The sequence below is a fragment of the Argopecten irradians genome, chromosome 10 (genome assembly GCF_041381155.1).
Source record: "Argopecten irradians isolate NY chromosome 10, Ai_NY, whole genome shotgun sequence".
NCBI lineage: Eukaryota > Metazoa > Mollusca > Bivalvia > Pectinida > Pectinidae > Argopecten > Argopecten irradians.
In genome coordinates, this window is record NC_091143.1 from 36,847,918 (window position 1) to 36,992,096 (window position 144,179).

A 144,179-nucleotide genomic window follows, 5' to 3' on the forward strand; every position below is an offset into this window, starting at 1 on the left:
TTCCACCCTGATTAATAGACGCACTGACCTGATTATGAAATGTTTTGACCCAATAATTTATACTATCACCAAAACCAAAAAGTAATAATATTTTTTTCAATCAAAAAAGTTTTTATACCTCTTCTAACCATTTAGCACGTGACCTTACTATACTTCCTTTAATCTTTTGTTCTCTAATTGCCTGTAGTTCTCGTTTTTGGATTCTAACTCAACCATGTCTATATCATTTGTTTCTTCAATATCCTGTATAGATTTTCTAAGATTTTCTTCCCTAATATTTTGTTGTTTTTTCCTGAAAGATGAATATGATATAGTTTTACCTCTAATTTGCATAAGCAGTGTTTCTAAAAATAATTGATTATCTATAATGAACTCAATCTCGGAATCAGAAAAGTCATTTATATTATTTAAGATATAAACAGGAAGAAAATATTGTTATTTCGTCTCCCTAATACATGTTTTTACTATATTCAGATACTCTTGTTCCTGTAATAGACTATTATTAAATTTCCAAAATCCCGTTCCTGGAACAAATTCATCAAGTTTCAACGATAGGGTTTGGAATGAATGATCAGAACGGTAGCCTGCTTCAATCTTGGACTTATCAGTACTGGAGATTAAGTTTTTAGATATAAAAAAAATCAAGACGAGCCTGCTTGAACGAATAATTTTTCTCCAAGAATATCTTTTAATGTCTTCATGCTGTTCTCTAAAAAATGTCTACCTATGAAAAATTGTCCATGATTTCTTAAATCTACTCTTTCGCATTAGGGTTACTGATATGTTTGTAATTTCTATCATAGTCTATATCAGGGTTAAGAACTAAGTTAAAATCTCCACAAATAATATTATATCGATTATCAAAGACTTCAATAGTTTCGACAATTCTATCATAAAAATTAGGATAATCCTTATTCGGGCCATTCAGGATAATAAGTGTTATTCTAAAAGTCTCAATTTCAATATCCAAGGCTAAAAAATTACCAGTATTGTCTTTCTTCTCCTTGTGAAAATTAAATTCAAAATTGTTTCTTCACATAATGGCTACACCTCTAGCATTTGATCTGAGAGAACTGAAGTAGCACTGGAAACCCCATTCACTTCGTATAATGTTTTCTAGTTCCTCACTAAAATGAGTATCTTGCAAGCAAAAGACATTACTGTTAGTGGACAGCAGATAGAAAAATACATCTTTACGCTTAATTTTGTCACCTAGGCCTTGATTATTAGCAGATAGAAACCGTATCATGTAGAAATATGGAAATCAGTATGAGAGGCCCTCTGTTGAAGGGAAACTGTATTATATTCAACATGTAATAATGAATAATATATTTTTATTTTTTAGATGCTGTGTATCCAGTCTGGTCATGATTGGAAGCGAGGAAAGGGTGTAAGTAAACTTATAAATGCTTGTTAGATAGTATTACTTATACTGTAAACCCTTTCGTGGGCGATTTACTTTCGCGATGAATCAAAAATCGCGCAAGTTTATCTGCGCGATTTGATGTAAACATTTGTTAAATTGACATGAATTTCCATTAATTTTTTTAAACTACGAATACTTATCTTCGCGAAATTAAATAGCGCGAAAGAAAGTTTAAAGTATCGTTATCAGTGTGTAAACCTCGTGTCAGTGAAACACTGAATTTGTATCTTCACTACAGTTCCCTGCTAAACGGTAATATGACTTTACCTACCCATCACATTCAGCCTTAAGAATAACCTGCTGGTGTGGTCGCACTACCCAGCATAATAACGATCCTTTAGATATGTGTAGCCAGAATCCAAGTATCTGTTTCAATTTTGTCGGACATAGCGGATTTCCCCTGCCAACGATTAAAAGTAAACACAATTTGACTTACAACAGAGTAACAACATCAAATTTATTTCTTCAGTAATGTATTGATGGAAAACCGATCACATAATTAGGAAATTAAGTATAAAGTGGAAATTGTGGGTTTGATCATTTGTAATTCAACATTTACAATGGTTTTACTTCATAACGTGAAAATGTGGTTCTAACCATTAGTTACTTCCTATAGTGTAATGCCCTTCATAGAACAATCTACACTCATTTTTATGCTATATTTGGATAACATAAAGTAAAAAAACAAACAAATCCTTTTTTATTTTAATAAATCAAATAAATGAATTGTCTACTGATAGATTATCATACCTCAATTACCGACGTTTATAATAGGAATTATTTTCTTTTAATATTTCTATTAACAAGATAATATCAACTGATATTAACATCTACCAGTCAAAAAGATATAATACCACTACACAGGGATAAACGATAGACAGAGATCTACCACTAGATAGGGACAAACGATAGACAGAGATCTACCACTAGATAGGGACAAACGATAGACAGAGATCTACCACTACACATAGACAAACGATAGACACAGATCTACCACTACACAGGGATAAACGATAGACAGAGATCTACCACTACACAGGGACAAATGATAGACACAGATCTACCACTACACAGGGACAAACGATAGACACAGATCTACCCCTACACAGGGACAAACGATAGACACAGATTTACCACTACACAGGGAAAAATGTTCAACACAGATCAAGCACTACTAAGGGACAAACGACAGACGCAAATCTACCACTACACAGGGACAAACGATAGACACAGATCTACCACTACACAGGGACAAACGATAGACACAGATCTACCACTACACAGGGACAAACGATAGACACAGATCTACCACTATACAGAGACAAACGATAGACACAGATCTACCTCTAAACGGGAACAAACGAATGACACAGATCTACCACTATACAGGGACAAACGATAGACACAGATCTACCTCTAAACGGGAACAAACGATACACACAGATCTACCACTATACAGAGACAAACGATAGACACAGATCTACCACTACATCGGGACAAACTATAAACACAGATCTACCACTACACAGGGACAAACGATAGACACAGATCTACCTCTACTTAGGGACAAACAATGGCCAGAGATCAACTACACAAGACAAACGATAACACAGATCTACCACTAAAAGGGACAAACGATAGACACAGATCTACCACTACACAGAACAAACGATAGACACAGATCTACCACTACACAGGGACAAACGATAGACACAGATCTACCACTACACAGGGACAAACGATAGACACAGATCTACCACTACACAGGACAAACGATAGACACAGATTACATACACAGGACAAACGATAGACACAAGATCTACCACTACACAGGGACAAACGATAGACACAGATCTACCACTACACAGGGACAAACGATAGACACAGATCTACCACTACACAGGGACAAACGATAGACACAGATCTACCACTACACAGGGACAAAGATAGACACAGATCTACCACTACACAGAGACAAACGATAGACACAGATCTACCACTACACAGGGACAAACGATAGACAAGATATTACCACTACACAGGGACAAACGATAGACACAGATCTACCACTACACAGGGACAAATGATAGACACAGATCTACCACTACACAGGGACAAACGATAGACACAGATCTACCACTACACAGGGACAAACGATAGACACAGATCTACCACTACAACAGGGACAAACGATAGACACAGATCTACCACTACTACAGGGACAAACGATAGACACAGATCTACCACTACACAGGGACAAACGATAGACACAGATCTACCACTACACAGGGACAAACGATAGACACAGATCTACCACTACACAGGGACAAACGATAGACACAGATCTACCACTACACAGGGACAAACGATAGACACAGATCTACCACTACACAGGGACAAACGATAGACACAGATCTACCACTACACAGGGACAAACGATAGACACAGATCTACCACTACACAGGGACAAACGATAGACACAGATCTACCACTACACAGGGACAAACGATAGACACAGATCTACCACTACACAGGGACAAACGATAGACACAGATCTACCACTACACAGGGACAAACGATAGACACAGATCTACACAGGGACAAACGATAGACACAGATCTACCACTACACAGGGACAAACGATAGACACAGATCTACCACTACACAGGGACAAACGATAGACACAGATCTACCACTACACAGGGACAAACGATAGACACAGATCTACCACTACACAGGGACAAACGATAGACACAGATCTACCACTACACAGGGACAAACGATAGACACAGATCTACCACTACACAGGGACAAACGATAGACACAGATCTACCACTACACAGGGACAAACGATAGACACAGATCTACCACTACACAGGGACAAACGATAGACACAGATCTACCACTACACAGGGACAAACGATAGACACAATCTACCACTACACAGGGACAAACGATAGACACAGATCTACCACTACACAGGGACAAACGATAGACACAGATCTACCACTACACAGGGACAAACGATAGACACAGATCTACCACTACACAGGGACAAACGATAGACACAGATCTACCACTACACAGGGACAAACGATAGACACAGATCTACCACTACACCGGGACAAAATAGACATAGATCTACACTAGGGACAAAGATAGACAAGATCTACCACTACACCGGGACAAATGATAGACACAGATCTACCACTAGACAGGGACAAATGATAGACACAGATCTACCACTACACAGGGACAAATGATAGACACAGATCTACCGCTACACCGGACAAATGATAGACACAGATCTACCGCTACACCGGGACAAATGATAGACACATAGATCTACCACTACACAGGGACAAATGATAGACACAGATCTACCACTACACAGGGACAAATGATAGACACAGATCTACCACTACACAGGGACAAACGATAGACACAGATCTACCACTACACAGGGACAAACGATAGACACAGATCTACCACTAACAGACAAACGATAGACACAGATCTACCCTAACGGGAACAAACGATAGACACAGATCTACCACTACACAGGGACAAACGATAGACACAGATCTACCACTACACAGGGACAAATGATAGACACAGATCTACCACTACACAGGGACAAATGATAGACACAGATCTACCACTACACAGGGACAAACATAGACACAGATCTACCACTACACAGGGACAAACGATAGACACACAATCTACCACTACACAGGGACAAACGATAGACACAGATCTACCACTACAATACAAAACAGGGACAAACGATAGACACAGAACAGATCTACCACTACACAGGACAAACGATGAGACAAGATCTACCACTACACAGAGACAAACGATAGACACAGATCTACCACTACACAGGGACAAACGATAGACACAGATCTACCACTACACAGGGACAAACGATAGACACAGATCTACCACTACACAGGGACAAACGATAGACACAGATCTACCACTACACAGGACAAACGATAGACACAGATCTACCACTACACAGGGACAAACGATAGACAAGATCTACCACTACACAGGGACAAATGATAGACACATATCTACCACTACACAGGGACAAACGATAGACACAGATCTACCACTACACAGGGACAAACGATAGACAAGATCTACCACTACACAGGGACAAACGATAGACAAGATCTACCACTACACAGGGACAAACGATAGACACAGATCTACCACTACACAGGGACAAACGATAGACACATATCTACCACTACACAGGGACAAATGATAGACACAGATCTACCACTACACAGGGACAAACGATAGACACAGATCTACCACTACACAGGGACAAAACGATAACACACATAAATCTACCACTACACAGGGACAAACGATAGACACAGATCTACCACTACACAGGGACAAATGATAGACACAGATATATCACTACACAGGGACAAACGATAGACATAGATCTACCACTACACAGGGACAAACGATAGACACAGATCTACCACTACACAGGGACAAACGATAGACACAGATCTACCACTACACAGGGACAAACGATAGACACAGATCTACCACTACACAGGGACAAACGATAGACACAGATCTACCACTACACAGGGACAAACGATAGACACAGATCTACCACTACACAGGGACAAACGATAGACACAGATCTACCACTACACAAGGACAAACGATAGACACAGATCTACCACTACACAGGGACAAACGTAGACACAGATCTACCACTACAAGGGACAAACGATAGAAAGATCTACCACTCACAGGGACAAACGATAGACACAGATCTACCACTACACAGGGACAAACGATAGACACAGATCTACCACTACACAGGGACAAACGAGAGACACAGATCTACCACTACACAGGGACAAACGATAGACACAGATCTACCACTACACAGGGACAAACGATAGACACAGATCTACCACTACACAGGGACAAACGATAGACACAGATCTACCACTACACAGGGACAAACGATAGACACAGATCTACCACTACACAGGGACAAACGATAGACAAAGATCTACCACTACACAGGGACAAACGATAGACACAGATCTACCACTACACAGGGACAAACGATAGACACAGATCTACCACTACACAGGGACAAACGATAGACACAGATCTACCACTACACAGGAGACAAATGATAGACACAGATCTACCACTACACAGGGACAAACGATAGACACAGATCTACCACTACACAGGGACAAACGATAGACACAGATCTACCACTACACAGGGACAAACGATAGACACAGATCTACCACTACACAGGGACAAACGATAGACACAGATCTACCACTACACAGGGACAAACGATAGACAAAGATCTACCACTACACAGGGACAAACGATAGACATAGATCTACCACTAGACAGGGACAAATGATAGACATAGATCTACCACTAGACAGGGACAAATGATAGACACAGATCTACCACTAGACAGGGACAAATGATAGACACAGATCTACCGCTACACCGGGACAAATGATAGACATAGATCTACAGCTATTCCGGGACAAATGATAGACATAGATCTACCACTAGACAGGGACAAATGATAGACACAGATCTACCGCTAGACAGGGACAAATGATAGACACAGATCTACCGCTACACCGGGACAAATGATAGACATAGACAAGATCTACCACTAGACAGGGACAAACGATAGATACAGATCTACCACTACACAGGGACAAAAGAATGACACAGATCTACCATTACGCAGGGACCAACGATAGACGCAGATCTACCACTACACAGAGACAAACGATACACACAGATCTACCACTACACAGAGACAAACGATACACACAGATCTACCACTACACAGGGACAACGAATGACACAGATCTACCACTAGACAGGAACAAACGATACACAGAGATCTACCACTATACAGGAACAAACGATAGACACAGATCTACCGCTACACCGGGACAAATGATAGACATAGATCTACCACTAGACAGGGACAAATGATAGACACAGATCTACCACTACACAGGGACAAACGATAGACACAGATCTACCTCTACTTAGGGACAAACGAGAGACACAGATCTACCTCTACTTAGGGACAAACGATGGACAGAGATCTTCCAATACACAAGGACAAACGATAAAAACAATCTACCACTACACAAGAACAAACGATAGACACTGATCTACCGCTACACCGGGACAAATGATAGACACAGATCTACCACTAGACAGGGACAAATGATAGACATAGATCTACCACTAGACAGGGACAAAAGAATGACACAGATCTACCATTACGCAGGGACCAACGATAGACGCAGATCTACCACTACACAGGGACAAACGATAGACACAGATTTACCACTACACAGGTACAAATAATAGACACAAATATACCACTACACAGAGACAAACGATAGACACAGATCTACCACTACACAGAGACAAACGATACACACAGATCTATCACTACACTGGGACAAACGAATGACACAGATCTACCACTAGACAGGGACAAACGATGGACAAAGATTTACCACTACACAGGGACAAACGATAGACACAGATCTCCCACTACACAGGGACAAACGATAGACACAGATCTATCACTACACTGGGACAAACGATAGACACAGATCTCCCACTACACAGAGACAAACGATACACACAGATCTACCACTACACAGAGACAAACGATAGACACAGATCTACCACTACATTGGGACAAAGGAATGACACAGATCTCCCACTACACAGAGACAAACGATGGACAAAGATTTACCACTACACAGGGACAAACGATGGACAAAGATTTACCACTACACAGGGACAAATGATCATTGTAGACAGGGATCTAGCGTTTTGTTTGTTAGTAATACATACATGTAGTATATTCGGAGGTAGGATTACTACAACGGGATTCACATTTAGATTTCTTGACCTAATCTAAAATACCTAAAATAATTTAAAAACCCGTAACACAACAATACAAACAATGCAAACTTACGGCTCAGATGGTGGCGTGTATGTTTCTGGCAAGGTTGACACGAATGTTTCAGTATCAACAGCGTTACTTATTCTACTTTCCAGCCTGCCTCTATAAAAATCAATTATGTTAGAATATATCATCCGTTAACAATAGACAAAACACGAATGGAGTTTAATGATATCATCGTTTATCGTTTGAAAAATAACACTGACCAAGAAATACTCCTTCTTAAAACGTAAAATTGAATAGAATATACGAATCGCAAATTCCCAAACAAAAAACGTATCCCTGTATATTCTCGCTTAGACAGAAGATTGGATATAAAGTTTTGTTTGTATGGTTCCTATAGGTCTGGAGGGTATAAAGCCTTGACTACAGACTGACAGCCCCATTTAAATGTCATTTAGCTGTATGGTTTCTATAGGGTTGGAGAGTATAAAGTCTTGAATACAGACTGATAGCCCCATGTAAAGGTCATTTGACTGTATGGTTCCTATAGGGTTGGAGGGTATAAAGCCTTGACTAATTACTGACAACCCCATTTAAATGTCATTTAGCTGTATGGTTCCTATAGGGTTGGAGAGTATAAAGTCTTGAATACAGACTGATAGCCCCTAGATAAAGGTTATTTGTTTGTATGGTTCCTATAGGTCTGGAGGGTAGACTGACAACCCCATGTAAAGGTCATTTGACTGTATGGTTCCTATGAAGTTGAAGGTTTTAAAGCCTTGCCTACAGACTGACAACCCCATGTAAAGGTCATTTGGTGGTATGGTTCCTATAGGTTTGTAGGGTATAAAGCCTTGACTACAGACTGACAGACCGATTTAAAGGTCATTTAGCTGTATGGTTCCTATATGGTTGGAGGTGAAGGTCATGCGAAGGTCATTTGGTTTTATGGTTCCTAGAGGGTAGACTGATAGCCACATGTTACGATCTTTTGGTGGTTTGGTTCCTATAGGTTTGGAGAGTATAAAGTCTTGACTACAGACTGACAGCCCCAGGTAAAGGTCATTTGACTGTATGGTTCCTATAGGTTTGGAGGGTATAAAGCCTTGACTACAGACTGACAACCCCAGATAAAGGTCATTTGGTTGTATGGTTCCTTTAGGTTTGGAGTGTATAAAGTCTTGAATACAGACTGACAGCCTCATGTAAAGGTCATTTGACTGTATGGTTCCTATAGGTTTGGAGGGTATAAATCACTGACTACAGACTGACAGCCCCATGTAAAGGTCATTTAACTGTATGGTTCATATAGGGTTGGAGAGTATAAAGTCTTGAATACAGACTGATAGCCCCAGATAAAGAACATTTGACTGTATGGTTCCTATAGGTTTGGAGGGTATAAAGCCTTGGCAACAGACTGACAGCCCCATGTAAAGGTCATTTGACTGTATGGTTCCTATAGGTTTGGAGGGTACAAAGCCTTGACTACAGACTGACAACCCCAGATAAAGGTCATTTGGTTGTATGGTTCCTATAGGTTTGGAGGGTATAAAGCCCTGACTACAGACTGACAGCCCCATGTAAAGGTCATTTGACTGTATGGTTCCTATAGGTTTGGAGGGTATAAAGCCTTGACTACAGACTGACAGTCCCAGATAAAGGTCATTTGGTTGTATGGTTCCTATAGGTTTGGAGGGTATAAAGCCTTGACTACAGACTGACACTCCCAGATAAAGGTCATTTGGTTGTATGGTTTCCTTTAGGTTTTGGCGTGTATAAAGTCTTGAATACAGACTGACAGCCTCATGTAAAGGTCATTTGTCTGTATGGTTCCTATAGGTTTGGAGGGTATAAAGCCTTGACTACAGACTGACAGTCCCAGGTAAAGGTCATTTGGTTGTATGGTTCCTTTAGGTTTGGAGGGTATATAGCCATGACTACAGACTGACAGCCCTATGTAAAAGGTCATTTGACTGTATGGCTCCTATAGGTTTGGAGGGTATTAAGCCCTGACTACAGACTGACAACCCCAGATAAATGTCATTTGACTGTATGGTTCCTATAGGTTTGGAGGGTATAAAGCCTTGACAACAGACTGACAGCCTCATGTAAAGGTCATTTGACTGTATGGTTCCTATGAAGTTGGAGGGTTGAAAGCCTTGACTACAGACTGACAACCCCAGGTAAAGGTCATTTGGTTGTATGGTTCCTTTAGGTTTGGAGGGTATATAGCCATGACTACAGACTGACAGCCCCATGTAAAGGTCATTTGACTGTATGGTTCCTATAGGTTTGGAGGGTATAAAGCCTTGATAACAGACTGACAGCCCCATGTAAAGGTCATTTGACTGTATGGCTCCTATAGGTTTGGAGGGTATAAAGCCTTGACTACAGACTAACAACCCCAGATAAAGGTCATTTGGTTGTATGGTTCCTATAGGTTTTAGGGTATAAAGCCTTGACAACAGACTGACAGCCCCATGTAAAGGTCATTTGACTGTATAGCTCCTATAGGTTTGGGGGGTATAAAGCCTTGACTACAGACTGACAACCCCAGATAAAGATCTTTTGATTGTATTGTGCCTATAGGTTGTTTGGAGGGTATATAGCCATGACTACAGACTGACAGCCCTATGTAAAGGTCATTTGAATGTATGGTTCCTATAGAGTTGAAGGTCATTTGACTGTATGGTTCCTATAAGGTTGGAGGTTTTAAAGCCTTGACTTCTGACTGACAGCCCCATGTGAAGGTCATTTGACTGCATGGTTCCTATAGGGTTGGAGGGTAGACTGACAGCCCCATGTAAAGGTCATTTGGCTGTATGGTTCCTATAAAGTTGGAGGTTTTAAAGCCTTGACTACAGACTGAAAACCCCAGATAAAGGACATTTGACTGTATGGCTACTATAGGTTTGGATAGTATAAAGCCTTGCCTATAGACTGACAGCCCCATGTAAAGGTAATTTTACCGTATGGTTCCTGTAGGGTTGGAGGTAGACTGACAGCCCCATGCAAAGTTCATTTGGTTGTATGGTCTTATAGGGTTGGAGGATATCAAGCCTTCACTACAGACTGACAGCCACATGTAAAGGTCATTTGACTGTATGGTTCCTATAGGTTTGGAGGGTAGACTGACAGCCTCATGTAAAGGTCATTTGACTGTATGGTTCCTATAGGTTTGGAGGGTATAAAGCCTTGATAACAGACTGACAGCCCCATGTAAAGGTCATTTGGTTGTATGGCGCCTATAGGTTTGGAGGGTAGAGTGACAGCCCCATGTAAAGGTCATTTGACTGTATGGTTACTATAGGGTTACAGACTATTAAAACATGACCACAGACTCGATAGTGACATACTCACTGTATGGTTGGCTTTATTTTATTTTAATTGCGTCGTGATATATCATCAAAGCTTGATAATCTCAAGGATAGATAGAGAGTCCAACAGATTCACTTCATGATAATAAAAAGATAATAAAAACAAATTGTCATTACTTACATGAAACCTGAAAATTCTTCAGTACGTAATGGAGCGCAAATGAAGTCTTCTTCCGGAATGTTTATTCCTGAGAACGAAAAGATTTGTCCACACCTAGGTTCGCCATGGGTTTCAAATATCATCAACAAAAGGATCCAACAGTTTACCTGGTCGTAATAGAAAGTAAACGTACGGATAATCAGCTGCAACATTTGTACTTTGTCCATGTAGTTGAAATTTAGGAAAGAAGTCACTACAATTTATAAATTATGAACTGCAACATACATGTACCTTAATGCAAAGATATTCAAGAAATTTAGTGGAAAAAGAATGCATATAATTAATACATATAATCTAAATATCAACCGTTATTTTCTCATTTTAAACCGGCTAATTATTAAACTAATAATCATTATTAGCAACAACATGCTTAATTGCATATCCTAACCAGCAAAATGTAACATACTTGTATGGACCTCATCGTTGGCAGGAAAATGCTTAATGGCTTTGTATAATAATTGTCTATTTATATGAAAGGTAAATTTATGCGTCGACCAATCAAATAGAAACACATAACACTAATTGTGAATGCATTAAGATGCATAAAAATATCACATTACTTAGTTTTTAAGTTAAATTATCAGCTGTTGTTACGTAAGACGTCCATGATAAGTAGTTGTCAAAATGTGCTGGCAAAAAGCATACATTTTTTAAATGTTGTTCATGTGTAATGTTTCTGGTTCGGGTCGATCGCTGTCGACCAGGTAGATTGATCAGTAGAAGACTCCACCTAGTGTTTTGGGGTTCACAGTTCGAACACCGATCTGACACACTTAGCATACTGTCTCCAAATCTGCGGTGTGTGTATTGAGTCTTCGTGGCGGAGACTCAAAAGAGTTTAACGGTGACAGTGCACTGAGATAAATACTTCTTATTGATTGAAATTTAGTGTGGTAACAAAAAAGGACGATTCTGATTGGGTATCGGCCCATCTCGACCTAAAGGTGGCCGTTTTCAAAATCCAAAAATATATATCGAAATATGAAGTTTCTGAATACATATTTGTTTGTTTGTTTGTTTGATTAATTAACGTCCTATTAACAGCTATGGTCATGTAAGGACGGCCTCCCATGTATGCGGTGTGTTGCGTGTATGTTGTGCGAGGTGCGTGTTTCGGGAGACTGCGGTATATTCATGTTGTGTCTTCTTGTATAGTGGAACTTTTGCCCTTTTTATAGTGCTATATCACTGGAGCATGCCGCCGAAGACACCAAGCAACACACCCCACCCGGTCACATTATACTGACAACGGGCGAACCAGTCGTCCCACTCCTTTTTTGCTGAGCGCTAAGCAGGAGCAGAAACTACCACTTTTATAGACTTTGGTGTGTCTCGGCCAGGGGACAGAACCCATAGCCTTCCTCACAGGGGCGAACGCGCAACTCTGAATACATATACGTCACATCTAATATATAAATGACCTAACTTTGGGGGGGGGGGAAGCAGTTTTTTTAATTGCAGTAGATATTTCATTAAATGACCACAAAGTTGCATCATCGTGGGATTTGCGACTTTGGTGGGGATTTTCCCGTCTTAAAAATATATTGTTTTACATAGAGCGCATCAGAGAACCAAGTTTTAATATAATGGCTCATTTTATTCAGTGTATTAAAATTCAATTCTTATCCTGTTCCCAAAAAGTGGCCCTTCGATGCGCTCGTGCCGAAAAATAAGAAAAACGTGATTGATCAAATATTCTAATTCAATATAATCCAAATTGCGTATGAATCATTGTCAGAAGAAACCGAAGTTTCAAGTTGTGTGTTATAGCTCAGATGGCTGAGACGTGGAAACGTATGCTGAAAGTTCAGTTTTCGAATTATTACCATGCCTGTGTGTGTTATACTTATTTTAACAAGTAATATCAAACAGAAATTTTAAATATTTTTAATAATGTGAATTATGATTACTGTTCACATCTCGTATAAATAGTATATATTGTGCCACGTCAACTCAGGTATGGAATGGGTCAGTATGAACTAGTGATTATGATAAAAACACTTTTTGCACCGATCACATGTACTTTAAGGGATATTTGGCGTTTATTATGCGAACTGTGAAATAGACTACTGGTGACAATCTGTTTTGGACATTTGAGATCAATAATACGTCAGGTAGCATTTTACCTGTTTTGTATTTTAGCTCGAGCAAGAGTTGTGCGCGACTTAGGTCGTTTTAGGCGGAAACTGACCCTATTGTGTACCTGTAGATATTGGTATACAATGTATATCAGAAACTGAGATATATCGGCTTAGTGAAATTACGGCGTGTTTACATCAAAATATTATTGGTTAAATTATAGTATGTTTAAATTTGGACTTTCCATCCGCTTTTTAAAAGTTGGCACATAGCGCGGATCTGATCATACTCTGAGAATGTACTTCTATTGCATAACGCAGCGGGCCTGTTCAGTTCGTCTAAGCAGGCAAAAATGTGGTTAGATAATGCTTCTACATGTATTATATATATGGCCGGAAACAATTTGCGTTGTGTGAAATTTTTGAGCTCTCGAGTCAAACACCAATTTAGCCAAAACATAACAAAATCCCCGCATCCAAATCATCCCTGTTATATTTATTTGAGGGATGCCGAATCCAAACGGATTGTGGGCGTTTGGGCGACTTCTGTAATTATCCATTTTTGCAATTAGCACGTAATTAAGCTACATGTATGTAACTATTTACCTTGATGATAGTAATGTAAGTGTTCGTCAAATCCTTTCAATTTTGGATTTATAATTTACTACATAATCTCCAAAAGAAACATTGAAAAAGGAGCTCTTCCTGTTTTCTAATCATATATCTAAGTCATATTTACATCACCATCTTCTTCCTGTACGGAATGTGGAGTTTCTATCGCTATGCCCTATTATAGAAAGGATTTGTGTATGTATGTGTAGAGTGCATTAATAACTGAAGCTTATTTTTTATTATTATCATCCTCGATACTTCAGGTCTTACTATCATTGACGTTATATCTCATATTAAAGCTGGAGGCTGCTCAGGAGAAAAATAACTGACTAATCACTACCTGTATATATACTTCGTTTGAAGATTACAGAGAGAGAGAGCGACGCCTAAAGCAACATAGACAACCCAAGGGAACTGTTTCTCAATTCCTTTGATGTATATTAAAAATCAAATTACCTGTGTCTGCAGAACTGCCTGCAGTTTTACTTTGAGATAGTCCAAAGTCGATAAAATTAAATATATATTATTTAAATGCACATTGTGCCGATACTTTATCTGAAATAGGTTTAAATTTATAAGGTGATATAAAATGAGCTTTTAATCAAAAAGTCTCAAGTGTTTTTGAATGACATTGACAAATGCACTTATCAACACTTTCTAATCAATTTCAAAATGTATTAGATGTTAATTACCATCACGTGGATCACATGTCATTACGGCATGACTACGTGACAGAGCAGTGAAAAAGCATTATTAGCATATATTCCATTATTTTATTTTTTAACGTCTGAAACTCCGATTACATAAAATACAATGCATCATATTAAAACAGTTATATATCATAGACCATTCATATAGATCCTAAAATTTCATTTGCAAGAGCCATTCAATAAATATGGCCAAACAAATGGGAAAATCGTGCATTTTTATGATACAAACACGAAACTTGGCATGCAAGTAGTTTTAGTTTAAATCAATTTTTTCGTAACAAAAGACCACAGGGAAAGACCATTGGAAAAAAAAGTTATACAACTTACTGACTTTCTTTCCGAACAAATAAATATGTTATTACAATGATATTTTGTCACGTGATAGCTTAAATATGTCTATATATGTTTATTTTATATATCAAAACAAAATAAAAGTTACAAATTAGGATATAGCTATATAGCTAAAGAGATAAAGGAAGGATAAGAGTCACCAACGCATATTTTTTGTTTGTTATAGAGGGTTTTACTTAGAACGTGTGAGTGGTTATTCTTAACCAGTCGGCGTAAGTATAATCCTTGTCTACACACACATAGCCTTCTGCTTTTCTAATGTTCAGTCATATCCCGTGCCGCGTTTGCCTTTCACCATGATACTCCGGGTCCTTACGAATTCCTGTCTTTCGTACTTAGCCGACTAAATAAGATCAACCAGGCACACGCTCTTTATTGTTGGATAAATTTATGAAAATATATTAATTTGTTACATATACATTTAATTAGTAATTTACGAGCTTGAGGTAACAGTAGGAAACGTTGGTGCTAAAGAGAAGAGGGGAGAGAGAGTAGGGCCTATATTTGGGCATAGAAAGCTTAGAGTATCCTGGCCGTTCGGTATGGCTGGTGTAAGTTACATGTTAAACCGTTTAGATTTAGAAAAAAAAATGGGCAGATTTACAATTTTTGAATATTTAGATTGGCGTCTAGATTAGTATCTCCAAAAAGAATGTGTTCCACAGTGATTTCCTTGTACCAGTTAAGAGACAGGAGCATTAAGATACGGGACTGCTCGTGATTTTTACAGTATAGTAAGAAGTGGGAAGCATCTTCTGGGTAATGTCCGCAGTCGCAATAGGAGTCGTCTCGAAGATGAGCTTTTAAGAGGTCGTAATGTAGAGGGCTGCAGCGATTTCGTAGTTAACAATGTGAAATGTTAGTTTTTCTAGGGCCATATTCGAGAAAGCTTTTAATGTAAGGAAGTATGGTGTTTTGAGGTCGATGAAGAGTTTTGAATTGTTTGATAGAATCAGATGACTTTGTTTCTGTTGGTAGGTTGTTCCAGGAGTTTGAAGTGTTTGGTATGAAGGATGATTTTGTGATTTGCAGTCTGTAGTGTGGGTTTTGAAAGCTATTATTGTTTCTAAGATTGTAGTTGGAGAAGTTGTTTTGATTATTTAAAAGAGAATTAAAATGGGAACCATCCCTAAAAAGTGCCTAATTCCGGTATTTTTCAAGATGGCCGCCGTTTTCGTGGTGAAACTAAGAAAACTAATGAAAAACAAGCCGAACCTTTTGATAAAAGCATGAAAGTTGGCATGTGAGTAGTTAAGAAACCAAAAATAGGATTTAAACAGGAAGCAATTGAAAAGGTACCTACTTCCGGTATTTCTAAAGATGGTCGCTATTTTTGTAGGCCAAACTTAGAGCAGTAACGAAATAACACACTTCACGTTTGGTGAAAACATGGAAACTGGCATTTGAGAGGCCAAGACAATCAAAATAACATTGAAATCGTGAAGATAGCGTTCATTTCCGGAAGCAGAACTAGCTACAAATGTAGTATTTTGTTAGCAATACCCGGAGAAGTTATGAAATAACAGATTGCAATTTTTTATAAAAGCATACAAATTGACATGTTAGAATTCAAGACAATCAAAATAAAACAGAAACCGAGAGCAATTGAAAATAATACCTACTTCCGATATCATTAGAGATAGGCAAAAATAGTAGTTGGCGTTTCCGTAAACAATACACTGAAAGGTTATAAAATAGTAGACTGCAGACGTTGATAAAAGCATAATAAAATTGGCATGTGAGTATCCAAGACAAGCAAAATAAGATTTAAACCAGAAGTCAATGGAAAAAAGTACCTACTTTCGGTATCATTTTCAAAGGCAAAACTGGCTGGCATTTTCGATGGCAATACCAGGAGTTATGAAATAGCAGACTGCAATTTTTTATAAAAGCATAAAAAATTGATGATCAAAATAAGATTTAAATCGGCAGCCACTGGAAAAATACCTACTTCCGGTATTTTTTAATACGGCCGTCATCATGGTCAAAAAATGTGGAATGAAAGTAAAATAGCATGTAAATGTTTTGATTTTGAAGATATTGTTTCGAAAGATGATTGATACATTGATTGGCACTTGAAGCATACTGTACACATACATGTACAAACATATATCAAGTGTATTGTGCGTGTACTTCCGGTTAAATTGTTAATAGATATCATTTAAAAGACAAATTTAGGGAATTTCGTTGGAATATTTTTATTCTCAATTCGTCACGAAGCTATATGTAAAAATAATATTGAGATCAGTAAGAAAATCAAGAAAAAAAACAATATTTCTTTAATTTTACAAAATAACATGCACTTCCGGTTTTGCAATATGAATGATTTAGTAATAAACTGGATCTGCACTATGAACTACAATAAATCAGAACTTAGTGGCTAACTGACTTTGCTTAACAATGTACAAAAGTCTATACATAATTAAAGTATTATGAAACCAAACACATTGCTGCTAAAAGCACTTCCGGTTATATTTAATGTTGCCATTTTCATTGTTTGATTTGGTTAATTATTCTGTGTTTTCATATTACATATTTCATATTTCATATGTCCTTCCGGGAAGGTATTGATTGTGATTTCAAGTGTTTGCGAGCGTTACGTCATATTGTTTTCGGAGAAAACGACGTGAACTGCGCTCACAAAATAATGACGTAACAATTGATACTTATTCGAAAGGCAGCGTACTCCACGATAGGGAATGTACGTCACAAACGTTACTACGAGAACAACGTTATGGCTGCCGTGAGGCCCACCTCGCGGTATGTTTACCTCGGTTTCTATCGTTATCAATCAACTTATCTAGTATCAAAGCCGTTTAAAGTCCTTTTACTTAATTCAAGATTCATCGACTGTTAATGGATTTCTTACAGAATGTGCCGTTTTTTTCAAATATTCAAGGACAAACATCGTACGGTCGTAGATTAAACGTGGTTACCGTTAGGACTTCTACGTGGAATTGCAGCAAATTACCCCTAAATCCCCTTTTCTGTGATATCCAGTTCTGTTGCGAGGTCAGCTTATTCAAAATATACTTCTCACAGATTTTTCCAGAGTCATCGATTACATTGTAAATTGTTAATAGTTTATCTTTAACCCAATTTGGAAATAGTAAGGAATATTTCCCGTTTTTAATATGTCTGTTGCCCCAAATGATTTCGTTTCTCAAAGAAAAGAAAATAAATCCCCTTTTTTAGCATATTTCGATATTCTAAAATGATTGTAAATCAGACAAAAATAATTTCGAACAGAGATTGCTAAATTTCGAACAGAAACAAATGATATGGAGGACTCTAGAGAAGGGGGATATCGTTAGGACATAGAATTGTGCGACAATCGTTAGGACACGTACTCTTACATGCTTTATAGTAATTGTGTAAACCGGATGCGTGAAAGATGTAGGCATCGCTTAATGAAGGTGGAAGAAACCCCATAGCTGATGGACCATCATGGCATTAACTTACCGAAACAGCCTGAATAGGCATATGCAAATTCCTCAGAATAGAATGAGGAAATGTCACTTTCAAACGTGATAAAAACTCATATTCCAAACAAACTCTCGTACACGTTATCAGAAAAGGCACAAGAGGAAACATTATTCATGTCATTCATTTTATACTTAAATCTTAAGACATGTCATAGTATAACATCAAAATGAGTTTGGTTTAAAGCTAAATTTATTGTCAAAATTTGACAAAACATATTAGGTACAAGTTCTCTCAACTTAGAAAGCCTTTTCCTCACAAATAATTATTTACATACATATACATGTACAATATAATATAGCATTATATTATTTTTTTCATATATAAACGTTGAGACATGGATGGGGAGACAAAATGGATAATATATTGCCAATTTATAATAAAAACAGAGAAAGACAGAGAGGGGGGTCATGAGAGAGGGAGGTGATCGTATTTCGTCAAATTATAGCATTTCACTCGCGATTTATATAGAGAGAAACACTTGTGATAAATATAAAAGTTTCTACCTCACTCGATGAAATATAACTGGTAATCATCAAGAAATGATAATCTATTTATTACATGTTTTCTCGCTTTCATTTACAGAAGACCTTCACAATTAGTTCCGCCAAAGGTTATTTCGCCATTGTATTTAACAGATTTATTTGCCCTTGCGATTTTTACGTCGTATTTTTGTGAGCATAACGTCATATTTCTAACAAAAGGATATTTTCACTGTCAATGCTGCATTCTGATAGGTCAAATGTGATATTTTCACTCCAGGGAAAATATAACTTATATTTTCACCATAAAACCTTATATTTCACTGCGAAAAATGTAATAAATAATGTTAATGAAGTAAGACATATATCACTTCCGATGCCAACGACAGTGGTTCAGCTTTACACTTTCTTTATTCCGCTTCTTCACCGCATGTCCATCATTCCATTTCTTGGTTGCTTTCTCCTTGTCACTCTGTGCGTTCTTAACTTGGATACATTTCTACACCATCGTCAGCATCGGGAGGATCTTTTTTAATAGCTTATTTTATATATTGTGTATGTTTTAATGAAATAAGAAATATAAGATATAATACGTAAATTGAGAGAAAGTATAGTGAATGTAGGTTCTCTTGGTACCTTGATGTGTCGTATGTCATTTTGGAAGTGTTGTAATAACAAACAAACAAAAAATTTAAAAAAAATTAAAAAAACATGCCCGGCAGACAGCCATATTGAAATCAGGTAATCCAGAAAACACTAAAAGGAATCGTTCTAAATTTTCATTGGTAGAATCCTTTCAGGCCATACGCATATGCAGCTTTAATATTTATTGCTATTTCCCAGAAAGAATTTAAGGGAACATATTGCATATAGGTCCCCCTTGTACCTTCTTGTTGGTCGTATTTCTTTTTGAATTGTGATAAAATTACGATAAAATTACACATATAGATATTATATATGTATGTAAATGTGAATGAATTTTAGTTATTGTCGCAATGTCAATCATTTACTCTTGCGCTCTCCAATCGTAATGTTTATTTTTGCGTTTCTTGTTTTCAGAACGGTTACATATTGTGACTTTCTCATTAATTTCCTTCTCCATATTTTCTGTAACAGAGAGCTTCATATAAGTGTTTTCTATGAAGGAATGTGATGAAGTAGTATTGTATGATAACGATATTTATACATTGATTGGACACATGGAGTCCAAATAAAAATTAGTGAAAAATTCCTACAAAAAGAATACTCATTCATGAAACAATGTCCTGACGTCAACACTGTTTTGTGTGAGTCCTAACGTTAGCCTCCTTTTCTAAAGTTCTCTATACAAGTTGTCTTTGCTCGAAATTTTGCAAACTCTGTTCGAAACGATTTTGGTATGGCTTGCAATCATTTTAGAATATCGAAATATGCTAGAAAATGGGATTTAGGGGTAATTCGCTGCAATTCCACGTAGAAGTCCTAACGATAACCACGTTTAATCTACGAGTGTACGATGTTTGTCCTTGAATATTTGGGAAAAACGGCACACAATTCTGTACAGAAATCCAATAACAGCCGATGAAACTTACCGCGAGGCGGGACTCATGGCAGCCATTACGTTGTTCTCGTACATTCCCTACCGTGACTCTGGAATATGCAAAGACGGAATAGTTTCATGTTTTGATTTATACATATTTTATTATTTAATTTTATATACAATGGGATTGGGCACAAGTTTTTCATACTTATATGAATTCCTATCCCTAGTTTCCTGTAGGATAATAAGTGTAAATGAATATAAAAAAATGAAAGTTTGCTAAATAACCATCATACTAATTTGAAGGTTGTTAAAAGTTCTTTCCAACCTCTTCAATGAATAACATTTTGTACACATGTATCACTTTAAATGTACTATGACCTTTTGGTATTACTAGTTAAGTACTATGAGGAAGAAACCGGAAATGGATGTCTGTTATCTATTTAATTATTCTTTGTTATCAATTATATGTTATTTACTATTGTTACTTGAAATATGAATAAAAATTCAAATAATATCAACGTATCAATACTTCAACATTTTCTTACATCCATATTTCGACTTTCACTTACATGTAGTCGCCATTTTAAAAATACCGGAAATGGAATAAAATATCAAATATATTTTACCCAAATATGTAAGTTGTGTCTCTGATAAAAACTATACACATGATTCTTTACGAAAATACCGTGCTATACAAATCATTTGTGTTTGTGTAATGACTATATTGTAGTGGGTACTTTTTTCAGTGACTCCCGGTTAAAATCTTATTTTGAATGTCTTGGCTACTTACATGCCAATTTTTTATGTTTTTTTTTTTATCAAAACGTGAAGTCTGTTATTTCGTTATTTTTCTAAGTTTCGCCTACAAAAATGGCGGTTATCTTAAAAAAACAACCGGATGTTGACACATTTCGCAATGGCTCCCGATTCTAATCTTATTTTGGTAGTCTTGACTACCAACCTGCCAGGTTTCAGGTTTTCATTAAAACGTTTACTATCTCATTACTTCTCTTAGTTTGCCTATGAAAATGGCGGCCATTTTGAAAAAAACCCGGATTTAGGTATTTTTTGCAATGGCTCCCGATTTTGATATTATTTTGTAAGTCTTCACTACAAACATGCCAAGTTTCATGTTTTTTTATTTAGATGTGCAATATGTTTTTGTGTTAAGATCATCCAGTCAAAAAAGCAGAAAACAAGTTCTGTTGAATTTATTTGAAGGTAAGGCCTATATGTTTGGTATTTTTACTAGGCTAGAGTGGGACGACTGACTCGCCTGTTGTCAGTATAATTCTGCTTGGTGATATAGCACTATTAAAGGGCAACAGTTCCACTAAAGAAGAAGACACAACACGAATATACCGCAGTCTCCCAAAACACGCACCTCGCACAACATACACGCAGCATACCACTTACATGGCTGGCTATTAATTGGACATTAATTTAATCATATAAACAGTGGAAATGACTATGCCTGCTTTGATTACTGACAAAGATCTTGGATATTAGTTAGACGCGAGAATACGTCTATCCCGTGTGCGTTTGATAGTGGAATCATTCCCAGGCAGCGTAGAAAGGCTATTTCGCATATTTCCGCGAATATACATGTATCAATATATGAATTTTTGACATGGGACCAATCACACTAGATATATACTGTAAAAAAGACTTCTATACCAGATTAAAATTTTCGAATATGCACACGGGATAACATCAACTTTTTTATATATTGGAAATGTATAGAATAGCAAGACGGTCATTACGTTTTATGCATTTTATTGTTTCTCTAGCCTTTTCAATGATCCTTTCATCTCCCTGACAGTTTCGAGTTAATTTAACAATTCTGTTTTCTACAGGTACAAACACTGGGCAAGAAGTCATGCCTAAAAGCGTAATAATGTTCGTTTACAGGACATCCTTGTCTTGTTTCCCTTTCAGAGAAAGTAGAGTTGTAAAATGAAGACTCCTCACTGCGTTTTTTCCGACGGTCTTCACATCCCTGAGGCATGGTGTCTCTCAATGTGTCTGTCCCGATTAGGCATCCCTCGTAGTCTGTGAGGAGAGCGTCACAATAGACCAGGTACTTCGATAGCGTGTACCCGTGTGGTTCACATCTCGTGCTGGCTCCACAGCAGCTGTCACTGTATCAAACATTTAATAAACATAATCAGATATTTAATCGGACTGAAAAAGTAAATGTTTTTGTGGTTAACTTTCTAGTGCATCGCATTAAATCTGTTAAATCATTAATTTTTTTTTTTTGGCTCTGGTTTTTTTTTTTTTTTTTTGTATTTTTTTTTTTTTTTTTTTTATTTTTTTCTTTTTTTTCTTTTTTATTTCTGTTTTTCTTTGGGGCAGTTTCAAAAAAGTAAAAGAACCGGTGTAACGTTGCAAATGTACCCTGTTGAAAATTGACATCGGGTCATTTTTCAATGTGGGTCAATTTTCAATGTTATATCGGCCTTCTTCTTACAGGGCCGACTGAATATTACCCTGTCTTGAATATTTAGGGCTTTTCACTTATGGGTGAAAAAATGATTGTTATATACAAAGGATCTCCGAAATGGTAAGAAGTATGTACCACTGAACATGTCACCATATTGTAGAACATATATGAGTTGAAGGTGTGATAGCTGCATTTTTATGTTGGACAAATATCCAATATGGTCGCTATGACCTCATTTCTGGTTTTAAACTTATGTCAGTATCTCGTTAACGGCTCGACAAATTCTTTATATTTTGGATATATTATGTAGAATAAAAAAATGGAGCAAATAACTTATGCAACATTTTTTCTGTAGACATCATCTTCCGGTTGGAAATAATGGTCAAAATTCAGAAGTGCATTTTTTTGGGAAAAAAATCATTAAAAAATGTTCTTTTCAAGTTCCAAAGGGCCCAGAGACCTAATGTTAGGTCTGTAGCATGCTGATATAAACGGCTACCAAGTTTGTTAATATGAATGACCATGTTGGTGAAAGGCCCGACAAATTGTTAAATGACAATTTCTGATTTTTAGTTATATCAGATTTTTATTTGACAATAATACATACCCGTCACAATTAGCTCGTTTAACGATTTGTCTGTGTGGCATTACGACCCAGCATAATGTTACGCCCTTGTTTTTGAAATAGCCAAGGATTTGTTTCGATTCAGCTGGACATACCGGGTTTCCCCTGGAAAACAATTATTTTGTTGATTCTTTTCAATTGACTTTCTTGGTAAAATGAGTTTTATGAACACTTGCTAGAAAGCTAACAGGCTTCAATGTTTATGGTTGTGTCATGTGATTTCGTGGCAAACGATTTCCCACAATAGTTGTGTCAGCATATCAAAGAGTTATTGTTTCCATATATATGTCACTAGTCTATTATAAATGGCAATGGAGTTTCATGTCGCATTGACAAAGACAACCATGTTACATAGTGCACGAACGAAAAAATTATTTTAAACATGTTGGCTGACGACGGCATTTTTATCATGTAAATGTTGCTTAATTTGCAATGTAATATTGGACCCTAGATATAATGAAAGTTTCTTTTATGTATTTTAAGGGTCAAAGAAGTAATGTCAACAGGATTTTCCAGATGACACGGGATCCAATCAAACGTAAGTCAGTTTTATGTATTTTAGTAATACATTTGTTTGATTTATTTTTTGATCATATTGGTTTAGAAAGAGACATAGAGTTTAAAGTACACCGACTTTTATTTTTCATTTTTGATATTACGTCTTCACTAAAGAAATTCTTAGATATGATCTATATAAATATTGTGTTCATATCGAAAGCTTAACACTTACGCTTCCTCGGGTGGTTCGTATTTGTCTGGCAAGGTAGACACGTACTCTTTGGCCATTAGGTGGTATTTCAGCTCATTATCCATCCGATTGCTACAATATATGTCAATCAACATGACCAGAGATTATATCAAAATATCTGATATTATGGATTCCTTTGTAAAATACAAATGTAAACCAAAATATGGTTCTGTAGCAACGAATACTTAAAGGTGAATTAACAAAATCAGTTTGACACAACACAATTTTCAATTCATGAGGAATGTTTTCGTTGTGATTAAAGAGAATTATATATTGTATTAGTGTATTAGTGTAATTAACGTTGTGGAATCAATCGAGGAGAGGTATAGGTGGAATACACAGTAAAGGGATGCATATTTGTTCACTGAGGATCGAACATCACCACATTGAGTTGATGGTCGACAAATCTATTAAAGGGGCATGAACCTTAAATAATTTGTTCTGTATGCTTAGATATGGTTTTCAGATGTTTATTGAATATTTTATTACAATGATTGGTTATCTAAAACGACAGGAAAACGTGGGGAATACCTACCTCAAAAATGATAAAAATAGACCGTCATATTCTATTTTTGGAACACAAAACGAAAGCTGGCCGAAAGCGAGGTTATAATGAACAACAAACTTGCTGACATGACAAGGAATATTAGTTTTCCACATTTTAAGATTATTTTCTAATTTACGATGGTTGACAAATGAAGTTTAAGCCATATTTGTTATAAAACAATTTGTATTTAGCGTAAGAATGATAAGTCAAAAGTCAAACGAGACTTTTCATTCGACAGGGCACTGCGAAGGGAGGTTCCTGACTTATTGCACATAAGTACATCACGCAAGGATAAAGTGGGGAGTTGCTCCCGTCTCTTGCATTTCAGTGATCCATTTATATTTACCTACTTTCCCAATCGCGCACGTTACTGACTCTTGACATACACTGTTTTCTATCGGAATTCGTTTGTGTTCGCTTCACCCACGTTTTTGACCCACCATTTTGTTTACATATGCAGTGCATTGTGGGAGGTCACTAAAGTTCAACACTACTATACTATCGTTACAAAATTCGACCGGGCCGGTTCAAAATACAGAAAGATGAAATTTCCATTATAATTATTTTATTTGACACATTTGCACAATATCTGATATATATTACTTAGTAAGGTATCTGACACGTCTTAAATATGTATTTTACTCAAATTTACATGGTTTATTTAGGTTCATGTCCCTTTAAGTTTCGGCACGTAGATTTTGAAATTGGGGAAAACCGATACAAAAATTTAAAATAAAATACCCTCGGTCCTTACCTGTCAGCTACCAAAAATGATAAAATGTATATAATTATCGTTCATAGCAACAACGATATATAAAGCTTTCGCTATTGTCTCGTTTACCCTCCTCGGAATTGTTCTTTTACGTACAGTACGGTACATGTAGATAAGAACTTAAGAAGTACCTTTTGTATGTTCAGTGATACATAAACCATCCTCGATACTCCAGGGGTTCCGATCACTTACGATCTCTACACCCCTGGACTATCCCATGGTGAAATTGAAGGCAGCTCAGCGGAAAACATTTGACCAATCACAGGCCAGCAAAGATTTCCTTTGAAGACTACAGAGAGGGCGACGCCTAACGTCAAAGCCGCATAGTCAACTACAGTGCACCGTTATACGGTTTTTTGATGTACATCAAACGACTAAATTACCTGTTCTATTCTGTTGCCTCCAGTTTTACTATGAGATAGTCCAGGGGTGTAGGGATCGTAAGTGATCGGAACCTCTGGAGTATCGAGGATGACATAAAACGTACTTACAGAAATTTTTGGAAATCTTCTGATCGTAATGGTTCACAGATATAGTCTATTTCCATTTCTGGTGTCGGATCTGCTACAATACAGCCACAGAATGGGATCTTATCGCCGTCATCGTCCGGGTCACTTAGATGGATACACAGGTGCCCGTCCATCGTCAGCAGGATAAGGCTGACTTCCAGGCAGAACTAGGAAAATATATGGAAAAATAAAATGTCACCCAAAATTTCCCTTGTCCCGGACAGCGATATCTGCAATTTCACCTGTGTGATTTTTTTTTCTTTCTAAAGAAATCTCTGCACGTGCTCACAATAGATAATAGAAAACCCCTCATGATAAGATTCTTAAGCAGTCAAACACTCGTCAAACTTTCATGTTTGACAATTTACATGTTCGTATCTTACCTCTCGATTTGAGAACCTCCGGAAGGAAAATCACAGATTATTGATAATTTCCATAGCCAGATAAAATAATTCAAAACTACTATTATCACTGCAATCCGTAAATACTGTATTCCGTAAATACGGTATTCGTTTTAGAATATTTATCCTTCGCTTTCGATAAAAAGGGCAAAGAAGTTTCGAGGTCATGTCGACTTAATCAGGTTACATTTATTTCTATTTGTTTAATGCTAATAACATTAACAAAATAGATCAATCACGAGGTAATGTGAAAAATAAGCTCGCCAGAAGTCCACATTAAGACAAGCGAATGTACAGGGTGTTTCAGAAAACATGTCCCGACTTTAAACTGTTATTATAACTTTTTCATGAACAATCATGATTGCACGAATTAAGACATTGTGTATAGGAAGCGATACCACCATTTGTTGTAATAATACAATCATTTACAGCTAGGGTTTCATGATAAAACATTATGACGTCATTAATGACATCACTTAAAACAATAATACATGTATACTGGTTTTTATCAAGGTACATTTAATGTATTCAAATACAAAGATTTACATTATTGTTGTAAAAACGTTATTTCAACTATGAAACTGCATCAGAGGTGAATTTTGAGCAGGTGAATGTACATAAATCACAGAAAAAACTATTGTTTTTCTTCATCAATATTGCAGTTTGAATCTTTTGCAATAAATACTCACATGATAAAGGAGACATTCTGGCAAATAGGCCATGGGCTAGGAGGGTCCCACATGCACCCCCCCCCCCCCCCAAACCTCCGAACCAATATTTTTCTTAACCCTTATGACCCAACCGCAAACTATTATTTCTAATTATTTTTTTTTGTCCACTTATAAATCAGTTTAAACAAAAACAATAAAAAAAAACAATGTTAACATTGTATGAGTTCCGGTTATGACGTCATCAAGATGGCCGCCATCACGAATTTCACTAAAAAATGAAAAATATTCATAACATTGACATTTTTCAACTGAAGTAGACAAATGAGGTATCAAAATGACCACAATAGAACAACAAATACATATCAGGACCAAATCATCCAATATATGTAGCGATTTGTACGTAGGAAATGAAAAAATAAGATTTTAAGCTCAAAAATGGTAATTTTTCAGCAAATTTTTCATATTTGTCTTCATGCAGCAAAAATGTTTCCCAACAATTATTATTGATCGTAATCAGTTATTTGATCTCTTGTCAATCAGTAAAAACAACAACAAAATATACAGAAATGCAAAAGAGAATTATTGTTATACCATCATTTGGTTTACAAAGCATCACCGTTTGCGTATACAGGTCATATGATAGTGTATTTTTCCCAAACCGCCGAGACTATAGTTTCCTGGTGTCTTAGAATTTCCTGAATATAATAGTGGCTATTGAAAATTTAAATCTTAACAAAGAATTTTAGTTTGGCCGAATATCTAAGTGGGACTTCAAAATAATTCACTTTCATGTTCGAAATGTTATACACTAGTAGCGTCTCAAAAACTGAATTATTACAGCAAAATGCCAACTAATAGCTATATGGTATCAAATTAAAACTGAGGTAATTCTGTCATACCGTAAATACCATGACACTTTCCGAAACGTTTTGTGCCTTTTAGAATGAGCACATCCAGTGTTATTTCCTGTGTATAACATCAGGAAATTTCAGATGGTTACTTAACAGTGTCACATATTTCTTTCACTAGTTCTTTGTCTTCGATAGCGATGAGCTGATGAGCTGACATTACCGGGTTGCCATCGTGGTTGTAGCTTGTCAACCGTCCATGGCCAGAGTTAACAAAAGAAACATCAGTGTCAGGGATGTAGGAGCTCTTCCTGTTTCCAACCTAGTGATTCAAATATCGTATATGATGTTCCAGACTATCAGATCCACATTCTGCGAAGGTTTGAGCTGGTTCTCCTTATTTCGTATGAAGCACAATTCCTCATTCTTGTGAACCTTCAGTGACCATAGATGGCAAAGGTGGATTCTTTGAGGTCATAAATGAGGTCTGCAGTTAAGTTCTACTATTTGCCAAGTCTGAAAAGCACTGTAGAAAATTTTATTTCTGGAGAGTCTTCAATGGTCTCTTTACGCATACACCAGATGTGACACAACCAGCACCTTCAAGGGAGTGGGAAAAGTCAGACCAATGAAAAACATTTAACACTAATGGCCTCATTAATGACCTCGATGATATCACCTGTGCCATTTATGGGCGCACGAGGGTCCACTAGATTAATGAATGGTACTTCATACAAATTATGGAGCTATGTGCTAAGGAGAACCAATTCCACCATTCGAATAATGTGGATCTGGTGTAGTTTCTATTATGCCGAAGAAGTCTGGACAGTATATACGATATTTTTAGAATCTGAGGGAGATCACACATCTCTGAACCTATTGTTCCTGATATGAACTCTGGCCAAGGATGGGTTATGAAAGATGACAGGCTAGAACAATACTGGTAATGTACCGTCACATCAGCTCATCGACATTGAAGACAACGCTATGGCTTTCGACGAATTTGATACTGATATCTCGATTATTCTGATAATTTGGACTACCAGCTACCAGACATGCCGAGTCTCGTCAGTGGATGGAGCAGTGAGGCGAGAAAGCACATACAATGATAATGGTTATCATTAAGAACCGGTGAAAGAAATATGTGACACTGTAGTAACCATCTAACATTTTGCCTATGCTATGCATAAGAAATAAACAATGAATGTTCTCATTTTCAAAGACACAAACGTTCTGGAAAAGGATATAAACAGAAACACATGCTTAGGTTATATTTGTTACTCTATCAGTAGGTGTTGCGCTGTAATAATTATTTTTGAGATGCTAGTTAGCGTCAGCGGTTTCGAGTTCGAAAAATAGCATATGCCCATTATACGCACCTGGTGATGTTTTGTAAACCTAATGAGGGTATAACAATAATTATCTTTTGCATTTCTATATATTTTAATTTTTGTTGGTTTTTTCATTGATTTATTGATTGATAAGATATCAAATAACTGATTACGAATAATGATTTGTTGTTGGGAAACATTTTTGCTGCATGAAGACAAATATGAAAAATTTGCTGAAAAATTACCATTTTTGAGTTTAAAATCTTATTTTTTCATTTCCAACGTACAAATTGCTACATATATTGGATGTTTTGGTCCTGATATGTACTTGTTGTTCTATTGTGGTCATTTTGATACCTCATTTGTCTACTTCAGTTGAAAAATGTCAATTTTATGAATATTTTTCGTTTTTAGTGAAATTCGTGATGGCGGCCATCTTGATGACGTCATAACCGGAACTCATACAATGTTAACATTGTTTTTTTTTCTTGTTTTTGTTTAAACTGATTTATAAGTGGACAAAAACTAATTGGAAATAATAGTTTGCGGTTGGAAAATGTTTTTGTTGCGTCAAGCAAAATATGAAAAATTTATTAAAAAAATACCATTTTTGAGCTTAAAATCCTATTTTTTCACTTCCTGCGTAAAAATCACTACACATATTTGGTTATTTGGTCCTGAAATGTTTGTAGTGTTCTATTGTGGTCATTTTGATACCTCATTTGTCTACTTCGGTTGAAAAATGTCAATGTTATGACTACTTTTCATTTTTTAGTGAAATTTGAGATGGCGGCCATCTTGATGACGTCATAACCGGAAGTTCATCCCAACTTATGCAATGTTAACATTTTGATTTGTGATCAGTGGGTCATAAGGGTTAAGAAAAATATTGGTTCGGAGGTTTGGGGGGGGGGGGGGGTGGGTGCATGTGGGACCCTCCTAGCCCATGGCCTAAAATCTTTGACTAATGTCCATTTAAGTTGATTACTCCATCTAATGATGACCGCCAAAAGTGCCCATTGAATTTTATAGAGCACTAACTGCTTTAAATCTTGTAACCTGGTCAACACTAACTTGGGGCAAGCTTAGCTGGTAACGCCACGTCATTTTCTATGTTATAAAAGTCTACATAGGGGGATAGTAAGGTAGAGGTGGAGCGGACAGAGGGACCAATGACTATAGCTACTGCGCGTTCCATTTGCAGATACAACTGGTACGAACCCGCTGTATCTGTAATGGAACGCGCTGTACCAGCCGAACCGAACCGGTACAAGTGGTACGTTTTCAGAAGCGTACCACTTAAGCTTGTATCCAAGATGGCGGACGCGAGATTCTTCATTTGTCACCGGAATGTTTTCTTTGTTGAAAACAAGACAGAGCGTATTTATATCCGATAAATTGCATGGATTGTTTATTTCAATGTGTGCTGAAACTATTTAGGTATTATTTTTATATCCATATCATTGTTAACACTGAAAATACTTAGCTTTTATATTCGAAGCGTATCTTTCATATGGGTGCCGCCATCATGGAAAAATCCAAACGCGTTCCATTTGGCGGTGCCGTATCACTTTAGTGCATCTGGTACGAATCCGCAAATGGAACGCACGGATATAGTTCATACTACATGATTCGGCGAGGACGGGAAACAAAGAGAGTGAACGCCATCCAGTATACACTATATTAAGAGATACAAAAACACTTCCGAGGAAAAATAATCATTAAGGATATCAGTCCAAAGACATGATACATATCAATATCAAGAAAATGTACACTTACATGACATGGATTCATTTTGACCTAGGTTTAAGAAGCATCTACCGTTAATGATATTCACTATAACATATATGGTGAATTTATATGGAATCCATTCAAGTACGTGTATTTTTAATGCTGTCAATTTCTTTTTTCAGTAGTGAACACTACGTCATTGGTTTAATGTCTGTTGTTTCAAAAGTAACTGAAGCCATAAAAGACTAATTAACCTTGAGAAACATCGCCTGGAGATGACTGTCGTTATCAGACGCATATATATCTGCATACCATATAATTATGTAAATGAATGGTCAGCCAATCACCAGTCAGCATCTTGAAGAAAAAGTTTTGTCACTTTCAGTCATAATTTATCCTCTGAGATGTATAAAAAATGACTACTTAACCTTTATGTATCAAAACCAAAATGGAACTCAAAATGAAATCATTGTAAAACGTAATTAAATCTCTGTTTAACAAACGTGAGAGAATTTCTGTATAATAAACGTATGGAAATCTCTGTATAACTAACGTAAGAATCTTTGTTTAACAACCATAAGGGAATCTCTGGTTAACAAACGTATGGGAATTTTTGTTTAACAAATGTTAGGGCATTTCCGTTTAACAAACATAACGGAATCTCTGCTTAACAAACGTATGGGAATCTCTTTAACAAGCGTAAGGGTATCTCTGTTTTTAATAAACGACGGAGAATCTCTGTTCAACAAACGTAAGGGACTCTCTGTATAACAAACGTATGGGAATCTCTGTTTAACAAACGTATGGGAATCTCTGTTTAACAAACGTATGGGAATCTCTGTTTAACAAACGTATGGGACTCTCTGTTTAACAAACGTATGGGAATCTCTGTATAACAAACGTATGGGAATCTCTGTTTAACAAACGTATGGGAATCTCTGTTTAACAAACGTATGGGACTCTCTGTTTAACAAACGTATGGGAATCTCTGTTTAACAAACGTATGGGACTCTCTGTTTAACAAACGTATGGGAATCTCTGTATAACAAACGTATGGAAATCTCTGTTTAACAAACGTATGGGAATCTCTGTATAACAAACGTATGGAAATCTCTGTTTAACAAACGTATGGGACTCTCTGTTTAACTAACGTATCGGAATCTCTGTTTAACAAACGTATGGGAATCTCTGTTTAACAAACGTATGGAAATCTCTGTTTAACTAACGTATCGGAATCTCTGTTTAACAAACGTATGGGAATCTCTGTTTAACAAACGTATGGAAATCTCTGTATAACAAACGTATGGAAATCTCTGTTTAACAAACGTATGGGACTCTCTGTTTAACTAACGTATCGGAATCTCTGTTTAACAAACGTATGGGAATCTCTGTTTAACAAACGTATGGAAATCTCTGTTTAACTAACGTATCGGAATCTCTGTTTAACAAACGTATGGGAATCTCTGTTTAACAAACGTATGGGACTCTCTGTTGAACAAACGTATGGAAATCTCTGTTTAACAAACGTATGGGACTCTCTGTTTAACAAACGTATGGAAATCTCTGTTTAACAAACGTATGGGACTCTCTGTTTAACAAACGTATGGGAATCTGTGTTTAGCTTGGTTGCGCATGACAAGATGGACGGCAGGTGTTAGGTGAGCTCCTGTTGAATTTTATTGAATTCGTGGAATTTTACATTGTTTTGTTTCCGTAATGTGCAAAAAAGAACTTCTGAATGGCTCTTGATATTCTTACTGCTGAAATTCTGTAATGCAATGGGCGGACAACGACGGCGAAAGCGAAAACTAAGTAAAACTGGACAAACTGGACGTACAGGCCTGACACCACCCAACAAAACGTGCGTAACGTGTACATGTACTCCGGTGATGGCGACTACGAATTCCCCACCTGTTACTACACAAGCTACGGACCAAACCGAACAACAGTCACAGGTACCAATGTTATCGCTTTCATCTCCAATACCCACATTGATAACTGGTAGCCCTATAGCAACGTCCCCGCCCGTATCGACACCTATATGTAGCCCGTCTAATACCGAATCCACGCCCGTGCCCAGTACACATATGTTTACCACACCAGAGGGACAGTCCCTACCACAGGGCCAATTTATTGGACAATTTCCACTGCCACCGCCCCCTCAGTATGCATACCCACCGTCTCCTCCTCCTCCTGCAGTGCCTAACATCGCAATGCAAATGATATTCACAAACTTTCAAATCATGAGCAATAAAATGGAGAAAATGGACGCTTTCATCATAGACAAATTGTCAAAACTTGACCTCCTCGAGCAAATAAATCAGAAAGTAGAGAACTTTGAAAAAACAATAAACGAATTAAAACAGGATATCGAAATGATTAAAGACAAAGTGAACAGACACGACACGGTTATAAACAAACAGGAAAATCACCACTACGAAATCGAGAAACGTGTACATACATTAGAAAATGTAAACAAACATTTGGAAGATGAAAACATGCAGATCAAAGAAGATTTTCTGAAATTACAAACACACACAATGAAATACAATCTGATTTTTAATGGGATCCCAATGGAAAACAGTGACAATGACGAAAACACAGAAACGGTTTTGAAACAATTCATACAAAATGAGCTGGACATAAACACAGAGTCAATCGCATTCCAAAATGTTCACCGACTACGGCCACGGAGAGACAACAAGCCCCGCGGGATTATTGCACGCTTCACGCGCTACAGTGATCGCGAAAAGGTTCTTGAAGCGGTACCAAGAAAACTGAGAGACAAGCCCCACATCTCAATCTTTCAACAATACCCGAGTGAAATAGCTGCCCGCCGGTCTGCCCTCATTCCCAAAATGAAAGAGGCTAAACGGAGGAATGAGAGAGCGAAACTCGTGTACGACACTCTGTACATCAACGATGTCGCGTATGTGCCTCCATACAACGACGAGCGTCGACCAGACAACCTTCACCCGGACCCGCGAGACACTCGTGCACGCGACCGTAACACACGTGAGCAGCACTAGGACAGGCACTCAGACACATGCAGTGTTGACGTTGGGTTCCTGAATGTGTGTGGACTTAAAAATAAACTTCTGAATCCGGATTTTGTGTCTCTAATCAGAAAATACGATATTTTTATATGTGTAGAAACCAAAACAGACGAGTTTGATGAATTTGAGATTCCAGGCGAATATGATTATTATATAAAACATAGAAAAAAATTCAAACGTAGATCAGGGGGGATAATAATAATATACAAGAAAAAAATATCGAAAGTTCTTACATTTCACAAGTCCAAATCAGAATTCGTACAATGGTGTGAAATAACATATGATGTATCGAAGGAAAATCCCAATATTTTAATTGGTTGTGTTTATGTTCCTCCCGAATATAGTAAGTACTCATCCGAAGATGCCTTCCAAGAAATCGAGGATGAACTTATATTTTTTTGTAATACAAAACAAAATATTTTCGTAGTGGGTGATTTTAATGCTAGAACTGCTACTTTACCAGACTACATTGTTCCAGATGAAAACTTACATAATATCCTTGATATTAATGACCAAGGTGATGTTGAAAATGTATATGCATGTGAAAAACTTACAAGTCAAAATATAAGTCTTACCAGGTATAGTGAAGACACGGCGCGTCCTAATAGATATGGTACAAAACTGTTAGAATTATGTAAAAGATGTTCTTTATTTATTGCTAACGGCCGTATTTACAGAGATAAATGTGTTGGTGTGACAACCTGTAAAGACACTAGTGTCGTTGATTACCTGCTGATGTCTCCAGAATCATTTCGATTAGTGTCTGACTTCGTAATTTGTGATTTTGACCCTTTATTCTCTGATGTACATAAAACAATAGAATTTTCCTGTAATTTACAATCATGCCAAAATATTCCAGTACCGGTATCAGCAGAAGATGACCAATTTCGTATACATACTGATAATGTTAAATGGGAACAGGCTAAAGTAAATTTGTTTTCTGAAGCTATTCAGACAAAACAGGACAGTCTCCGTAATATAGAGAACACGTTAAATGGACTACAATCAATGGATTCTGGTTTGATTACTAATGATCAAATTAACAATGTAGTAAAAAGTATATGTTCTGTGCTAACTACTTCAGCCAAAGATATTTTTGGAGTTAAAAAACCTCGACATACAAAAATAAGTAAAGACAAGCCATGGTTCAATAAAGAATGTAAAACAGCTCGCACTGAATTTAACAGAGCTAAAAGTACATATAAACGTATTAAATCGACTTTTACTAAAAATCAAATGAATAAAAAAGGAACAGAGTATAGGAAAAGAATCCGTGTAAATCATAGAAAATTCAAAGAAAAATGTGCAAAAGAACTCCGCCAGATTTCTAAAAATAACCCTAAACTGTTCTGGAATACTCTAAATAAAAATTCACAGTGTAAGAAAAAAACTGGCGAAATTCCAATAGATACTTTATTTCAGTATTTTAGAAAATTAAACGAAAACCAGACTGTCGATGATAATGAAAATGACGTAACTAATCAAAATAATGACGTCATCCCAGAAGAGAATGACGCTATACTTAATAGTATGATATCGGAAGATGAACTTAAAAATGCTATTAACCAGCTGAAAAATAGTAAAGCGCCTGGTGTAGACAACATTTTAAATGAATATATCAAATTTTCGTCTCCGGAATTAATGTCAATGTATTGTAAATTATTTAATATTATATTTGAAACTGGTTTAATACCAGAAAGTTGGACAATCGGCGTGATCAAACCCATTTATAAAAATAAAGGAAATCCGGATGACCCCGATAATTACAGAGCCATTACTTTGATAAGCTGTTTAGGAAAACTATTTACACGTATAATTAATAACAGACTTAACAAATACTCCGATACTGTTAGTTTACTATCTAAAAATCAAGCAGGGTTTCGGAAAAACCACTCAACCATGGACAACATTTTTATTTTGCATACTTTAATATCTCTTTATACATCAAGTGGTAAAAAACTTTATTGCACATTCGTTGATTTTCGTAAGGCGTTCGATACTATCTGGCGAACAGGACTTTGGAAGAAAATGATTAAAAGTGGTATAAAGGGTAAATGTTTCAAAATAATATATAATATGTACGATAATATCAAATCCTGTGTGAAATTCCATTCGGAAACCACCGACTTTTTCCCTTGTCAAGTTGGGGTACGCCAAGGTAAAAATCTCTCTCCATTTTTGTTTTCTGTGTTTCTTAATGATCTGGAGGAATTTTTGATATCTAAAGGTAGTACTTCTCTCCAAAATCTTAATGAGATTATAACCAGAGAATTACGTATTTTATTAGAAGTATTTGTACTATTATATGCTGATGATACTGTTATTTTTGCGGAAAGTGTTGAAGGTATGCATGCTGCACTGAATAATTTCAGCGAATATTGTAAAGTGTGGAAAGCTAGAAGTAAATGTTAATAAAACTAAAGTAATGATATTTAGCAAGAGAAAGTGTAGACGGCAAAACAACTTTATACTCGATAATGATATATTGGAAACTGTAGACTGCTTTACATACCTCGGAATTACTTTTAAATTTAACGGAAATTTTGTGGCGGCTAGACAGAAGCTTATAGAACAGGCACAAAAATCTATATTTTCAATTTTTTAAAAAAATCCGAAATCAGGCAATACCAGTAGATCTACAACTTAAGCTATTTGACTCGTTAGTTGAACCGATTCTGTTATATGGGTCAGAAATCTGGGGTTACGAAGATTTAAAGATTTTAGAACAAACCCATCTTAAATTTTGCAAAAGAATTTTAAATGTTAGGGCTAGCACGCCTGGGTATATGATTTATGGTGAATTGGGAAGATATCCGTTAGAAATAAAGGTAAAGCTGAGAATGTTAAATTTTTGGAACAACCTTTTGTTAAATGAAAATAAATTAAGTAATATTTTATATAGACTAATGGCGAGTTTAAGTCGCAATGGACAAATACGGTTTAAATGGTTAGATCGTGTTAAACAAATTTTTAATGATACTGGATTTACATATATATTTGATAATGAAATACCTATGAATGCAAATTTTTATAAGCATGAAGTTGCACAACGTCTACGTGACGCTTTTATACAAAAATGGTTCGCAGACATAGAATCCTCGTCCAAAGGTCTGTTTTATTCAAAATTTAAAAAAGAATTTATTTTCGAAAGTTATTTAACAAAGTTATCGGAACAAAACAGAATTACTATTACAAAATTTCGTACCTCAAATATAAAGTTCCCTATTGAAACTGGACGATGGCTCGGTATCCCAAAAGAAAATAGAATATGTAATTTATGTCAAGTTGATATCGGAGATGAATTTCACTATCTTTTCAAATGTCAAAAAAGGGAAATAAAAGCTATTAGAGAAACATATTTTGCTCAGTACTACACCAAATATCCTACATTTTTAAAATTAGAACGTCTATTGAATATCTGCAGTATCCAAGTTTTAAACAAATTCGCAATTTTTCTAAGAAAGATAATGAAATTACTTTAAACATTATACGATTATAACTCTATGTATTTGTATATCTTGTACATGTATATTTTGTGTCCATCTTGTCATGTATATGTCTATGTATATCATTATGTCCTCATGTAACACATTTTCATGTGTCTGAGAGTAACAAATAAAATCTTGAAAATCTTGAAATCTTGAACAAACATATGGGAATCTCTGTATAACAAACGTATCGGAATCTCTGTTTAAAAATGTTAGGGCATCTCCGTTTAACAAACTTAACGGAATCTCTGCTTAACAAACGTATGGGAATCTCTTTAACATGCGTAAGGATATCTCTGTTTTTAATACATTTGGAGCATTTTATAACGAACTACCTATTCAGTGTCAAGATTTAATGTGAGCATAGAGAGGATGGTTTTTTGCCCAAAATACAGCGGATTAACATTTTTTCTCTGAAACTAGTCTTAGTGTCATATTCAGTATTTCGGAAATTGCATAATAGTAACTATTTTGATGATAGAAATTCCTTGAAAAAGAGGATTAAAAAGGATTCGGTGTTTTTGTTTTCGTAGAGTAAAATCCGGTCAAACAAGCGTTCTTTGTACCTGCTTTAGACACTGGTAAAAATAACCGTTTATTTATTTGGTGACAAAAATATGTGCCGAACCCTGTGGACTTGTTTTCCTTAAACGTGTGTATTTTTGAATATTTGTAAAAAAAAAAAAAAAAAAAAAAAAAAAAAATACGAGTCAAGAGTAATACCTGATGTTAGCCCCGATGCATATGCATTTTTATCAATTTAGTTATGTTCAAGTACGCATTTACTATAGTTCAAACAAGGGCTTCTAACTCAATATGCAATCCAATATGTATGAAAAAACGCTATTCAACCTTGCTTTGATTAAACATAGGCTATAAAACAATGTTTGACCTATATATCTCAGTAAAATATATTCAAATCCGTCCTTAGACCTTAATGTTACTTCGCTCCAAACGTTCACTGATATGTACATTTAAGATTTAAAATGCAGCTTTCCTTAAAGGTATCTATTTGTGGTTTAAGCTCCAGGGTCTAAATCTAAAATAGATGTCGTGGTGACCATTACGAGAGGTGATCAAAGGTTTCACATAGCCAAAAAGCTCGTTCGCTTAAGCCCTTGGGCTGCCATTAGGAAAACAGCCAGCGCTAATCGATATACATTTTTCTTCTCAAAAGCTTACCTAGGTTGGTTTTTTTAAGTTAAAATGATTATCATAGTTTTTATATTGGAGACCCACAGGGAAACCGTATTTCTATTAGCATATACCGTGTACGTGTACACAAGAATCTTTTCTTGTCTTTTTTTCATTTGTCAATTAAGGATTAACTTGAATAGATTTTTATGTTATGGAGATATAACAAAAAAATCTGAGTGTACTCTAAATAAACCGCAAAGCGGTTTATGATGAGAGTACACTCAGATTTTTGTGTTATATCTCCATAACATAAAAAATATATTCAAATTAATCCTTATAATTCAATTTACTAAAGATAATCTCTTCAATATTCAAAATTCATTGTGGGACTCTTTTGTCTACGAAATCATTACGCCGTCATCTCAGCCAATCAGAAGCAACGTTATAAACGGCGACGCCATTTTTTCCTTTATGGGCTGATAAAGTAAATTTTTAAGCCAATGAAAATGCTCGTAACAAGCAAAATTGAATTATAGTAAAATATGAAAACATTAGGTATTGTTTATTTTTTAATGGTAGACACTGGTGTGATAGTGTGAAGGTTTAGATAGTTTATAATCTACATTGTGAATAAATAAGTGCGATATTTAAAGATGCTCCACCGCTGACAAATGGTATTTTTTCACTAACAAAAACAAGAGCAGACGATTTAGTATTTTTTTTTCAATTACAAAAGTTACTTACTTTACACCATTACCACCATTGAAAAGTTTGAGCTTCTAATTTTACTTCAAGTAAGAAATTTGAAAAATAATTAATTGCATCAAGAAAAAATACGGGGCACTTTATCCTATATAGAATGAAGTACTGATTGCGCATGCACCAAAGGCAAAGTAAAATATTTTATTTATATTATTTTCTATATTAATAAGACATATGATTAAACACCAATTATTGTCCAAATGATGAATATCATTTATGCTCGGTCGGCGGTGAAGCATCTTTAATATCCAATTGTGATGCATTGAAGATATAATGGCCTCACGCGATGGACCGTTTTAGTCTGTTATATGACTTTTGTGACAGGAAATTCTCACGTATTTAACTTAAGTTGGTGTATACATCCTCCAATGTTATATTAAATGTAAGTTGTAACACTTTCAGATATAATACCATCTGGTCCTATACAATTTTTAACAATATAGATTATGAAACTTGATATAATATTACATTTAATATTACAACAAATACCAAACTACAGTGGTTCCAATATAGATTAATCCAATATATTTTGGCAACAAATTTTTTTTTGTTTAAAATCAGAGTAGTTATCTCCCCTCTTTGTGTACTCTGCAATGTTGAGCCTTAAACTATTACACACATATTATGGGAGTGTGAGGTCGAAGTGCAAGCATTTCTTGAAAGTTTGATACATTATTACAAGCTCTCTTAATTCCCTTTTCTGTTAATAAAAACTCGTTTCTTTTTGGACTCTTGCATGAAAATTGTCTCAATAGTAATAGAGTGGACAATGAAATCATCATAATTATAAAGCAATACATTTACAGAATGAAATGTGAAATGTTTACACGGTTCATTAAACATCAACGCCCATATTAACACAAAGACCAATATACAATTCAAAAATATATTTCAAATAGTAAAGATGAAAAGTAAAACTTAAATTTTTAAAACGAATGGAAAAAATGAAACTTAATCAAGTTATAATTGCACTTTGTTACACATTTACTTTATTAAGCCTTTTAAATCCATTTTTATTATTTATAATATTATATATATATTTACAGTTTGTTTCGTGTTGATCAGGGTCAGAGAAGTAATATCAACAGGATTTTCCAGATGACACGGGATCCAATCAAACGTAAGTCTGTTGGATACGAATTACTTCAAATGGTAAATATGGGACAAGGAAGTAATTCCAACCGTGTGGACTAAACAAAATTGTCAAATTTTCGAGGCGATCTGCCCCTTTATCAAGACAAACAAAACGAACACGATTACACAATAGGATTTCGTGTTGATAAGTATATGAGACCGTAAGGCGACATAAGGGAGATAACCATTACTGACAGTTAAATGTTTGAAGTCATCTTCAAATATAATTCTTGTCCACGAGGAGCGGCAAACTACTCTCATTGATCCTAATATTAAAATATTTTAAAAACCTAACGACAACAGAAAATATGTTATTTGTCATATAATGCATCTATGTACAAAATATCATTAAGATTGGAGTAAAAATAAATACATCTATAGCTGTTTGAGTGTTTGAGTGGTCAGGTTTTACTGCCGACAACAGATCGATGACTGTACCTGAACACGCTTGTGCACGTCTAAGTCATTGTTGTGTAAACATTATAACTAGTGTATAATTCTGGGTAATACTAGACACCCGACCGATGGGTTAGATATTTACCCGTTCAGCACTACAAGGGTTAACTATGTTTTACAAATCTTTGATGCTGAAATTTTACAGAAAATTTTATTTTCGAGCTATTTTTACGCTACAATTCTTTAAATTTATCAATACATAAGCTTGGCAGGTATACTGGGTATTGTCACAGTTACAGTATACTTACCTAATTGCTGATTTACCACTCATAGAGGTGAACCATCCGTCGTCATCCAAGGATGCTTAACATGTTGCCCTTCCTGTCACCACAAGGGTTTAGCAAAATTGAAACATAATCTCCAACAACGACCACGTCTCGTGGTTACCCTTTGCTAAAGAAGAAAATACATAATTATTGTTTTCAAAAAGTCAGTCAATATGGCCGACTTTTCCTTGTATTTGATTAGTCGAAAGTTCAATCTTTCTGATTTATATGGTGATTATATAGAATTTGTCGCACTGTCGCATTGGCGGCAATACAATAGTGCATCAATGCACATTGCGACAAATACACTGTCGCATGGTACATTATCGCGCTGTCGCATGGCACATTTGCACACATATTGATGAAAATACATAAGCTTGACAGGTATACTGGGTATTGTCACAGTTACAGTACACATACCTAATTGCAGTTGGTAGTTTTTCACGACTCAAATTTACCACTCATGGAGATGAACCATCCGTCGTCATCCAAGGATGCTTACCATGTTGCCCTTCCTATCATTACATGGGTCTTGGCAAATTGAAACATAATCTCCAACAACGGCCATGTCTCGTGGTTACATCATTATTGTAATAACATTGTGTATGATGCGCTTTTTTCAAAAAGTCAATCAATATAGTCGACTTTCCCTTGCATTTGATAAGTAAAAAGTTAGATATTTATTATTTGTATGATGATTATTTAGGCTTTGTCGTTCTGTCGCATTGGCGACAATGTGACAGTGCAACAATGCGTCATGAGACAAACACACTGTGGCATGGTACATTATCGTTCCGTCGCATGGTAAATTTGCGCACAAATTGATGAAAATACAAAAATATACATTAACAGGAAGGTATACTGGGTATTTTCACAGTTTACCATTCATGGAGGTTAACCATACAGTACTGTAAGTTGACGACCAAGGATGCTTATCATTTTGTCCTATACTTGCCGTCACATGGGACTCGGAAAACTAAAACATATACAAATGTAGTTAATTAATTTATACTAGTAATTAAATTTATAATTCATATTAAATGGATTGAGACACGCCTGGTTAGCTGTTTTCTGTTTGTTGTTCGAGTGTAAAATGATTAATCAATTTACAGCCAAGCATACTGTATCATACTGATAGATAGAAAATTGCAGAAAGGCAAAAGAAACCAATTACCTCCCTTTAGTTGTAATAAATAAAAGATATATGTATTTAAACAGTTTCATTGCAGAAAGGCAAAATAAACCAAATACCTCCCTTTAGTTGTAATAAATAAATAAAATATATGTATCAGTTTCATTGTGCTTTCCAAGATAAATGTATAGATATTTAACAAAATCAATTGTAAAGGTCATTTTTCAAAAGATGATAATTTGAACCAATTATATAGTAGCAGCACAGAAGTTGTTATATCAATGAGATTTACACTTACACATAAAAGAAGGAAAGTTGTCATAGAAGCATAAATGATTTTTTTCTACCAAAATATCGATGTAAAATGATATTTTGAACCATGGTATATTGTCCCCGGGGTCCTAAATACAATACCATTATGGTGGAATGAGCCCCCCCCCCCTCCCCCCATGGTAAAGTGAACCCCCCTTCTAAAAGTAACTACATGTACAACATTTAATTTCATGTTTTGTTCATTTATGATCAAGTCCAAATTTAATTAAATTAAGGCATATGGCTAGAAGGCTAGCAGTGGAAGACATTTTTTGGTGGGTGGTTGGGGGGGGGTCAAAATATCATGGCCATGGTGAAATGGCCTCCCCACTCCCAATTATTTCTTTCTAATTGACATTTAAGATACTGTCTAAAGATAAATTCAAATCATATACATTATAATTTCAAGTGATATTAAGTCATCAACATCTATAAATTACACTAAATATTAATTTTAATCATAAAATATATAATTGTAACTTTAGGCAGTTGGATGTCAACTGAAAAGTAAAAAGAAATAATTGAATTGGGGAGGGGGTCATATCACCATGGCCATGGTAGTTTGACACCGGGGTGTTATTCTACCATCGGTGTCAACATACCATACTATACTGGAAGGAATGTTGAGGGAAAACTAGATAACATTATTCAAACTCTGAGGAACATAGCTGGAAAACTAAACAATATAAACTGGTATCTTTTGGTGGTGCTTTGTGCAGGAAGGTGAAGCACAAGCACTCACAAAGGAAATTTATCAATAACAACATCAGTACAAACGAACAGTATCCTAGTTACCTATACATCAACAGGAAATTGCCAGAAAGTCCAAGCCTGCTCAAAAGGAGAGGTCAGCTAGACAGGTAGATCCCACCATTGCCAATGAAGGGGAGATAATTCATCTCAGGACCACCTGTATAGATAACAAGACATTTGTTATGAGATAATAGATTAGATGTCATCATAAAAAGATCCTTGATTCAAAATTCACAAAAAAATATATTCCAAACGATACAGTGACAATACTAAAGAATTATAACTTAAAATCATAAAGAAATGATTCTTATGTTTTTATCGTAAAACCATGATGAATGAGTAAGAGAATGAAAGCAAATGAGTGTGGAATATATTCTGAAAACTTACAATAAAGATTATGATTATTTTTTTAATGAAAGCTACTGTAACAAAAGTATGGAAAGATGGATATAATATATATATATATATATATATATATAAGAAGAAACACTAGACCTCGTCTTAAGGCCTTACTGCCTTCACAAGCGTCTCTAGGCGAATATGAATGGAAGTGTGAAAGTGAGTAAAAGTGTAGGTATATAAGTATATGTAATTATATATTTATATATACTGTAATGATGAAATGATACTAGAATGAAATAAGAAAAAAAATAAAGCATTATCTTTTAAACAGGAGGTAATGTTATAAATGGTTGGATTGGCTCCCCTAGATTAATGTTATAGAGAGGGACGGGTTGTCTCCCTTGATACGTATATTGTAAAACTACATGTATTAAATATAGTCAATGGAGGGAAGACAGTCTCTGGTAACCTCTGAAAAAATCCTCCCTTAAACGAACCAAATAAAATAAGTACAAGAGTTAGCTAGTTAAAGGAACATGAACCTAAATAAACCATGTAAATTTGAGTAAAATACATATCTAAGACGTGTCAGATACCTTACTAAGTAAAAGGTCGAATTTTGTAACGATAGTATAGTAGTGTTGAACTCCCACAATGCACTGCACAAATGTAAACAACACGTGGGTGAAGCGAACACAAACGAATTCTGATAGAAAACAGTGTACATGTACGTCAAGAGTCAGTTACGTGCGCGATTTGAAAATTAGGTAAATATAAATGGATCGCTGAAATGCAAGAGACGGGAGCAACCTCCCACTTTATACTTGCGTAATGTACATATGTGCAATAAGTCAGGAACCTCACTTCGTGGTGCCCTGTCGAATGAAAAGTCTCGTTTGACTTTTGACTTATCATTCTTACGCTATATATAAATTGTTTAATAACAAATATGGCTTAAACTTGATTTGTCAACCATCGTAAATTAGAAAATAATCTTAAAATGTGGAAAACAAATATTCCGTGTCATGTTAGCAAGTTTGTTAATTGTTCATTATAACCTCGCTTTCGGCCAGCTTTCGTTTTGTGTTCCAAAAATAGAATATGTCGGTCTATTTTTATCATTTTTGACGTAGGTATTCCCCATGTTTTCCTGTCGTTTTAGATAACCAATCATTGTGATAAAATATTCAATAAACATCTGAAAACCATATCTAAGCATACAGAACAACTTATTTAAGGTTCATGTCCCTTTAAGACTAGTCCCAGTGCATGTAGCTGATGTAAGTCTATACAATGTCAATAAGGTACATATCGCTACACACGAGTTCACAGAGGTCGAGTCTAATCTGTTACAGTTTATATCAATTTGGACCCACAGAGTGGCGTTGACCATTGAATACGTTTAATGGGTCTATATTAAAAGTTGTTGAAATTTATATTTATAATACAGCATGTAGAGAATAAAATTTACCTTTTTTATTTAAACCCCAAAATGGTGTATGGGCACTCGGTCGGGTATATTTACTGTAACTAACTCTCATATCCCTGTGCATGAGTCACTGTCCACACGCTGGTAACGCGATCAAAACATGGATGCCGAAGATTAATCGCTTCACTTCAGCTTTGGCTGATTTTGCTATTTTATGATAAGTACGAAGGGATTCCATTGGTACCCAGAGAATTATCTGTATCTGCTGTATCTATATATCATTTCGGATATTTGTGAAAGCAACTAATTTTGACTCACGAAGCGCTAGAAAAATATTGCTGAGATGACCGTAATATCTAATGTGATTTCAAAACCGGTTGACCGTAATACGTTTTATGGATAACCGTAATTCTCATAAGACAAAAATTTTGCTGAAATACGATAACTTATCGAAGTTCACCTAAACAGTAACGTACATGTATAATTCAATAACGTACGTTTGATTTGGTCCTATAAAAGCGATATATTAATATTCAAACTTATTTTTGATGCATGTAAATCTATAGAAATATAGATATGTGTAAGTGCACTTTGTTGAACAAAAATCACCATCTGTTCCCTTAGTTATTCCAGCAAACATTAGCATCAAGAAATGACCATGTAATGACAGTGTTAGAATTAACAGTGGATTTAGTAAAGCATTAAATTTAGACATATTTTATTGTATCAAAATAAAGGGTCCAATCAAATAGTATTACTCGTGTATATTTTATTGTATCAAAATGAAGGGTCCAATCAAATATTATTACTCGGGTATATTTTATTGTATCAAAATAAAGGTTCCAATCAAATATTATTACTCGGGTATTATTGTATCAAAATAAAGGGTCCAATCAAATATTATTACTCAGGAAGCGGCTGAGGTATTATTTTACCCATAATATAATTAATGAATCGGTAAATATTGATGTACATGTATATACATATACATAGAATTTTACATTAATCAAACATAATATACTCACAAAACCATATGGTATGGTCAAAGATTATTGTTCAAAATATATTATTATACTTGATTCCAGATTGCACATGTATCTAGATGTAATTAACTTTGTGCATGTGTTATACTATTATATAGCTTTTATTTCACAAACAAATTTTACACTAATATATTCTGTTACTACTCAATCGGATCCCCTCGGAGAAATTTCCGGTAATCTTCGGAAATATATATTTCCGAAGAAAAGACTGAATCTATCCTCATTTCAAATTCTAACTTCGAGTTTGATATTAAATCTAGTTATACTGCGGTTGAATTTGACAAGCCAAGTTTCAGCCCAGTTGTGAGTTGTTTTTTTTTTTTTTTTTTGTTTTGTTTTTTGTTGTTTTTTTTTGGTTAGTAATTGTTTCAAGTTCAATAGTTGACAGCGAGAGATAGTGAATGAAGTATCATCAGCGTAATGGTGGTTAGAGAGACTATCAAGATTGTCTGTTATATCATTTATATACAGCAGAAAAAGAAGTGGACCCAGCACAGAACCCTGAGCACACCAGCATTGGTACTTTTTGTAGAGGAGGTGGCATTATGAATATAGACTTGTTGCTGTCATTTGAGACGTAATCTGCCAGCCAGTTTAAAATATTACTCATTATTCCGAAGGATTTTAATTTATGAACAAGACCTGCATGTAAAATAAGATAAAATGTTTTCGATATATCGCAAAATATAAGGCGGTGTTACTGAGGAATTCTTTATCACCTTTTTTAAACATTGGTAAAACAAGTACTCTTTTCCATATATTGGGAGCAAGCCTTCATCAAGAGATTTTCTAAAAATAATTAAAAAAAAGAGTCACCGAAGTTTCAACAGCAGTATTTTTAACATTTAATGACTTATTTTATTAAAACCGATAGCTTTGCGTACATGCACATTGTATATCTAGGGAATTAAGAATATCGATATTATCAGAATGCGTAAAAATATCGCCGATACGACTTTGTGTTCTGGTATTAACATGTGGCAAGGGAACACCAGTATCACATAAGGTTGATATAGAAACAAAGTAATCGTTTAAAACATTAGCTTTTCGTTTATTATCTATCACAATGACATCTTTAACAGAATCTGTTTAAAGATGCTCCACCGCTGACAAATGGTATTTTTTCACTATCAAAAACAGGAGCATCTTTAATGAGGGGATTATAGAAACTGTATCAGAAACCTTTATCAAATTACGGACAAGTTTGCAGACACTGTATTGGTTGTCTTTGGCAAAATTTCTAGTAGTCCATTTACATAAGCGAAAAATATTTCCCTGGTTCTGCGTTTTAAATCATTGACATGATTTCTTTGCTTTTCAAATTTATCTAAATTTAGCAAGGAGAAACAACGTTTAAAGTTTTTTATGTAACCTATTTCTCACTGTTATTTCATGTCGAAATTCATATGTAAACAACGGCTTATCACTAGGTCTTTAACATTTTTACTGGGAATACAAATATGAGCATAATCTAAGTATTTTTCAGATAAAGGTAATTAATTTACACCTATCATTATATGACTGAGTGTCTTAAAATAACAACTGCCAGTCAGTATTTAGTATAAGATCATTTAAGTTTTGGTAATCAGCATTTTTATAACACCAGATCGAACATTTAGCTTAATTTCTATCGGGAGCTACCTGTATCTCAATAACATCGGAAAGCTCTATTTCGCACGCATGGCTGACCAGCACGGGGATCTAGTGACGATGAGCTTGTTTGACCTACATGTACATGTACATGTAAAGGTTGGTGAATGACATTGGAAAAGGAATATGAACGTATGTCATGTATGTGGCGAGTTTCTGGGAGTAAATCAACGTTCACGTCTTCAACCATTATAACGATGACACCCTTATATCCCTACGGCCTAATAGTCCGACGTCCCGTTAGTCCGAAGGCCCAATAGTCCGAAGGCCCGTTAGTCCGAAAATTAGTAAATATTGCAAGTTATAGAGTTGTTATAATTATCGTACAGTTGTATTGCTGATCTGACAATTTCTATGGACGGCAAGTTGTCATTTCTTCATGGAGCATTGCAAGGTCAAAATTACATCAAAACTATATTTTGTAAGATATCTCACTAGCATACGTTCTATGAATTATCTTACCAACATACAAGCTTTAAGATGTCCGATTGTAAGCCTTATGTACACTATAATTTGATTGCATTAGGATTAACGTTGCTTCATGAATAAATGATGTATATAATCAAACCTTACCGAAAAATGACCTTTATTATATCTGTAAATGTCGTTATATTGTACAATATGTACATGTATTTAACGACTTATTTTTGCGTTTCCTTCCCCTTTCTTTGAATTGTTTATTGTACCTTAATGACGGATATGGTCCGTATAATGATTTTTTTTTGGGTGGGGGATGTTAGATTGGATTGCATTGTACATATAAAATGTGTATACTCTTTATTATCAGGTACGTTTACGTACTTCAAGATCATGTGGGTTTTTTTTATTTGCAACATTTCGTTGTATATTTTCATTTTTCGTAAGTGTACCTTAGTAAATTTACAACAAATCTTTTGCAATCAAAAACTGTAATAAACGTTTGTTTCATTTCGAGTACTGTTCGCATATAATTTCCAGTCATATTATATGTTTTCGGACTATCGGGCCTTCGGACTATTGGGCCTCCGGACTAACGGGCCTTAGGACTAAAATTGGATGTTTCAAATACTCTATCTGTGGACATATACCAGCATGATTTGCTCATATAAGCCAGAAGGAAAACGTAAACAAACACATGTGCGCTTAAGCTAGTTATATGGCTCACCACGTGCAGGTCGTGTCGAATCCGAAGTCACTGAACATGGCGGTGATTGAAGGCGCTTTATTCAAAACCAGGAATATATGATTCCTAGATTTCGGCTCTCTTATAGGCCGACATATGCTTTTGGGGAGCTAAATCATCAAGTTACATTTCAATGTTTAAATATCAAATGTTTAAGTTACATATCGTTACAGTGAATTTAGCAGCAATACAACTTTAATACCATGTACAAGCCACACCGAACCGCTCCTTTTACAAAATAGCTACTTTTGATAGGACGAAATTTTAATCAACCAACAAACAATACTCCTTACAGAATTATAATTGCCAACATTAGAGGGAACCCAAAATGACATGCATTGTACATGTATATAAGTACATGTGGTTGTACATGTTTTGAGAGAAGGAGAGAGGGGATAGTAATATATTTATACCGTTGATTATACAGTGGTAACATCACACGACAATGTAATCTACGTACAGTGTATACCATTGTTATGTTCATTAATAGGATAAAGAGTTCAGTTGGCTTGCTGATTTTAACTTCCCGTAAAACCCTTTAATACTTTTTTAATGTATTGGATATTAGATATCAAATAGATATTGTTTAGAAAAGATATGCAAATGAGGGAAATGGAGAAACTGTACGATGACATTCTAAAGGTCATTTTTAATCGACGGTCATCAAGGTGTAAATCTCTCGTAAAACTAATATTATTCAGAATTTCAGCACTTTTCTCATGTCCAAAGAATGTCACTACCGTATTTTTTTTAAGTTACGGGCGGCGAGCTGACTTCCCTGCTCCAATGCCAATTTTATGTGTCCATGCATGCATATGTGTATGTCACGCCTGGTTGCACATTTACAAGTTGGCGGTGTCGGTGTCATCCTCATTATAACATATATTCTATACTCAAACTTAAATTATCGGAGACCAGCAGTTCCCTGCTTCTAATAAACTTGAAACCTTTTTCATGTTTGACCTTCAAAAGTTTCAAGGGTAAATCGATATGGCGATACCACTACAAGGATAAAGATATTTCCTGCTAGTGTCAGATTAAAACTTTAAACATGAATTTCTGAATATTTTCCTCGTGTTTGGTGAAATAATTGAGTTCGTTACCTGCCATAGCAGCCAGGTGTGCGCTACGTATACTGATGTCTACATTTATAAGGAGGATGTGTAAGATATTGGAGTAATTATAAACAGATTTATTTCGAAAAGGCGAAAAAAGTTACACAGAAAGGTGAGTTTTTAAACAGTCTTTTGTGGCGCGTTTTCGTGTTAGTTTTCTCGCCTTTTCGTGTTCTCGCGTAGGGTTAGCGGGTTTTTACATACAATGTAAGAAACAACTCCTCAATGATCATAAAGACAGTGAATTAGGGGACCTCCTTGACAAGTATTTATCCAGCATCCAAAGTCGAACATTCGTTAGAACTTTTTTGCTTTAACAATCGTAAAAATGGTCAATGGAGGTACATGTACTATAAGTCACTTATCAAAGGTTTATACTTTTGTTGAATTGGAAAATGATCTTACGGAGTGTCGGGGGTATCAAGGCATATATCGATGTCCATACATCTTTTAGATATGGGGCCACGGTCGGTGGCCGATTGTCCCGACATATTACCACAAGACCCCACCCCCCCCCCTTTCTGGGTCGCGAGTTCGAATCCCATGTGTGTCGCGAGTTCGAATCCCATTTGTGGCAGTTGCCAGGAATTGACCGCTGATCGGTGGTTTTTCACCGGGTACTCCGGCTTTCCTCCACAAATAGACCTTGCACGTCCTTACATGACCCTTTGTAGACGTCCAAACAAAGAACTATTCCTAAAAACAAAGTTCATAAAACTGTTATAGAACTGAAAAAGAATTTTTAATATTTAGAAGCGCTATTCGGATATGTTCGAAATTCCTGTAGGGTTTACAAAATGCGTTACATAAATGTACATGTACGCGAGCATGATAAGGCGTCAAACATACTGGCTCTCGCTTTTGGCCAAAGTGTAGGCGCTTGCTTTTTTATGTATACTTTTCGTGAATTAGATTATAAGATCCTTTCTCAAAATTATGTTAATATGAAAGTTAGGGATATTCTACCCGAGGTCAGAAAGGTTTTAAATGTGGTCTCAGTGACATTATGAGGTTATATTCCATGGATAGTGATGTAATAATAAATTTCCACTACAGCTCTACTTTTTAAAATAAAAATCACCAAGCGCAGTTGGCAAGTATCAGTCTATGGACTGTCATCCGTTTATTATTACGTCATTGTGACGTCACAATTGTCGTGTCAGCGATTACCGAAGATAGTAGCTGACATGTCTGTTCCGTCTTTGACGATAATGAATTCTTTATTCACTATAGACGAAAATTTCTTCATATGCTTGTTATCAAATTTAAAACCAAACTGTACAGCGCTTCATTGAATTTACCTCTGTCCAGTTGGCATTCGTATTGGTTATGAAAGCCAACTGAAAGACGTCCAATGCTTACTGTAACATCCTCAGCCGACATGAGTGTATTGTATGGGGGTATTACATGTAGGTGCATGATCCAGTCTGAAAATAAAAAAGAAATCCCCGGCGTTATGTATATAACGAGCGCCGGAGCTACAAATGTAAAAACATTTTGTAATCTATGAATCTTATATGTGACAGTCTGATTATAAAGTTAAGGTGGTCTACAACCCAATGGCTTAGCTATAGACCGAAGATCAGATAAATGAATTAATTAAGAAAAAAACATGCTTCATACACTAAGTTAGACACAATTGTTTTAAGTTGTTATTTAAGTATGATAAATCCGTTCTCGGTGTTTATACATATAGCTTGAAATAATGACAATGTTTTCCCGTCAGTTAGCGGCACGATAACTAATAATATATATTGCTTCATCCACATAAGCAGACACAAATGCATATATAAGTTTTATTTTGAATATTTTAATTTAAGTAGCATTTAGACGTTCTCCGTTTTTATAGCTTGAAATTTTCAGCGGCACGGTAACTTTAAACAATCATGAAATGTAATACCTGTATTTATCTATGTCCATACGTACATGTATATAATTATCAATTTGCTGTTAATTAACATTAATTACAATAACAATACATATATGCTAAGTAATGTACAGATGTATGCCGATGGCTTATCATGAAAGACATTGTGCGTATTTTTTTGTTATTCTGGTGCTTAACTTACTTAAATGCTAAAACACACTTTAATTAATTTTGATAGGCGGCCACAATTGACAGGAGTTCGAGTCCACTGAACTGAAAACCTTCCTGTCGGTAGTTTTATCGCATTCCTCAAAGACTTGTGTGAAGAGGTCTCTTTAATAATTGTTCGATTTAAAGAATTAATTAAAGGCCCAATATCCGTATCTTCCTTATTCTTTTTTCATGATTTAGAAGAATATTGAAAAAAAAATCCTGTTGTAAATCATGCAGAGACAGGACTAAATCGAAGTCAAGATGAGCGATTATGATTCGGAATATTTTGATGAAAATCAAATAAATATTAAACATCGCTATGTGGGTCCCACTTAGTCAAACAAGCCGAAGTTAGCCGACATTGTAACGTCGTTGCCGAAAACGTCATGTGACCACCGTAACTACGAAGGCATGTTTACATGTATCGACTTTAAACAACTGCTGTACCAAAGTTATTAAAAAAGCATTATAAATATTCTTTAACATATCTTAATTTCAACTACATCTACAAATACTAAAAAGATCGGAGTCGAATATAACTTGAATTTTTGTTGATAGTTACGTGTAGTGTGGCTTTAAGTTCAACAATACAGACATATACACGAGTCCTGTATACACAAATGAATGTAGATATCAAATTCCCTTAATTAACATTAATTATGATAATAATGTCTAGGTGCTCAGACATGCACAGTTGTATATAGGGATGGGCTATATAACACAAGACAGTTACATTGTATGCTAATTTCTGTCGTTCGGGATGATACATGGTGTAATTCGCTTTAACATGTTCTATCTATATTGCATGAACTACAATGTAGTATAGCTTGGTTTTCAAATCCAAAATATTTTCTTAAAAGAATTGTAAACTCATAAATGCGACATCAATGACTTTATTCTCTTGGTCTCCGAATCACATGTATATTGTAAAAAGTCGAATAAAATGATATCAAATCATTAAAAAATGACATTTAAAAGTTGCTTTTTTTAATTCAACTTTATAGGTCTAGTAAGATTATAAAATTTCATTGTTTTTGATAAGTGTATTTAAAAAAAGAAACATGTAATATTTCAATACAGCAATTTCCTGTTTTACATTGATATTGCTAATATTTTTGTTTCTAGCTGACTTAAAAATCAGTAATAATACCAAAATGTATTTCATATTCTAATACGTTTAGCCTTCAGTATATTATAATTAGATCCACACTAAACCGAATGGCTACAATATAAATGTTATGCATTGGGATTAGCACAAACGCAAAAAAAGGAAACATGGAATTATATGCAGAGATTGCCTAGCCAAAAATGAACTTATTAAGGCATATCTCATTTGTTTTTGTCTTTTTTTTCTATTTTTCGTTTTCATTCCGCATTTTAGTGTATAGCCTATATACTGTGAATCCGCATTCCGCATTTTATTATGTTCCGGTTTCCGTCATTCCGTCGTTCCGTGTTTTAGTAAATACCGACTTTGTGCACTACGTCATCGATTCTTGCTGAACCACACATCTGTAGTTGTAATGCGGGTTCGACTCGTAAGTATATTTCTCTAATCGATCTAGGCCTAATATAATGTAATCATTAATTTGAATGAAACTCTTTCGCGTATTGTGTTACGATTAATTTTTTCATAAAAGAAACCCAATGTAGCAGTTAGGCGTAGATTCCAAGTGCCTCCTGACTGAGTTACTGATGTACGATGGAAGTCCAGACTACATGTAGGCCTACTATCCATATGCGAAATAAAAAATACCGCATATTGATATCACTACGCCCCTCAAAATATATCACACACCCTCGAATGACATCACACTCCCTCGAAATACTCTTCATAGAGAGAAATGTCTTAAGGTCCTTTACAATAATTGAGAATTATACGACCATGGGGTCTATTGTTTCCCCCTGGGGAGGGGGGGGGGGGTCAAGTTTACGATAGTTTATATAGGGGAAACACATTTATGAGCAATTTTTACTCAATTTGTATAGGAAATGAGTTAATCTTGGTTAGAATTATTAGCTGAGATAGCATTTTAACATCGATATCATATCTATATTGGTCCTGGCCGACTCCCTAGGGGCAGAGGGGCGAGGCTGAAAAGGGTCAAATAGGCTAAAACTTCAAAAATCTGAAAAAATTCTGGAAATGGTACAATAACATGTAGAATCAAATTAACAGGGGTTTAGGAAGGGGGGGGAAGGCAGGGGGGCAATTGGCCGCCGCCCCCCCCCCCCCCCCCCCGTTTCCCAGGACGGGGGGGGGGGCAAACATGTCTTTTTTGTCCCCCCCCCCCCCCCCCCCCCCCCTCACACATTTTCGCCGAGTGAAATGTACTAAAAATGCACATTTGAAAGAAAAAAAGGGTCCTCCTACACATTTTTGAACTTCTTTTTAGAAAATTTTCGCTGCGCGGCGCGTTTCCTTAAACATTCAAGCACGTAATGTTCAAACCTTTAATAATGAAAATTCATTACACACGAACTAGACTAAAAATGTCTATCAAGGGATTATACTATTTCAAAAAATGCTTCTCAAAAGATTGATTTGTTCATATGTCTTAATAAGACAATCAGTTGATTATTATTTTGGGTTACACAACAATGTGCCGATGGTGTGAATCCGGTATGTTCGGATCGAGCTGGGTTGCATAATGGTAAGACGACACTCACAATTATCATTTCTAAATGCAGGTAACTTTAAATTAAAAAAATTACCATGTTAAGAACGCTTAAAAATCATCAAAATACAAAATCGTAATATTTTTTCTCAGTGGGAGACCCCCGGACCCCACAAAAACCGAAATCTCGCGCCTACGGCAAATTCTACAAAATGCATCGTAAAACTCATCTCAGCCATTCTAAATAGTAAAAAATTTTCCCCCAAACACCAAAATCTCGCGCCTACGACGCTCGCAAATTCAACAAAATACATCGTAAAACTCATCTCATCCATTCTAAATTATATTTTTTTCCCGGGGGAAACCTTCGGACCCCCCAAACACGAAAATCTCGCGCTTAAGGCACTCGCTAATTCTACAAAATGCATCGTAAAACTCATCTCAGCCATTCTAAATAGTAAAAAATTTTCCCCCAAACACCAAAATCTCGCGCCTACGACGCTCGCAAATTCAACAAAATACATCGTAAAACTCATCTCATCCATTCTAAATTTATATTTTTTTCCCGGGGGAAACCTTCGGACCCCCCAAACACGAAAATCTCGCGCTTAAGGCACTCGCTAATTCAACAAAATGCATCGTAAAACTCATCTCTGCCATTCTAAATAATATTTTTTTTTGCTGGGGGACCCCCCCCCCCCCCCCCCCCCCCCCCCCCGACCCCAAAATTAATTTCCTGTTAGCGACGCCACTGTCTATAGATGTGTACAGTGATTATATGTAATGATATATGAAAAAAGTATATCGAGTATCTCCTGTGGGTGCGGGGCGCGGGGGGGGGGGGGGGGGGTTACGAAATATTGAGGACCTTTGCCCCCCCCCCCCCCCCCCCATTACGTTTCATCTTCCTACGCCACTGAAATACTCTTTATAGATGGAAAGGTCTTAAGGTATTTTGTATAAAAATTGTGAATTATATGACCCTGGGGTCTCACGTTACCCCCTGGGGAGGAGTCAAGTTTCCTTTAGTTTATACAGGAAAAACGCATTTATGAACATTATTTGCTCAATTTTTTTAGGAAATGAGTCAAACTTGATTAGAATTATTAGTCTAAGATAGCATTTTAACATCCATATCGGTCCTCGCTGACCCCCTGGGGGACCAGAGAGGCGGGACCAAACAGGGTCAAAATGACTAAAATTTCAAAAAAATGTTCTTCTACGTTCACAGGTTTGATGGAAGCAAGTATTCTTCATAGACTAAAAAGTCAAATTTATAAAATCACTTTAAGGCCCAGTATATAGTGTTTATATGTCTTTAATTTGTTTCATTATATATTCAAACTCGGGTGACCATTAAGGCCCATGGGCCTCTTGTTTTATTTATATGTAAAACAAAACATTGGCTGCAGTTGTGTATGGCATAGAGCCACAATACAATATACAGCAATCACATCGAAAAAACGATAATCATCGTTATTTCTCGCCGCCACCGAATAAACGATACTACATTGTACGATAGATATAGCTTTTACGAGGGAAATAACGAAATGGCAGATTGCAGTTGTCCTCAATGTACCCAATGAAAAAGAAACAGAAGTCGCCGAAAAGGGGTCATTGTATATTGATTTTGGAACGAATATATGTACACGGCCAACTATGCTTTCCGAGCGGGTACAAAATTGTCTTTTTCATCATTCACTTTTTCTCCATTATGGCAATCATGGGCGCCAATTGAAGCTCTGAAGACGACACCATTATCTGTCTTGAAGTCTTTTGTGCAACAATGTTAAAGGTTATTAATTTTCCGAAAAGTTATGTCAAAGAATTAAAATCGTTCAATAAGTTTTCTTATTTAAGCACCGGCCGACGTCGCATTTTCGTTTCATCTAAGTATGAAAGAAATTCTGTTTATGCGGATTCTCACAAAATTTTCAAACAAAATTAGAAATCAATAGTGACAAGAATGGTTAAATTAAAATTGAATAAAGCCCAGTATCAGTCTGGTCAATTTATGAATACTAGTTACCTTGGCTGTTGGGAGATTTTTATTCTGTTGCCAATAGCTTACGATATATTTCTACAGCAAATGCACCTATTTTAAAATGATGATATTCCGCTGGTAAAAATATAGTAGTTAACCACCACTCCTCGGTGAATTGGATAAAGATAGTTGGTACTGTGAAATTCTTCCTGTGTATAGATACTGCATGTCTACAATATCACATATCATTAGTGAAGTTATGTGCCGATATGTTAATAGGAAACCAGTAAAGAACGCTCAGTAAAAAGTGGAAATCAGCCGAGTGAATCCGTGCGGAAAAGTCGACTAGGTGAGTGCTACTCCCAAAGTTTAGCAATATCTGGATACGTCGTTAAGGAAAAAAATGTGCGAAATTCCAGACCAGAAAGCCATGGTGTGTCTGCCCTCCCTCCACGATTATAGGGAAGCACACCAGTGACCGGACATATCCGTATTTTTTATTCAAAGTCTTGGATAAAAATAACATTTCACCGTCAGATATGAAACACGTTAAGCAGCACCATTAATGGTTAGTGATACGCATAGGACCATAGTTTTTTGTGGAGAGAGGGATGGTCCTACAGGGATGGTCCAACAGGTCAGTAGTGATGATGGGTGTGTAGTATAGGCCACACCAAGGGTCAAGTGTGAGACGAGGCCACATCCAGGATAAAGTGTGAGACGAGGCCACACCACCGAGGGTCAATTGTGAGACGAGGCCACACCCAGGGTCAAGTGTGAGACGAGCCAATACCCAGGGTCGAGTGTGAGACGAGGCCACATCCAGGTTCAAGTGTGAGACGAGCCCATACCGAGGGTCGAGTGTGAAACGATGCTACACCAAGGGTCAATTGTGAGACGAGACCACACCGAGGGTCAAGTGTGAGACGAGGCCACACCCAGTGTCAAGTGTGAGACGAGGCCACACCCAGTGTCAAGTGTGCGACGAGGCCACACCCAGTGTCAGTTGTGAGACGATGCCACACCCAGGGTCAAGTGTGAGACGAGCCGATACCCCGGGTCAAGTGTGAGACGATGCCACACCCAGGGTCAAGTGTGAGACGAGCCCATACCAAGGGTCGAGTGTGAGACGATGCCACACCCAGGGTCAAGTGTGAGACGAGGTCACACCCAAGGTCAGGTGTGAGACGAGGCCATACCCAGAGTCAAGTGTAAGACGAGCCGACACCCAGGGTCAGGTGTGAGACGAGGCCATACCCAGAGTCAAGTGTAAGACGAGCCGATACCCAGGGTCGAGTGTGAGACGAGGCCACACCCAAGGTCAAGTGTGAGACGAGGTCACACCCAGCGTCAAGTGTGAGACGAAGTCACACCCAAGGTCAGATGTGAGACGAGGCCACACACATGGTCAAGTGTGAGACGATCGCGAGGCCACACCCAGAGTCAAGTGAGACGATCGCGAGGCCACACCCAGGGTCAAGTGTGAGAACAAGGTGACAATTAAAGACGGATTGTCACAGGTCTATATGATTATTTACACATACGTGTAAAACAATAGCTATTATGTAAACGCAATGGCCATTTATACGTACGTATAAAACAATAAAATTATATGTACTAGTTGACCATTTATACGTACGTATAAAACAATAGCTGTTATATATACGAGATGACCATTTATACGTACGTATAAAACAATAATATTCTATGTACTAGTTGACAATTTTTACGTTCGTGTAAAACAATAGCTGTTATGTATACGAGATGACCATTTATACGTACGTATAAAACAGTAATATTCTATGTACTAGTTGACCATTTATACGTACGTATAAAACAATAGCTGTTATGTATATGATATGACCATTTATACGTACGTATAAAACAGTAATATTCTATGTACTAGTTGACCATTTATACGTACGTATAAAACAATAATATTCTATGTACTAGTTGACCATTTATACGTATGTATAAAACAATAATATTCTATGTACTAGTTGACCATTTATAGTTGACCATTTATACGTACGTATAAAACAATAATATTCTATGTACTAGTTGACCATTTATACGTATGTATAAAACAATAATATTCTATGTACTAGTTGACCATTTAAACGTACGTATAAAACAATAGCTGTTATGTATACGAGATGACCATTTATACATGTACGTACGTATAAAACAATATTATTATATGTACTAGTTGACCATTTATACGTACGTGTAAAACAATAGCTATTATGTGTACGAAGACGTCCTGGGAACAAATGAGAACAGGTGGCCTTTTGAAGGACACCGACGTATTTTAGGACCCATATTTCGGGGACCCATATTTCGGTGTCATATTTTAAACAGCTGCCTGTCTTTAAGTTTTTTTGTTTTTTTTTTTTTTTTGTTAAACTGGGTTTGTATACGTAAATAAGGCCAAACATTAACAATTGACACTTTCATTATTGAGACTCTGGTGCTGTATTTACTCAGCTTTATATATAATTGGAGAAAGTTTGACGAATCTAGTTCGTCGTCGGAACCTAATCAATAATTAGTTTTATATCCACTTTTCACTATGCACACAGACATATTACTCATTTTAATGAATATATTTCGTTCGAGTGCGATAAATCATCAGCTGTGTTCTATGATCGCTGTAAGCGTCTATCGTATCACAATACATATTGTCCTTGTGTGCCCTCAGGCACAGATCTCTCTTGACGTCACGATTTGAATATATTTAATTTATAAAACGTCCATCTCTAGTAGTGATGTAATACGTATTAAGAACCTGGTCATAATTATTACATTAACAGGAAACCGTTCGCTCTTAAAACTTTTTCGGAATTTTCGTGATTCCTTTTTAAATGCGGATTAAGCTCTATTGTAATTTATTCTTCCGTTGTAGAGAAGTCGACCACTACAAACATATATATATACCATATTATGTTTTAGTGGGCGGATCCGAGCCAGTGTATATGTGTACATGGAAACAGAGGAACATGCGTCATGTGTAAGTAGACTCATATACCTAACATTGATGTAGAAATACTTGTTTTGTGTTGATGCTTGCAGGTAACATCAAGGTTATAATAAGTTCTATGTCTTGTATATTTATTAATGTTTAAGGATCTCTCCATTCGTAAGTTACATTTATAAGTTATCTACATGTGTATGCAAAATTGCGGACTTCGCTTAACTTTACATCCTTCCAAAAATTCTACATTGATTATTTTTATGTATATAAATTACAATTATTAATACATATAAATAGAAAGTAAGATGCAATGTTTAAATAGAGCCGTGTAAAAACACATATAAAAATGTACCCAAGGACTCCGCCCCTCCCCCCGATATCGGTTCACTTGCAGCTAGCTACATCTAAATAGGTGACCGCATTAATGTACAAGTATACTATAGCTATGAACTAGCCCTCTTGAGGATTACATATTTGGCTGGCATGTACGGTCTCCTTGGTATTTTATTGATTAAGTGTCATATTTAAATATCATCGGTATATATTGAAAATTTTAGCTGCAATAGAATAGTGTAGCCCAAAAAAACTTCTAGACATGTCACAGGCGTTGGGCGCTATATGTGTAACAGGCGTTGGGCGCTATATGTGTAATACTGCGTCAAGGTCTATCACTCGGCCGGCCATATAACACTATCCAATTTCAGACAAAAGAATAATTATTAACAAAACGATAATTTATCCTTAATTTGGTATATGCTACAATATATAGGCCTATCATGCCGTATAAACGTCACTAGGTACATGTATCTGAAACATCGGGAAACCACAGTTATATGATCATTAGTTAAACATTCTTATTCTAAATGTACTATACTGGTGGAAGACGAACTTGATTTATACCCCTAAATCATCTTAAATGGTCAATAGCCACTATAATGGTTCCTATTGATATAAACTGTAACTAATTCTCATGTCCCTGTGCGGAAAACACCTCAGAAACCCGGTAAACACGCGAGGGCTTTAATGGGTAGCTTACCAACCACGGCATGTCAACACTTCATAAGAATGATAGAGAGAAAACAAACTTACCGATAATTTAATTTATATCTAAATAACATCCATTTGCTCAATGCATTCGATTGAAAAAAAAATGTCTTACAATTGTAGGGTTGGAGACCGGTACTTGATACCGATACAGTATCGTTACCCGTTAAAAAAAAATTCAGGTACTTATTGGTACATTTATTTGAAAAAAATATATAAAAATCACCAGTCTTAGACAACAGTTTGGTCCTCTTGTTCCACATCTTTTATAAAACATGTTTATTGATTTCGGAGTCTGCTATTAACGACCTTATCAAGAACACATATACACCACGTGACTAATTAATAACAAGACGAGCTCTCTGATGTCAGTCGTTAGCGTCACACAGCGTCCATTAATGTATTATATTTGGTATATAACTAATACATATCAACTTATAATGCAGCTTTCCTATTCATTTCTACAAAAGGGGATCCTTTCAACTTTTTTTATTACTTGTTTGTGTCCATTTTCTATCCTCATTAATTACGTGTACGTGTTTCTAATGCTTTCTTACCTTGTACGGCAATCACGATGGCTAAATGCTTACCACATATTGGGGCTATGGTCAGGGGCCACGCTGTCACGTACATTGTACTGTAGTCACGATGGTTAAATGGTGACCACATATTGGGGCTGTTATGGTCAAGTGGCTGTCAAGTACATTGTACAGTAGTCACGATGGTTAAACGTTGACCACATATTGGGGCTGGTATGGTCAAGTGGCTGTCACGTACATTGTACTGTAGTCACGATGGTTAAATGGTGACCACATATTGGGGCTGTTATGGTCAAGTGGCTGTCAAGTACATTGTACAGTAGTCACGATGGTTAAACGTTGACCACATATTGGGGCTGCTATGGTCAAGTGGCTGTCACGTACATTGTACAGTAGCCACGATGGTTAAACGTTGACCACATATTGGGGCTGCTATGGTCAAGTGGCTGTCACGTACATTGTACAGTAGTCACGATGTTTAAATGGTGACCACATGGGGTCAAGTAGACTGAAAAGTGAAAAGTGTCCTAGGCTTATAAGTGACTATAATCACAGCCCTGTGTGCCTATAATTTACAGTACACAAGTCATTTATATATATATAGTTACATAGATGCAGGTACAGTGTATACCTGTATCTCCCCCGTACAACGTAAAGTACATGTATATCTATACATATCAGTGTATGCAACAGACTTTTGTACCAATTACACTTTTGTATAATACACATGTTCATATATCTACGTACATGTAATATGATAAAATATTGTATTTTATGTGTATGTGTAAACACTAATTAAACAGATCTACACGTATGATTAAAATGTCTCTTGACAACATGAATTATATATAAAACTCCACATTATTTTAATGTACATGTTATCACTTTTAGTTAATAATCTTCTAATAAATGTACACAATTTGTGCTTTATTTCAATATAGAAATCATGTTTATATATAATAAATAGAGATATCGCTCAAACTGACAATACAATGAATAAATCAAAATTAAATGTATATCATTCAAACTATATTTCAAATATTATGATAAAATATTACATGTGTAGAAACATATGTTTAAACAAATTTTTTAAAAAGTATTAGATTTAGATATCTCTGGAAAGACAGTATACAAGTAAATTACAGTAGATCAAATTAAACACGGTCCGTTTATGGAATGATTTCGCAAATTTGATTTGACCGATCGTCCCGATCGCACAGCTGTGCGGTACGGACCGCACATGTACAGCTGTGCGGTGTGCGATCCGAGCCGCACAGCACCGCACTGCTGTGCGCACGATGTATGCATGATGTGCGCACGCAGTTTTTGGTACGTTGTCCGGTCACACAACTGTATATGTGAATTGTCATAGTCTACTTCCATTGAAAATAATTAGGTAACGGTAAGTAATTAATAAAGCAATCATGCGTTACTGTACAGGTTGATGCTATCAGGACATGACACTGATCAATGTGAAATCGATGTCAAAGGACCGCCGCCACAGCATGTCGGGAGTCCCATTTTACAAGGTACATGTATGTCACCAAAACATTCAATATGACGTATATATCTATAATCAAGTAGATCATGTTGAATTCTGGGATTAATCAATGGTTGCGTCGGTCATAATTGTTTTGAATTTAAATGTAGATATGTTGTTGAAAATCAATGAAACATGATTATTCTTTCAATTGCATTTTTAGCTCACCTGGTCTGAAGGACCGAGGTGAGCTTATGGGATACCGCAGCGTCCGGCGTCCGGCGTCCGTCAACAATCGACTTCTTCTCCATAACCGCTGGTCGGATTTCAACAAAATTTGACTGGTAGCATCCTTATGGGCTACTTACTCAAAATTGTACAAATGATGGGGCTGATCCCCCGGGGGCCTGAGGGGCGGGGCCAAAAGGGACCAATTTGGCTATTTCCATATAAACGACTTCTTCTCTGAAACCAAGCATGGGATAGCACCCATAATGCAATGGTATCATCCTTATAGAGTGGGGATTCAAAATTGTACAAATGATGGGGCTGACCCCCCGGGGGCCTGAGGGGCGGGGTCAAATGGGGTCAATTTGGCTATTTCCATAAAACGACTTTTTCTCTGAAACTAAGCAAGAGATAGCACTCATAATGCAATGGTAGTATCGTTATAGGGTGGGGATTCATAATTGTACAAATGATGGGGCTGACCCCCTGGGGCCTGAGGGGCGGGGTCAAAAGGGGCCAATTTGGCTATTTCCATATAAATGACTTCTTCTCTGAAACTAAGCATGGTATAGCACCCATAATACAATGGTAGCATCCTTATAGTGTGGGGGTTCAAAATAGTGCAAATGATAGGGCTGACCCCCCGGGGGCCTGAGGGGCGGGGTCAAAAGGGGTCAATTTGGCTATTTTCATATAAATGACTTCTTCTCTGCAACTAAGCATGGTATAGCACCCATAATGCAATGGTAGCATCCTTATAGGGTGGGGATTCCAAATTGTGCAAATGATAGGGCTGACCCCCGGGGGCCTGAGGGGCGTGGTCAAAAGTGGTCAATTTCGATATAAATGACTTTTTCTCTGCAACTTAACATGGGATTACGCTCATAATGCAATGGTTACATCCTTATAGGGTTTGGATTCAAAATTTTGCAAATGATAGAGCTGACCCCTCGGGGGCCTGAAGGGTGGGGTCAAAAGGGGTCAATTTGGCTATTTCCATATAAATGACTTCTTCTCTGCAACTAAGCATGGTATAGCACCCATAATGCAATGGTAGCATCCTTATAGGGTGGGGATTCCAAATTGTGCAAATGATAGGGCTTACCCCCGGGGGCCTGAGGGGCGGGCCGCGGGGTCAAAAGTGGTCAATTTCGATATAAATGACTTTTTCTCTGCAACTTAATATGGGATTACGCTCATAATGCAATGGTTACATCCTTATAGGGTTTGGATTCAAAATTTTGCAAATGATGGGGCTGACCCCTCGGGGGCCTGAAGGGTGGGGTCAAAAGGGGTTAATTTAGCTATTTCCATATAAATGACTTCTTCTCTGCAACTAAGCATGGTATAGCACCCATAATGCAATGGTAGCATCCTTATAGGATGGGGATTCCAAATTGTGCAAATGATAGGGCTTACCCCCGGGGGCCTGAGGGGCGGGCCGCGGGGTCAAAAGTGGTCAATTTCGATATAAATGACTTTTTCTCTGCAACTTAATATGGGATTACGCTCATAATGCAATGGTTACATCCTTATAGGGTTTGGATTCAAAATTTTGCAAATGATGGGGCTGACCCCTCGGGGGCCTGAAGGGTGGGGTCAAAAGGGGTTAATTTAGCTATTTCCATATAAACGACTTCTTCTCTGCAACTAAGAATGGAAGAGCACTAGGTCTTATAATGCAATGGTAGCATCCTTATGGGGTTGGGATTTGAAATTGTACAAATGATAGAGCTGACCCCCGGGGCCTTAGACGGCAATAGATGCGAGGTCAAAAAGGTCAACTAGGCTACTACTCTCATATAAATTACTTTGTCTCTGAACCTATGTATTGGATAGCATATTTGTATGGTATCAATAGCATCATTGTATGGTTGTGATTCAAAATTAAACTTTGGGAGTCAATTTTGCTTATTTTTCTAATTGTCAGAGTCTTGTGATAATTACTAACAAAAAACCAGGTGAGCGATACAGGCTCTCTGGGCCTCTTGTTCAAAATTGTAATCATTTCTAAAGATATTGTGACATCATAAAATAAGAATTCCATAGACTTTTTGCTGGGGAACTGTTTGAAAAATTAAGTAATTCCCATGGCAATTCTGCATTTAAAGTAAATTGTTTCTTATATCTCATATGCTTACTATATAGTTTTACTTTAATATTGTCCGAAATTTAAGTCTATATATGTTTTCTTGTTGATACATAAAATGACGTCCATATCGAACATCTTTGCTAGCCACACGGGGATTTTACTATTTACTCACACGGACGTAGCCTTTCGTGTCTGCATTAGTTCGTGATTTATGTATTTACTGAAACGGACGTAACCATTCGATCATATAAAAGGAATCGCTTTGGTCTCATTCGTTCATGTTTTGAAAATAATGTACTGAACCTAGTTCTTTGTTTTCATATATATTCGTCCACGCAATATTTCATGATATGCAGTAGCTGTTGATGTTCGCGATGTCTTTCTGATACCGAAACGACATTTTTCGACTGAGGTCAATATCACAAAATGTTCAGCTCTCGACATTGATATGATATATGGTATAGTATGTGTGAATCCTTGAAAACACTATAGAACATACTGGAAAAATCAACACTAGAACCAGTTCATTGGAGAACTATTTTTGTCAGTAAAAGGGACCTATGCCGTTGACAGTAATTTTCAAATACGTAATCACGAATTTAGCACGCGCGTCTATTACAGTAATAATTATCCTCCACAGATGTTTTACACGTCCTCAGTGATGTGTTTCCATTGCGTATGTGTACAATGTCATTTTTGTTGGTTTCTGGTCGATGTATCTAGTTAACAAACTAAATAATTGACAAGGATACGGATGAATGAAGACGCTTCAGAATGGTTTGTTATATTGTACAAACAATTGTCACCGTGTAATGCTAGATTTCATTCGTTTTTAGATAACTTTCTTTTATCAGATAGATGTATATTCTTCTAACGTTACAAAGCAAGACGTTCTTTCCATGACAAGTACGACTGGTATTCATTAAGCATGGCCTACTTTGGATCATTTGATATCATTAGAATACAAATGTATTGATGTTGTAATCCTGCAGTCGCCTGTCAAGCGTGTCTGCGGGATACCATTCAATGGTGCCGAGCTACCTTGTGGGTGTATTATTTTAGGAAAGAAGGTAAGAGTTCCTTTTGAACCCCCCTCTACATGTTTATGACAAAACTAAATTTTGGTGAGAAAACAAATGAATCATCTTCTTCATTCATTCTCAAATGTACTCAATAAACAAAAACACTCCATATTTATCATTGTATTAATTAAGCAGGATTAATTTTAAAGTCATAGTTTTGTGTAGATTTATTGCCATTGAGTCGCTAACTGATCCAGTAGTGTAGTGGTTAAGACGATAGACTTCAGAGCCGATGGTAAGTGTCAAGTATGGGGATTCAAATCTCGACGAGAGTAAGATTACATAATTCAAAAAGCTTGTTACAGCTTCATGTCACTTAACTAAGCAAAATGTATGAGTGTATGGATGCGACAAAGGAAAGTAGGTACATGTATACAAATAGTTTTTATTTTTTTTTCTGGATTTTTAAAATTTGTTTGTTCTCATTTTAACCCCAAAAAGACCATGCCCGAATTTTTATTGGTTTCCCTTCAAAAAAAACCTTTTCAGACACTTGACTAAAGCAAGAATAAATTATTTTTGGAGGGGGGTTCAAAAGGAACTCTATTTTATACCATTTTATAATATATAACTGTAAACAATAAGTTGTTCTTGTAAATTATACAGCAGAGGTATTGCCTAGTTACTTAAGGAACGTCCCTGCTATCTGTTTCAGATATTCTTGGTGACACTTTTGAATGATTAATTATCAAAAAATGTCCTCTACAGAATGGCTTTCAAAAGCATGTCAGTAGTACAATGACGTCATTTCTGGTTAATGAATCTATTACATTTGCAAAAGAAAATAACAGCAAACTTTTTACATGTATAGTGCTGTATTGCACCAAGGTTTGGTATCAAATTGGTTCAAGATACACCAAGGTACACGCCAGGGAAGTATTATTTCTCCGTGGCTGTACACAGTTTTCATCAATGACCTACTTAATGATTTATGTTCATCTCAGTACTCTCTTATCATACAAGATATAAATGTCCAACGCAAGCTGATGATATTACCCTTCTGTCTTTTTTGTAAACGTGGTTGTCCAAGGTGGCTGTCACGTATATTGTAGGCAGTAGTCACGAGCCGGTGTTAAATGGTGACCACATATTGGGAACTGTATGGTCAAGTGGCTTGTACGTATACGTACAGTAGTCACGATGGGTTAAACCGGTGACCCACATATAGGGGTTGATATGGCCAAGTGGCTGTTCACGTACATTTACAGTAGTCACGATGGTTAACTGGAGATCCACAAATTGGGGCTGGTATGGTCAGTGGCAGTCACGTACATTGCACAGTAGTCACGATGGTTAAATGGTGACCACATTATAGGGACTGTTATGGTCAAGTGGCTGTCACGTACATTGCACAGTAGTCACGACGGTTAAATGGTGACCACATATTGGGAACTATGGTCAAGTGGCTGTCACGTACATTGTACAGTAGTCACGATGGTTAAATGGTGACCACATAGTAGGGACTATGGTCAAGTAGACTGTCACGTATATTGGTACCAGTAGTCACGATGGTTATAAACGGTGACCACATATTGGGGTTGATATGGCCAAGTGGCTGTCACGTACATTGTACAGTATACGTTAGTCACGATGGTTAAATTGCAACATCTTCCGGGCGCTGTTGGTAGCATCGATGGTACATCACACAGGATTTATCGCCCTAGTACTGAACCTCAGGAGCTATACTATAGTGGACATCGACATAATTCATTGTGTCCATACACAAATAGTGATCAATAACAATTTAAATATAAGGCACGTAGAGGCAGGGTTTCGAGGTCACTTTAACGATGCACAGTGTTTCAATACCATGGCAATCGGAGACCGTCGAGAATTGGACATTCCACGGAACTGCTATTTATTGGAGGGCTGAAGTTGGTTGCGAGTTCCTAGTTCCTAGTTCCGTTTATTTAAAACGGAACTAGGAACTAGGAACTCGCAACCAACTTCTACGGAACTAGGAACTAGGAACTCGCAACCAACTTCAGCCCACCTATTTATTAGGAGATTGTATTTATCCGTCACATCATCCGGTAGTTACTCCGTACACTGTTTCACAAATACGTCGGCAAAATACCCCAACAGCGTAGACGAAGTCGGCGATTGAACAGAACGATTAGAAGATATAGGGTATTGTGTTGAACCTGTAATTCATTTGCTTAAGATAGATTGTATCATTAGCACTTTATATAGACATAACCGCACCGATATTGGTAGAATTATTTGTTTATGTGCGTGTCTTGCCAACAGACGTGGACGTTTATTCTATTCATTAATTAAAGTTAGTAATGTTAAACATTTTCCACAAACTTTATATTGTTTCTCTGGTATTAGAGTTAGCATTCAGTTATCTGTCCGTCTCTGTCTCTCTGCTTTCACAATTACATCCTCGATACTCCAGGGGTTCCGTTCACTTACGATCTCTACACCCCTGGACTATCTCATAGTAAAACCGGAGGCAACAGAACAGTACAGGAAATTCAGTCATTTGATGTACATCAAAAGAGCCGTATAACGGTACACTGTGGTCGACTGTGTGGCTTTGATGTTAGGCGTCGCTCTCTCTGTAGTCTTCAGAGGAAATCTTTACTGGCCTGCGATTGGTCAAATGTTTTCCACTGAGCTGCCTTCAATTTTACTATGAGATAGTCCAGGGGTGTAGAGATCGTTTGCGTTAGTGATCGGAACCCCTGGAGTATCGAGGATGTCACAATTATGCCGCCAAATATAACATAACAGCGCAGCTAAATTGAATAGGATATACAGAGATATCGAATTGTGAACATTTTATGTAAATATGTTATTCATTTGCTGAAAGTTTATCGTGCTATTGGCACTTTATAAATACAAATGGCTACAAAAATGCTTCGCCTGTCCCTCTAATATAATATCCTCTTACTGTAATGTACCCGCTCGTCCGCAAGGTCGAGTCGGTTCCAACTGTTTGTCAGATATTGTCTCCCATACCTTTACTCTGTGACCAATCGCGAGTGCATGCGCTTCGACGCGTTCGTAGTAATTAATATTTTAATAATAATGTATAAACAGTGTGTATAATATAAGATGAGGAACACAAACGTTTATTGCAATTTAGTTTTCAAGAATTTTAAAATTCGAAAAAAAGAACAGAAAAAGATAATTAATATTGGAAAATCAAGTAAAAGGTTTCTCCCTGCCCGATACGGATACGGATACGTTTACCGATTCGGATTCGTGCTTAGTGCGAAAACTCTATAAGGACGTTAATTAATCAAACAAACAAACAAAAAAAGCCTTGTATACATGCTCTTTTTATGTGTGGTGAGTTGATTTTTAGCTCACCTGGCCCGAAGGGCCAGTGAGCTTATGTCATGGCGCGGCGTCCGTCGTCCGTCGTCCGTCGTCCGTCCGTCCGTCCGTCCGTCCGTCGTCCGTCTGTCCGTCAACATTTCCTTTAAATCGCTACTAGTCATAGAGTTCTGCATGGATTGTAACCAAATTTGGCCACAAACATCCTTGGGGGAGGGGAACAGAACTTGTATAAATTTTGGCTCTGACACCCCGGGGGCAGGAGGGGCGGGGCCCAATAGGGGAAATATAGGTAAATCCTTTAAATCGCTACTTGTCATAGAGTTCTGAATGGAATGTAACAAAATTTGGCCACAAACATCCTTGGGGGGAAGGGGAACAGAACTTGTATAAATTTTGGCTCTGACCCCCCGGGGGAAGGAGGGGCGGAGCCCAATAGGGGAAATAGAGGTAAATCCTTTAAATCGCTACTAGTCATAGAGTTCTACATGGATTGTAACTAAATTTTGCCACAAACATCCTTGGGGGAAGGGGGAACAGAACTTGTATAAATTTTGGCTCTGACCCCCCGGGGGCAGGAGGGGCGGGGCCCAATAGGGGAAATAGAGGTAAATCCTTTAAATCGCTACTTGTCATAGAGTTCTACATGGATTGTAACCAAATTTGGCCACAAACATCCGTTGGGGAAGGGGAATAGAACTTGTATAAATTTTGGCTCTGACCCCCCGGGGGCTGGAGGGGCGCGGGGCCCAATAGGGGAAATATAGGTAAATCCTTTAAATCGCTACTTGTCATAGAGTTCTGAATGGAATGTAACAAAATTTGGCCACAAACATCCTTGGGGGAAGGGGAACAGAACTTGTATAAATTTTGGCTCTGACCCGCCGGGGGCAGGAGGGGCGGGGCCCAATAGGGGAAATAGAGGTAAATCCTATAAATTGCTACTAGTCGTAGAGTTCTGCATGGATTGTAACCAAATTTGGCCAGAAACATCCTTGGGGGAAGGGGAACAGAACTTGTATAAATTTTGGCTCTGGCCCCCCGGGGGCTGGAGGGGTGGGGCCCAATAGGGGAAATAGAGGTAAATCCTTTAATTCGCTACTAGTCATAGAGTTCTGCATGGAATGTAACCAAATTTGGCCAGAAATATCCTTGGGAGAATAAGAACTGAGTTTTGAAAAAATTTTGGCTCTGGTCCCCGGGGCAGGAGGGGCGGGGCCCAATAGGGGAATTATAGGTAAATTCTATAAATTGCTACTTAATTGTCCAAGAGTTTTGTATGGATTGTAACTAAATTTTGCCACAAACATCCTTGGGGGTAGGAGAACAGAAATTGTATGAATTTTGGCTCTGACCCCCAGGGGGCAGGAGGGGCAGGGCCCAATAGGGGAAATAGAGGTAAATTCTATCAATCGCTACTTGTCCTAGAGTTCTACATGGATTGTAACCAAATTTGGCCACAAACATCCGTGGGGGTAGGGGAACAGAACTTGTATAAATTTTGGCTCTGACCCCCCGGGGGCAGGAGGGGCGGGGCCCAATAGGGGAAATAGAGGTAAATCCTTTAAATCGCTACTTGTCATAGAGTTCTGCATGGATTGTAACCAAATTTGGCCACAAACATCCTTGGGGGAAGGGGAACAGAACTTGTATAAATTTTGGCTCTGGCCCCCCGGGGGCTGGAGGGGTGGGGCCCAATAGGGGAAATAGAGGTAAATCCTTTAATTCGCTACTAGTCATAGAGTTCTGCATGGAATGTAACCAAATTTGGCCAGAAATATCCTTGGGAGAATAAGAACTGAGTTTGTATAAATTTTGGCTCTGGTCCCGGGGCAGGAGGGGCGGGGCCCAATAGGGGAATTATAGGTAAATTCTATAAATTGCTACTTAATTGTCCAAGAGTTTTGTATGGATTGTAACTAAATTTTGCCACAAACATCCTTGGGGGTAGGAGAACAGAACTTGTATAAATTTTGGCTCTGACCCCCAGGGGGCAGGAGGGGCAGGGCCCAATAGGGGAAATAGAGGTAAATTCTATCAATCGCTACTTGTCCTAGAGTTCTACATGGATTGTAACCAAATTTGGCCACAAACATCCGTGGGGGTAGGGGAACAGAACTTGTATAAATTTTGGCTCTGACCCCCGGGGGCAGGAGGGGCGGGGCCCAATAGGGGAAATAGAGGTAAATCCTTTAAATCACTTCTTCTCATAGAGTTCTGCATGGATTGTAACCAAATTTTGCCAGAAACAACATCCTTGGGGGAAGGGGAACAGAAACTTGTATAAATTTTGGCTCTGGTCCCCTGGGGGCAGGAGGGGTGGGGCCCAATAGGGGAAATAGAGGTAAATCCTATAATTCGCTACTAGTCATAGAGTTCTGCATGGAATGTAACCAAATTTGGCCAGAAATATCCTTGGGAGAATAAGAACTGAGTTTGTATAAATTTTGGCTCTGGTCCCCGGGGCAGGAGGGGCAGGGCCCAATAGGGGAATTATAGGTAAATTCTTTAAATTGCTACTTAATTGTCCAAGAGTTTTGTATGGATTGTAATCAAATTTGGCCACAAACACCCTTGGGGGTAGGAGAACAGAACTTGTATAAATTTTGGCTCTGATCCCCGGGGGCTGGAGGGGTGGGGCCCAATAGGGGAAATAGAGGTAAATCCTTTAAATCACTTCTTCTCATAGAGTTCTGCATGGATTGTAACCAAATTTGGCCAGAAACATCCTTGGGGGAAGGGGAACAGAACTTGTATAAATTTTGGCTCTGATCCCCCGGGGGTAGGAGAGGTGGGGCCCAATAGGGGAAATAGAGGTAAATATTAAAATTCCTTCAGAAAAGAAACAATGAACCTGTATTCAGAAAATTATTTGGCATTACAAACCAGGTGAGCGATACAGGCCCTCTGGGCCTCTTGTTAGGTTGCGTTTCAGGAAGCCGAGTGCTACGACTATAAAACATGCACGTCAATAGACTGTCTTTCCTTGGAAGCACACACAGCATAGTGATTACTAGTCCGCTAAACCTGCCTATATTATTAGGCTTTTTTTTTGCCTAATATATATAAGGCAAAAAAAAAAAAAATTAAAAGCCTAATAATATAGGCAGGTTTAGCGGACTAAGTGATTACCAGAGTAGCCTTTGCAGGAAATCTCTTATTCAGGATCTTCCCGCATCAGTATTTTGTACAATGATCGATGTCAATCAGGAAGCAAGTTAGTGTTCGCCTACGTGTACTCTGAGCAGAGTATCTAACTTCCTGTACCTTAGCTAACTTATTTTTATTTCATGGATGGAGTATTAAACATTGGCAATGTTGATTTGTATAAAGATACGTATACAAAATAACCACTGCCTGCTGGTCTATCTTCGGTTCATCCTCGATACTCCAGGGGTTCCGATCACTTACGATCTCTACACCCCTGGACTATCTCATAGTGAAATTGAAGGCAGCTCAGCTGAAAACATTTGACCAATCACAGGCCAGCAAAGATTTCCTTTGAAGACTACAGAGAGAGCGACGCCTAACATCAAAGCCACACAGTCAACCACAGTGTACCGTTATACGGTTCTTTTGATGTACATCAAATGACTAAATTACCTGTTCTATTCTGTTTCCTCCAGTTTTTCTATGAGATAGTCCAGGGGTGTAGAGATCGTAAGTAATCGGAACCCCTGGAATATCGAGGATGTCTTCGGTTAAAAAAACTAGATCAAATAATTCTGTATAATCATCAAATTATCATTAGGTGATTCTGACTAATCAAATGTCTCATTACAACCTGACTAATTAAATGTCTCATTACAACCTGATTAATCAAATGTCTCATTACAACCAATATTTTCAGTAGAGTAACATATACAATACGTTTACATACGTAGTACACAGTACTAAGAGGACTGGTCCGTCTCAAGGGACGTAACTCTAACTGTAAATCATTAAAAGTCGACGTTAACAGCTTGAGGTAATACGAGAGTTCAATAGACGAGGGTGGGGCGAGCATCAAAGTGCCGATCGCTTGGTCGGTGACATTGTAAAAAATAATCTTCCATGCACTCAAAAGTAATTTTATATATAGTTTGTAAACGATGTCTTCAACTCTCCGAAAGATTCAATTTAAAAAAGTATAGAATTTGTATGCATGATTTGATTTTGGAAAATTATTTGATTGTTTTTCATTCATTTCTATTGAATGCCTATTGTCATTTACGAACATACAATGTTAACTTACAGATTGAATGTATAAGTTGGAATAATATACCGGGAGAACAACGACTTTGTAGCATGTGTAATTTAAACAAAATTGAAGATGATTTTCATTATTTCTTTAACTATACTGACGATCAATTATGAACCAATAGATAGAAATTTATTATCTAGATATTACATTTTGTATAATGAAACACCAAATACTTTTGTTTTGATACTCTTTTCCATTATGCAATCAACAACGAAATAATTTCCCTAACAAAGTATATAATTATTATATAAGATAGACTGAATTCAGTTCATTAATATAACCAGTATATCCTATGTATATTATAGTAGATGTGTAATAGTTACTGTGTGTAATAGTTACTGTGTGCAAGAGTTACTGTGTAATAGTTATTGTGTGTAATAGTTACTGTGTGTAATAGTTTATGTGTGTAATAGTTACTGTGTCTGTGTGTAATAGTTACTGTGTGTTATAGATACTGTGTGTAATATTTACTGTGAGTAATAGTTACTGTGAGTAATAGTTACTGTATGTAATAGTTACTGTGTCTGTGTGTAATAGTTACTGTGTGAAATAGTTACTGTGTGTAATAGTTACTGTGAGTAATAGTTACTGTGTGTAATAGTTACTGTGAGTAATAGTTACTGTGTGTAATAGTTACTGTGTAATAGTTACTGTGTGTAATAGTTACTGTGTGTAATAGTTACTGTGAGTAATAGTTACTGTGTGTAATAGTTACTGTGTGTAATAGTTACTGTGTGTAATAGTTACTGTGTGTAATAGTTACTGTGTGTAATAGTTACTGTGTGTAATAGTTACTGTGTGTAATAGTTACTGTGTGTAATAGTTACTGTGTTGTAGTAATAGTTACTGTGTGTATATACTTGTAGTTACTGTGTGTAATAGTTACTGTGTGTAATAGTTACTGTGTGTAATAGTTACTGTGTCTGTGTGTAATGATTACTGTGTGTAATAGTCACTGTGTAATATGTTACTGTGTGTAATAGTTACTGTGTGTAATAGTTACTGTGTGTAATAGTTACTGTGTGTAATAGTTACTGTGTGTAATAGTTACTGTATGTAATAGTTACTGTGTGTAATAGTTACTGTGTGTAATAGTTATTGTGTGTAATAGTTACTGTATGTAATAGTTACTGTGTGTAATAGTTATGTGTGTAATAGTCACTGTGTGTAATAGTTATTGTGTGTAATAGTTACTGTGTGTAATAGTCACTGTGTGTAATAGTTATTGTGTGTAATAGTTACTGTGTGTAATAGTTACTGTGTGTAATAGTTACTGTATGTAATAGTTACTGTGTGTAATAGTTACTGTGTGTAATAGTTACTGTGAGTAATAGTTACTGTATGTAATAGTTACTGTGTGTAATAGTTACTGTGTGAATAGTTACTGTATGTAATAGTTACCGTGTCTGTGTGTAATAGTTACTGTGTGTAATAATTACTGTGTGTAATAGTTATTGTGTGTAATAGTTACTGTATGTAATAGTAACTGTGTATAATACATGTAGTTACTATACTATTCTATTGTTAATGTTCTTTACATGCATGTTTACGAGAATAAAATCATTGCCATTGTGACGAGTGGCCTGTTCAGTTATACATATGTAGATCAATCTAGTCCAGTCAAAATTCACCTGTCGCCAAAACTCATTTCAATACTTGAATTACCTTGAGCCTTTCGGCTCATTGATTTACAACAGACATATATTTACTACACAAAGCATTAAATCTTCTATAGATAGAAGTATATGTAGTATATATCCTTGACACACGTCCACACTCTTATCCAACACACACCTTCGCCATGCTGACATACTGACATGTACACCGACACACACACTTCTCGTAAGTATACAAGATTATGTAGAGGTATTATGCGAATTTTGAATTATAACATATCATTTCTTAACTTATCATTTAATTCAATATATTTCCTAAATCTGATAACTCTTTTTTTTCTCTGTTTCTAAAAGTTGAATTAATTTACTCATACTCGATCTAACAAAAATAATATTCCTTAATAAAACGCTTTCATAAAAATTTGAATAGCATCCAAATTCCAAAATAAACAAGCTTTTACAGTAATGGCATTTTCTTCCTTATCTTTCTAAATTATTAAACATGTCCGTTTCAATATTTAATTTGTGAGATGATAATCGTATTTTTGTTATTACTTTTATATTCACGACACTAATTGGTTTTGTTATATAAGTGTAAAAAAAAAAAAATGACCAATAAACATGTACAATGGACATTTTGAAAATGAATCATTTTTTTCTTCACATTCTTGCTTGAATATGTCACATAATTTTAAAAATAGGTTTGATAACATTAATTATACAGTAAGATACCTGGTTGTTGATTAGGTTCTGTCTTAGCCCTGCAGGTCGGGCGTTAGAATTGTACCTGCTGCCCCTATTGCATGATCGTAAAAGGCGACTAAATTTAGGATCTCATCTTTTCTCTTCTTCCTAACTGACTTAATCTTTCCTTATGCCTCCCTTGGCACCGCCTCGCCTTTGTTCTGGAGTTGAGCGTTCGCCCATGTGAAGAAGGCTCTGGGTTCTGTCCCCTGGCCGAGACGCACCAAAGTCTATAAAAGTGGTAGTTTCTGCCCCTGCTTAGCGCTCAGCACACAGAGAATGGGACGACTGGTTCGCCCGTTGTCAGTATAATGTGACCGGGTGGGGTGTGTTGCTTGATGTCTTCGGCGGCATGCTTCAGTGATATAGCACTATCAAAAGGGCAACAGTTCCACTATACAAGAAGACACAACATGAATATACCACAGTCTCCCAAAACACGCACCTCGCACAACATACACGCAACAAACCACATACATGGGAGGCAAACGTCCTTACTTGACCATAGTTGTTAATAGGACGTTTTTAATTTTTATTTAAAAAAAAATTAATCAAACAAACAAGGTTCTGTCTTAATTTGTATTGATTGTAATTAAACATTTTTATAAGCTCATATAGTCTGACCATGTCCGATTTCTGACCTAATTTTACAAACCGCTTTAGTTAATTTACTTTCAACCATTACTTTACAAAAAAAGATACAGTTTCGTAGATGTTTCCAGACTTTTCCGACTTTTTTTTCTTCTAATTATTAAAAGGGAATTAATTGTCCTTTTTTACTTTAATTTAGAAAGGTCGATTGTAAAAACACAAAATCCCTGATTATAGTGTATTATTCACGCTGTTCTCACTGTTTTCAAGCCGTTGTAAGTCGTGGACTTGTAATAAGGCCGATCTATTCCGAATTGGCATATGACAGAGTTATCTGCACTTGCGGGTAGGTATTGATTGTGACGTCAGGTGTTTGCGAGCGTAACGTCATATGTTTCGGAGAAAACGACGTGAATTGCGCTCACAAAATAATGACGAAACAATCGATACCTATCCGCAAGGGAGCTAACTCTGTAATATGCAAAGACGAAATATTTGGTTTCATCATTGATCATCTCTGATATTACGTCAATATACATGTGAAGTGCATGCGTGCACACATTTACAATCATTTCGATCGTCTACTCTACAAATATTACTCACTTTATATAATATAACATTACATTGTCTGCTCAACAATTAGACCGCTGGCCAAGGTCTGTTGCAATGCTCGCTTGGATTTTATACTGTTCCTTCAACTTTAAGTCTTTACTCCTACTCTGGTATATTCGTAATTACATGAAATTTGTCAGCCCAGTACAGGTATTCCAACCCCAGGGGGTCCATTTATACATTTGTGACAGTCCCTCTCACAGACTCGAATAAGTACAGTAATTATAAGTATGTGAGTCGATCCCGGGGATACAGCTGTTACATTGAACAAAATACAGTTAATATTTATTTCAATGGACATGTAATATCAAATTTCATCACATTGTTTTTATTAATTGTCGCGTGAAAATCATTGTAACACATTAGGTTATACATTTTATGTACATAGATAGTCTGTTACAATGTTAAATAATCGCCAGCTGCTGTGCCAATCAAACCCAACGTGACTATGCATTTTGTATTGTGTATGTTATTTGCTTCGACATTGAATAGATACACGTGCGTTTGCGGGCAAGAGGTGTGGCTATGTTACACATGGCGATATTTAAGTTAACGTTACTTCGATCATTTACATGTATATATATTGTCACATGTTTCACAAATGAAACGAAAATTTGTAACAATTTGTTACAATTTATTTACATTTATTACCATTTACAGCGAAAGCTATACTGTATATAACTTTCTTTTGCGGCTACGAAATCTCGCGATTTTCGCAAAACATTTCCGCGGGGATGAATTTTTGCGAATTAAAAATTGAATGGAAATACATTTGAATTTAATTATGAAAGAATTTCAATTCGCGCAGACTCACTATCGTGAATTTATTAAGATCGGAAAAATCGCGAGAATAAATCGAAAACGCGAAAGAAAGTACACTATACAAAATAACAATATCCCATAGCCACTTCCTACACACTTCCTCACTCCCTCTTCCACACATACCACACACACACACTTCCTACACACTTCCTCACTCCCTCTTCCACACATACCACACACACACTTCCTACACACTTCCTCACTCCCTCTTCCACACATACCACACACACACTTCCTACACACTTCCTCACTCCCTCTTCCACACATACCACACACACACTTCCTACACACATCCTTCACTCCACCCTCTTCCACACATACACACACACACTTCCTACACACTTCCTCACTCCCTCTTCCACACATACCACACACACACTTCCTACACACTTCCTCACTCCCTCTTCCACACATACCACACCACACACACACTTCCTCACTCCCTACACACATACCACACCACACTTCCCACTCTTCCACACATACCACACACACACTTCCACACACACTTCCTCACTCACCTCACCCTCTTCCACACATACCACACACACACTTCCTACACACTTCCTCACTCCCCTTCCAACAACCCCACACACACTACTTCACACACACACTTACCACACACACACTTCCTACACACTTCCTCACTCCCTCTTCCACACATACCACACACACACCTTCCTACACACTTCCTCACTCCCTCTTCCACACATACCACACACACACTTCCTACACACTTCCTCACTCCCTCTTCACACATACCACACACACACTTCCTACACACTTCCTCACTCCCTCTTCCACACATACCACACACACACTTCCTACACACTTCCTCACTCCCTCTTCCACCACATACCACACACACACTTCCTACACACTTCCTCACTCCCTCTTCCACACATACCACACACACACTTCCTACACACTTCCTCACTCCCTCTTCCACACATACCACACACACACTTCCTACACACTTCCTCACTCCCTCTTCCACACATACCACACACACTCTTCCACACGCACTTCCTCAATTCTCTTCCAGTGAATCGCACTTCAATTAGTATCTAAGATTATTATCAAAGTTCGATTTGCTTATTTTGAAATGTTGTTAATGGTATGTTTTGAACCTGAAAATATTTGTATCATAAATCTAGAATAGGCATTTACCCGAAAACGCAAACTGTAGACCTTATGTATACGTATAATACCTTGTGAAGCCGCTGACTAAAATGACGTCACAAGACCACGCGACCGCCTAGCTCGTTACCTCTTAACCGTATTCGGCATGATCCGTAAATCACGACCAAAACCAGCCGACAGCACTGAAAGCTATACGATTTGTTGGGTGGGATTTGATTTTGTATTGTTCTAAAACGATTTCCTGATTTATTATCAAAAACAATGTTGAATACACAAATCCTTTTAGAAGTGAAATTTTCTTTAATATACGGAAAAAAAACCCATCTAACATGGGTCTGCGAAGTGGACAGACATACATGTACCTCAACCCGATTGTAAGATTTTGCTTGCCTCGGGAAGCCATCGGTAGACCAGCCAAAATCTTTGACCTGGGTTGAGATATCCCTATCCACTTGTCAGACCCATGCGAAACTTTTTTAGTTATTTGAAAGGACCAGATCGGTTGAATAAATTGTCTAACACTTCTATCTTTTTCATTGTAGATATTCCGTGGAGAGCTACCAAGAACTAGCGGATTGATATATTACAACTTACACATGGCCGATGTACCATACTGATGACGTCACAAGTAAATAAATGCTACAGCGACTTGAAACTATAACCATTCCGTCACCAGCATATCCACGGAGCTCGTACTTTACTACTGACGTCACAGGTAAATGTGATTCTACACACGTCATGAAGACTTGAGTAACGTAATACGCCTGACGTCATAGAAGACTTGAGACTGTAACCATTCCATCCTTACTACTGATGCCTTCAGCGTTGTACTTAAAGACACGTCACGAATACTTGAGACAGCATCATACTTTTAACATCACAAATACATGTGATTTAGCAAGTTTCCATGACAATTTGGTTGTTGTCATACCGCCGATAATAGTAGTAATGTGATGCACTGCAATCATGTTTGTGTTGAAGAATAAAACGCCCTTCAAATACCTGAGGATCAACAGAAACTCGGTCTTTGCGCTATGTTTTGTATTTCTGCTACTTTTCGCCAACTTCCGGTACAACCAACCCACGCAGTTCCGGTTCAGCCATAGCAACGTGAGCGGAGTGTGTACATTGCCTGATATTGATCCATTTGATGAGGAAATCATGAAATTTAACTGGCACCCTGACCCAGTGGTGTGTGACGATAGTCCACCATTCATGTATATTGACAGAAAAGGCTTCATACATATAAACACTACTACAGTGAAAAAGCTAGCGGTGGGAGATATTCACTGTTCATACCAACACGTGGAACGCCACGAAGATGATGATGTCATATTTAAACCGGAAATGTATGTAACTAAGCCGGAGTACGTGGATAGTGACTTCATTGTTGCCAGGTGTCGAGACAGGTATAAGAAAGTCTTATATGAAAATCTACTTATCAATGTGAACTCCCGTCCTGTGTTGGAATCACGGAACATTCGTAAGGAATCGCCAGATCGAATGAGTGTACTAATCCTGGGTATAGATTCGCTTTCTAGAAATAGCGCTATACGAAAACTTCCTAAGACTATGAAATATGTTGAAGACGTTTTGGGAGGAATAACCTTTAAGGGCTTTACAAAAGTGGGCGAAAATACATTTCCTAATTTGGTGCCCCTGTTGACGGGAAGAAAGGCAGACCCTAAAGAATTGCCCCATGTTTTTGATGAAGCCTACTACGACTCCATGCCACTGATACATCACAATTTTTCAAGAGCTGGCTACGCGACGTTATACGCCGAGGACTGGCCTGCATTCTCAACGTTTAACTACGCGGCAAATGGATTTAAAATACAGCCGAGTGATCACTATATACGGCCATTGTATCTGGCTATGAAAAAATTGCAGCCTCTCACCACCTCTCTAGACCAAGTGTTGCTCTATCTGGAGGATAAAAACATCAAACTGAAATCTTCATCGCTTTGTTTCCAGGGAAGGCTAAAACATCTCATGTTTCTCGAGTATTATAAAAGATTTGTTGATAGTTACAAGAATGAAGCAAAATTTGCTTTCACATGGTTAAACGAAATCAGTCATGACTACTCTAATTTTCTAGAAATAGCCGATCATGATTTCGTCCAGTTTTTAACGTGGCTTAAAATGAGTGGACATCTAGATAATAGTGTGCTGGTGTTGATCAGCGACCACGGAAGCCGCTCCGAGGCCATACGGAACACTGTGGCGGGGCGAATAGAGGTTCGAATGCCGCTCCTTTCTGTAGTTCTTCCAGGCAGATTTAAACAACGTCATCCAGACCTTATAGATACACTATTACAAAATACGAAAGTCATAACAACACCGTTTGACGTCCACGCATTTATTGCTGACGTATTACACAACAATTTCGATCAAAAGCCTCTGTCCAAGAAAGACGGCAAACTTGCCAGAGAAATAAGTCTTTTTCGGAAAATACCAAAAGAACGGACGTGCACTGATGCGGGGATTCATGAGCTTTACTGTGCCTGTTTTACAAGTACACGAGTTAATGTATCCACCGCTATAGTAACTGAAATAGCGCGAGCAAGCATCACCAAAATTAATCTCTTGTTAGCGAGAGTGAAGGATAAATGTGCGGAGCTAACTTTGTCTACGATAAAAGATGCTCAATTAATTGAATCGAATTTCAAACGTGTTGTCGAGTATGAGAAATTCACATTAAGGAATTTTATCTTCCAACCTGAACAAGACAGAAGAAAATATCTGATATTGTTTAAAGCGGCCCCAAGTAATGCCTTGTTTGAAGTGACAGCGAGCGTGGCCAGTGATAACGCCATAGACTTGGGTGATATTTTAAGGACAAATAAGTACAGAGACCAATCTAAATGTATGGTAGATAGGTTACTCAGGAACTACTGTCTGTGTGTTTAAAAAGTTGTTCGAACATGTCAATGAAGCTCCATGATTCAAGAATCGAAGGTCAAAATCAACAAGGAAAAGAAGGTTCTTCAGAAAAATGTTCTTATTTCTGTTTCACACAGTTTCTTTGACAATGTTTTATGTCATTTCAGTCATCGACACTGCACGCGGCGTAATTACGCCGAATGCATTGATGACGTCACGTAATTGTCTAGCGCGTGTGGTTTGTCTTACTCATTATCTTTTCATAACTGCATTTAATGTTTTGTTATGGGGAGAAAGAGATTTTACAGGTGTCTGTCAGGTGGACTCAACCCTCGTGAAAAATTTTGGCCGTCAAGCCTCAGGTAGATCAGCCAAAATGTTTCACTCCGCTGGAGAAAATCCCTGTCCTTATATTAATTCACCTCCCACCTCTATTAATTCACCACCTCCTCCCTTAACATTTAAAATGGCGTATTGCAATGAAAGATTGTGAATTGGAATACATTTTTTATTAGTCTGATGAATATGTGTTTCTTGTGATAGAAATCCAGTTTCGTATATAGTATCCTCGATACTCCAGGGGTTACTATCACTGACATCATATCCCCCCTGGACCATCCTCGATACTCCAGGGGTTACTATCACTGACGTCATATCCCCCTGGACCATCCTCGATACTCCAGGGGTTACTATCACTGACGGCATATCCCCCCTGGACCATCCTTGATACTCCAGGGGTTACTATCACTGACGTCATATCCACCCCTGGACCATCCTTGATACTCCAGGAGTTACAATCACTGACGTCATAAAATGTATCCACCCCTGTACCATCCTCGATACTCCAGGGGTTACTATCACAGACGTCATATCCATCCCAGGCCCCGATTTCTCGAAACAAAAATGCAGACTTAAGTCAAAACTTAAGTTTTTCTCCTTATGTAATTTACAATACTCCATGGGTTACAATCACTGATGTCATATCCACACCTAGACCATCCTCGATACTCCAGGGGTTACTCTCGCTGACGTCATATCAGTCCACTCCTGGACCATCCTCGATACTCCATTGGTTACTATCACTGACGTCATATCCACCCCTGGACCATCCTCGATACTCCAGGGGTTACTTTCACTGACGTCATATCCACACCTGGACTGTCTCATAGAACATGTAATATAGTCCTTTGATGTACATCAAAAGAGCCGTAAACCGGTAAACTAAGATTGATTGTGTTGGGCATTTTCTTTGGGCTTTGAAGTTGGGCGCCGCTCTCTCTGTTATCTTCAAAAGAAGTCTCTGCAGGCCTGTGATTTTCTCCTGAACTGCCTCCAGTTTTACTATGAGAGGTCCAGGGGTGGATATAACGTCAGTGATAGTAACACCTGCAGTATGGAGGATACATACATGCATGTGATAACAGGTGTATAGTTTTATATAGTCGAATAATTCTGCAGTTCTGTCGCATGTTGCCATTTTATTCTACCTATCTCTGTAGATGCAAATGTAAACGAATAAACTATACATTCCTAGCTTACTATATATGTGTTTGTAGTATGTAAGAGTTACTTCCCTTTACTTGCAAAAAATGTTTGTATTTATATCTGATATATTTCAATTCTATTAAAGATAAATATTTTTATCAAGATATTTTTTGTCCACAAACTGTGGTTAGTTTAATGAGAGGCTTTGTAAAGGCTTATTCGGTCCATTGACTGTGTCGTCATAAATGCCAGATTACACGGATCACGTGCATGTATATATGAACGGAAATATTTGTTTTGAAATTGAATCACTTGACGTATTCTGATCTATATATCGGTCACTTTGTCGTTTAAACTGTGAGGGGTGAGGGAGTACTATAATGTCAACTTAGTCTAAGGAAATTAACGGTAACGTTTTAGAAATTTTCCACGGTTTTATCGCATTATTTTTTTTTTTTTTTTTTTTAATATGTGATTTGGTTTTGGTTTACCCTGCATCATACATGTATATAATTTTTGTACCACCCATAATGCTTTTGATCAAATGACCATATGACGTCAATCACCGAACACCCAGTGTGACGAACTTGTATTTCTGAAATGTGGATAAGTGATACGAGTACTGAAATTCATTGACATACAGGCTAACGTGACGATACCCAATTTAGTACACTTTTTGAAGATAATTTTTAAAATTTTCTAGCGTGCTTTAATCCAGAGTTTTCTCTTAGTTTTACATGTAATTTCATGATTTGTTTACTTGTCAACAGTGCATGTAATTATAAATAGAGGGCTTTGAAGCATGCGCGGTCCAGTCCTGTGTTTCAGCAGGTTTGAGTACCTAAAATTTTACACCTCCTAAATTTCATTTGATTAATAAATGTCTAGACATGATAAAAACTGTTGAACTCATTTATGGAAAGTTCAAACATTTTCTAGTTTATTTAAGTCACATATTTGCCAAAAAAATTTCCATTCAGCAATAGTTTTCCTTGTTTTAAAATATATCGTGTTTTTACACAATTTCCTTATTGTCATGTTTGAATAGAGATAATAAACAGCAAGAAAAAAATGACCTAAAACAATTACAATTATGCACCTTCATTTTTTTTCAGGATAATTGTTGTCAATTTAGATTGTTAACTGAAAATTCTGTTTCATATACAGTGTACCGATTAAGGTAGCGCCATGTTATAAGTATAATGCAATTCAAAGCATATTATTACTTGGACATAATTTATACAATGTATGCTCGGGGTTTGTTGAAAATGTATAGTGCATCGCGACCCATGGACAGTGATTGATGCCTATGTTGTATTACAATGGACAAATTACTCTGAATTCTACGTATGTGGTCATTTTCTGTATGTGATTTTTTTCTATATAGACCACGAAAAATAGTTTTATTTTTACCAATTTATTCATTCACCATTTTCTGCAAGCATCTGTTTCTCATAATCATTATCAACATTTTGCAAAATCTGACGTTAAACAACTAAACATATTTTTTTTGTTTATCCAAATATTAATGTCCTGTATGCAATCTATACAAGACTGGCGCGATTGTGGTTAACCATTTCATTTCCTGTTTACTACCACAGTAAATTGAGATTATTAACCCCAAAATTCTACTTATCGTGTCACACGACTATAGGAACACGTTCAGGGGACAAATTGGCAGCTGTCTATGTATATACGGGACAAAATTAGGTGTCAAATCAAGGTTAATTGAGATTTAAAATGTTTGGAATTATTTTATAGACAGTGATTGGATTATATTTTTGATTGGGGATATCGGAGGTAGGGGGTTATTTCAAAGCTCAACCAAAAAGCACGGCATTGCCTTAGGATGACGACGAGTCTTTGAAGTGCTGTAGAAACAGAAGTGTAGTAAAAACATTTTTAAAATACTGATGAGAACCAAAAATCATTATTTCAGTTGTTTAGTTGTAAAAACATTAACGAGTTTTGGTACTGCGACAAGAAATACTTTGCTTAAGTGTCTGATTTTTTATAGACAACCATTGTATATGTGTACATTGGAGTACCATTATTGATGGTACACGTCCTCAACCATTGTGTCTGATGTGTAAGAGTTATGTGTTATCATGTATTTTGAATTTTTTGTTAATTCTTATTTTTAACTTGGTGAATAAAATTGAATTAAACTACTGCTATCGTATACTTTATATCGTTTGATTGTAAAGTTAGCTTTGACCTTTTAGGACTCTAAAATCGCTGAACGTCTTTACTTAAATTTGCTTTTTCGAAATAAGACGCTGTTTCAGTTCGGTATGCACTTTTAAAACACCATATAACAAAATAAATAGACAGGAGGTAGATAAAGATAAACAAGAAATTAAACTACAATGTACTTTGCACATTCATACCAATATATCTACGAAAGATTTGTCCAGCTGGTATGGCCTATCGACATTTGCATAAAATATACAACTAAATGCATCAATATACTTCTACATGTTTGACCTTTTCCTTAAAGAATGTGGGCGATGATATGCATACCGAAATATCTACTCTGTCACAGTCCAGTAAGCACTGCATTAATTAATAGGTTAATTATCTATGTAATTACTAATAACTACACTCATTTCCAGTCCGATTCTCATCTTTATGAACCAAACAATTTGACGGAGATGACTAATTCATTCATTCATTCATTCATTTTATTCCTTAGGTATTTCGGCCTATAGGTGAAAATAACAGCATGTATATATCATTGCAATGTACAAATCCATATAAGGAGAGTGATCAACAAATATCGGAATAATACATAGATTCATAATTGTAATAATACGATTCATAATATATTATGAATTCAATGAGTGACAGTTGACAGATTTCAAACTCAAATCTAATAAATGAAAGCTATTTAACAAGGACACTTATATATGTCCTGAAAGCTGGGGATGGATATTCCACCTATTAGCTTGTTTATGCATGCCTCAAAACAGGGGCTTCCAACTTCATAAAAATATGACCCGGTACCAGGCTGTCCTACAGTGATTTTCTACCAGAGGTGGGTGGCAATGATCCATGAGACATGCCATTTCTGTCTGCAACTTCCAGCGAGGTCAAGAAGGGTTATATTTACTCTTTATAAAATGTTTTAGAACAGCTAAATCAAGTTAGTTGGATACGTTGCTCACCAAACATAGAAGAAAGATAAGTGTGTGCATGATTGATGTATCATAAAGTTAAACAAATTATTCAAAGATAGACTTCGAACAAAATTGGACACACTGAAGCATGAAAACACAAAATATAACAAACAAATAAAAGGTAAAAGTTTAACTTTTTTCCGAAACAAGACTGGTTTTACTGTAAAAGATTTAAAGAATTGGATTTTTTTTAAATATCACGTATGTGTAGAGAATTGATTTGCAGTTATTTCAAAATGGCGGGATATCACAGTTGTAAAATTGCAATAAAACGTCGAGGTATGAGAGGGTAGGGTCGTATTTTGTGACCCTAGGGTAGAATATTCCCATCCTTCATATCCACATATGAAAGAATCTTGTAATAGGGTGAAATGGTACAGTGTACTATCGTACTATCGCGGAGAGTTTCTATGAAGATTATGAAGTTGATGGAAAACAACAAAAAATGAAGTGTTTGTAAAGTTTCATTTCTTCTTCTCTATATGTGATATTTATCAGAATTTCGAAATTTTCTGCAGTATTGTGGAATATCCTTTTTGTAGCTGGACTTATTTCGTTTAAAGCATTAAATTCTTGTTTTGATTAAGAACATCTGGTTGCAAATATATTGGTAGTTGATTACTCTAGTGGGCCTTGGTATAGTTGGCCATTTGTGCGAAAAGGCAAATAAAGTACAAAATTGTTAACGTTTGATAAATTCACATATTCATTATTTATCTCTTCTTTTCTTAGAATTTGGTTCTGGTTTTCTCTGGCCCTTCTTTCCCAGTTTTCCTTTTATCAAACAAACTCGGACAAAATGGCCGACATTTGAAACACATGTTTCACATATTTATAGCAAGTTGGCATATGAAAAATGTGTCAAAAAGAGATTTCTACTGTTTGTAGATTTTTTATTATGACCTTTTTGGTGACCAATTTAAATCCACGTCTTTCTTTTAACTAATAGTCGTATCCTCCAACATCCTCCAACTCAGACGATGATGTAAAACAAACACTAAAATGTGACTGTATTTTCTTAATATAGCGCGTGTACTTTAGTACCTAAGTACAGACCAGTTGATACAGCACGTGTACTTTAGTACCTAAGTACAGACCAGTTGTAGTTAATAATTTGCCGATTTATCTGAATGGCTTGGTTCCGTCCATAGTTACAATAATTTTCTGATTTGGTAAGGGATATTAACGATTATGAATAATTCCAATGGCTCCAACCGTATATCTCACTTCAGCTGAATAGATCATATCATGTAAATTACCGAAAGATAATGGTTAATTGTTACTAAATACTGGGTATTAGGTCATAGGCATGTAATTTTTTCAAAGGTTTATTCAATGGAGCAAGACTTATTTCTCACCCCGCTGGTTATAATGTCAATCCCTCCGTATAAATACATTCAAACTCTCAGACCTCCGACACCTTCAGAACACCACCAAGGAGACTACATCCAAAAATCATACGGTAAGTGTAGTAACATTTTCAGCAATAATCTCTTCACTGTTATTACTGGCAATTCAGACACTTTATTTGCGAGCTTACAGTATTTGATTCATAAATGTCGATCAAAAATTATCTAATCGAAGATTCATCTAGCATTGTAACTGTGTTCATACAGCTTATCCGTAAATATAATCTCAATATATTTCTATTTTGAATTTTCTTTTCTTTAGCTGCTTGACATCATGTATTTTATAATGACCGTGATGTTCGTGATGCTGGCCATTGCGGCTGCGCAGAATCCAGACAGATTCATGGAAAGGCTGGTCGCTAAGATGAGGAGAGACATGGCTGAAGCAGAGGTAGGGGAGTCTTTGTCCATGGCAGAACGTGAGATCAAGAGGGGGGTCAGCTCCGCAGATGCGGCCGAATTTGTAAAAGCTCACAATGACGCAAGACATCGTGTGAGGCCTGCACCCAGTGACGAACCCGACATGGTAGGTTTTTATTTATATATCAATTCATATGATACGTATTTAAACACAATTAAAGCAAGTCTTCGTTCCGTTATGACCGTTCTTAGTAATTCGATTCAGTCATCGTAAAGACAGCGAACGCTTACTCTTAAGCATCCTCGATACTCCAGGGGTTCCGATCACTTACGATCTCTACACCCTTGGACTATCTCAAAGTGAAATAGAAGGCAGCTCAGCGAAAAACATTTGACCAATCACAGGCCATCAAAGATTTCCTTTAAAGACTACAGAGAGGGCGACGCCTAACATCAAAGCCACATAGTCGACCACAGTGTACCGTTATGCGGCTCTTTTCATGTACATCAAATGACTAAATTACCTGTTCTGTTATGTTGCCTCCAGTTTTACTATGAAACAGTCCAGGGGTGTAGAGATCGTAAGTGATCGGAACCCCAGGAGTATAGAGGATGACTCTAAAGAGTCTCCTGGTTCTAATCCCCTGTAGGATTCTAGTAGAAAGGCCAATACCTGGACAACCACTTCCATAGGGTCACCTCCCTGAGGTGAGGATACGTTGTTTTGAGGGTAACATTGTTTTAAGGGTTACATTGATTTGGGGGTAACATTGCTTTGGGGTAACATTACTTTGACGTTACATTGTTACCCTCCCCAATGTTACCACCATTTTCATTTTTCCATACTATTATTATGGGAGGGTTTTCTCAGAAGTATCATTTTCCCTACAACACCTGTGGGATACTCAACCCTGCTCTGTAGGATACTGTTAGCTAACACCCGTGGGATGCTCAACCCTGTTCTGTAGGATTCTGTTAGCCAACACCCGTGGGATGCTCAACCCTGTTCTGTAGGATTCTGTTAGCCAACACCCGTGGGATACTCAACCCTGTTCTGTAGGATACTGTTAGCCAACATCCGTTGGATACTCAACCCTGTTCTGTAGGATACTGTTAGCCAACACCCGTGGGATGCTCAACCCTGTTCTGTAGGATTCTGTTAGCCAACACCCGTGGGATACTCAACCCTGTTCTGTAGGATACTGTTAGCCAACACCCGTGGGATACTCAACCCTGTTCTGTAGGATACTGTTAGCCAACACCCGTGGGATACTCAACCCTGTTCTGTAGGATACTGTTAGCCAACACCCGTGGGATACTCAACCCTGTTCTGTAGGATACTGTTAGCCAACATCCGTTGGATACTCAACCCTGTTCTGTAGGATACTGTTAGCCAACACCCGTGGGATGCTCAACCCTGTTCTGTAGGATTCTGTTAGCCAACACCCGTGGGATACTCAACCCTGTTCTGTAGGATACTGTTAGCCAACACCCGTGGGATACTCAACCCTGTTCTGTAGGATACTGTTAGCCAACACCCGTGGGATACTCAACCCTGTTCTGTAGGATACTGTTAGCCAACACCCGTGGGATACTCAACCCTGTTCTGTAGGATACTGTTAGCCAACATCCGTTGGATACTCAACCCTGTTCTGTAGGATACTGTTAGCCAACACCCGTGGGATGCTCAACCCTGTTCTGTAGGATTCTGTTAGCCAACACCCGTGGGATACTCAACCCTGTTCTGTAGGATACTGTTAGCCAACACCCGTGGGATACTCAACCCTGTTCTGTAGGATACTGTTAGCCAACACCCGTGGGATACTCAACCCTGTTCTGTAGGATACTGTTAGCCAACACCCGTGGGATACTCAACCCTGTTCTGTAGGATACTGTTAGCCAACATCCGTTGGATACTCAACCCTGTTCTGTAGGATACTGTTAGCCAACACCCGTGGGATGCTCAACCCTGTTCTGTAGGATTCTGTTAGCCAACACCCGTGGGATACTCAACCCTGTTCTGTAGGATACTGTTAGCCAACACCCGTGGGATACTCAACCCTGTTCTGTAGGATACTGTTAGCCAACACCCGTGGGATACTCAACCCTGTTCTGTAGGATACTGTTAGCCAACACCCGTGGGATACTCAACCCTGTTCTGTAGGATACTGTTAGCCAACACCCGTGGGATATTCAACCCTGTACAACAGGATACTGTTAAATGAACATGAAGATGGAATGTCGTTAGGTTAAAAACACATGATTTAGTCTCCAAAAAAAGTCAGTTTATAGTATACCAATGTCAGTTGTTTATGCCGGATTATTATACCTACTCGGTTATATTAATTCTATAGATCATGTAAAGATACGACACAACTTGTGGTAAGTCGTTAGATAAGAAAACATGAAAATACAAAATTAAATCTCCCCGAAAACAGGTCAGTTTACAGTATAAAAATGTCAATTTTTACCTTAATGCTATAGATCATGAAATAAAACGTGTAATAAATACATCTAGGAATTTTGTACCCATGTACATGGTCACTTTTATCCTATCGATTCAGCTGAATTTCATTTTCATTTTGAAGACAAATTGTACACATTTTACTTATTTGCCTGGTCATTTGTCTGATGATGGTGAAATTGTATACACTGTACTCGTCATCAAAACATGTAGCATATATTTTTGTATAATTCAATTTTGCTTGTTACGAGCATTTTCATTGGCTTAAGAAATTACTTTATCAGCTCATAAAGGAAAAAATGGCGTCGTCGTTTGTAACGTTGCTTCCGATTGGCTGAGATGGCAGTGTAATGGTTTCATAGACAAAAGTGTCCCAAACTGAATTTTGAATATTAAAGAGATTATCTTTAGTAAATTGAATTATAAAGATTAATTTGAATACATTTTTTTATGTTATGGAGATATAACGCAAAAATCTGAGTGTACTCTCATCATAAACCGCTTCGCAGTTTTTTTTAGAGTACACTCAGATTTCTGTGTTATATCTCCAAAACATAAAAAAAATCTATTAAAGTTAATCCTTAAATAAACCATGCATTCGAACCAACCAGAAGAAAATGTAAAGCAATATAATTTGAAGTGACTAAAATAGAGTTTACCTGGTTGTAGAATTAAGTGTCGTTTTATTTGATAGTAATTTCAACAGATTGTATTGACAGATGGATTGACCTGTATAGGAAGACTCGACTCCTTAACACAAAACCTCACGCGCTCTCTCTTTTTATATACATATTTTCCATCGGTCTAACCATGATCAGCCAACGCTCCTTTCGTGGATTTTCACGCTTATTGTATCCCGGCAATGTATATATATATTTGTAGTTTTATATGTTCACTAGACACTGCTGGTAGGAAACACGAAAATTTATGCACATAAGGAATGTCAATATACTTTGACTCTATAAAAAGGGTCTCTTCTATAAGTTGCTAATTTCCTAAGTTTGATAAATTTTGCGAGTTAGTGTTTAAACCTTTCTCGCGAGGCTTATATTCGCGAATGTCATATAGATAGCCTTTGAATTCGCCAAATTCACACGATATGCTTGATATGTGAAACCATGCTTTTGAGATTAAAAAATCATAAAACCGCAAAAAATTAAAACCTACCCCAATATTAGCAACTGCACGATATGTTGCGATATGTGGTTTTTGTTAGTTTCTTTTCCCCTTTTTGTTCGATATTTTTTTTTTCGTTTCTGGCAGTCCTATTTTTGTTTATTTTTAGACGTGGGATCCAACTTTGGCCCGTATTGCACAAAGTTATGCCGACAGATGTATTTGGGGCCATAGTACGGCGAATGCACGTTCCAGTGGCAGCGGTTTTGATTACGTTGGCGAGAACCTATTCGTGTCCACATACAGTAGGTATTCCATCAAATAAGAAGGTATTCATACCTACGAGTGTAATACTGGCTGGTCCAGGGCAATACACTCATGTCTCCTGAGGCTGTATTGCATGGCTACCCATACATACCCTATACATATTTCTATTATGTTTCTGATTTGTTTGGCATACATAAACCGATTATTTCGTCCGGAAGAACAACTCCACGTTATAGCTCAAGCGAACCGGGCAATCACGTGCCATTATGCAAACTAAGTGACCATTGCAAACATTGTCGATAGCGTCATCAATTTTGAAACATATCGATGATCCTCTGGAGGTGTCGTTTTCAAGTTTGTGAGTTTGGGGAAAATAATTAACCATGGATACTTCAAATTAATCAAGACAATGATATCTGAATACTCGTGAAAGATTTTGGCTGATCAGCATCTGGCAAGCCTTCTGCCGATCAGTCATATATTTTCTTTAGGTTAGGGATACCTATATCTTACTGAATTATCCTAGACCGGTATTGGTTTTATTAATGATATGACCCTCAGTCTTTTTGGAGACATTTGAATCAAGATTTGGTATAAAAAAATATAATTAAGTATTGTTGTGTTTGAAGGTGACGTCAGTCCGTCAGCCGCAGTAGAAGCGTGGGAAGGCGAGAAAAAAGACTACCACTATGACACCATGAAATGTAATCCGGGAAAGATGTGTGGTCATTATACACAGGTTAGTCTCACTACAGCATGACGCTTCTAGAACATTATCCGTTACTTTAGTTATTATTGATAACTTTTATGTACATAACAGTATGTATCGATCTACCGGAATTTAAACTAATTTATGATGACACCGATGTGGTTCTTTCTTGAATGTCATTTAAGTGCATTTATCACAAAATATACTTCACAGATTTTTTTATTTTTTTTCTATAATTCTTACTTTTTCTAGTGTGCTACCTGATATGTATTATTTTGTCTTTTGGAATTTAAACGATGCTTCACGAAATACACAATGATACCCGGTACTCCACACTCTATGCAATATGGGTAGCATTTAGGATTTCCGTGAGGCAAAATGAAGCGCTCTACTTTATAAAATCTCAAAAATTTTATTTTCATTCATTTTTTAGTTAAATATGTAATTCAAGTATCAAATAATTCTGATCTCAGTGAAAGTTCCTTTTAACTCTTACAACCATTCAAATAGGATTCTAACTTCATCTTAATCTCCGAAGAATAATTTGATCTGTGCAGGGGATTTTACAAGAATCTTAGAAATTTCACCTTTCTCTGCATACGCTGAACCGTTCAAACTGCTTCAAGATGCCTTCTGAATACTTATTTGCATACGCTTAGACAAAGAAAACTATGGATGAGGTGGGATTGCATGGGGAGAGGAAACAGGTAGATGAGCGGAGTTGAATTTGCTTCTACTTTGAAGCACCAATAATTGCTTTTGCTTATGTTCAGAGGGTCATAAACTAATCAAATGCTTTGCTAAAAAAATTGAAATGCAATGATTTTGTAAATATTTAAAATTTATATTGTATAATATATAGTTACATTCTCTCAAATGTAATTCAATGCAGAAAAAATAAGGAATATTTTATCCCAGTTTATCTTACTTCTGAACATAGCATAACATTTATTGTCATTTTAAAGTTTAAAAAATAAAACTCTCCCTGCTCCCCTACTCTCCCTCCCCAATCATATCCCATCCATAATATTCAGCTTAAAATATGCAAATACAAAAATGCATATTGTACAATGCAATAGAATATGATAAATGGCATTTTTATGGTATAAATATTATGGCACGACATGAACTTTATTCTTGCATAATTCACATTTTACAAAATTGGGTCACAGTAGGTCACTATGACCTATTTTTGACAGTAAGTTGTCCAATTTTTATTATTTTTAACATATCAATGCATAATAATTCATGGAAAATCGTTCAAAAATATTATTTGGATCTAGCAAAACTGGACCAAACAGAAAGTTGACCCTCCAGTTTAACCCCACCCATTCCTACACCAGCCACCCTATTACTCACAAGGACTATGACCTGGCCTTTATCATATGCCATATCATGATGTCCTAACCCCCGGCTATCTGTAAACATAAAATAATGCTTATCGGTCATGGCCACCAGAGGGCCAAAATTGGCACTTTTCCATAGAAACTCATAAATCAAATTATTTCTTTATTGTGTAAATATATTTCGAATTTTAAAAAGTTTAGTTTTCCACTTCTATTTTCCGTTGATATTATATCCATGATATACACCGAGTTCCTTGATGTTATCTTTCACCCATGAATTATTTCTAAAGTTTGGAGGCCTCTGTTTCCAAATACCTATACGTGATCCTTTCGTTTTTCTAAGTTTACCTTCGTACCAAAGGCTTTTTCATATTTAGATAGAATGTGGAAAATAAATTAAGATAATGTTAAAATAGATAAAGTAGATAATATTAAATTATTGATTATTTTACAGGTGGTGTGGCATGACTCGGTTAAGGTCGGATGTGGTGTTAAAGTGTGTGGTACTCTCACCAACAGCTCTATGAAGAAAGCAACTTATGTAGTGTGCAACTATGGTCCAGGGTAAGATTTTACTTTCTGTATCGACATTAAAACTAACACCGTCTTCCAATTAAAAACTAAAACCGACTTCGTTAGAGTAAATCGTATATAACCGTTATATTAATTCGGAATTTCGATAGCCAGCAGTGGTAGAGGAAATTATTTGAAAAGCATCGATATATTACAAAATGTAAATAATTCGATGTGGTGATTACATTTCAGTGGAAACTATCGCGGAGAACATCCCTACCCTTCTCAATAACCAGTAAGTACAAGGACAAGGACAACAGTAGTTTTAACTACAAGCGTGATATCGCTTTTCATAACTCAATAAGTATCAATGTGTTTGATTTTGTGGATAATCTTTTCGAAATTAATGCCCCCCAAAAAAATGAAAAAAATAACGTATTTATAAACAGTTTTAAAATTTTGCGATCTTCCAACAAGTGTGTATAAAGAGATTATATTTCTCAATACTTTTGCGGATCAAATTTTCGCAATCATAATATTGTATAACGACATCGCGAAATATCTTCCCGCAAAAATAATCTCTATATTATTTCTATTTACAGGTTCCACAAAGAGCTATATATAGAACTTCCGGATGATCTTCCTTGTGGCATTAAAATGTAAATTAACCGAAATAAATAGATATAATGTATATTATGAACTTTCTATTGGTGTGTAATGTTGTTCTTTTAGTAATATACGTTTTAATTGTCAACACTAGTTTCTTCAAAGCTTCAAAGGTTGTGATATACTATAAATTTTTATCTTTGTTGTAAAGGATAACTGAATAACACACCAAAGGATTGAAATCATGAATTGGTATTACTTACTAGAACTATAGCAATACTCCGTCCAAAGGTTTTCTACATCTTTCGAACTTCTGTCACCTATTTTCAACCTCAATTTATCATATTCATCACCACGCACGATTCAGTTTTGATTGGTTTCTGCGACGTAAATTAAAAAAAAAATTGTTTTGAAATATTATGACGGTATACATCCTCTCCAAACACTGATACATGTCGGTGAACTGGCAATCCCAAGTACATCAGAGATTAAATTGAAAGTAACTATTTACTCGCCTACACACAATTTCAAATATTTAAAGGTCCATGCCTCATTAACTGAAACTGTTTTTTAATCGAACTTTATTATAACGAGTATAATGTTGAGCCCCAAAAATATTTAGCCGTTAGTACTACTTTACCATCACTGTTTTTATATTTTAAACGGATAAATCAAATGTTAATTTTCTTACCGCGGGTCGTCTTCTGTTTCCAGTCCTAATTACTGCGCAGAAGCTGACTATCACTAAATCACGAAGCAAAACACCAAAATGAAACTTCATTCTTCACATATGTACACTAGGAACCCTGCGCTGTTTTGGTGTTGTAACTTTATCTTTGGCTATAATCATAGATATTGTGACGTCATAATTGTAACTGATAAACTTTCATTTACATGTATTTTTCTGAAACATAGTGGATTTTAACAAGGAAACTGTCACGATTTGGGTTCATTTCATGTGTGTTGAAACCAACTCGAGTTCAACACGAACAAGAGTGGGACGTATACGGAGGCCGAATACAGCCTGAGAAAACACATCTAATATCCATATGACTTGTACTTTCGTAGATGTGACCAACAATGTTTCCGAAATAAAACACTGAAGTTTATCAATAATGTTTATACTATCAGAACACCATATTCTTGGCCCCAGATAAAGTTGCAACCTCAAACAGATACAATTTTGTCTGTGTAGATCTATAATGTTATCATTTAGGGTTCATTTCGCTATTTTGTTGCGTGGAATAGTCAACTACTGTGCGATAATTAGGACGACGGCAACAATGAGACGACTCGCGGTATACAAATTAATATTGACCCAATTAAATCAAAACTTAAACGTCTTAGTACGTATTAAATCCAATTAAATTACATATTTATCATATACTTTAAGATACAAGAATTCAGTCAAATAAAAGCGGAAACTAATAGTTAATTAAATTTTTGTTATTTTGTTGTGTGATAAGAGGCTGGGGGTTCTCCTCAATGATGTTCTGAAACGAACATAAGGCGTCAGAATTGTTCTGATTTATAAAGAATAATAAACCAAGTCATAACAAACTTATAACTTTGTGTTTGCAGACCCCAAACTATCAGAATACATTTATGCTACATTAAGCTTTTAAAACATATATTTAAATATCTATACAGTTGAAGTATTATGACTGATTTTAGCATTGTTAGTGCTAACAACAGATATCTGATTGATGTACCTTGGAAAGGAGATAACACTCTATTATAATGTATATTTCAACATTAAACTATTTTCTTATGGAATTTAGGCTCTAAATAGATGACTGAGCTTTGCAGACAATCTACATAATGCGCATTGGCTCATTATGAATTGATTGCCTGCAAAATTCTGGCATCTATATAGACCATATATTCAACGAGAAGATAATCTAAAGTATATATTTACATTATTTGCTCATTTTAAATAAAACAGTGCTTGAAAATCGTTTATTAACGATGATATACTCTACAACATGGAACAGCCATTTTGACGGCGATCAGATGACGTTACTATGACAAAATAAGTGACGTCATATAATGGTCACGTTTTGAGTGTTAGCTATCTATACCCATATAGACTTCATCTTGGTTGGTTAGCCCATCTCATAATTGTGACAAGCGAATGTAATTATACATATATATATATTATATATAAGTATTTTTCAAAATATAAATGTTTTTGATTATTACAAAACATTTATGCAATATATAAGGTTTAAATGTTTTAGGGCTTGCGCGAATTTCTTGAATGGGACATAATTATATCGGAGAAAGTGGACGAAACTTAACTTACGTTGTTATTTGTTTTTTGTTTTATTTTTATTTCAATCGAGTCATTACTTCGTAAGGTATCGTATCGCGAGCAATGTGCAGAATAGAATCATACATTGGTCTAACAAGTGGACAGGAATATCTCAACACGAGTGAAAGATTTTGGCTGATCAACCCGAGGCTTGCGGCCTAAATCTTTCAAGAGGGTCGAGATATCCCTGTCCACTTGACAAACTAATGTTTTTTTTTATTTTTTTCAGAAAAAAATAATGACGTCCTCGACAGTCGCTCCGCGTTAATCGAAAACGTCATTGTTAAGAGCGTGTGTGCTGTCTTTTCCCAACCCACATTCTCGATACTCCAGGGCTTCCGATTACTTACGATCTCTAGAGATCGGAAGCCCTGGAGTATCGAGGATGCCCAACCCGAGGCTTTTTGAAGGTTAGACTGTTTTGAAACTCCTCCAGGGATACAGATTTCCCTATACAACTCAGTAGGTAGAGAATGCTGTTTTTTCTGCCCATGGAATTTAAAAAAAAATGTTCCAAACTATAAATACCAGCTATCAAAAAAGAAAGGCATTTGTTTACTAAACTGTATAAAATTGGAGTTTTTTTATTTTGTCAATTATTTAACATTATTTCTATCTAGTTTGTAAAACTGTTTGCAGTGTGACAGACAAGTATCTAAATCATTTTGAAATACAAAGACAAAATAAACTAAATCAAAAAAATAATAACATATATTGTACCAAAACCTTTTAATACAGACATTTTATCGGTTTATCATCAACGAAATATGTGTTGAGGCAGGCTGACTACGATAATCATGAGGCCAAAGTACAGCACGCGCGTGAAGCACGAGCTCTAGGTCAAAGGTGATATGGATTGTCCAATTGGACTGCACAGGTTATTTTTTTTATTTACATATGACGTTTTACAACTTCCTGTTTATCACACGAACTTGTTCTATGAGACAGAGAAATCTTACCCTCACCGGAAGTGCATATATCTCTGTTCGATAAGGTAGAAAAAGCTATCCTTTCCAGTAACAACAGCGTTATGACCTGTCGGTATGGGAGACTGATCTGTCTGCATTAAAGCAACATGATTGGTCTCAATCCTCCCCACTACATTTTACTTACTAAATACTAAAACTTATCTGGTTTTGTGTCTCATCTCAGTGTGGCAGTGAACCGAACAAACACTAAGGTTCATCTCATTTGGTTCTGCTTTACTAAAAGGATGTGTCATGTGCCAAATGTAGGTCGCTTTGAACCGTACTTGGTTAACATATTAATCTAAACACATTCGACCATAGTCAAGCTTCGAAAAATTGAAATAGGCACTGTCCGAATGATAGACATTGATCGAAACAAGTTTATTAAATTGTACGTTGTGACCACATTCAGAATAATCATTACTTTCGAGTTTCATATTCAACGTCCTTCTACTGTCAACCAATGATTAAAAATGGCAATGTCCATTTATTAAGTGATTTAATCTACAAAATAGTATTATATAAAAAAACTTACATTATGTAAGCATTCAACTATCTTCCTATGGCATCTATGTTCTGTAAAGATGCCAGATCTTGTAAGCAATCTTCATAATGCGCTCTAGCGCATTATGAGATGATTGTCTGCAAAGCTCTGGTATCTATATAGACCATAGATGCCATAGGAAGATAGTGTCATGCTTATATTTAGATCATTTCAGCTCATTAAATATTGACAAATTTCACGACGTTGTTATGTATTTTAGACTGATACCGTTGAAATTCCAAATCGTTGATCAATACGATTAAGCAGGTGCACCATGTACCCATACCCTAACCAAGTCACGCACGTTAAACAAATGCAATACATAACCACTGAGGAGATGAAGAAATTATTTTTAGACAAGAACATGCATCTAATAAGGTAAACACACTACTGTAAGAGCGATATGAGTAGTTCTAGTCAAAAATTTCTTTACTACAAAATGTACACTGGCAAGGGCCGGGGTTTGGCATGCAAGATATTCGACCACTATGTGTAATTTCACTACAGTGTGCTTTTCTGGCATATCACAATAAAATCAAATAATCTTTTTTGTGCATATGTGCAAATTTTAATGTACTCTGAGACTTGATTGCCTCTTTAAGGAATCAAAGACAAAAACATCACCCTTGTCATTGCCCACTGTATAGCCGACACAGGATAGTATGATTTATTACGTCAGTTCGTTGAGTTTTGCTGGGGACTTCCGGTTTTCTCGATATTCCACTTGCGCTGTTCTTATAGATTCGTTGCATCATTAATTACACGAAAACTGGAAATTCCGGGAATGGTTGTATCTAAGTATAAATCCAATGTTGGCCGGCCAGGGATTAGTAGCTAGAGGATTTACAGGCTCAGTCTGACCCTCAGAATGTTCCATCAGTCGATGTTGATGATACTTGTTATAACTAAGGCAGCACTTGTCTTATCCCTGCAAGGCCCTTCAGTGACACCCGAATGTGCGATGCTTATTTCAAGGTAAGACAATGCTGTATGTATATTCAAGTCAAATTTATTGCCATGTGGAATAATTGACGTTCATGATATACGATTGTCAGAATTCAATATTGCATTCAAAGCGCTTAAACTCATTGAGTAAGCCAATTGATCACATGTACAATGTACAGTATTCACAAACAAAAGTATATTACATCAACTCTTCATTGATTTCGAACGTTGCATTTTTGCACGTGTCAACTGGCTGTATTTACTTGTTCTTGGCATGATTTGAAAATGTGAAAGCACAACTTTATAGTTAGAGAATATATCCGTGGTGTTTCGAGTGAAGATGTTTATTGTTGCCATGTATGAATAGTCGAACTACTTAAAAAACATGCATGTGATAATTCAATGACAATCAATCAATAATGAAAGTGAAAGCATATATTTATTAATAGATACAACTGAAGATTGATCTAATTGCCGAATTTTAAGTATCACAACTGTACTAGATTACTGTGAATTAATCATTGTGTGTAGTACTTATGAGTAATGAGAAAGGGAATACACATAGCATTACATAAACCACAATGAAATGATAAAATTTTCATTTACTCCACTTTTTTTTGGTCTGGTAGTATCAGCAATATTTTTTTCTTAGAATATACAATAGTTGTGTGACGTTCAAATGGTAAGGCCGTTTCACTTTTTAATTTGCATATGGTTTACTTTCTTCAGGTCATTTGTAAATTATAAATTCGAGTGTTTTTGCTCATTTACATAACGATTGGCGAAATATTTGTCTTCTCGAGCTCAATAAGCGCATTCTGTTATTTGTGAGATAAGTTCATAATTTATTGTACGGCGTGTGGTTCGTCATTAAATCACCTGTCCCGTTTAACATGTTCATATAGCAGATATAAAAACAATCGTAATGTATTCTTGGAAATCTATATTTTATTGTTCCATTGCACAAGTCGACTATGAGTTTTGATATAACTATCGTGTTCATAGGTTTTTGTCATTAACTGTGGAGTTAATGACATAATTTTCTATTTTTGTTTTATTATTTCAGGAGAACGAATATTAACAATGTTTTACCGAGTTGTACCTCGGGAACAATAACATGTAGATCTGGCAGATGTCCGGCACGTCTGGTTCTCAGATTTCATTCTAACCCATCAGAAGTATGCTTTGGACATGATGTTTATAATGGGTCTGTCTACACAGTGTCGACAACATCAATGGAGACATATCAGGTCTTACCAGGTAAATCAGATATCTCAACAGATTACTACGCATGCTAAATACGTACATATCGCGAAAAACGTCATTTTGACCACATCTGATTGGTATTAAAATACTAAGACAAAGTAACTTTGATGTATGATTAGTTGAGGACTTTTGATTTGTTTACTTACTTACTGTACTTTCTGTATTTATTTATAACATGAAATATTCATGTGTTCATTCTGTCTGAGTTTGGAATTTTGATATCCAAGCATTGCTGTTACTATTTTGAATTTCATAGGGATGTAAAAGAAATTTTGTTTTCAAACTTAAAAATTGAAACTTTTGAAAAAGCTTGCAAACAAATTTTTTTTTAGTTTTAGTTTTTAATTTTTGATGTTCTAGTAGAGGGCGCTTTGTAATCAAGGTTGGCATGATGTTTTGTTTTGAAATTTAAATTTGAACACAATGTTAATATCACATTTTATTTACCACGCAGAACAAAATGGAAAACAGATAAATAGAAAACTGAAAAATTGAAACTTAGAAGTAAACGTTATATGTTATAAAAGTTGGCACTTAAAAACTGAAAATAGAAATTTTAAAATTAAAACTAAGAAGTTATCGTAATAAAACGTAAAAGCTAGCGATTAAAAATTGGAAATAGAAAACTGAAACTTTAGACTGACAAGTTAACATAATAAAATATAAAAATTAGAAACAATTATGATGTCCCATATTACACTCCATAAAAACTATCTACATCATTTCCGCTAACAATTAGCCGATGTGATGTCCGAAACAGTGTGATGTCATTAACTTTGATGCCAGACATGATATTGTATGTAGTTGTCTTCAATAATGCTGAATATTTCTATTTTTTTTTTTTTCATTTTTAAAGGCAAGCATCCGTGTATACCAGAGCTCACAAACCATGACGTCACGATAACGTTGGACGGAGACGACGGCCAGGTAGTATATTTTAAATCAACAACCCACAAGAAGAACAAAATCAAGACAAACAGACGTAAACCAACGTGTCAAAAACTTCGCTATTTGAAGAAGTTCTGCAAATGTAGATCCAAATACACACTTGAGTGCCAGCCGTGTGTAAAAATTTGTTCCTTGTGAAACCCTTTCTGCGAACTCCTTAAACGTCATGCTTTCACATCATAAATATCAATTATAAAGCAAGAAAAAATCGAACGATTATTGATTTGATTATCCGTTTGTAACGTCGTTATTTGTGGGAAGTGTCCGCCATTTGAGACATTATGTAAATATAGGACACAAATTCACTGTGATTATGACTGATTGTCAAGAGTGCATGGCCTCCAGTTTTTAAAGAATTATGTAACTAGTGACGCATATATATACAATGTATAAAATAAAAATGTTTTGACGGGTTCGGTAATACCAAAATCCATACCATCCTCTTACCTAGTCGTGTCAATTTCCAAATGCAATTTACATTAATTCACCAATATTTTAATGCAAAGACTAAAATGTTCAAAACATTGGATTATTTTCTACAGTTTTCGCCATTTTAACATACATTAGAAGTTAATTGTTTTGTTGTTCATCATAACACTGACGAAATAATATAATTCTTAGATTCGATCCAGAGATGTGCGACAAATGTTGGCGTAAAACTATTCCGGATAGTATAGTTCTGTTCTTACTTATTCATTCACAGTGTCTGTAATACACGTATAAAGTTTGTTTTTATTTTGAGTTAATATAGATATTTTTGTATGGCAAACGACTCATATGTTTCTTTACACATGAATGCATCGCATGAGTCTTTAACAAATATGATCTGCTGATATGATTTTTCTTCTGATTATGAACATAATGTTTAGCTTTGAATATAAATTTACCGGTTCAGATTATGTTCTAGATGTCTAAAACACTTTTATGTTTTATTTTGGGGATCACTGTCTAAATAATGATGATGAAATTGCATTCCTCATAAATGCTGCATGTAAGTACGATATTTCATATTTCCTAAGCACTCTTCTGTATTTCTCGAACAGGGTGGCATATATCAGGTTCTTTATCTAATATCCACATAATTTAGTCGATAATATGCTCATTGAGTTCTCTGATCTATCAGATGAACATTGTACATATAACAAAGTCGGTAATATGTACATATCAAGTTATTTTATTATATAAGATATGCACATTACCAAGTCGGTTATTTTGGTAGTTATTTTTTATTGTGAACCAAGTTTCAAAATCATAAGCCAATTTGCTGGAGAAACGCCATGGCTAACAGCCTTTATTCGGGTTATCCTCAAACGCCTTGCGGTTGGATTGGTTGAAGTATCTAAATAAAACTGAATAAGCCATCATGTCGGAAGACTTTTTAAGCGTTATTCTTTGTCCTTTCTTCATGCACCATATTTCGCCTGTAAAGGTTACAAAACGAGTGTCACACATAACAAAACAATTAAAAAATTTAAGTCCAGTAAACCAATTTATTTTCGCAAACAACTTTATTTCATATTTTCATGCCTAACTACTTTTTCTTGACGATTTAATCTCGCGATTATAGATTTCTATTGTTCTATTTCACGACCTGACACACTGTACGACAAGGGATTGTCGTGATTTGTCTACAAAATTAAATCGCACGCAGATATCAATTTGTTTCCATAGTTACTGAGCTACAAAACAATAATATCGGTCTCATAATCATTGCTTAGGAATCTGACCTTTGATGTCTAGGTCTAACGATCAGCAATTTAATCCATTTAAGCATTGATGTCACTACTTTTTAACTTCATTTGGGTTTTAAATAAATTTTGTTTTGCAAACTTTTGTGATAGTCCGCTACGTTCACAGTTTTGCAAACAATTTTTTTTTCATACCCCGATGAAGTTGAAAAAATAGTGACAACAATGCTTATAATTAAAAATTAATTTTTCAGACAACTTGATAAAATAAAACACGTTTAAAGGTACGACTCCATTGACTTTCCAATGGATTTTTTCCCCAAATCAATCCGCAACGTCGGATTTACGCTTTGTTCTTGGATTTATTCTTTAAAAAGATGTGAAGAATACGAATCGGCTAATCAAAGACAAAATAATCATATTCAACTCCAGCGATATACTGATAGTGACTTCACGTATATAATATGAACATTATAATTAGGTCCGTCCGTTTCCAGGATGTTTTTGTAGGTGAATTACAGCGAGGATGCCCTTAAGAAAAACCAGCGAACCAATGTCAGTAATCGATAACTGCATGTTTTCTATATCTGGACCACCAGTTGGAAGGCTGAGATCGAGACTAATTTAAAGGAATCCAACTACTGCATGATACATTATTGTATTTACGATGGCCAGAGTTTGACTACTACACATCTGATACTTCTCGACTTCAAGGGGGAGATCAAATTTATTTACAATAGTCCTCGAATTCAAGGGGGGATACAATCTATTTTAGCAATACCGAGACTATTCATGACCACCAAGTAACGTGTTTAAATGTAATCAATGGCTTGTTTAAGAGATCGAACTAGAGGGCCTCAAACTAGCATGTCTAATCAACACACTATCCCAACGATAATCCAAGCGATCTACTAAAAGGCAAAAGGTACAACTACGATCACATGACAGACGTTTGTTAGAGGACAGTAATAGATAAGATCCCAACTTTTACGATTCTGTAAAGCAACTTCCGTTCGCGGATATTAATTTTCGCGTTTACCATTTTAAAATAAAGTCGCGAAGATTATCCTTCGCGGATTTACAATTGAATGGAAATGTATCAATGGTGAAGATAAAAATTCGCAGAGATAAACTTTTTCGAATTTATTTGAATATCAAAATTCGCGAAAATAAAACCCACGTGAAATAAAATGTGTTTGCAATAATTAAAATCGTGCATCATAACTGTAGCTGTAACGCTATATTTGATTGTGGTTAACAGGTAGAGAAAAATATACTTTGACAATGTGACATGATACTCGATGTAATACCATCAACAACAATGTTACAACTTAAGGATGAATTCCTCTGAGGTTTCAGTCTCTTTTGACATAGATCAAAGAAGATTTTCAATTACAAGATAAAATTACAATATAAGAAGCCAGTTTCAAAGTTTGTCTAAAAATGTATTTCTATTCTTAGTAGGTTTATTAATACATGGATTTTAAGAAATGACCCATTTGGCAGTTATTTTAATACGGGGATTTTTAGAAATGACCTATTTGGCGGCCATTTTTGAGTAGTGTCAAAGGTTTATTTATTTATTTTTTACTTAAATTGTTTTTACTTAAATCAACATTGCACAGGCATTTTAGCTGTATCGAGCTAATGTTTGACGTAGTTACGTCTTTACTAGGTTCGTGGTAATTACAATATTGAGAATTAATGTGTGGAATGATACACTTTTGTACACAATGTTTAAACGAGGCAATAAAACACAAACCCCCATTATTTTGTCTGATTTAGAAAGAGCAACATTTTCCCTATTGATATGCAAAATATGTACAAAAGTTTAAAACCAGACTTTTTCTATAAAGGGTTTTTGGCAAAAATGGCTGAAAAATGGTGGCTGCATATTTTAGCTCAAAATAAAGGAGTAAGGGTAGCATATGTTGTTTTTCTAAGAAAATAATATGTGAATTTAACCATAACTGATACATATTTAAAGAAAACCACTAGAAAATAAGGTATGCAAACATACCGCATATCAAACACCTCATTAGGAAATTATAGCTTTAATCTCTCGTGTATATGGTCAAAACGGCAAAATTTCCCATAAAATCCACTATTTTGCCTATTACAATGAGGTATCTTTGAGTGACAATAGCTCAAAACGAGCACACGGACACATTTTTTTTCTTCCATTCTCTTCTGTGGTAACAACTCCTATTTCTAAAAATCTGTATGCAAAAAAAGTTTCATAGAAGAAAATTTTGACTTCTCAGAGGTGTACATTAAGTAAGATTTAAATAATCAGTGTTACATCAAGAAGAAAATGTCATTGTTGTTAGCCCATCTACTTACCTTTTTTGAGCAGTCTTCGTCGGCTTCCAACTAGCACATCTTGGGTACAGCTGTAGATACAGAGATTGTAGTTGGGACTGTGGTTTTTCGTGCGGACCTGCAGACATCGGTATGGGTTGATCATCCACGGATACTCAAACGTTATCAATCCTTCATCACAGAAACCAGGTATCTTTGCCCGCCTAAATAACATTTTAGACAGAGAATCTTACTTAGAATTTAAAAGCTAATGTCGTATATCCCCGAGTTTAAGATTCTGTTCCTCACGTAAAAATTCACACTATGTTAACAAAAGTATCACCAGTGATTCAGAAGACTTCAAATCGATGAAGGAAATAGTATAGAAACAAATACAAATCAAATAGGATGATTGTTCCAAAATAATGATTAAATGTTGATAAAACCGTATTTCGATACTTATAAAAGAATATTAATAACAAGCGTTGAACTATTATATATAAGATTATATTATAAATCCCTTCTTTAGAGGCAATTTTGTGTAACATATAATTATTGTTGTGTAGAAATAATCGATGTTTCTTTGTGTTTTTTTGTTTTTGTTTTTGTTTTTTTTTTCCTATGGAACAGCGAATCATGTTTTCTATAGCATTGTTGCATCGGCAAACATCGAATTTTTCTACTGACAAATGATTGAAATGCTCCAATCCAAGATAAAAAAAAGTGTTCCCACGACTATTTCATGTTATTCAGCATTTAAAAAGCTGTGCTTCGTAATTATACTCCTGTCCATTTCAAATATATCTTTTGTTTCATCCATATTAATGTTTATCACTTGCTAAAATCTTACCCTTTCATCCCAGTCCGAACATTACACCTTTTCTGTGGTCCAGCTAAGACGCAACAGATCATCCCCAAAAGAATCGCACCAAGAATTGTTTTTCCTTTGCCAAACATCGTGAAATTGATTATTATTCAAATGTACGTCCAGTTGATTTTTTACGAATTTTCGTCTTATCAAATAATCCCAAGTTTCACTCTTCTAAAATATTGTTTATGTGGCACTGAAATCGTTCAATGTATCCTGTTCAGCTGCAGTTTCTAAATAAGAACATTATACCAAGAGTGTCAACATATATATCTGGTATTTATAATAAGTTACAAATTAACTAAAATGTTCGTTTCCTGTCCGCCTCTTTGTGTTAGGCCTTTTTATACATGTACATAACAAAATACAGAACAAAGTCAACGTGTTAATCTAACATGTACAGTAAAACAACTAAATATATCACTGACATCAAACGGCGAAGTCACTTGCTGAAAGCATGCATGTCCGATGGTGCAATGAACACAAATGAAGATCGATAGACTGTCTTGGTTTGGACGATCCCTACCAGCTGTGGTCAGATAAAAGGGGACTTATCTAATGTGTCAGAGGTCATGTTTAGGTGAACCTAAAAACCAAGCCAAATATGTCAAAATCATAAACACCAAATAAATACCTTATCCCTTTAAACTTTATGCTCGAAGCTAAAGGAATGGCGCTGTGTTATTATTCCAAGCTGTTGATAAGACTTATCAAAATATTATTTACCTAGAAATGTTGATGTTCCGAGAGGAAAAAAGTACCGACATAAAATCATAAGTCATAATCCAAGTTCAAATTCCAACAAAGTTAACACAAGCAAAATGTGTGTCTGAAATAAGAATCTTACATAAGAATACATCGTTAATTTCACCAAGTAAACAAACCAAAGCCAATCCGTCTATTGCGTTCAGTAGAAATTTCAAATGAAAATTATCAGGCGACCAAAGAGCTATCATGCATCTTAAACATTTCTCAACATTAGATATAAAAGGGAGTAATGAGATCAATACTTATAACGTCAATCTCAAGTCCGGGAAAACGAGATATTTCATATTCGATCAGTGTTACAGATATAACAAAACTTCCTTATAAATATCAAAGGAGAAAATGAAACCTGTTTTATGTTTACTGTACATCGTATCTGAATTGGTTCTGTTGTAGTTTTGTTAGCTTTATGCAATGCATACAATTCATAACAAAGCAGATTGATGGTTTTTCTTTATTTAAACATCAAGGGATGCCAAACATTCACAACTATTCAAAAACATGACGGTAACATTTATTTATTAATTCAGTACTCTTTCTTGTCATAAAAATACAATAAATACTATACATTATATGAATGTAAATATATCGCTTATTGTAAGTAATCTTAATCGGAAGATCATCCTCGATGCGCCAGGGGTTACTATATTACTGATGTTATATCCACCACTGGACTATATCATAGCAAAACTGGAGACAATAGAAGACACTGCAATTTGATCCTTTGATGTTCATCAAGGAATAGTATAACGATACATTGTGCTTGACTGTGTTGCTTTGAAGTTTGGCGTTGCTCTCTCTGTAATCTTCAAAGGGGTCTTGCAGACCTGTGTTTGGTCAGTTTTTGTCTCCTAAACTGCCAGAAAAGTTGGGGTTGGATATAACGTCAGTAATAGTAACCCCTGTAGTATCGAGGATGCCGGAAGATATGCGATGTTAATTATATTAAACATATCCATTCAGTTCTAGTCGTTAATGCTTTAGGATGACCACTTCTTACGAAGTACCCGATTTTTTTACCAACCATCGCCAGAAAAAAAATGTTCCAATTATCATATCGTTTGTCCATTAGCTTATCGAAAGACCAATAAAATGGGACCAAATAACAAACCGCGGAGTTCGGCGTCCGTTCGTCCGTTACCAACCGACTTTTTTCATATAACGTCTTCATTTCAAAGACACACGGTCAATCACTATACATTAAAGGAAACAGATTAACTGTAAATCCGTTGTCGCAGACAGAGCCATCAGTTGTGCTTGACGAAGTGTAGAGGTGGATATTACGACAGTAAAAGATGTAACTCCTGGAATATCGAAGATGTTTTGTGGTGAGGGAAGTGTAAGCGGGTAGGAGTACATTTATGATATTTACTCAATTAGCCAGGTGGGCGGTATAGACCATCTGGGCCACTTGTTATTTCTAAAATTATGAAATTTAAGTTCACTAACATCTGTTTCCCTGTAGTGAAGCATACTTGTACTAAGCTGATTTCCTTGGTTAAAAGTAAATGTATTTGTATGTTTTAATGTACCAAAAACGTTTAGTGTGGCTTTAGAGGTCAAGCTTTATGTTGATATTGAAGGTTTGTTTTTTAATCAAAAGATATAATACATGTGTTATAAAAGAAGTAGAAATATACCATGGACTTTCAAAAATTTGTCCGTGGATCATAATATAATCATTTGGTCAGAATCCAAGTTGTTCATCATTTATATTTAATTTGCATTATGATAAATAAATGTATGAAGACTTTTTTTCGCAATGAAATCAATACCTCAGTGACAAGTGTTATACTCGTGAAATAATGAGAAAATGTAAAGGAAGTGATGATTTGTATGTACATTCTACACTGTCCGTGAAGGATGTTTGAGTTCAAATTGCCGATCGCATAATCTTTGGTAGAATGTTCTCCAAAACCATGATGATTTCGGATACAATATTACACAGTCAAACACAACCAATGTAGAGATGGTTTTAAAGCTAGAATTATAAGGACTGATTGGTAATATATGCTGTCCTGTCTGGAAAATAGATCTGAAAATGGCAGGATTTGTTGCAATTTCCGTGAAACATATCATTTTAAGCCCCGTGATTCCTAGGACACCCTTGTCGGTAAGGTAAATTGGCCAAATGGAGAGTGCACCAAGCTCTTTTAGTCAGTTCTAGTCGTTAATGCTTTAAACGTCTCCTTTTTATGAAATCTATTTACAGCGTTGAGTGGCAGTTTTTTCGAAACATATTTTAGGACTGGTATGATGTTAAATAATGTCCCATGGAGGTCATATGGCGGCCATCTTGGATTTCAGTCATCAAAAATGGCCAAAATGACACATTTGCATATCCGCACATAGATAGAGAACCGAACAACATAAAGAGGCAAATGAACACATTTTTTAATATGAATGAAACATGCTGAATACGATAAAATCATAATAATGACGTTACATCTTCTCAGTTTTTTTAAATGACGGGAAAATAATGATTTTTTTTCAGCTTTTTTCACTAAAAATTCAATGAACGTCATAAGTTTCATCACAAGAGAAAAATTGATGGACAAAAGACCTTATAACAGACCTTATAACAGTCTACTCTTGTGTAACCGCATGTGTACTATAAAAATATAGATCGCATGAGTGAGTTGGAGCATGAGGGAATCATCGAAATAGATGTAGACATTTATTCCCTGGAGTGCAGAAACTCTACGCAAACCTGCAGCAGCTAGGTGAAAACCAAAGGCGCAATCGTGGGACAAAAGGATTTAGTTTTGTGGTATTGAGCTGTGATACTATCGTGTCTTCAAGACGAAAAATACAAGGATAATACGAACTTGGTGGTACTTTTCGTCCTGGCACGAGGCGATGATTTATAAAAAATTCTGTGTTTTCAGTTGTTTTCACTTAAGGAAAGTGGATTATTAGTTGTATTCTAGTTGTAATTTGGAACTGTCTGAATCATAGTTAAACATGTTTACTAGCCTTTGGATGTTTACTGGATCAGGTTCCCTTTCTTTTTTCACCTCACTCATGAGATCATCTACACAAGGGTTAGTTCAGTTCTCAACTCTAAAAGACTGTTACAAGGTGGTTTTTGTCAAATTTTTTTCTTGTGATGATTTTTTTTTTTTTTTTTTTTTTTGCATAAAAACCCTGAAAATTTCATTGTTTTCTCGCCATTTAACAAAACTGAGAAGACGTAACGTAATTATTATGATTTAATCGTATTCAGCATGTTTCAATCATATTAAAAACGTGTTTATTTGCCTCTGTGTGTTGTCTGGTTCTCTATCTATGCGCGACTGTGTCATTTTTGGTCATTTTTGATAACTGAAATCCAAGATGGCCGCCATATGACCTCTATTTCTCCTCCCTCACTAATAAAGGTTTTATAGTGTATTAGTCGATGACATTGCAGTCATAAGTTCATCCTATTTCCCTTTATCTCTTTGTAATATTCTTTTGTGACATTATGTAAATTAATCTAATGTTTTAATTTAAACCATAACTTAATTTTTTTTAAGAAAATGCTTTCAGTTATATATAAAATACCTATAATTTCATTCTTTTGTCTGTATGCTCTATTTGTATTCTATAAAACTGTCCATGAATGCTACAAGCGTCAAACACTGGAGAATGATCTAGCGTAGAGACGTATTACACAGCTGATTTTATTTGATGGGGATTATTTACGCTATGTCTGCAGTTATTACCGCGAACATAAAAACATGTTACTTTTCCATATATGCCATATTTGCATGATATAATCAACAACCGCTATTGGCAAAACAGCGTCAAATAGAACTTGTATGTGTATGGTTGTGTATTGTACATTCCGGTCAAACAAACGCGCTTTGTACCTGTACACAATAGTAAACATAACGGCATGGCTATTTAGTGACAGAAATACATGTATGTGACGAATCTTGTGGAATTGTTTTCCTGCAATATCCGATTTGAAGAAAGATACCATTTGTCAGCGGTGTAATATCCTTAAATGGGATTATTGTTCGTGACTCGACAATTTCCTGGCTGCCTAAGGAGCTATGTCAGGCTTGACGATGTTGATATATTAGCCAAGTATACACAGAAAACATTCATGTTTTATCAAAAATATTTTTCTTATTCTTTTTGATAAATTCAAACTTGGAATTTAATTATAGTCAACACTGTTGTAATAATTGCTATTGTGCAATTATATAATGAATTTGCACTTATCTCACCTTGTCATTGAAGCTGTGTTAGTATATGTGAACTGGCATAGTCTACTTCCATTAATAATTAATTAGGTAACGGTTAGTAATTGATAAAGCAATCATGCATTATTGTACAGGTTGATGCTGTCAGGACACTGATCAATGTGAAATCGATGTCAAAGGACCGTCGCCACAGCATGTCGGGAGTCCCATTTTACAAGGTATGTCACCAAAACATTCAATATGACATTACATCTATAATCAAGTAGATCATATTGAATTCTAGATCATATTGAATTCTGGGATTAATCAATGGTTGCGTCGGTCATAATTGTTTTGAATTTAAATGTAGATATGTTGTTGAAAATCAATGAAACATTATTATTCTTTCAATTGTATTTTTCAAAATTGTAATCATTTCAAAAGATAATGTGACATCATAAAATAAAAATTCTATAGAATTTTTGCTGGAGAACTGTTTGAAACACCACGTAATTCCCAAGGCAATTCTGCATTTAAAGTAAAATGTTTCTTATATCTCATATCCTTTCTATATAGTTTTACTTTAATATTGTCTGAAATTTAAGTCTAAATATATTCACTTGTTGATACATAAAATGACATTCATATCGAACATCTTTGCTAGCCACACGGGGATTTTACTATTTACTCACACGGACGTAGCCTTTCGTGTCTGCATTAGTTTGTGATTTACCGAACAAGGGATGGATACATGTATTTACTGGAACGGACGTAACCATTCGATCATATAAAAAGAATCGCTTTGGTCTGCATTCGTTCATATTCTGAAATTAATGTACTAATCCTAGTTCATTTTTATACATATTCGTCCATAATAACCACGCAATATTTCATGTTATGCAGTAGCTGCTGATGTTCGCGATGTCTTTCTGATACCGAAACGACATTTTTCAACTGAGGTCAATATCATGAAATGTTCAGCCCTCGACATTGACATGGTATATGGTACATGTATATTATGTGTAATCCTTGGAAAAATCAACACCAGAGCCAGTTCATTGGAGAACTATTTTTAATAGTAAAAGGGACCTATGCGGTTGACAGTATTTTTTAAATACGTAATCACGAATTTAGCACGTGTGTCTATTACAGTAATAATTATCCTCCACAGATGTTTTACACGTCCTCAGTGATGTGTATCCATTGTTTATGTGTACAATGCCATTTTTGTTGGTTTCTGATCGATGTATAGTATATAGTTAACAAACTAAATTATTGACAAGGATACGGATGAATGAAGACGCTTCAGAATGGTTTGTTATGTTATTGTACAAACAATTGTCCCCGAGTAATGCTAGATCTCATTCGTTTTTAGATTACTTTCTTTTATCAGATAGATGAATATATAACACCAAAATAATGACAGGAATTTTTCTAGTAATGTTATAAAGAAAGACCTTCTCTCTCCATGACAAGTACGACTGGCATTCATCAAGCATGGCCTACTTTGGATCATTTGATATTATTAGAATATTGATGCTGTAAGCCTACAGTGGCCTGTCAAGCTTGTCTGCGGGATACCATTCACTTGTGCCGAGCTACCTTGAAGGTGATTTATTTTATACCAGTTTATAATATATAACCGTAAACACCAACTTGTACAGCAGTGTTATTGCTTAGTTACGAAGCATTCCTGTCAAATGTTTCAGACATCCTTGATGACACTTTTGAATGATTAATCATCAAAAATGTCGGTTAGTAATTCCACCACGGCCAGTAACCATGACAACAGGACGATTACGACGGGGACGAACTGCTGGACTACCACGGCCAGTACTACATTGCCCCCGGGGGAAGATGTAGAGGCTTGGATAGATGATGCCACATGGATTCTTACAAGCTCCTTCATTATCTTCACCATGCAGTCAGGTTAGTGTGGAATGACGTATTAACATCCTAACAGTTCTACACAGATACTAACGGGTACTGATCGCTGGTCGGAATTTTTTCACCTTGTACTAGATGTACCCCGAGTTCCTTCACCAATACACACGATGCGTCTTTAGATGATCCTAGATGTTCATCCGACGTCAAAAAAATCAAACCAAATTTTATTCGTGTATTTCGAGAGATTTTGTTGGTTGTTGTTTCCAGTAGACAAAGAGTCCTAAACTCTGTACCGCGAGATACCATTGCCTTACTTAAGAAAATTGGAATGTATTGGCTACATGTTTCTCCGGGTAATCTTTTTTTTCTTCCATAAAGAACTTATATAAGACTATAGATATCATAATTCATATAAAACACGCTGTAGCAGAATCTTTCGAATAAACTCAAGATTGGCACATATTATGTACAACATCACTTGCTGCAGGGTTCGGACTGTTGGAGAGTGGCATGGCCAGTCGGAAGAATGAAGTGAACATTATGGTCAAGAATGTAGTGGACGTTGTGTTTGGAGGACTGACCTACTGGACAATAGGGTACGGACTGACGTTTGGGGATTCATCAGGCTCTAACAGCTTTAGTGGAGTCGGATCTTTCTTCCTAGACCCAGGCAAGTAGTCAAATGCTGAAACGCTTATCTAAAGCGGCAGGTATTCGTAGATACAGAACTAAGAAATGACTACCTTCATATATTCACTGTATTCATCAAGAAAAGAAAACGACTAGGACACTAAGCAGCATGTTGTCATCCATATGTATCAGTCAAACGGCATGTTCCATTCAACGGAACGGCGAGGTGATATGGAATAACCGGATCGTTCATCTAAAATAAAAATACAATATGCTGGTATAATAACGATTTAATTTAGTATTTATGTAATTTCTTACATTACGTTGTAATATATTTATATAATAAGTAGTTAAGTTAGTCTTTTTGTTGTTTTGTAGATGAGAAACACATGGGGACGGTTTTTTCAAAGTTTATATTCCAAGCCTCGTTTTGTACAACTGCGACTACTATTGTATCAGGTATCTAATTTTCGAAGTGCACAATTCTAAGTGGTGTTTTAACATTTGATCATCGACGTATTTTGTGTGGTTGTTAAATCCGTAGACTTGGCTCGCATGTCCGCTCCTCTTCTAACTGAACATGTTGGTAAAAATCACCATATGAAACAGGTTTATAAAATCAGATATTTGTCAGGATGTTACCATTTATATTTTTCGATCATGATAAAAACCTGGATGGTTTAAGATTATGTATGACTGACACGGTTAAGTAAACTGAGTACCCGACTTTTGTCTCCCTAGCCCTTCTCATCGGGGGGGGGGTGTCAAAAGTCACATAACTGGTTGTGGATCGGTGATTTTTCTCCGGGTTGTAAGTGATTGGCCAACCACTACAACATGGAACGTTCTTAAATGATACTGGGTGGTGATGTACATGTTATTTAAGCTGACTGTTTGTACAAGGTGCCGTAGCTGAACGGACCAAGCTGACGGCCTACATTGTCTTCTGTCTGCTCAACACTCTGGTGTACAGTTTCCCTGCCCACTGGATCTGGGCACCCACGGGCTGGCTCCGGAAACTACACGTGGTCGATGTGGCAGGGGTGGGGCCTGTCCATTTAGTAGGCGGAACCACAGCTTTGATTGCCGCCATCATGGTGAAGCCTCGTTATCAACGATTTTCGAAAGAAGGCGAAACGGTGCATCATGGGAACTCTGTCAATGCGCTGCTGGGCCTATTTATATTATGGCTAGTATACTATCATATTACAAATCAAAACTGTGATAAATAAATACATAATGTAAGTCAAATGACTTTATCTGTCAAACTTGTAATGAATATACACCATGGCTAATGAGCATGACAAAGAAAGACAAGTGTTTACATTGCACTTCATGTTATCATCAATCAAATGTATCTTATATTGATGTTAGTTTTAACACAAACATTAGCATGTACTCTTGATAATGTGTTAATTATATCTCCATAACGTTACGTAATTTTTTTTCTATCAGTCAATATAATCCGGTAAAATATCACATTTCCTCAAAGAATTATTTTTCTCAGACATCACTACGCCGTTACCACAACCAATCAGGTGTGGTGTTACAAACTATCGCGTCACTTTATGAGAATATTAGCCAATGAGATACACGTTAGAAGAGAGATTGAGTTACATGGTCATACTCCATTCACATGTTGATTACATTTCTATAATCTCCACAGTTATCTTTTACAGGTGGGGATGGCTTGGCTTCAACTGTGGTAGTACGTTTGGAATCAGTGGAGGGAAATGGAAGTTAGCTGCCAGGTATATCATTACTATAGTCTTTATTTACATAATACTGTATAAAATATTTTGCTCTGAATATTAAAACATGCGTGATTTTTTTTTCATTTTACATTTTCCAACTGTTTTCCATTTTTTTAATCACAACCTCCCTGGACAATGTTCTTTTACAGATCTGCGGCGACCACGATCCTCGCAGCATGCGGCGGAGGTACCATGGCTTTCGTGTTAAGGTAACACCAATAGCTCTCAACATACATTGTAGGATAATCGTTGTCATGTCAATTTATAACTCTATTACGCTCATTAACGACGATTGTCCAATATATTGAATAGCGAACATCAGAAAATCAATCTCCACATTGCTATCGCAGGTACAAAGGAACAAAAAAGCTAAGCGAAGTTCGTCTTCAATTTTCAAGATCAGCTAAGTGAAGTTGATTTTAAATTCATGTACATTGTTAACTCAAGATGGTTTTTCACCCATTGAATGGGGGTAGCTTAGGAGGTAGCTTAGTAGCCAAAACGATAGATAACGAATCAAAATATTTATTACATTATTGTATATTGTGTGTTCCCTCTCACTCAGGTAAATGAATATATATTAAAGAGCATGGCTAATTTTTTATTTATATTTAACAGCTTCTTCATACACAAAGGCAAATACGACATTGCTTTGATCGTGAACGGGATCCTTGGCTCTCTAGTCAGCATAACAGGTGAGACCTCTTGATTTGTGAATAACAAGGGAAATTGAAAATGTCTACTAAGCATTCTTAAAATTCTACGACAAAACTTCTTTTGAAAACTTAGCTTTACCGATACGACAACTTCTCAGTTCTTGAAACCATGAAAAATAGCAATAATATTTAAAAAAAAAAAAAAAAAAAAAAAAAAAAACTATTAGAAGGTTGTTTTAGGTCTTTGTTATGTTTCGTGATAAATTCGGCTCATAACCATTGATGTTGGATGTTTTAAACTACCCAATCCAAAAAGCTTACATCTGGATATATATGAGGATTTGTCCTCAGTCATACGGCTACACATTAGTTACAATGCTGTATCCAAATTTGTAGGTATATGTGCAGTTACAAGAACTTGGGTTGCCGTGGTGATTGGTGCCATTGGCGCATGCGTGACCGCCGGAGCGGAAGTCTTGTTGGTAAAGCTAAAAATAGACGATCCTGTTGGAGCGACAGCAGTCCACCTTGCCGGCTCCCTCTGGGGAATGATCAGCTGTGGCCTGTTTGCCACAAAAGACAATATTGAACGATCGTTTAGCTTCCATGATGGTCTTGTTTGGGTACGTAATACCATGAAACAATGTTATAATTAACGGCTATAACAAACCATTAACTTTGACTCCATGGTTATATAACGTACACGTAGTATGTTTCAATCTTATAAATTGTATGTACATGTAATATGTAAAGATAAGGTGTTGTTCATACAGTAATGTTACCGCTATTATAATTTTCCTTTATTTGTTGTTTGTAACGGAAGTAAGTCATCAGTTTACCAAAATACTCAGTACCTTGAAGGGACAATTCAGTGAGGCTTTAATTCCATTGCATCACCAAGAAGTAAAATATGACATAAATGCATTGTTCTACATTCTTTATGAAACATATAACAAGAAATATTGACAAATTCCACGACATTGTTAAGTATTTTGATTGATACCGTTGAAATTTCAATTCATTGATCAATGTTATTAAGCAGGTACAACATGTACGCTGTATCCCATCCTCGATACTCCAGGGGTTCCGATCACTTACGATCTCATCTCTACACCCCTGGACTAGCTCCTCTATAATACCTGAATTTGTTAGGTAGACTGTATTTGTTTACATGCAATCATTGTCCTTACAGGGAGGAGGTTGGTATCTTCTTGGTGTACAATTATTAGCCATAGTCGCCATCATCGCGTGGACAGTTGTGACGTCATCAATTATTTTGAAGGGCATCGACCTCACTATCGGATTGCGCATGACTCTGGAGGAGGAGTTGTTCGGAGCGGATTATTTTGAACACAATGTAGAACCGACTGACGATATCCGAGAACATGCCGAACGAATATTACGTCACTTGACGCACGAGGAACGTACCAATCCCGCCTATGTCACATCGAGACCGCTTTGGTGGTGGTGGAAGAGAAGGAACGAACGCGCCGCTACTCCGAAGAGTGACGAAACGGATAGTGCGTCTGGATATATATCTGACGATTCTGGTATCAAATCTCTCCAGAAAGGTCAGAGTTCAGATTCTGTTAGAGAGGTCACGGACAGCGGAAATGACTTGACTGAGGTGAACAATACTGTCGGAAACGAGGCGAACGGACACGCGACCGAAAATGGTCACTCAGAGAAATGCAAGAAGCCTACATCGAACGGACACAGTTATATTAACAATGCTTTCCAGAATGACGATGACGAGTCCGATGTCACGAATATGTAGGCCTATATGAGTCATTATCGAGTATTCTTCAATGGAAGAAAGTATTCCCTCAGAGTGTGATGATCTTAAGCTGTTTGTAATTATGTTATAGATAATGTAAAATTGTTCTCGTTCTGAACGGAATCGCAAAAACATCACCGTCATTAACAAATTTTTAAAATTACAATAAATATATGTGAGCTATTTGAAGAGGTCATACTTGTGTCATTTACATGTATATCCGCATATAGATATTTGATATGTGGACTTTTCTATGTTGCTAGATAAAAACGATGCAATCTAAAGGATGATCATTTATCGGTTGTATTGGTCTGTGGTCTGTTCTGATAGTCAGGTTTATTATCTAGACAGTTGCTCACATCACACGGAGTACAGCAAAGCCTTGCATCAGCTATTGTTACATAAGTTTGCTGTAATGTCTGTGAGTGTTTTGGCGAATTACAGTGACATCCACGTACGAATCTAGGTCACAGTCACATCCACATACGAATCTAGGTCACAGTGACATCCACATACGAATCTAGGTCACAGTGACTCCATCATACGAATCTGATCGAATTGTCACATGAATCCACTACGAATCTAGGTCACAGTGAATCACATACAAATCTAGGTCCCAACTATATCCACATAAAATCTATTTACAGTGAAATATACACAAATTTAGGTCACGACATCCACTATACAAATCTAGGTGACACCACTATACAAATCTAGGTTAAATTTACCTAGGTCACAACATCCACTATAAAAATTTAGGTCACAACATCCCCTATACAAATCTAGGTCACGACATCCACTATACAAAACTAGGTCACGACGTCCACTATACAAAACTAGGTCACAACGACGTCCACCAAATAACCCATACCACAGGTCAAATTACATAAACATGTTGTACGGAGAAAACCATAGTCAAATGCATATGTTTTAGCAATATGTGAAATGTTATAATGATTGGCAGTTTGAATTACATGTTATTCACTATTGTTTCTTAATAAATACCGATTCTATTGATACTTTTAGAGGTATGAGTTAAATGACGAATAAATTTTAATTGTTTTCGTTATATTTTCTGCTTTTATTATCAATATATACAATATGTTTTTCATTAAACAGACTATTGCATGCGGTGCAAAACAATTAACTAAAGTTGTAAAGATGCTAAATCCTGTCCTTACAAGTGATTTAATATCGATATTTTATTGATTAGTTTTGCGAAACAACAAATGTTAAAGTACAGAGGTAGCTTGTTTGGTATATAAAGTATTTACATTCTCGCCCTACACATTACCTTTATCGAACATGCTCAGATCACATCTTACACTGTTTTAACATTACAATGGTTTATCAACTTGATCCTCACATCGAACTTACCTAACGTAAGTTCCCGCATATTACTCGTACTTGGGTATAACCCGTAGGGAGCAGAATCTGGATTGTCAAATAAATCCCAGATAATACTCGCGAGTTATCCGTCGGCATCGACTTATGTATTAAGTAGTAACAATGAATCTATCATGATAGCTAATTCATTGGGAAGGTACAGGTGGGCTTTTTTTCAATTTCATATATATTAAACATTGCGAGAGAACTTATATAGGCTATGCCTGTTGTTCAATCCCTTTTCAAATAATATTTGAAATAGGATTTTTTGAAATCGAATTAAACTCTCTTCCTATAGATCTATGGTCCAATCACCTCATAATGTACTAGCGTTAGATAGTTAAAGATGCTCCACCGCTGAAGAATGATATTTTTGCTCTATCATAAACAAGAGCAGACGAATTAAAAAGTATTTGTCTTCAGTTACAAAGGTTTACACCATTACCATCATTGAAAAGTTTGAGCTTCATATTTTACTTTAAAGATGCTCCACCGCCGTCATAGCATAAATTATATTCATCATTTGAACAATAATTGGTGTTTACTCGTGTATATATATGTCTAATTAACACAAAAAATAATATGAAATAATTTATTTTGCCTTTGGTGCATGCGCAATCAGTACTTTATTCCGTATAGGATATAGTGACACGGAATTTTTTCGGGATGCAATTAATTATTTTTCATATTTTTAACTTGAAGTAAAATTAGAAGCTTAAACTTTTCAATGGTGGTAATGGTGTAAAGTAAGTAACTTTTGTAACTGAAGAAAAATACTAAATCGTTTGCTCCTGTTTTTGATAGTGAAAAAAAATACCATTTGTCAGCTTCATATTTTACTTCAAGATAAAAATAATAAAAATAATTAATTGCATCCCGAAAAAAATCCACGGCACTATGTACCTTATATGGAATAAAGTACTGATTGTTCATGTACCAAAAGCAAAATAGATAATTTTGTATGTGCTTTTGTATATATTAGACACATACATTTATATACACGATTAGATATCAGTTACTGTTCAAATGATAGGTATCGATTATGCTCAGTCGGCGGTGGAGCATCTTTGATACTTCTATTTACATTGCTAACTCATCTTGGTGGTCTCTGCATTGTTTCACTTAGACAGCGAAAACCGTATATCAACGACAATTTAATCCACAAGATGGAACAGCCACTGTCACGGTGATCAGTTGACGTAAGCATGTCAACATTAGTGGCGCCATAAATAATGGTCACGTTTTGGGTGCCAGTACCCAGTCAGTAGTCAGTATCCCTATAGACTTCACTTTGCTTTTGTTAGGGGCCGCGGTGGCCGAGTGGTTAAGATGTCCCGACATATTACCATAAGCCCTCCACCTCTGGGAAGCGGGTTCGAATCCCATGTGGGGCAGTTGCCAGGTACTGACCGCTGGCCGGTGGTTTTTCTCCGGGTACTCCGGCTGTCCTCCACCAACAAACCTGGCACGTCCCTGGCTGTTAATAGGACGTAAAAATAAACAAACTAAACCAATGTTAGTTAACATGTATATAGTAGAAGTGGCAAGTAAATGTAAATATGATTTGTTTTGAAAAAACAAATGGTGGAAATACAAAGAAAATTGACGAATTTCAAATAATTTGTCATGAGAATAACGTATTTCAGCTATTCACCATCTGTTTCCTGCTTTGAAATAGATTTCGTACATTTTTCGAATTGGGTGATAACCCCCACAGATAGTCCGCATTATCATCTGGTGTAAAAGAAAATCGTATAATACACAGGAAATCACGGTAATATTCTATATATAATATTTATTAAAGGCCCAGACATTATATCAAACGGATACCTTACGTAGTTCAAAGCCAATGACTGTGGTGTGTATTCGCGTACGTGGATTTTTTTAATCTAGGTCAATAGTTGCCTCTACACCGGCTCAACTGGGAATCCCCTTGTGTTTCCTACTTTCGGTTTCGCTTATTTCACAAGACGTAGCGTGTACAACGTAACTAACTTATATTTCATGAGGTAAGCATTCAGATATAGACAGCGATCGGGAAACAAAAAAAAGGCTATACGGTAAGAGTATTTTAGCAATTTATTATGATAAGTTTATAAGAAACGTGCTAGTTACTGTTATCCGAAGTGGTACTCGCGGTCGCCGTGGCTGTAGGTCCGTAAACAGATCGAGATTTTGAAGCGACAAGATTGTGTCAGTCAAAAGAGTCAAATTGGATGTGTTCTAGTGTACATTCAAATTATAAATCATTTAATATTGAACGTTTTTATTCGATCCCGATTTGTATTTCCTGTGTGCTTTTCAATGACAGATATTAATATGGACCAAGATCCGGAAGATAATCCTTCAACTATGGATCATAGTCCTGCATCACAAAACACAGTACCCTCTGATGTGATACAGGGTAACAAAGCTTTAACACATTCCGAGAAACAATCCGAAAAGCAGTCGGACGGACCTGAGAAGCCTGAGGAACCAGAGGGGCCGGGGTCGGAGGGGCCTGAGAAGTCTGTAGAGCCGGAGGGCCCGGGGTCGGAGGGGCCTGAGAAGCCTATGGAGCCTATGAAGCAGGGGTCGGATGGGCCTGATAAGCCTAAGGAGCCAGAGAGGCCAGGCCCAGAGAGATCTGAGAAGCCTATGGAGTCGGATGGGCCGGATGGGAAGGCTACTTTCGCTTTGTACAGTAAAGAGGAAGTAGACGCCATTATGATCCAAGCCCGTGACGTGGAAGGTCCAGAGGTAAAAATAAACAACAAATTTAAATGATTTCGTGATAAACGCATTGCCAATATTATACCAATATTTCAGGAGGATGTGCACGTTGTTTCTAGTCTGAGGAATTTTCAAAACTTCTTTTACTTTACTCAATTTTTACCCCACCTGAATCAAAGGACCCGTAAGCCTATGCCGTGGCGTCGTCCGTCCGTCAACCTTTACTATAAATCGCTATTAGTCATAAAGTTCTGTATAGATTATAACCAACATTGGCCATAAACATCCTTGATGAAGGAGAATAATCTTTGTATTAATTTTGGCTCTGACCCCCGTTGGCAGGAGGGGGGCTCAATTGGGGAAATAGAGGTGAATCATTTATAATCGCTACTAGTCATTGAGGTCTGCATGGATTAGTACCAAAGTTGGCCAGAACCAACTTATAGGGAAGGGAAACAGGGTTTGTATAAATTTTGGCTCTGACACCCTGTAGAACAGGAAGACTAAGCCCGATAGGGAAAATAAAAGTAAATAAATTTTAAATCACTACTAGGCATAGAGTTCTGCGTGGAATATAACACAATTTGGCCAGAAAAATCCACTAGGGAAAGGGAATCAGACTGTGTATAAATCTTGGCTTTGACCCCAGCCCTTGAAGCAGAAAGAGTGAGTAAATACATCAGAAAGGAAATAATGATCTTGTTTTCAGAACATTACTTGGCATTACCAACAAGGTGAGCGGTAAGGCCCTATGGGCCTCTTTTCTAGGTGTCAAGGTGGTAGATAGTATGTAAATAAAGTATGAGAATGGTTAAAAGCTATCATTGGTTGGCTACACTTTCGATAAATATCTATTCTACTTGTTCGCTATAACACCAGATTAGCCACAACAGAGTTTAATCATTGATAATCATGTCTTTGTGACGTCATATATTGCATAGTGACGTAATTAATATTCCGTGATACTACCACTTTCCATCTTTTTTTCACAGATTCAAGATGCTGCAGCATCTCTCTTACACGAATCAAAGTTTCCGTTGACAGAAACACATCGCGTTACAGTCATTGTTGGTAGTGAAAAGAAAGCTGAAACTCTGGTTATGGACCATGGGCAAAATGCCATACATATAGGTGACCAACGTCTGAAAAGTTACCGAATCAGATTCGCCCATCTAAACAGGATTGAAGATACGTCGTCTGGTTTCGAGGTTGCTGTGTCTTACATAGCAGACGACCATGAAATTCGACTTTTACACATCATGTGTAGCGGCAACCCCATGACAGGAATTGCCGCTCTGAACAGCTTTCGTCGAATGTTTTATAAGTTTTACAAAGATTCCGCGGCAACTGTACAAGAATTTCAAGAGATTTTTCCAAATACTTTTCCAGTTTTCACAGGATCCCTTCAACAGTTATCTATTTACAATTTAGAAACACAAAAATATGACGCAGAACAAATAACAGTGTATGTTTGTATGGACAGGGAATGTTTGATGATTTTAGAGTCACAGTTTTCCGAGAAGGCCATACATCGGCTGTATTTCTGGACGGAAGCTACCTCAGACAGTGTAGACAAAGTCCTGATCATGCATGAGATAAACGCCATACATATCCAAACCCAGAAAGTCAGATTGGAAATACCACAGTATACGGTATGTATGACATACAGGAAACCTCGATAACTCGAAGCCAGTTTGGCCAAGTAAGGTATGTATGAAATACAGATAAACCCTCGATAACTCGAGGCCAGTTGACCGCGAATCATCATTGCATGCCAGTCCCGCGGGAAAAGTCTCCCGCATCCATGTAGGGAGCCATGTTTAATATTCTCGTTATCAGCACGACGAGATTTGAAATTTTCTCTAGAAGAAACATTTTATCTAGATACGCTTCGAAATTACTGCAAATAGATTTAAATAACTACAAAATTAAATGTACTGTTCAAAAAGATTTATCAAATATATAAAGTTATGAAGTGCACGGCAACGTCAGCCTTGACGTCATGAAACCTGATGCCGTTACAAATTCCCGAGCATTTTTGATACATTGTTTGTTGACAAGCTTTCGTACATTTCTTTCTGTTATATATACATAGTAACGTCATCCAATCGAATACGCCGATCCAATCGAATTTCACGATTTCATCAATGATTTCACGAATTATACATTTTGGTATGGCACCAGATCATCCCTTTATATATACATGGTTATATCTTTGATAAATAAGGACACGATTGTAGTTTTTCTTTCATTAAACAACATTTCATATGGTAGCTGGAAAAGGATATGAAAATTAAAACAAAAACAAAAAAACTATCTCGTGTTAACGAAATAACAGGTGCGTTCTACCGCATGTGAACGCAATAATATCTTCACGATGATTAGCCTACACTATACCAAGAAAATACTATTGCGCTCACACTCAAAGTAATTTGTTCGCACACATTAATTTAATTTTCCATGTCCTTTCCAAGCCACCGTAAGTCGTAAGTATGAACTCTCTTTTTCAAAAAATCTATGTTAAGTATAAAGATACATACATACTGGAATATTATTACTTTTCATAGGATTTCATTGGTAAAGCGAATTTTTATATTATCTATTTGTTATGTACAGAAAGGAAGGGCGAATGAGTTTTTCCAGTGTATCCGACGACTTAAACCAGAACATAGGGGGCGCTTTACAGGTATGCTTTATATATTTTTTCACTACAGGTAGATCAAAATTTAAACGATATACCAAAAATAACTTTTCTGAAAGACATGATTAATTGAAAATGACGCACGTAGATGATATGCTTTCTTTCTAATATACATAGATTCTTGTTGCAGACATTGCTGGGCAACTGCACATATTGCGATATAAGGGGAACACGAAAGCACCACAACGACTACAAGCAAACATGCCAAGCCTACAGCCGTCGGTCAGAAATGATGCAGACAACAAAGCTTCTGGTAATATCGGTAGTTTAGAATAATGATGAGCACGAAAATGTTTAGAGATTATCAGAGACCAAATTCTTCATTAGAGATAGATTTTATCACCAACAAGCTGGGGGGTATTATTTATCATGTTTACTTTACCAGTACATGCTTATCAGTTCACCAACAGCTAAGGTCAATTCAGAACTGCTCTACATGCATCTGTTGTGTTGCCTGTGGTTTTAAAGACTGCAACATGTTCGTATTGATTCTTGACATGTGAAACTTTTGCCCACGTTGAAGTTCTCTATGAACGAAGAACTCGAGCAGCACACCCCATCCAATTACATTATACTGACGCCAGTGATTCAATTGGCTAACGCACTAGGTATTAACCATAAGCAGCAAAAGGACAAACCCACGAGCAATGCAAAGCTAAAACGGAAACAGTGTCAAGGCAGATTCTAAGAAGATAAAATTTACATCACACGAAGACAAATAAGACCCAATATTTAGTGATGTTATAGGGCCATTCGATGGGTAAATCATTGTTATAGACATCAATAACCATATAACGCCGAGATATGTTTTGATGTTTGTGGAGGAATATCGAAATAATAGTGGAGAAAGATACATAGCCAGAAAACTCCTCTAAATGGGCCTCAAACTGGCAGTAAAGAGGTGGCTATATTACCTAGTCATAGTGATGCCGAAATAAAGGGTTAGTGGGTACCATTTTCTAGTCTTTCTTGTGTATTATACAATAGAGACATGAACGTCCATCACTTGTTCTGGAAGGGCGTTTTGTATAATTGATATTACAATTTCACTGTACTATAGAGGTAGACAATTTTACTCATATTCATTTAAATTTTGCTGTCGGGTTAAATGCATGTCGAATTAAATTGATGGTATGTATGATATATAAACGTATTTAATTTGTTGCAGCAGAACCGTTCTATACGGAGGATACGTTTAAAACCAACAATACACGCCTGATATCGTTACAAGGTAATTAGACAAATTGATTGTATAATCCCTGTAACAGGGGCAATGTAAGCAAGGTACATTCCCAAACACATATTGTTCACAAGAAATAAATATTCTATTTGATAACGAGTTTCTCCAAAACCAACGCAGTGGTATTTACACCAGTCTAAATTTTCAAGATTTTAATTTTTAAAAAAATGTGGGTTTCAATTATATTTTCATGGTACTTTTTCATGTTGGTCACTTTATGCCACTCGGGTTTCCGATATAACCCGAAATCGTGAAACATGGCGTTGGCTGTGGCGGTTGTTTTAAAATGTGTGATATTTCATGTGACATTTACTACTATATCTATAGTGTAGTGGTGCTTTTATGGATCTGAGCCACCATATATAAGCATCCATATTCATACATTGTATGTTTTATGACAGTTTGTGATGGTGAAATACAAGAAATACAACTTTAAATGAATTCAGTCTTACAAGTCTTTACCCATAATTGCGAAGTGCGGAATAACTCAATCCAAACAAGTTTTCGTTATAAAAAGAACGGTTATATTTTATTGAAAGAAAAAAACCCACATAAATAAGTAAGTGAATGATTGACAGGTGACTTGGAGAACGCCGTTAAACAACTGGAAACCCAGGATGAGATTGCTCTACCGTGGGTGATTGCAGAAGACGAGATAAACAGGATGTTAGTGGAAGGAATTGTCCCAGAATCAGACGTACTTAGTGGAGGTACAGTATAGAAGAATGGGAGAAATGTTTCATGTTGGTGACCTAGACGAGAATTCCATGTTATACTTAAATGCCATCATTTTCTAGAATGGCGAAAACGGTTTATGAAGAAATATTATTTCAGTTGGGAACTTAAAAAAAAAACAGAAAACAAAAAAGAACTTTCGAAGTTATCAAATTATCTTATTATTTATTTAACTGGGACCGAACCGCAATTACAATGTATTCTATAATGTGCATGATAGAGATTCCCTCTGCACTATATCACATGTGATCAGTGGATGGGGGATAGCGTTTGTGGTTGTGTGTATGTACTGTACGTGTACATGTATATTGTATATGCCAAATGGCTTACAGTAATAAAGAAGTTGCCTTTAATTGACTTGCTCTGACCAGGCGTTGACTAGCCACTACTCTCTAAATTAATCAAATTTTCTCTGCAGAGTTCTTATACTAGATCATCTCCCCTATTTTGTAAAATCAAACCTGTAGGAGAGACAGGAATCACCAAACCAAATTTAAGTGATGTATTTTTAGTATTCTAGAGACTAGTGGCCAGTCTAGATGTGTGTTTGTGGTCATTCATTACATGATATGATAATGGTACATGAAGTTGCGTTGTGGTTGTGTGGCTGATTCAATGCTTTGTTTTACAGGATTGGACCCAAACAATATAGACCACTTCATGAAATGCATAGAGGCGATAGAACTACACCTAGTACAGCAAGAGTAGGTTTCTTAATGAGTCATAAAGCAATATATATAAACATATGATTTACCTCTGAACCTTCACCTACACAACCAAAAACGTATCAATTTATTAACATAGATTTCAGTATCAAAATCTAGTGTAAATTTGATATCCATATCCCGAATCGTTTATAGTGATGTAAACGTTTATATATGTTTACAGATTTACCTAATCAAAATGTGCTATTTATTTTCAGCTATGAGAAAGCGTTGTCCAGGTTGCAGGGGACGAAGAAAATTTTCCGTGAATGCAATCTATGCGAAATGCAACCTCTGCTGAGAACAGATGACATTGTACTGCTTAAACAGATGTATTTTCACTCCTTTACATAGACATTTTTAAACTTGAAATATGTATTTAATTACGCCCTTTGATGGACAGCAGCCTTTCTAAAATCACCTGAAATGTTTACTTGAAGGCCATCACTGACCAGGGAACATCTGGACATGCTTACCTATTACGTATGTGAAATTATAATTACATCAGTGGCTATTTTACTGATATGTAATTTTGCGCGTTTTAATCGCCTAATATCTTTTCCAATCTATCTGTGAATAAAGACATCACTAGGTGAACCGTAATTAATTAGATGGCTTATCACGCTAGAAATCTCGGGAGATTCTTCAAATATTGGACTGAAAAAATGATGACAAATCTTCACATGTCTCCTCTGTGTCAGATTTAATACCGTATGGCCAGTCTAGTAGCATGGGTGAGTGTTTATTGGGATCTTATTCACAATGTTGTGATTATCAGTGATATTAGAATTATTTGTAAATTCAGTATAAAGTGATAGATTTGTCTATGCAGTGTTTTCGACATTTATTTTTATTTTCCGTTATATCCTTTAAATCAAGATTATCTTCCGAAATAAAATTGTCTCTAGCCATGTATTTTGTCAAACATACACGGTAGATTTTCATTCACAATTACCATGTATATATAATGCTTTAGTTTTCGTGTTGTTGTGATTTGGATCAATTCTTGATCAATGATATCCTTTGAGATTTGCTTGAAGCTTGTAAAGTTTCAAATCATTATGCGTGTTTATGATAAAGCACAATGATTGTTAAAACGACTCTCTGCGGACCAGCACACTTTGTTTGTTGTATGAATTGTCCGTTATACACATGTACTTGATCCAGGATTTGTCGATGAATCAAAATGTTCTATATCGATAGAAATCATATCATGGAGCAGATTTCCCCATCAGCTTTGTTTCACTGATATTTTCATCGAGTGCACGTTATTTTGCGAATTATTATTTTATTATTAATAATTTATTTTTCTATTTTGTCATTTGTTTAGCATATTTAATATGTTTTATTTTTTTCTATTGTTAAGTTGTTTTAACCAATGTAATGTAAATAAAAAAAAAATATTTTCGTGATTGGACATAACATTTCTTCCTCTTCAAGTTAATGAATTCCATCTTGAATGTTTTAAATGTCTTTGAAGTCGGCCACACAGGTACACTGTAGTTGTCATTAACTGTAGATATGTAACTATTCCAGCCATCACCGGACATTAATTTGATGTAGAATGTATGAAAAATTAATTAACGCAAAATATAGAATGGAAAATAATTACAATATGAAGTGGTGAGTGATGACAGACATTGTGTACAGTTGTCTTCTGTTAAAGCAGCATTATGTTACCGTAGTTTTTAGGAGTATAAACGGTTTTTGAAGGCGAACAAATTCACCTTGGTATTTTTCACAACTATTCATATGACTTTTGTCTTTATTCTGTTTTACTTTTGTTATCATTTCACGGTCTTTCATTCTTGTATTTATTGATTGTAAAAACTAATTTCATGTGTGTTGGGGATTATTATTCAGTTTTAATGCTTTGTTTGATGTACCGACATACTTACCTTTTTTCCACGAATTTGACTTCGTTACTGTTCATCGTCGTATTTCTTTATTTGTAGATAAAGGGTTTATACAAGCTTTTAAGTAGGCGTGTACACATTTACATAATTGACGACATATTGCTCTGTTTTTCCTTTCATGATTTTCTTAAGAAAGATTTTATTAATATTCCTAAACAAAATACATTCCATTACTTTATCACGAATATTCTTCTTTGCTTTGAAAATTATCATAAATTATGTCAAGCATAAAAAACATAAAAAATAGAGTTAACTCAGGTCATAAACTGTGTAAAGGTTTTTTTTCTGTAAAATAATTATTCTTACAATCGAAACAATTTTTGTATATTATTACCGTGGTTCTAATGGCTAATAATTTACTTGGAAAATGATTTGAAGGCTCAAACCTACACAACTAACTATTTCCTATAACGCAGTATAAAAGACGGCAAAGTACACGTAACAATGAAATCTACATGAAACATCTGAATTTGTCTGTATCTCTTGATGTCAATGTAACATAACTGTCTACTGTGGTAACATGTCATGGGATGGTCAGTGTAATCGGACACGTGTAAGTGAGTATTGTCCTTGTCTTGTTTTCAAATAACATGTGCATCTGTGACTCTCGATGATGTCAACGTAATTAATTACGCATCTATTCATCCCATAATCTTCTATTTGTTTCTTTTTGATTGGCGTGTAACATCTGATTTCTGTATGTAAACCTTTTATTCCAATGTTTTCTTTGTGCAGTTTTCTTCTGTTCAGTACATCCGTCCAGGAATGGCAATGATTTATTTATTGTGATGGTATTATAAAAATCGAAAAATATTGAAATAAATTCCATAGCACTAGGTTATCTGGTGCGTGTTATGTAAATATCTGTGCGGCTTCTTTCATTGGTCTTCCCCCAACAACTCCTGCTTCCGATTGGTTGCAAATGGCTTTTGACCTTGGACTACTTTTCATAGCGCAATTTAGTTAGTTACGTAATTATGTTGAAAATTTTGAAAATACATTCGCTAAAGCTCGCGTCTTTTTGTTTGAAAATTAACCAACCCGAGTTTGATAAACATGCTAAAAAGCAGTCATTTGTTTGACAACTTCTATATATCGTTGGTAGGTTTCTTTAAAGGGACATTCGTTTTGGCTTCAGGAAATGCTAATGTTGGAACGCTAAGCATACAATTAATTATGAAATGCTGATTTAACATTTTACATTTCTTATCAATTATAGTCATTACCTAAAGATTGGTGAATTTGGGGTCGTGTAAACAATTATTTGCCCAAGGGAGAGATATTAGTTGACTTAAAACTTTCTTTTTAATCCATCGCCACACGTATGCTTTGTTGTATTTCTGAGCGTGTCAGAGCAATATCATGTTTAAAGGTAAACTGCTGTACTTTTCACTATTGAGGGAACATAAAAAGGACTAATAGTATATTATAGGTTTGTTACCCGTCCCGAAATGTTTGTGATTTAATTTTGTTTATTTCGAGCATTAGATGAACTTTAGATGCTAGTGTAATCACAATCCTAAATATTTTCTCAACAGTGGCAAAGTTCCATTTTATTCAGTAATCGTACATGTCTCCTAAAATGTCTGTTTAGTGTATAAATATTCTCAATAAATATGAAGGTTGTTCAAGAATACACTATTGGTAAAGAATTTTTTTTTTAAATCAAGAAAAAAAAGTTCGAAATATTACAGGTTTATTTATACATGGATGACATTGTAGAAGTTCGAAATATTAGAAGTTGATTTATCCATGGGTGACATTGTAGAAGTTCGAAATAATAGAGGTTCGATATGCATGTATGACATTTAGAAAATCGAAATAATAGAAGTTGATTTATCCATGGATGATCATGTATGACATTGAGAAGTTCGAAATAATAAAGATTTGATTTATCCATGGATGACATTGTAGAAGTTCGAAATGATAGAGGCTGATTTATCCCTGGATGGCGTTGTAGAAGTTCGAAATAATAGAGGTTTGATTTATTCATGTATGACATTTAGAAAATCGAAATAATAGAAGTTGATTTATCCATGGATGATCATGTATGACATTGGGAAGTTCGAAATAATAAAGGTTTGATTTATCCATGGATGACATTGTAGAAGTTCGAAATAATAGAGGTTTGATTTATCCATGTATGACATTGGGAAAATCGAAATAAGAGAAGTTGATTTATCCATGGATGAAATTAAGAAGTTCTAAATAATAAAGGTTTGATTTATCCATGGATGACATTGAGAAGTTCGAAATAATAAAGATTTGATTTATCCATGGATGACATTGAGAAGTTCGAAAATAAAAAAATTTATCCATATGACATTATGATTTGAATAAAAAAAAATACACATATTTGTTATTTTTATTTTATATTTACTTTAATAAATATGCTAGCGATATTCTAATGAACATTCTTGATCTGAAAATAAATTTCCCGTATATTTTTACACCGTACTACATGTACCATGTCATTTTACCTCTGGAACGGAGAAACGAATAGATCGCATTTTACAGATAAACATAATCTAATAAATTACCGTTTCGTTCAGATAATATAAACCTACCTGTTAAATAAGAGTTGATATTTTCCAAATTAATATACTTTCTGTAATGTATTTTGCTTTGTGGAATGAAAATTTGCCAGGATTCTAATATCAATCTAAATAGTATAGCACAACGTCCAGCATTTAAGTGAAAGACTGTTCGACTCCTCGGCTCTGCGAGTATTACTTCTATATAACTCTATCGGTGATATTCTCGTAGTGGTCATTTTATATCTGGTTCGCAAATTATCTGCAGACAAGTTTCCATTCTGCAGAAGTAGCCCCGAGGGAGAAGTAGCTAAGAGTACTCGATGGTCACAAGACTTTCTTTCACTAATCCAAAACTAGGCACTTGACACTTGTCGTCATGTAATATATCGACATTGGATTTATATAGCCTTGACTTTATATATAACTAAAAACAAGGTCCCAATGGGCCCGAATCGCTCAACTGCTTTCCGGTAAAGTAATCATGGTGCATAAGAGAGTCAATAATAAGAATTTCAATGTATGACTCAGTAATATCAGGTGTCTAGGCTTCATGGTTCTTGAGAAGAAGTTGTTTAAAGATTTAGCCAATTTGACCTTGAATGAAGGTTAAGGTCATTCATTTGAACAAACTTGTACGTCTTCATCCCAGCATGTCCCAGGCCCAATATCAGGTCTCTTGGTAAATTAAGAAGAAGCCGTTTAAAGATTTCAGCCTATTTGACCCATGTGACCTTGCATGAAGGTCAGGGTCATTAATTTGTACAAATTTGATAGCCCTTCAACCCAGCATGTCACGAGCTCATTATCGTGTATCTATGCCTCTTGAAATCATTTTCAGATTTTAGCCTAATGAAGGTCAAGGTCATTTGTTTGACCAAACTTGGTTGCCCTTCATTCAAGCATATTACTGGCCAAACATCAGTTACCTTGAATGCCTTCTAATTATTCACAAGAGGTCATTTAAGTTTAACCTATTTGACCCCTGTGGCCTTGAATGAAGGCCAATGTCATTTAGTTCAACACATTTGGTACTCTTTAATCCCAGTATGCTTCATGCCCAATATCAGGTCTCTAGACCTCTTGGTTGTTAACAAGAAGTCATTTAAATATTTTAGCTTATTGACTCGTGACCTTGAATGAATTCCAAGGTCATTCACTTGAAAACACTTTGTAGCCCTTCATCCCAGTATGCTATAAACCAAATCTCCGGACTTTAAGTCTCCTACTTTTCGAGAAGAAGTTTTTTAAATGGAAAAGTTGACGTTGGACAGCGAGCGCCACACCGCAGCATAAGCTCACTTGCCCGAAGGACAAGTGAACTAATAAATATGTTAAGTGTTTACCTTCTCACGCAAAAACAAAAAGATAATTTAAAAACACAGAGACACTAATAACATCATGATTTATTGCACATGATAAAATGAGTTTTATATTACAATCAAATGTCAATGTCATAATGAAAGGGAGATAATTATGGTTCTTTATCAGTGGTCTTTATGATTATGTATATCAACAGTTATCTGTTCTTGTCTCAGGTATTAATTCTTAGCCGCTTTGTTAATTAGTATAACACGTTTGGAGAAAATGACATCATTTCCTCACAAATCGTGATGATGTCATGATCACGATGTCACAATAATTGTGTAGCCTCCTGGGCCCCTCAATATTCCTGAACTTCTGTGTTTCAGAAAAGCTTTTTATCTTTAAATCTTAAAGAGCCACTACGTTTCAGAACCAATAAATTAAATTAATTAATAACAATTATAACTTCACAATATCTATATTGATAACCTGAGATGGAGTTACAATACTTGATAAATGTAAGATTCCCTATGTTTGCATAGGTACAGTTTGCCATCTGGCGCAGTGATAGTCAGTTATTGCACGGTATTTAAGACGACAGCGGTAAACATAATCATGTAAGATGACACCATTATGGAATTCATAATTTAATTCATTTATTTAAAATTGTTGTGGAAGTGATGTAAATTAAATACATTGTATTTAATATATCATATTCCGTTTTGTATTTATGTAACCCTGGTCAATACTAGCCGCAATATATCGCTCGGCTAGAGAGAACTTCTCTTTAGCTCGATCGGTTGAGCGTCAGACTAGTAATCCAGAGGTCCCGAGTTCGATCCCTGGCAGAGGCAGGTATTAAATTTATTGTAAATCCTGCTCCCTGTTACATTGGCGCCCATGTAGGGACTCGGGAATGATACTTTACGATACCTGCGAAGGAATCGTTGTGACCCCTGGAAACTCGAGGACGAGTTGATTCCTGGAGGGGAAGTATGTAACCCTGGTCAATACTAGCCACAATATATCGCTCGGCTAGAGAGAACTTCTCTTTAGCTCGATCGGTTGAGCGTCAGACTAGTAATCCAGAGGTCCCGAGTTCGATCCCTGGCAGAGGCAGGTATTAAATTTATTGTAAATCCTGCACCCTGTTACATTTAGACTATTGTTCAATTACTTTATATTACCTTATTACCTAGACCTGTTGATAATTAATTTCTCCATAGAAAAGGAACCTTCTTTTACTTTCCTGTGGAGAAAATTAAAGTTCGAGAATGTTGATAAAAATGGACCTATAGCAGAGATAACATATATCATGCAATGGTGTAGAGAGACATACAAAGGGAGACAACTCTTATTGATCATAACATAACACGCATGTAATGGTACAAAGTATCAACACCAAAAATGTTAATTCGTAAAATATCAAATATTTCATGTACATCAATTGAAGAAGTAACCATGATTATTTAAAGAATCACTCTGAACCATTGATTGCATCATATTTTTCATATTTTACTTTAAATCATTAATTATGTTCATTTACAAAATCATGTATACCTGTCTGATGTAATGTATGTATAAATTTCACATGCTGAAGCTGTCTCAAAAATAACTATTTTACAATGTTGTATCAGAAAATGTAATACATTTTGTATCAAACCAACATCAAAATACTGAAAACCTCATCATCATGGCATATACCAAAACGCATCAATAAATAGAGTGATGAAAACGGTCATTAATCTGTCCTTTCATACTCCAAGAAAACTGACTGTACAAACATCTGTTTTAACTGGGCAGCACCTTTCTACAGAAGCTGGGCCTGAGACGTGATAAGTACTATCAGTGTTTTAAACTGACTTTACAAACATCTGTGTTTACTGGAAAGGTCCTTCCTACAGAAGCTGGGCCTGACACCTCATGTGATAATTACTATCAGTGTTTTAACTTCTACCTAGCAATTCCTAGATGATAACAATAACAAGAAATAAAACAAAAACTAAATCATGTCTTTCATTTTGTCTTTTTCTTCGTTCTTTGCTTTTTCCATGCTTTATGTTTCTCTTTCATATATTTCTGTTTCTTCTTTTCTTCTTTATCTGGATCCTGTAACAAGACAATTACAACAGATTATAATTACATAACGTACATTTGTATTATAGCAAAACGACGAAAAGTCAAAGTCGCTTTTTCCTAGCTTCTCAATATCTGGTATATGTATTGCTAAATAATTATTATTTTTCCCCACCTATGGCCCTGGTTGTTAATAACAGGCTGAACCAATCAAACTTGTACATTATAGAGACAAGTATAGACTATGCATAACATTAGCTTCTTACCTTTCCTTCTAATATCAACCTTTTTCTTTTGTTAATTGTATCTCTTTCTCCAAAGTCTCTTTCATCCAATTTCTGATAAAAAAATAATGTAAGGTTTGGTAAGTAAATGTCTTGTAAGAGTCTACTACATTTAAATGATTCTTGGCTTTAGGAAATAATGTCTTGTAAGAGTCTCTCTACTACATTTAAATGATTCTGGGCTTTAGGAAATAATGTATGTTGTTGAATCAGAAATAAAGATTTTACCGATTGGTTTTCAAATTTTCTTAAATTACCTCCCTTCTATACAGATGAGTACATCTTTTGAACTAATATTGCATTATATTTTAAGATGCTCCACCGCCGACAGAGCATAAATGATATTCATCATTTAAACAAAAATTGGTGTTTGATCGTGTATATATATATATATATGTCTAATTAACACAAAAAATAATATAAAATAATTTATTTCGCCTTTGGTGCATGCGCAATCAGTACTTCATTCCATATAGGATATAGTGACACGGAATTTTTTCGGGATGCAATTAATTAATTATTTTTCATATTTTTAACTTGAAGTAAAAATTAGAAGCTCAAACTTTTCCATGGTTCTAATGGTGTAAAGTAAGTAACTTTTGTAAGTGAAGAAAAATACTAAATTGTCTGCTCCTGTTTTTGATAGTGAAAAAATACCATTTGTCGGCGGTGGAGCATCTTTAAACTCTAAGTGAATTACTTGTGCACTACACCTAGATAGGTAATCAACACCAAAGCCCCCCCCCCCACCCATGACTGGTAATGGGCAGTACCCAAGACGTTATCCTCAGTAGGTACACTTATCATGTTCTACACCCTTATCTCCTGAAACATGCTCATTTCAGGCAATATCGGCTTCATTTTGCCATGTGTAACTTACAATCTCGGCTTCTCTACGGGCCGTGGCTACTTCTACAAGTATACGTAAAGCCTCTTTCTCTTCAGCTTTGAACTCAGTCATTTTCTTTTCTAAAACAACATATAAATTATTTATTATACAGACATATGTGAACCTTTTTAATTGATATCAAGTAAATGCAATTACTGTTACAAGTTGAATTATTTTAAAATATTTACAATTCAATTTTTATAATTTTTATTAGCAGTTTTTGCAATTACCAAGATAAATTGTGATCTATTATTGAGATATTTCAAAATTTTCAGTAGGCATATAACAAAATTTCAACTTGTCAAATGTTTTTATTTGTTAATCAAATATTCAAATTCTCTTCCAAACACAGGATCTTGACAAGTTCCTATAGCCTATGTAATAATACTCTACATGCCCCTGTGCTTCCATCATTAAGTTATACTAGGAAGTAAATAGCTATAGAATTGTGGTAATAGATACATACTTGTGAATTCCTCAATGGCGTGCACCAACTTTATATCAAACTGTGTAACCAAGGTTATAGACCTCCCGCCGCGGCCTATTTAAGTAAAGGTCAAAGGTTGTACAAAATAAACACAAAGGTCAACTCACAATTTACATAAATGTTACTACAAGGTACTGTAAATCAACTTGTATTGCAGCGAGTTAATTTTCCGTTTAAACTGTAATTACTTTTTACAGCTTCTTAATTTTGCGATTTAAACTTAAGTGTTTCTGTACCTTTATTTGATGCATTTTCGCAGTGAATAAAAATGTTGCCACTTCTGATCGTCCGCCAAATGCGCAAAACTGAATTACCCTTGAAAATAGGTTGGTTTTTACGATATCTTTTTGAGCACATTACGCTTTTGTCCACACGTAGTATACTTGGCGATAATTGTAGCGTTCTGCTTGAATATTCAGATTTAACCATGTAACCAGATCAATTCTAAGATCAACATACCGTTTTAGATAATAACATATATTTAACTTCAACACAGGAGAGTTACATATGATATGCACGGACGAATTATTTGTCGTGGTTAATGGTATATATATCACAACACTTAGTAAGGCAATAAGAGTATGTTGGAGATCCTCACCAGCCCTGGCTGTTCGACCAACTCTGTGTACATAGTCTTTGGGTCTGGACGGCACATTGTGGTTGATGATCAGATCTACTGTGGGGATGTCCAAGCCCCTGCAAAAGTCAAGGGTATAAAAATAACAAATATGACAATTTTTGGCCTCCTACTCCTCAGGGGTGGATCAGCCAAACCATTTTTTAGAATTTTGAGTCCCCAACCCATAGGGATGCTGCCAGCCAAAGCTTCATTTCTAAAAATAATGATATTGAATCTTAAACCTGATGATGCTGATGTAAGTGATCATGGACCTTTTCCATGTTCAAACTAGATTCATCTACCCGATCTACCTAGTCAAAACCCTTTATCAAAATAAAAAAAAGTATGTCTTCATTTAACTGATTTGAAAGAGCAGGACAGATACTTCACACATTTAACAATTGATAAAAAAGTTTACAATGGTAGAATCCCATTTTGACACTGATCTAGGTTTGTATACCTGCTGGCCACATCTGTGGCAATGAGGATGTTGACCTGGTTAGACTTGAACTTGGCCAGGGCAGCAAGACGTTCCTTCTGTTTACACATCGCATGTAGGATCACACAACTGAGTCCGAGACTGGTGCAGATCATTCCTAGAATCTGGGTGTACAACCATGTCCAACAGATCATTCCTAGAATCTGGGTGTATCTACAAATATACAGGAAATATCTAGACAACCATGTCCAACAGATCATCCCTTGAATCTGGGTGTATCTTCAGTAATACATTTATGTACATACTTGCAAGTGTTGGTGAAAATCATGATGGAACTCTTTGGATTCTCCTCTGTAAATTTGTCGAGAATGTGCATTAGATAAGCGTCCTTGACATCGGCCGCCATGAGACAGTAGTTCTGGTCCAGTCCCTCCACCAACAGCGTACTGAAATGGTAAAACAGGAGTGTCATCCCATTCTCTACACCGTCTGAGGATCAAGAACAGTAAGCACATAGTCTTATATAGTCCTCTTTAGTCCTATATCCCAACAGTCTCAGAAAATACAATCCTCTGTGTAAGGCCACAATACAGTCTCAAAAGATACAAATGTAAAGTTTTTCTGTATACTTAAAAGTTTTAGATCTGCAAGCCAATCGTTAAGTCCTTATAGGAATCTATCAGAAACTACAAGTCTTTACTCTAATGAAAGTAATCACAGTTCTGAGTTGTTCCACAGACTCAATAAACAAACACAATCCTATATGTTTCAAATAACTTCATTTCAGCAGTCTTATCAGGTCAAAATATAGACACACGCAGTATAGTCCTAGAGTCTGAAACGACAGGTACAGTCTAGATCTGAAACACACCTTGTTTTCACTGTCTCTAGTGACAACAAGCCTCCAGAATTAAAAGATAAACGTCTCAAAATATACACATAAGTGGATATTCTCAATATACCAGATTTCCAGATGAATGCTGATATCAGACACAATAACGTTGTCACCATCAAATCTAGACGGTAAAGGAATACAGTATTTATATACCATATGGAAATTAGGAATCACTTCAGAAATACCTCCCAACAGCAAGCAGATATAACTAAGGTCCAGAAAAGTTTGTCAATTGAGAAACATTCGCGAGTATAATGAGTGTTATATCAGTACAGAACATCACCAGCTGTCACCTATACCATTCCTAATCACCTGGCATCCAAATTACTACCTGTATATTAAATATCTCGTTCATCCAGGTGTTTTAAATACAGGTAGGTTGTACAGTTTAATACCTGCTGTAACAGCTGTATTTCATCATGACATACAATTGTTCACTAAAGTATTAATACAACTACACAAAGATATCGATCACAGGCAATTAATTAATATATCAAATCCATTTTCACATGCATGGCCTATGGAATGCCTGGTTTGATAAATATTCAGTCAGAATATATAAACCAGAATTTGGAATACCTTATATTGTCACTTACAATGTATACAGATCTAATGTAAATATTACACACAAACAAGTCTAAACTACACAGAAACAACAATAACTACACCATTCTTGTGTAAACACCAGTATCTATTGTGACTGTAAATTCCCATTTACCTCTCTTAAATACAAATTTAAATCTCAAAATGGATGGATGTTTTTATTGTATATAAAATTAAAAATACAGTTCATCGCTATGTGAATCTAAAGAATGTAAGCTTTAAGTATTCACCAGATCACCTATATAATTTGATGTGCATGTACATGTAAAAATGTACAAAAAGATCTCATTAGTTTATAAGATAAAGATATTAAAATATTTATGTAGGCTACCTTCTGTAGGTTACCATCTGGTAACTATATATTTACACATATGTACACATTACCATTGATGTCATCCTGACTGCAGTGGAGCTTCACTAAATCTTGAATTAATTTGGCATTGCTAACGTACATATAGGCTTATAATTAATAGTCATGCATATCACACCACATTAACTTTTATCATTATTTGAAAAAAAGTGTTTTTTTTTACTTACTAAAGCTAAGCTACAGGTATAATTTTGTACACTGTACATAAAATGTAGTAAGCAAACTAACAATATGCAACCTTACCCTAAAATGTTTCATGAGAATGACTGTTCACTAAATGTAAATTTTTATTTAAGAGATCTTGGTGAATTTGATGGTGGGAAGGTTGTGACATAAAGTGTACTATAACAATGACATGGAATATATACTATTACTGACCATTGTACCATTCTGAAAGCTTACCACTAGCTAGCTATTACCATGTCATTAGCTAGTGGCCATCATACATTTTTGTTAGGGAAGTGATATTTTCATTAAGAACATTGCACAAGCTTTACATTTCATTGAACATTTATCGACACTTCAATGGCTGGAAGACAGGTCCATTCTCACAGCTTTTTAATTGTATTTCCCAGGAATCACATTACTCTGTACATCTTGACCACTAACTACTCACAGATGAACTTTATTCATCCAAAAAATTTTCAAGAATTTACTCCTTGCCTGAAAGAACTACATGTACTGTGATATTGACCCATAACCTTCATAAGATTTCATAATTAGTTTTGTAATCAGGAAAAGTGAATCAGATTTTGTTGCTCTTGGCGCCCACTATAGAATGATCAAAGTCAGCCAAAATGGAACTCAGGATCAAGCAGACTCTATCAGCGTAATTTGAAGATGACCTCTTTGTACTTTTTGAAATGTCAAAATCCAAGATGGCTGCTTATCAGCCATATTGTTTCCTGTTTATTTACAAAATGTAATTATCAGAATTATAGACAAAGACAAAACTTCATTTGAAATTTCATGTCAAGATCCAAGATGGCGTCTGTCAGCCATCTTGTTTTCTAATCAATCCTGTAGCGCATCCAAATGAGAGCAGACATAATCATGAAATTAAAAATAGATCCCTTCAATATTTGATATTACGATAACAATAACATATTATGATAGATAATTATAACAAGAGGCCCAAGGGCCTTAATGGTCACCTAATCATGAGTTCCGACAGAACAAAATGAAATAAATAAGTGATATGAGCACTATACATATTAACCCACAGCACCCATCAGGCTATTTAAGTCAGCCAGGAGCTGATTTTATGAATTTGACCTTTTAATCTATGAAGTTTTTAAATTTTATTCATTTTGACCCCTTTTGGCCCCATCCCTCCAACTTCTTGGAGTCAGCTAGGACCAATATAAATCTGATGTTAAAATGCTATCTTAGACTAATAAGTATACTCAAATTTGATTTATTTCCTATGAAAAATAAGCAAATACTTCTCATAGGGTAAATGTGTTTTCCCTACATAAACAAATAATAAATTTGACATCTAATACATATGTGCTAGATTATCTCTCCCTATTGTCTTATTATTTCGGATTATTAAAATACTAGCTTTATTTATTTCAGATTATTAATATACTAGCTTTATACCGTTTTTCCTCATTATGATATCTCTCCCTAGTTTGAAACTATCCAAATTTTAGTGGGTTTTTTCCAATATTCTAGAAACTGGTGGCCAGTATTGGTAAAATCTTGTTGACTTTAGTTGATAATGATCACAGAATATTGCAGAATAAATAATCAAATACAACCAGCTTAGCTCGTTTTTGAGCCCACCATCATCAGATGGTGGGCTATTCAAATCGCCTTTCGTCCGTGGTCCATGGTCCGTCTGTCCGTTAACAATTCTTGTTGCCGCTATTTCTCAGAAAGAACCAAAAGGGATCTTTTTGAAAATTTATATGAAGGTTCCCCTAGGACCCTAGTTGTGCATATTGCATTTTGGGACCGATCGGTCAACAAGATGGCCGCCAGGCAGCCATCTTGGATTTTGATAGTTAAAGTTTGTTACAGCTATTTCTAGGAAAGTACTGAAGGGATCCTTCTTAAATTTCATATGTAGGTTTCCCTAGGGCCCTAGTTGTGCATATTGCATTTTGGGAGAGACTGATTGGTCAACAAGATGGCTTGGATTTTGATAGTTGGAGTTTGTTACCGCTATTTCTCATAAAGTACGGAAGGGATCTCCCTGAAATTCCATATGTAGCTTCGCCTTGGGCCCTTGTTGTG

The 144,179-nt window shown here is 36.2% G+C and overlaps 7 protein-coding genes and 1 long non-coding RNA gene across 15 annotated transcripts in view; 5 read left to right on the forward strand and 3 right to left on the reverse strand.

Moving 5' to 3' along the window:
• Window positions 1-22,944: 22,944 nt before the first annotated feature.
• Window positions 22,945-43,076, reverse strand: LOC138332819 (uncharacterized). Its single transcript, XM_069280775.1, has 6 exons — window positions 42,526-43,076; window positions 42,088-42,232; window positions 26,807-26,991; window positions 24,979-25,068; window positions 24,231-24,353; window positions 22,945-23,318 (listed from the first exon to the last, which is right to left on the reverse strand). Exons 3-6 carry the CDS (start codon window positions 26,956-26,958, stop codon window positions 23,012-23,014), a joined length of 672 nt encoding a protein of 223 aa, XP_069136876.1. The 5' UTR covers window positions 26,959-26,991; window positions 42,088-42,232; window positions 42,526-43,076; the 3' UTR covers window positions 22,945-23,011.
• Window positions 43,077-50,984: 7,908 nt separating this feature from the next.
• LOC138333804 (uncharacterized) lies at window positions 50,985-83,996 on the forward strand. 5 transcript variants are annotated; one of them, XM_069282412.1, is made up of 4 exons: window positions 50,985-51,155; window positions 60,631-60,735; window positions 63,723-63,811; window positions 80,766-83,996. In XM_069282412.1, the coding sequence occupies exon 4, from the start codon at window positions 81,190-81,192 to the stop codon at window positions 83,131-83,133; it is 1,944 nt and encodes a 647-aa protein (XP_069138513.1). In that variant the 5' UTR covers window positions 50,985-51,155; window positions 60,631-60,735; window positions 63,723-63,811; window positions 80,766-81,189; the 3' UTR covers window positions 83,134-83,996. The 5 variants fall into 5 exon arrangements, with proteins under 5 accessions (XP_069138513.1, XP_069138514.1, XP_069138516.1 ...); XM_069282413.1 differs by having other exon boundaries at window positions 60,678-60,735; XM_069282415.1 differs by lacking the exon at window positions 63,723-63,811.
• Window positions 83,997-89,164: 5,168 nt separating this feature from the next.
• Window positions 89,165-96,659, forward strand: LOC138332820 (uncharacterized). The gene is made up of 7 exons (XM_069280776.1): window positions 89,165-89,232; window positions 89,442-89,705; window positions 93,289-93,424; window positions 94,016-94,125; window positions 95,896-96,005; window positions 96,207-96,249; window positions 96,557-96,659. The coding sequence occupies exons 2-6, from the start codon at window positions 89,454-89,456 to the stop codon at window positions 96,244-96,246; spliced, it is 648 nt and encodes a 215-aa protein (XP_069136877.1). The 5' UTR covers window positions 89,165-89,232; window positions 89,442-89,453; the 3' UTR covers window positions 96,247-96,249; window positions 96,557-96,659.
• Window positions 96,660-101,147: 4,488 nt separating this feature from the next.
• LOC138333807 (uncharacterized) lies at window positions 101,148-104,936 on the forward strand. Its single transcript, XR_011210033.1, has 3 exons — window positions 101,148-101,361; window positions 102,398-102,591; window positions 103,454-104,936. It is a non-coding gene; the product is annotated as an uncharacterized lncRNA (long non-coding RNA).
• LOC138333806 (uncharacterized) lies at window positions 104,827-108,629 on the reverse strand. Its single transcript, XM_069282418.1, has 3 exons — window positions 108,385-108,629; window positions 107,577-107,758; window positions 104,827-104,966 (listed from the first exon to the last, which is right to left on the reverse strand). Exons 1-3 carry the CDS (start codon window positions 108,489-108,491, stop codon window positions 104,827-104,829), a joined length of 429 nt encoding a protein of 142 aa, XP_069138519.1. The 5' UTR covers window positions 108,492-108,629.
• Window positions 108,630-113,410: 4,781 nt separating this feature from the next.
• LOC138333808 (ammonium transporter 2-like) lies at window positions 113,411-120,572 on the forward strand. Its single transcript, XM_069282419.1, has 10 exons — window positions 113,411-113,578; window positions 115,049-115,268; window positions 115,714-115,896; window positions 116,235-116,315; window positions 116,760-117,045; window positions 117,536-117,607; window positions 117,760-117,819; window positions 118,229-118,305; window positions 118,663-118,889; window positions 119,459-120,572. The coding sequence occupies exons 2-10, from the start codon at window positions 115,088-115,090 to the stop codon at window positions 120,041-120,043; spliced, it is 1,752 nt and encodes a 583-aa protein (XP_069138520.1). The 5' UTR covers window positions 113,411-113,578; window positions 115,049-115,087; the 3' UTR covers window positions 120,044-120,572.
• A 2,781-nt stretch (window positions 120,573-123,353) lies between these two features.
• Window positions 123,354-133,091, forward strand: LOC138333810 (uncharacterized). Of its 4 annotated transcripts, none has more exons than XM_069282424.1 (9): window positions 123,354-123,438; window positions 123,741-124,168; window positions 125,134-125,793; window positions 126,758-126,827; window positions 126,973-127,095; window positions 128,011-128,073; window positions 128,661-128,792; window positions 129,449-129,521; window positions 129,740-133,091. In XM_069282424.1, exons 2-9 carry the CDS (start codon window positions 123,749-123,751, stop codon window positions 129,873-129,875), a joined length of 1,677 nt encoding a protein of 558 aa, XP_069138525.1. In that variant the 5' UTR covers window positions 123,354-123,438; window positions 123,741-123,748; the 3' UTR covers window positions 129,876-133,091. The 4 variants fall into 4 exon arrangements, with proteins under 4 accessions (XP_069138525.1, XP_069138524.1, XP_069138523.1 ...); XM_069282423.1 differs by having other exon boundaries at window positions 123,365-123,489; XM_069282422.1 differs by lacking the exon at window positions 123,354-123,438 and having other exon boundaries at window positions 123,519-124,168; window positions 128,014-128,073.
• A 2,266-nt stretch (window positions 133,092-135,357) lies between these two features.
• LOC138333813 (probable ATP-dependent RNA helicase DDX49) overlaps window positions 135,358-144,179 on the reverse strand; it is a 15,058-nt gene continuing 6,236 nt past the window's right edge. The window contains exons 6-12 of the mRNA XM_069282425.1: window positions 140,376-140,516; window positions 140,092-140,244; window positions 139,611-139,708; window positions 138,992-139,066; window positions 138,517-138,605; window positions 137,619-137,690; window positions 135,358-137,385 (exon numbers count right to left, since the gene is read on the reverse strand). Of these exons, the coding sequence (XP_069138526.1) occupies window positions 137,293-137,385; window positions 137,619-137,690; window positions 138,517-138,605; window positions 138,992-139,066; window positions 139,611-139,708; window positions 140,092-140,244; window positions 140,376-140,516 (721 nt within the window). The 3' untranslated portion in view covers window positions 135,358-137,292. The remainder of the gene's footprint in view (window positions 137,386-137,618; window positions 137,691-138,516; window positions 138,606-138,991; window positions 139,067-139,610; window positions 139,709-140,091; window positions 140,245-140,375; window positions 140,517-144,179) is intronic.

Coding starts and splice junctions, on each gene's coding strand:
- LOC138332819 (XM_069280775.1), bottom strand. CDS start 26,958: ATGGACGGGCACCTGTGTATCCATCTAAGTGACCCGGACGATGACGGC. Junction 25,069..26,806: donor GAAGATTTCCAAAAATTTCT/GTAAGTACGTTT, acceptor CATATATTGTAG/CAATCGGATGGATAATGAGC. Junction 24,354..24,978: donor TACGAACCACCCGAGGAAGC/GTAAGTGTTAAG, acceptor ATTGTTTTCCAG/GGGAAACCCGGTATGTCCAG.
- LOC138332820 (XM_069280776.1), top strand. CDS start 89,454: ATGTATTTTATAATGACCGTGATGTTCGTGATGCTGGCCATTGCGGCT. Junction 89,706..93,288: donor CCAGTGACGAACCCGACATG/GTAGGTTTTTAT, acceptor GTTTATTTTTAG/ACGTGGGATCCAACTTTGGC. Junction 93,425..94,015: donor CCTATTCGTGTCCACATACA/GTAGGTATTCCA, acceptor TTGTGTTTGAAG/GTGACGTCAGTCCGTCAGCC.
- LOC138333810 (XM_069282421.1), top strand. CDS start 123,734: ATGACAGATATTAATATGGACCAAGATCCGGAAGATAATCCTTCAACT. Junction 124,169..125,133: donor GTGACGTGGAAGGTCCAGAG/GTAAAAATAAAC, acceptor TTTTTTTCACAG/ATTCAAGATGCTGCAGCATC. Junction 125,794..126,757: donor TGGAAATACCACAGTATACG/GTATGTATGACA, acceptor TGTTATGTACAG/AAAGGAAGGGCGAATGAGTT.
- LOC138333804 (XM_069282412.1), top strand. CDS start 81,190: ATGTTTGTGTTGAAGAATAAAACGCCCTTCAAATACCTGAGGATCAAC.
- LOC138333808 (XM_069282419.1), top strand. CDS start 115,088: ATGTCGGTTAGTAATTCCACCACGGCCAGTAACCATGACAACAGGACG. Junction 115,269..115,713: donor TATCTTCACCATGCAGTCAG/GTTAGTGTGGAA, acceptor CACTTGCTGCAG/GGTTCGGACTGTTGGAGAGT. Junction 118,890..119,458: donor TCCATGATGGTCTTGTTTGG/GTACGTAATACC, acceptor TTGTCCTTACAG/GGAGGAGGTTGGTATCTTCT.
- LOC138333806 (XM_069282418.1), bottom strand. CDS start 108,491: ATGTTTGGCAAAGGAAAAACAATTCTTGGTGCGATTCTTTTGGGGATG. Junction 107,759..108,384: donor GTTCGGACTGGGATGAAAGG/GTAAGATTTTAG, acceptor AATGTTATTTAG/GCGGGCAAAGATACCTGGTT. Junction 104,967..107,576: donor ACGAAGACTGCTCAAAAAAG/GTAAGTAGATGG, acceptor TAACCTTTACAG/GCGAAATATGGTGCATGAAG.